Source organism: Tiliqua scincoides, chromosome 12 (assembly GCF_035046505.1).
Source record: "Tiliqua scincoides isolate rTilSci1 chromosome 12, rTilSci1.hap2, whole genome shotgun sequence".
Lineage (NCBI taxonomy): Eukaryota > Metazoa > Chordata > Lepidosauria > Squamata > Scincidae > Tiliqua > Tiliqua scincoides.
The window spans coordinates 17,173,851-17,318,029 of record NC_089832.1 but is presented as its reverse complement, the minus strand read 5'-3'; the positions used below and the strand labels follow the sequence as shown (position 1 = coordinate 17,318,029).

The following is a 144,179-nucleotide window of genomic DNA, read 5'->3' as shown; positions in this document are numbered from 1 at the left end:
TGCCCCAAAGAGATTGCGCTAAACAACACACGGTGTTCCACATGGTGCAGTGCCTGTTTGTCGTACTGTGTGTGTATTTTCCTTTGAGCTGAATGTTGGGTTGAGGTGACTTCCACATTGCAATTTTCTGGAGATGGAAAAGTAGATACGGGAGCTTGTTCAGAATGAGGGTGGTGAGAGATGTGGGCTGTGGGCAGTGAAAGGAATTTTGATGGAAGATAAACGGTGGAAGGGGAACTTCAAAGTGCGGTCTTAAGTTGGCGATAATGGAATGCTGAATCTCTCTATCTCTTGCGGTTCAGGAACTGCTCCGGTGACCTCTTCACATATTACTTTTCTATGATGCACACCTGAGCTTTTATTCTAAGGCACACAGAAACATGTGATGTTGGAATACCACAAATGGGCTTACAAACATTTTATCATGAAACTGCTCTAGTCAGGGAGCAGAAATCAGTCATGGCTCGTTTTCTCTGTGTCTTGCCTGGTTTGAAAGCCAGCTTAAGAGCCAGGAAGGTGTAGTGCAGTGGTTCCCAGACGCCTTCAGAACCCAGAAGTGAATGACAAATACACAAAATGTGTGTTGCAGTGAGGTCACCACCATTCACTTCCTCGTTCTGAGGCCTAATGTGAACCTCAAAACCAGGGGTGTCCAAAGTTTTTGGCAGGAGGGCCACATCATCTCTGACACTGTGTCGGGGGCTGGGGGGAAAAAAAGAATTAATTTACATTTCAAATTTGAATAAGTTTACATAAATGAATATATTAAAGATGGAACATATGAATGAATGAAGGTCTTGCAATAGCTCAAGGCCTTTAAAAGTCCTTGCGCAAAGCAAGGCCAGCCTTTCCTTTGCTGCCACTGCTGCATCACAGATATGAAAAAGCAAGCAGTGGAGGGAGCTCCATGTGAGAGTTCGAACAGTTGACTGTCACGCTGAGAGCAGTTGCATCAGACCAGCTTGGGCTCCAGCAAATCTTTGGAGGGCCAGAGGCTCATTGGAGACTGGGGGCTCCCTGAGGGCCAGATTGGGAATCCTCGAGGGCCACAAGTGGCCCCAGGGCCAGGGGTTTGGGCACCCTTGCTCTAAACAGTGGTAAGAGAGTCAGGGCAGGTGGGAGGGCTTTTCCACTTCACGGTTTTACTGTGCTGAGCCCTCTGCTACTGTCTGGAGCAGGGGTGCTCACACTTTTTTGGCTGGAGAGCTACTTTGAAACCCAGCAAGGCCCGGAGATCTACCAGAGTTTTTTTTACAATGTTCACGCCATCATAACATATAACATTTATGTGTACAATGTATGTTGGTGTACCTTGCATAACCGCATGAGCCAATATTGCACAACACAACATAATTAACTATAAACATTTTTGTAATTACTTGAGTTTACTTTGATGACTTGCACTGAAGTGAATCAGCCAAGGATGCATAGTCCGGACAGTAGCTGCTGACAGCCAGCCTCAAGCACACTTCCAAATGTTCATCAGTCATGGTGGAACTTAATGATCTTCATGTAGGAAAAGGCTGACTCACATAAATACGTGGAGCCCTTCCTGCCTCAGGTACTCTTATATCCCTGAGGGCCCTATTGCCTTCAAGTGGCTGCAGCTGTGCAGCACACTCTGCTGGATGCCCAGGCCTTACCCTTAAAGGGGCCACTGCTGACACCACATCTACCTCCTCACCAGATCTTCCTCGATTCCAATACAAGTGGGGGGGGGGAGCAGATCTCTATACAGACTAGTGCAAAAACAGGGGAAAGGTGTGGGGGAGGGAAGATCTCTATATAGACATCACAGCAAGACCAGTGCAAAACCCCTTGCACACAGAACCAACAGATGGAAGTTGGGGGGGGGCAGATCTCCATACATACCAGTGCAAAAACAGGGGAAAGGTGTGGGGGAGGGAAGATCTCTATATAGACATCACAGCAAGACCAGTGCAAAACCCCTTGCACACAGAACCAACAGATGGAAATGGGGGGGGCAGATCTCCATACATACCAGTGCAAAAACAGGGGAAAGGTAAGTCAGCCCCAGTAGAGTCAACAGGGCTCACTCCCAGGGATGCGTGGACGGGAGAGAAGCCTGCCAGCAGCTCCTCTCCAGGTCTACTCACGAGTCAGCCCCAGTTGAGTCAACGGGGCTCACTCCCAGGGATGCGTGGACAGGAGAGAAGCCTGCGATCGATTCATTTTGCCTCACAATTGACCAGTCGATCGCGATCGACATATTGAGCACCCCTGGTCTGGAGGCTTGTCTCACGATCTCACTGCGGGGTTGTAGAGACACAGATTGGGAACCACTGGTATAGTGGTTTGGGAGTTGGAAGATCCAGGTTCAAATCCCCTCTCAGCCTCAAAACTTCCTGGGTGGCCTTGGGGGCAGTCGCTAAGCTTCATCTCCCTCACAGGGTTGTTGTGAGAAGGAGGAAAAAAACCATGTATTGCACCCAGAGCTTCTTGGAGAAAGAGCAACATAAAAATGTAAAAATTAAATTGATACTAGTTCTGCTTGTACTAGGCATGAAGGCATTATGATGCAGCCATGCACCTAGCCAGAGGAATATGCAGTCTTTTGTGCCTGTTTGGAGCTTGCACATCAGTTCCTGCCCTTGACCTGGAAGTCAAATGCCTTGAGCACCTGCATGGCGCTGTCCCCTACGATCTCCGTAGGGCTGCTGAATAGATTGATGAGCCCCAGTGCAGTGGGGCTGTGATTCGTGTGCCTCATTAAACAGACCATACTGGGCACTACTCTTGTTTGAGCTGAACTCTTAACAGCCAGAGTGCAGAGAGAGTGGAGTCATTTTTAGGATGCATAATTAAAAATAATGATGATAGTTGAGCGTGTTGTTCTGTAGTGCTATGCCTGTGTTTTGAAAATTGTTTGCTATTTGCGATGAGCTAAAAATGGAACAAGCCATTTGTCACAAGCCCTCACCTAATGTCACCATGCCCTCACAAATAAAGGTGCTGTGATCTAGTGGTTCGAGTATCAAATTTAAAAGCTTCAAATTCCCCCTTGACCATCACGCTTGCTGGGTGATCTTGGGCTAGTTGACATCTCTCAGCTTGGCCCTATCTCACAGAGTGGTGGTTCAGGAAAAAGGGGAGGACTGTGTCACTGAGTTCCTTGGAGGAAAAGTAGAAAATTAATGGTTTTAATTGCCACTTCCCCCACTCCAACCTAGAGTTTTAAGACCATTCTCTAATTCTAATTTTTCTCTGCACAGACCTCTGTGATATTCTCTATGGTCTTCCCCTCTTGTCATGTTGCTTCTGGGAAACTCCTTCGGGTTTTGAGGCTCTGTTTCTAGGGCAACTGTCTGTAGTAAAAAAAATTGTCGCTTTTTGCCAGTTCTGCCAGACAACATGGTACTACAGATAGAAGCCATGAAAACAGAGCCACAGAACCCGGAGAGTTTTTCAGAGATTTTCAACCCCTGTGCTCTAAATTCCTGTGGCACACCTGCAGACCTTTCATGGCACACCAACCTGTTACAGAACACCAGTTAAAACATGTAAGAACTTATCCAGCTGGATCAGGCCGTTCTAATTCATATCTCCCCAAGTTAGAATCCTCAAGTTCCTCGCAGCATTCTTTTTTTCAGAACTCCATTTCTCCTTCCCCAACGACTGTAAACATTAAATGATAGTTTTGAAAGACTGCATGAAAGGCGAAGGGTCTTGGCCAAGGAAGTTGGATGAGAGTCTCACAGGGACAAATTCCCAGCTCTTCCCAAGATCTGTTTGTTGTGTTTTTCTTCACCTCGGTCAGGAAACCCTTTTAGTCTGCTGAAAGCAAGTGGCAAGCAGGACACGATTGATGCTTCGCTCAAAACAATCTCTTGGTACTTAAAACATACAAAAAGCCCTTTCCCCCTGAAAGACCAGAAACCATGGCAGATTGTGCTGACACCCCAGCCGCGGTGCAATGCTGACCTCTTGCCTGGGAGCTTGTTAGAGTAATTGTATGCCCTGGAATTCATTCACAGGCAGCTTACAAGTTCCCTTGCCTCATTCTTTTTCCTTCATTGTTTCTCTCAGCGCTCTGCGCAAACCGAATAAGGCGTGAATGAAGTCTTAAAGGACAGGAAAAAGAAGTGGTTGTGCTTCTGTTCTACGTTGTCCTCCTTGACTACGAATTCCTGCAGGAGCTGATGGTGTGTGCCTGCCTTTTTTTTTTTAAATGTCCATCTTAAAGAGACATGGCTGCATTAGCTTCTTTCTCCCTGTTCTGAGTCCTTGCTCTATCCTTGAGTTGTAGGATGTGTGGACAGTTTGACACAGCAATTTTCAACCTTATTCATCTCATGGCACACTGACAAGGTGCTAAAATCGTCAAGGCACACCATCAGTATTTTGACAATTGGTAAGGCACACCCATTGACAGTAGGGGCTTGCATCCCCCAGTGGCCCTACTAACAAATGTCCGTCCCCCAAACTCTCGCAGCACACCTGCAAACCATCCGCGGCACACCAGTGTGCCACGACACAGTCATTGAAAATGGCTGACAAATAATTACAATACTGTCAGTTAAAATAAAAGTTTATGGCTGAGCGTAACCTTAAACATAGTGGTTCTCCCCATAACCACAGTTGGAAGAGACCCACCAGGTCATCTACTTCTCCCTGTAGCAGGAAATCTTCCTACAGCATCTCCAGCAGTTACTACTCCCACCTGTGTGAGAGATTGGAGGAAATGATGTTGCCTGCATATTGAGCTGGAAAGACTACACCTCTCAGTTCCTCATTTCACTTGAGGGTAGATTGAAGCACCCAAGCTCTGGGAGATATGCAGTTTCCACCAAACCAAAGAGTGTTAAAGTGAAATCGTGTGCTGTGGACATTCCAAAGACTTACCCAACACCTCTTGGAGCACCATTAATTCAAAGCTCTCAGGAAGTTTGACTAAATAAAATTAATGAGTCTGGGCTAAACAGAAATGAATCATGAATGTAAAATAAATGAAATAATAATGTCAGGTTATCTACTTTGTTTCTTCTGCACTTAAATCATCATTTTTTATCTTTTTTTCAAAGTCAATGTTATTAATAAGCACTTCGGAGGCTACAAATGCTGATCAATAGCTACAGGGTTTCAGAAGGAAGCGTCCCTGCGTTTTTGAATGGCATAAGGGCATGAGGGTGTATGTTCAATTCATTGAGCATAACCACAGTGCTCTAGGCAGGGTGCTTGACTTCACTGATCTAGTCGAGCATTGCAAATTATTTGTTCCAAACATTTAATATATGTACAGCTGCACCCCTAATCAAAGCAGAAAGCTCTGCATTCTTGTGTGCATTTGCAGATTATTAAAGAGAAAAAAAAGCAGCAATTGACTTTGGGAATATTGTCTATGCTGATTATTTGGGGAATAGTGTCTGCAGCAGAAAAAAAAAAACCCAGACACTGGAAAGATTTGCAAATGATTAAACACAGTAGACCAGATTCTGGATCTTTTTGACACCAGAGTAAGAGCTGCTTTACAGATATGCAGAATGAAGTGATACAGTTCTGGGCTCTCTCACTACAGAAAGCCAGTGGCCATATTTTTAAAATGCCTCCTCCCCAAATGTAAAAAGAGATCCTTGAATGTAGTAATCTAGTGCACTAAGGAATAAGTGTTAGCATAGCACTTGTTCTTGATATGCTGGTGTGCTTTTATGTTTGGGAGCATTCAAAAATATGACTCCACAACTGCAGGCAGAAGTGGTAAAGTCCAAAATTCACTCATCTTGTTCAGAGCCGGCGTGTCCATGAGGCCAAATGAGACAGTTGCCTTAGGAAGCAGATTAGTGGTGAGCATCTCTGACACTAGTCCACTGTATTCCTTCTCTTTGCATTTCCTCTTCTCCATTGCTTTCTTCCTTTTCAAATCTGAGGTGGGAGGGTGGCGACAGACTGAGGAGCTCCAGTTACTTTTCCTCTTAAGGGAAGTGCCAAGTTTTGCAATCTCTAAGTATATTCCTGACGCCTTTTTTTGGTCAGGTACAAGATGAATGTGTAGTCCGTAAAGCACTTGAAATATATATACTTTTAAGGTAACCTGGTGCATGAGGATTGGGGAAAGAAGTCACCCAGTGTTCAGCTTGCATTTGTGTATATGTATGTAAGTAAAGTTGCTCTTCAGTGGTGAGTGAAGAACGTCTTGTGCTCACTCTTCTGGATGTGACGTTGGTCATCGCCCTCATTAGTCCCTGAGAAGATTCTTACTGAAGCTACGGAGAACCTCAGCTAGTCTCGCCCCCAACCATTTTCTTCCTTTGATTTGCTGGCATCAGAACTGTTAGTGTTTGCAACCACAGTTTGCAAAACTTTGCAGAGTGGTGGAGTATCTGTCAGTTCCAATTAGTGTTTCTTGTACAGTTGTTGAACTTCTCCTTCTTTTAATTGCTTGTCTCGTCTTTCTCCAAGTCACAGCACGGTTCCCCCTTCTCTTCCTCTAACCCCGCACTGATAACACTAGTTACCTAGGAGATCCAGGTGAGGACGCAGCATTAACGATTAATGCTGTATGTTTAATGCATATGAAATGTAAGGCCTCTGTATGATCTGAGTTGCACAGCGGTTTGGGGGTCTGCATTCTCCGTGTTAAAGAACAAAAGAAAAGCCCTGCTGGATCAGGCAAAAGGGGGGGCCCATCTAGTCCAGCTTCCTGGATCTTTTGGTGACCCACCAGCTTCCTCTGGGAAGACTACAAAGCAGGAGAGAAAGGCAGACTTAACTTTTCTCCCCCCCCCCATTGCTACCCTGTAATGATATTCAGAAGCAAACTGTTGTTGAACTACTGGCAATAGCTAATAGTCAAAGATAGACTGTGGATTTGTCCAACCCAGTGGCATACAAAGAGGGTGGCCGTGGGCAGCGACCCCAGGTGCCAGGCTGCAGTTTCTTTTTGTCCGACCAAAATCTTTTCCTGCTCATCCGTTTCATTGAATGACCTCTGATTCTCGTACTGTGAGAAAGGCAGAAAGACTTCTCTGCTATAGAGCATGGAGGAGGCACTGATGACTTCCTGCCCCTGTTTCTTCTCCCGTGGAGTCTGGAAGCCTCCAGAGGCTTGGGGCTTGGAGAGCAAACCCCGCAATGCCAGGAATTGGTCTTGGGTGGTTTCTGGGAGAGATCAGGACAAAGGAGCCAAGATTGCTTTCCCAGAGAAGGGGCTTGTTATGGGTTGGCTCTGTGCTACTGGAAGAGAGTTTTTAAAAGGAAGGAGCACAGACAACAGTAAGCAGATGAATGCCAAACAACAAACACTGAGGGGTCTTTGACTCCGCTTTTTGTACAGGTATCCCCCCATATCCACAGGGGATACATTCCAGGCCCCCCCCCAGTGCAGGTACAGAAACCATAGATATGGAGCAATCCTATCTCCAAGCCCCCCAAACCCATTATCTTCATTTTTATTTTTCAGAAGGCGTTTGACACGGTCCCTCACCAAAGGCTGTTTAAAAAACTGCATAGTCAGGGAATTAGAGGGCAGGTCCTCTCATGGATTGAGAACTGGTTGAAGACCAGAAAACAGAGAGTGGGTGTCAGTGGGCAATTTTCAGAGTGGAGAGAGGTGAAAAGCGGTGTGCCCTAAGAATCTGTCCTGGGACCGGTGCTTTTCAACCTCTTCATAAATGACCTGGAGACAGGGGTGAACAATGAGGTGGCTAAGTTTGCAGATAACACCAAATTTTTCCGAGTGGTGAAGACCAGAAGTGATTGTGAGGAGCTCCAGAAGGATCTCTCCAGACTGGCAGAATGGGCAGCAAAATGGCAGATGCGCTTCAATGTCAGTAAGTGTAAAGTCTTACACATTGGGGCAAAAAATCAAAACTTTAGATATAGGCTGATGGGTTCTGAGCTGTCTGTGAAAGATCAGGAGAGAGATCTTGGGGTGGTGGTGGACAGGACAGTGAAAGTGTCGACCCAATGTGCGGCAGCAGTGAAGAAGACCAGTTCTATGCTGGGTATCATTCGAAAAGGTATTAAGAACAAAACGGCGAATATTATAATGCCGTTGTACAAATCGATGGTAAGGCCACACCTGGAGTATTGCATCCAGTTCTGGTTGCTGCATCTCAAAAAAGACATAGTGGCAATGGAAAAGGTGCAAAAGAGAGCAAATAAGATGATTACGGGGCTGGGGCACCTTCCTTATGAGGAAAGGCTACGGCGTTTGGGCCTCTTCAGCCTAGAAAAGAGGCGCCTGAGGGGGGACATGATTGAGACATACAAAATTATGCAGGGGATGGACAGAGTGGATAAAGAGATGCTCTTTACACTCTCACATAACACCAGAACCAGGGGACATCCACTAAAATTGAGTGTTGGGAGAGTTAGGAAGGAGAAAAGAAAATATTTCTTTACCCAGCGTGTGATTAGTCTGTGGAACTCCTTGCCACAGGAAGTGGTGATGGCATCTGGCCTGGACGCCTTTAAAAGGGGATTGGACAAGTTTCTGGAGGAAAAATCCATTATGGGTTACAAGCCATAATGTGTATGCGCAACCTTCTGATTTTAGAAATGGGCGATGTCAGATGCAAGGTAGGGCACCAGGATGCAGGTCTCTTGTTATTAGGTGTCCTCCCTGGGGCATTTGGTGGGCCACTGTGTGATACAGGAAGCTGGACTAGATGGGCCTATGGCCTGATCCAGCGGGGCTGTTCTTATGTTCTTATTCTTACTGGTAGCACCAAGAATGAATGTCTTGTGCTGTAAGCGTGAAGCTTTTAGATGACAAGCAGGCAGGCAAGCAGGAATCTTCTTGCTTCCTGATAATGTTCTGTCTGTGTCCCCCTAGCGTGCAGGTTGCCTACCTCCTTTGGATCCTTGTAAGCTTCATAAAAGCTTCTGGTACAGAGGAGTGTGACAAGGATAATCAGAGGGCTCGAGGACAAGTGGTCCTCCGGCTGGGGTTTGCGCACCCCTGCTCTATGGGGATTTCCAGCTGCAGGCGGGGGTTGGACTAGATGTCGTTTTAGGCCCCTTCCAATTCTATGATTCATGCTTATAGCATCCTGTAAAAACAAAAAAACACTGGTAAGAATTCAGATGGAATTAATGGGCATGGGGGGAGAACATGGCTAAGTGAAACCACGGATACCAGATCTGCAGAAATGGGGGGATACTTGTAACCAAAATTCCCATAGGGATGCATAGGGGCTTTCGTGGGGTGAGTTCATCAAGGTCCATTCTTTTGTTGCTTTGTTGCTTGATGTGCTTGTCCTTAATGCTCGGTCCTTGGTTCAAAACATGCACCAGCGTTCAGACATGCAGCATGTTCAGTGCACTGTCAAAAGTATGAGTATCTTGTTGTCCAGTTAGCAGGAGCAACTGTAGAGAGAGCTACACCTGTGGCGGTGGAACGTCAGTGGGTTTGGGGCTTTAGCTGCTGCCTCATCTAAGCATTCTTAGAGTGCCCTTACAAGGAAAATAACTGCTGACCCTCACTCAGTATGCATGCTTTGTTGGGTAAGGATTAGGAATATTCATGAAGTAAAAAAACAAAGCTAGGAGCAGTGAAGTTTGCATCATATATTTTTTCCCCATAGGACTGTGTGTGTGTGTGTGAGAGAGAGAGAGAGAGAGAGAGAGGTAGATAATTATTGCAGTCTAAGTGCTGCTGGCACCCGCATTACCCACAACGCGATATGCATCCATTCCACGGTGCGAAGGGGCCAGGACCCCCAAATTTAGAACAATCATGATTTACTGTCTTGCTTGGGGAAAGTGCATTTGTTGCCTTGGAAACAAATAGCTGCTGTGAACAACTAAGTAAAATTTATGGAATCATCATCAATAAATCTTGATTATAAATGTGGAAAACACATACACAATTCGCTGTTGACCTGCAATATGCAGATGTGATGAATGAGCATTATGTAACTGTCTCAGATACATTTTTGGACACTGGCGATCATGTTCTTTCATTGTGGGGATGTGGTTTGGGGTTGTGTTTTTTTTAATTTGGTGGTTATTGAAGAAAAGTCTCCTTTTTCTTATGTTTTGACATTGAATTGTAATTTCCAGTTTTCTGTGTGTGAACTTAATTGGCACATGGGCTGATTACACTGTGAGGCTTTGTGTCCTGAAAACTCTTAACTCAGGATAAATATAAATCCTAGAATGACAGCAATGAAATCCGTACAGATTTTTCCAGTTCCCTCAAACCTTCTGAATCTAAAATCTGATTATGTTTATATATGAAGAAATAATTTTGTTCTTAAAGGACATGACAGGCGTTTGACTGTTGGATATTCCCAGTATTTGTGCGGGGATCACAGGCAGTAGTCCAGTATCTACCACACTATTGATCTAGTGCAGTGGTTCTCAAACCTTTTAGAACCAGGACCCACTTTTTAGAATAACAATCTGTTGGGGCCAACTGGAAGTGATATCATTAACCTGGAAGTGATGTCATGGCTGGAAGTGACATCATCAAGCAGGGAAAAAAATTGTTACTCCCCATACAACAAAATAACATCAGATTAATTAAGTAAAATAAAAAGTTTACAATAAGTGCAAGTTAAAAAAATTATTTAAAATAAAGAAGGACCCTCCTATCCCTCCCTAGCAGTTGCTGATCTGTTTTTTAAAAAAAAATTTCCCAATCATCCCAAAGGTTTCAATCTGATCCACACTTACCTGGGAGTAAGCCCCATTGACTATCATCGTTAAAAGCATATACATAGTAGCCTATTAAAAGTACAGATCTGTGACATTTCCCCAAATGCAGTTACATACCATGAAAGCATCATGTCTAATGTATTAAAAATAAAATATGCACTGAAATGAATGGGGACCCACCTGAAATTGGGTGAGTCCCGACCCATGATTTGAGAAACACTGATCTAGTGAAAAGAACTGGTATATGGAGGAAAGCGTAGACCTACTAGTGTAGATTGGCACTTGGTCACTTAAACTGAGCGTGTAACTCTGCGCTCACTTGAATTAGGTTTAGTTAATTAATAATTGAGTTAATTAGTTGATTGGTTTAATTAGGAAAGTTGAGGAATCTTGTCAACATCTTGGATGTTTCTGATATCTAGGTATTTTGTTTGGTCAGGGGCGTCACTCACTAGGGCATCACTAGGTTCTGTGTCACTTGGTGCGATAGCAAATTGCATCACCTCCAGTGCTGGACTTCCTCCCATACCTGACCATACAGAAGTCAGTAACCAACACAAAAACGAGTGGTCAACTTGATGACACTCTCACAACTGAATATGAGTTCTAGTAAATGGAATTCTATTCTGATGCATGGAAATGAGAGAAAACTCAGAAAATGAGTTCTGATGCATGGAAATGAGAGCAGACTCATACGAACACCTTGTCGGTTCCCCGCAATGTCAAAACAACATCTCAATTTTGTAAAAATCAGTCTCATTGATCAGTTTTGAGTCAAGAAAATCCACATTTTATTCCATAAGGCAGTTTTGTTTTCCTTTTTTGGTTATTTGGCTATAACTTTTGATAGAATACAGATGACAGTGCTGTTTGTGTTATTCCGTTTGGCATTACATTACCCATAGGGGTGATATATAACATGATGATATTATTCAAAATACCAAGATTTTCAACATTTTGGCCAGTAATGGTGTCACCCCCCCCCCCCGAGTGCTCCCAGAACCCAGAAGTGGCAATGATGATGTCAAATGATGATGTCATGTGGTGACGTCACTGCCACTTACTTCCGGATTCGGAGGGCATCACAAGCTTCAAAACAGCAGTAAGAGGGTCAGGGCAGGCAGGAGAGCTTTTCTGAGCATGTGGTTTTTGCACGCCAGGTAAGTTTGGGAATCACTGCCTTAATGGAGAGCCTGTAGGCATGGACGCATCATGCCTCCCTGGTAGGGAATGGCCGTGTGACATTTTAGCTGCAGTCTCTTCTCTGTTTGTCTCACCTGTCTATTCATGGGGGCTTATCGTTAGCCAGAGCTCTCTCTGGATTCTCAGCAACAGGTGAGGGTGGCTGGCATTCGGCAGTGTGGCTCAGTGAGCGGGGCAGCATCTTCCTCCTTTCGTGGACCATAAATATTGCTGCTGTCCTTCATTGGCATTGTGGTGGTGTGGCTTCCCGGCAACGCTGAGTGCCCTAGCTGTCTTGCTGATGGCGGCTGGGAGGTGAGGGTGTTCAACAGTGGCCCCAGTTACTCCACACATTTAAATATTAGGACCTTTTAATCCTGAGCCATGAGTAGAAGAGCCCTCCAAAATGCAAAAGCGTCTGTCGGGTAATCATTCCAGGTTTTGCACCGGCATCAACAATTACGAGAAGGTTAGCAAAAATCATGCTTCGATGATGGAATAAGCACAATCAAGCACTTGTCATGAGATAATTACAGTGCATTTTAATTTATTTTTACTAAGCATATTTGCAATCCCATTTAGGATCAAGATGCAAATCTCACTTGAATCAAGATGCCGTCCTCAGTAAACCTGAAAGACTGCCCTCCCCCCTTCTGCTTCCACTCTGTGTACGTCGAATGGTTTCTAAACTGCACTGTGATGTTTACCGGTCTCTGCAGTTCTGTTCATTAGCATGCAGTGGTCGGTGTGAGGAAGGTTGAATTCCTCCAGGAGCTAAATTTAGTGACTTGCCAACTTCTTTCTGATATTATTTAAAAATCATTTCATTGTATCATGACACTTGGTTTCAGATTTGCATGGGGAAACGAGCCTCTCACGAACTCAGATGAAAAAGATGTTTTCCTGCTGTCTACCGCGAAATAAGGCATTTAAAGAGAAAATCTCTTCGGGTGAATTGAGTTAACTTCTTTTAAAAGCATTGTTGACGGGACCGTTTCAAGTATTAAGAGCACCATCTCTCTTTCTCTGTACTGTGTTTATAAGATAAATAATTGTATTATGTATTATGATTTAGCTTACGTCTCGCCTGCTTTAAATGGGAACAAAATCTGCATATAGGAGACACCAGAATTTTAATGATGGAAGAGAGCATGCTTTATTTTTCAGCTGCTTTTGTTTAGCTGGCGGTGACATTCAGCTGTTGTTCAAATGGAGCATTTGAGAGGCATGCATTTTTATAAATGTGCTTAATAAATCCAAGGCTGGAGATATGCTTCATGGCCACCTGCTAGCCACACCTTTGTCTGCTCCTCTCTCCCCCGGTGACATTTAGTAATTACCACGTGTGCTGTGCTGATATTGCACCTCATGTTAACCCACATTTCAGTAGCTTGGAAGAAAGGAAAACCTACAGCACAATGAGTTTGTGTCATGTGGTTTGTACTGTGACCTTGGTGTGGCTCTAATGCATAGCTCAGCTATTTTCAACCAGTGTGCCATGGCACATTGGTGGACTGCGAATGGTCTGCAGAGAGCCATAGGAGTATTAGAGGAGGGTCATTTATTAGTAGGGCCATTGGGAGTTGTGAGCCCCCCACCAGCAGCCAAATGGTGTGCCTTGACAATTTTAGCACCTTGTCAGTATGCCGTGAGATGAGAGAGGCTGAAAATGGGTGCCCTAGAAAGAGATTCACAGAGAACAGAAGGGGTTTTCAACTATTGTCTACCACTGTGCTCTAAACATCTGTGGCACACCTTTCATGGCTGGACCTTTCATGGCTCACCAATGTGCTGTGGCACATCAGCTGAAAATCACTGCTTCAGATATTGACAGTGGAATTCAAGATCCACTGTCATAAAGGCCCCATAGGATTGGGTCGTTACTCCTTTTTCTTAAAGGGACACTGACTTCTCATTTCTGAAATTAATAAAGAGAATAATTAGATGAAGAGCCGTATAATCTTTGGTAGCATCAAAGCACTCACTCTGTCTCTCAAATTCCAGAGCCTCCATTTATTTGCTGTAAGAATGGTTCCCTCTCTCTTAAATTTAGAAACAGATTTCCAAAGCTGCTAACAGGCATCAGTAGAAAGAATGAAATTGCATTTAAGATACAGAAGCAAATGACATTAATTCACAGAGCAGCAGGGAGGAATGGTGTCTGTATCAGCTCTAAAATTAATTGCAGCATCAGATAAAGCAACACGAGCAGGCTTTGCCAAAGTTCCCCTCCCATTAAAAGCAAGCTCACTGGCTGGTGACGCGATCTGGAGAGCAGAAATCTAGCCACCCTGCCCTCTCTTTCCTGAGTCACAAAAGGTAGTGATGGTCGGGCCATCGTCCTTGGGTTGTGAGTGTGGGTATCTCAGGTTGTCACTTTGGAAATAAAACCACAAAACTCTGTTGGAGGTTTGGGCTTCAGAGTGTCAACAGTAGTGATGACAGATGTGTGTAATGAAACGGAATCAAATGAAATGTTAACAAACCCAGCCCAGGGTAAAGCACGTGTGAAGAGGAAACAATGTGTGATTTGGGTGTGATGTTGCCAGGCAAAACTGTTCCTGGCGTGCAAGGGGCGCAAAAGGTCATTCACTGGTGCCGCAGCCCTTTTGGAACAGCAGAATCAAGTTCAAACTCTGGGTGTTTTTTAAGCCTTCAGTCTCTCTGGGGATGCCTTTCATAACATCTCTGCGCAGGATAACACTGCAGTAAATGAAATACACTGCACTGGATTAAAGGGTTATTTCCCTTGTGTGTCAGGCTGACACAGAATGCTTGAACCTCCAGTTGTTTTCGAGTTGTCTCTATCTGCCAATGGCTCCCTCCCTCCCTGACGCAGCTCTTTTCGACCTTTGCGGGGGAGCTGGTGATTGTTATGAATGTGGGGACAATTTTGTGCCGCACAAAATCAAAATAGTTGACCTAAAATGGAAAGAATTGGACAGGTCCCTCATGGGGATGAATGTTGCTGGATGTGGCAAAGCTGGGCTTTTGCAGACCTGTTCTGCTACTGGCTGTATAAGCAAAGATCTCTGCATCTGTCTGCTTGCCTTGCTGAGATTCTGCAGATTCCCACTTTCTCGCTCACCTGTTCTGAGCAAAGAATGTCCTGCAGGTGACTAGGCGGGGAGACTTTGCAAGCTGAAAAAAGAGCCATTTCTTCCACCCGGAATCTCTTGATTTCCCACACATTTAATTAATGATGGAAGGTGTTTGTATCTGGCTTTTTTGCAAATGGGGATGCTCCAAGCAGAGTACGAGACGTGTCATAAAATGTTTAAAAGGCTGCCAGTCAATAAGAAAGAGCTGCAAGCCCTTAAAACAAAACAAAACCACAGACAAGCAGTGATAACACAGAACAGCAGCAGCCAACTTTTCAAGAGAATTTGCACCAAGAAGAAGAAGAAGAAGAATAGGTATTTATATACCGCCTTTCTTGGTCTTTATTCAAGACTTTATTCAAGGCAGTTTACATAGGCAGGCTTATTTAAATCCCTTATTAAATAGGGATTTTTACAATTGAAAGAAGGTTCTTTCTTTCAAGAACCACTACATTCAGGTGTTTCATTCCGATCTGGCTTCACATTCTGGCCTCCATCCTCCCACGCTCAGAGCAGATGGAATAGCTCGGCTCAGCTTGTCAGCTGCTTCAAGGTCGCATGGTGCCGGTGGCCTCGAACTGGCGACCTTGTGGATGTTATCTTCAGGCAGACGGAGGCTCTACCCTCTTAGACCAGACCTCCTGCCCAGAATGAGCCCCTAAAAGGCTTCAGAGTTTAGGTTCAGACTGGGGAGGGTGTTGCATGGGAATAGCGAGCCATGGGCATCACCTCTCTCTGCTTCCCACCCTCTGTCTTGGCCTATCTCTATATTCATGTTTGGTTCCAGTGCCCAGAGTTGGCTTGAACTGCCCAGCCTCACTTCCTGACCACTGTACATGGAGTGACCTGGTCTCTGTGTTGGGGCACAGGACGGAATACTTGTATGTACATAGAAACGTCATTTTTTACTTGTATCTAATGGGTACAAGAGACAAGATTCTGGTTGGACATCAGGAAGAAATTCTTGACAGCAAAGGCAGTTCAGCAATGGAACAGACTGCCAAGGGAGGTGGTGGGTTCTCCCTCACTGCAGATCTTCAAGCAGAGGCTGGGAGAGGCACCACCTGGAGGTGCTTTAGGAGGACTTCCTGCTCCAGGCAGGGGGTAGAACTAGATGACCTTGTGGGTCCCTTCCATGATTCTATGGCTTTGCCCTAATACCTGGTGGCTGGAGGTGGAGCCAGTTGGTTACCTCTGGCTTGCACTACACGCATTTGATATATATGACAAGCAAATATACGTAAGGGACTTACGAGGGTTGTGCAGTGCCTTAATTTGAGCGTTTTCCCAGGGACTTGTACTGCCTGTCCTGGCTCCGGGGCTGGTGCAGCACTTCATCTGAATGCTCTCTTGGTTCCAAAACTCCTGAGCTGGACAGCTCACGTCCTCTTCTGGAAGCCTGGCGTGGATTGCTGAAGTGCTGGACAGCTCCGTGGCCTTGCAGTCAGCACCAGGTGGGAACCAGATCCCTGGATCTCTGGAGGCAGGAACCGAACAGTCAGCAAGATTTGGCTTTGGGCAGTCAACCAGTCAAAAAATGAGCAAGTGTTGTTAAAGCTTAGGACCAAAAAAAAATAAGTACTGTAATAATCACAGGCTTGATCCTTACGCTAATTGCAGAAAGAAACAAGTTTTTGTGCAAAAAATAAACTTAAAAAAAAAAAGCAATGTGTTGAATTATAATGATGTTTAACTCTGCTAGGTGAAGTTTCTAGGATGGTGTATGATTCATTGAGCATTTATTTTTTGGGCGTCTATCCAGGAATGCCTCTGTCTGCCTCCATTTGCAAGATCTTGGAAGAAAAGAGAAGGGAAGTAAAGTAACAATTGTGCTTAACAGGCAAGTTAGTTTTCAAAGGCGGCTGGGCCAAGCAGTGGCTGGCCAGTTCTGCAGGTGTTGTCAGCAACAGTGTCTGTTAATCAAGTCATTTTTATGGTTGTGGCCACTGCAAGGTGTAGGGGGCCATCCCCACTCTTGTCCTTGCTGGCAAATGACACTGCAATGAAATGGGGAAAGGTCAGTTCCACACACAGTGGTCTTCTTGGCTTCATGGAACATCTACAGGGACATCCACTAAAACTGAGTTGGAAGAGTTAGAACAGAGAAAAGAAAATATTCCTTCACCCAGTGTATCTGTGGAACTCCTTGCCACAAGATATGGTGATGGTACCTAGCCTGAATGCCTTTAAAAGGGAATTGGAGAGATTTCTGAAAGAGATATGCAATCTCCTGGTGTTAGCATGCCTCCTGCCTCAGCAGGCCAGATGCAAGGAAATGGCAACCGGATGCAGGTCTAAGGAAAGATCATGAAGACTAGATCCTATCCCAACATTTTGCCCTAACTCTGTAGAGCTTTCTCAAGGGGAAAAAAATAAAACTAAAACATAGTTAGCTGACACCTAAAACTACTGAAACTCACTTGGAGCAGAATATCAGCAAATATTCCTGCCTAAAGCTCAAGGAACTATCCTTGCTATCCTTGCTTTGAAGCAGTCATGGAAGCCAACCATTTGTGAAGCGATTCCATTTGTGGGTGAAAGAGGTAAACGACACCCACTGTCATTACCAACAGCCCTCCCCCCCAGATTTATCTCCAAAATTACCCCATGACAAATCTCTCCTCTGTAAAACAACAATTTGGGACAACTGGTGTTATCATAATTAGGCAGCAATCCTAACCATACTTTCCTGAGAGTAAGCCCCATTGAACAAAATAGGACTTACTTCTGAGTAGACCTGGCTAGGATCGTGCCCTTAGTCTGGCAGGTTGCATTGTATGCCATTTTAACTCCTCCTGTCAGATGTGCCCTCTTTTTAAAGCTGCATTGCTTACCTGCAGCTGGTATGTTTCAGAAACGAAAAAAAACTTATAGTTGTGTTCTGTATGTCCAATGACAGGAGGGGTTTTAAAACATCTCTTTAGCTAGTGTCAAACCCGTGACAGGTTCACAGACCTGAATTTCTGTTTCTATGGCAGTGCAGACACCAGAGCAACATTGGTAGCTGAACATTCTTACCATGGCCATGATTCATTTTCACCCCCACCCCCAATCCGTGGCTGCTTTTACAAGGAAAAATTATGATGAGCGATCCAATTGCAGAAGTTCCCATAATAAATTGTTTGGCCCTCAATCCCCATCATTTACAAGGATAAGAATAGGCCCTCGGTTTGGCTGTACTTGTCGTAAGAGGCGACTAAACAGCCACCGGGTAGATGGAACTCGTCAGCCTGGGAAGGCAGCTCATCTGAGAGAAGGAAAACTCTGATCCCAAACCTCCACTGCCTTGTGGCTACATCCAGTTATGGAAAAGGCGTCAGGAGTCAACCTCGAGGCAAAATCCAGAGCCAGAGTCCCTGAGGCAGTTCATGGCTGAACACAGTCACATTCTGGCAACTCCTGCGATGCCACTGGAACCAACCGTATTGGCTTCTGCCTTTCCATTGGACCATTTCAGCGACGTGGAGAGGGGGGATTTGCTGCATGGGTAACAGCCTATCCTCCATACCTACTTTACCCAGGCTTTGCGCACTAGAGAGGACACTCTGTTCCAGAACCACCATTCAGAGCGTGACACCATAGTCTTCTGAGACTGAAGGATGCCAACATCTTCAGTACTGACCTAAATGTGTCTTCTTTTGCGCAACCCTCATTTACTTTAGTGCATGTGCTAATTCCTAATGTCCATTATTCAAATCTCACCTTTGCCAGAAATTCACAATTTAGTCTTCAGCATGGTGCTGTTGTCTCTCTCAAATTATCTCTAATTTTAGATAATTATATAGGCCTACCTTATAGGGTCATTTTAGGGAATAACTCACATGAGGAACTTTGAAGGTGTTAAATATGCTATGCAAAGGATAATAATGATCAGAATAACCAATCCACTGTCTTTCCACTGCCTAATGGCCTCATGAATAGAATGACCATGCAAATCAAAACCAAATACAAACTGTATATGGAGTTAATTCTCTCTGAGCTGGTTGTCTGCATTCAAGGTGTGTTCACATTTTGAGTAAACCTGCTTAGTTTTACTAAGGCAGGAGGTCTAGTCTAGAGGGTAGAGCCTCCATTTGCCTGAAGATAACATCCACAAGGTCGCCAGTTCGAGGCCACCGGCACTGTGTGACCTTGAAACAGCTGACAAGCTGAGCCGAGTTATTCCATCTGCTCTGAGCATGGGAGGATGGAGGCCAGAATGTGAAACCAGATCAGAAAGAAATATCTGAATGTTGTGGTTCTTGAAAGATAGAACCTTCTTTCAATTGTAAAAATCCCTACGGGGATTTAAATAGCCTGTCTATGTAAACCACCTTGAATAAAGTCTTTAATAAAGACCAAGAAAAGTGGTATATAAATACCTGTAATATTATTATTATTATTATTATTATTATTATTATTATTATTATTATTATTATTATTATTAGTTTTATATATCATAATCACAGAAATTAAAATCCAGTTATCATACAAAGTTGTGGTCCAATGGAGAAGGAAAGTGACCCAAAAGTGACAAGATGACAGTGACACAGTGACAAGATGCTCAAGGTGAGAAACCAAACCTGATCCAAATCACAAAGGACCAGCCAAGCACTTTGGCTCCCCAGATCAATCCAACTGGTCCTACAGGCTGCAGTACACCATCTGGCCACTAACAGGTCACAGCGCTGCAGTGCAGCAAAGACCAGCCGGTTGCGCCCTAAGCCTGAGAGCTGGTCCGGTGGCACAGAGAATCTGGTGTCTAGGCTCTAGTTTGGATACCCTGGTGCCTACAGCATGATGATGATGGCTGGCAAACTTCCCCTGATGTCGCAGTGCCCAGGAATCTTCTTAGAGCCAGGTGGAATGCCTGTGCCTTTTCCCCGTTATGAAGTCCAAAGGTGTCTGGTTACACTCGGAAGCGCCTGACCTGTCTAGCAGCACACTGCGGCAGTTGTTGACAAGGAAGACTGGGCGTGCGCGCACACTAGTAGGGTCTGCCTAACTAGATACCATCCAGCATTTTCTTTACCTTGAGCTATGCGTAAAACAAATCAGTCTTAATTAATTGCTTGGGTTTTCTTCCCCCCCCCCCAACTCTGTTGCAGCAAGAACGGGGAATTTATGCTGTTGCTAATAATAGCCCTTCTGTTTAAAGGCAGCCAGCAATATGCCACTGTGTTCCTGCACGGCACCTTATCTGCTGGCAGGAAGGCATCTTGGGCACTCTTCCCAGCTCTGCCATTTACTTTTCTGAGTGATCCTGGGCGAGTCAACCAGGCTGCTCGCACTTTTGCCTTGGCTTCTGCTAGTGCCAAGCGGGGAGCTTGGAGCTTCCAGCACCGGAGATGAATTTCTAGAGTCCTGTGTGAGAGCGATGGAGACACGTTGCAGAGACGAGGCTGCCCTTGCTGCTGTTGGCTATTATTTATGAGTCTCCGTTTTTGCATAATTCAACAGGGGATATCACCAGATCCAGCACACAGGATCTGATTATTTATGTGTGCAGTGCCCTGCAGCGAGAGACAAAGAGAACAACCAGCTAGCAAGGGGAAACAGAGGTGAGCTAGGTAGGAAATTGGGATGGGTTTGAATGTTACCATTTGGCCTCCTTTGCATTTTTTTTTTTTAAATCAAGTTACAAAACAAGGTGCATAATGATGAAAGTGAGTAAGAGCGAAGAGAACCCAGACCAGAGAACCGAACCACGTCTGATGTTCTTATCTAATAGTATGATAAGTAGCTACAAGTCAATTTCAACAATTGCCAGTTTTACAAGAACATGTAATTTTGATCCAACTTTGAGGGAAGTTCGTTTTGACATCTCAGCCACCTTTCAAATCCTTCATAGTAGCTCTGCTTCTATGGGAGATGCATATATATATTTTTCCCCTGTGGTTTTAAAAGCTATTTCAGTTAACAACTCAGTTAAAATCAGTATAATAAGACCTATATCATTCCCGTTCGTCTAGTCTTTGGATATTTAAGCACCATCGCAATGGGGCCTAAATGAAGAACGTATGCAGTGATCTCTGCTATTAATTTCACAACTTGAAAAATATTGAGTACAGCGGGCCCTTGGTGTCTGTGGGGGATCCATTCTAGGACACACATACCACAAACAACCAATTTCCATGGATAATTAAATAAATGGAAAGCCCTTAAAGGACCTCCTGGATGCGACTGGAAGCATCTTCCAGTTGCATCCAGAGACCCTTCAGCATGGGTTAGCACCCACATTGAGTCAAATCCATAGGTGCTGAACCTATACTTAAGGAGGGCCTGTTGTATTACAGTTTTGCACCTGAGTGGAAGTACTGCCTTTTCACTCTTCTCTGCCAGGCTAATAATGTATGACTGTATGTTATTTGAGAGAGATCTTTCAATATATTTGGGGGTGTATGTATGCCCCAAGTTTACTCTTGGTTGTGTCCAAACCCTGACTTCCACTTGAGCTATCTGGTGATGATGGAAAGCAGGGCATGATTTTGCCAGTTCCCCCTTCAAATTCTCCTTAACTGCATATTATCTTTCCTAAATGTTCCCTCCGCAGACCCCTAGGGCCGATTTTGAAGTGGTACAGGGGGACTTCTTTGGAGAGAGAAGGGAGCAATTAGCATAAAATTGCTCCCTTCATTCATGTGCTATCTCATGTGCTATCATAAATTAGCAGAAGCATAAATCAGGGTTTGGATCAAGCCCTAAGGGCATGAAAATAAAGGCATTACAAGTTGAGCCTTCCTAATCCAAAATGCTTCAAAATCTGAAACTTGAATCCAAAATCTGAGCATTGACATGATGCCACAAGTGGAAAGTTCCATACCTGACCTCTTTGTGTTGGATCTCAGTCAAAACACAAGGAGATGACAGTATATTCAGCATCCCCTAAGACAAAAAAGACCCTACCAGCCCTCTTCAACGGATGTATCTTTTCAACCCCTAGCCGGATTTCTCATTATGTATATGCAAATATTCCAAAATCCAGAAATAAAATCTGAAGCAGTTCTACTCCCAAGCATTTTGGGAAAAGGATACTCATCCTGTGTCAACAACTTAAAACAACTTCCTTGGGTTGGACCCTTGAATCCAGAGCAAGAGGAAGCGCCAACTCCTGTGAATTCCCTCTCCTCCATCCCACCCCTGCTTCACTGTGAAGTTCAGAGATGTCTGTTTTATACCCTTCCTTCAAGATTCGTGAAGAGACACCTTCACTGAGGCTTTGTGTGAAAATATATTTAAATTGATGAAGTAGAACAATCCTTCACTTTAAAAGCCAGACAGTCAGTCAATTAAACAGTCTTTAACTAACTGATGTGCCAACATTATATCAATATGCCACATTTTCCTTGAGGGAATTATCTCCCTCTGTTGTCCTTGTGACCCAGAAGCTGGGTTTGGGTAAATGACCAGGTGCGGCCCGTCCGTGAGGCCACCTGAGCAGTTACCTGGGCAGCAGATTGGTGGGAGAGGCTCCTATCTCTGTCTGCCTACTTGTCTTCACTGCTTCTCCTCCTCTGTCCACTCCCTGGATTGGAAGAGGGAGACGCTGAGGAAGAGGGAGGGGAGGAGAGTGCTGAGCTTAAAGCCCGTTTTTGCCCAGCCCACAGGTGTACGCATTTGGTCCCTGTTGTGTATAGGCAACATTGGACAGAAATGGCTTAAGAGCATTGGCGAGTGGGAGGAACAAAGGGTGGTGCATCACTGGGTGAGGGGGCAGGATTTGGCATGCTGTCTCAGGCATCAAGGGGTCTTGAGATGGCCCTATAGACGATCCTCCCTTTCTCAAAGCCTGTTTCTGCTGAACATCTCTGCAGACTTACACTGCTCCTCAAAAAGCTCCAAATTAGTTACACTTACAGGTAGGAGAAAATGGCGAGAAAAATAAAAGCACATAATGTCACTTTCTGCCCTTCTCATTTTTGTAAAAACAAACAAAAAGAAACCAGAAATCTGCAAACACACACACACACACACACACACACACGGTTTATTATTTAATGGGGAGGGGATGAGTAATGACTGTGGCTGCATCTGCTGACACTATACCACCTATATCACCTACTTCAAACACTTTTAAAGCAATTATCATTTATAATTATAATGTAAAATTTGAATAAAAATACATAATCCCGCTTTTCGCACACCAGAGTCCGTGAAAAAGTAAAACCATTTTCTCCCACCTCTACTTACGCTTGTCTCCCAGGTAGTATCCTTGCCAAGAAGCAGTTTGTAACAGAGTGAAACAAATTAGTTTCCCAGACCCCCTAATTCCATATGCTTTCCATATATTCTGTGCTCAGATATTTGCTGAACGTTTGATGTACATATTTGACATTATGTTTGATACTCGATATTGATGGTTGACACTTAGCAATATGTGATAGTTAACTTATACTAGTATTTAATATTTGACTGTATTCAATGGCAGCATGCACTGACAGAATTTGATAGACAACACTCGTGAGCTTGTCGATTTTGACAGCTGGTAGCTTATTCCATATTTGATGTCTGCTAAGATCAAAACAGTCTAGAGATGCCAAGAAGCGCCAGGCATTCACATTTCAAATGTGGAGATAAAAAAAAAAAAAACGTACATTCAGATTGCATATTGGAATTTCAAATTCAAATTCCACCTTGCAATTCTGTCTAACTCTGAATTCATGGAAAATATTTGTTTCATCTCCTGTTGGGGCTGGAGGGCTCTCACGCATCTGAGGCGTCTCCTCAGATACAGTGACAAATGTTTGCAGGAACCCACTGAGAGAGAAAGGGGCAAACCCAGTGTCATTCCTGAAATATAGATGGCTTTTTAATAGGGCCACAGTGCTGACTGTCTGCATTTAGCAGAGCTTCCTGATCCGATTGAGAAGCATATTGGAGGTTGAGAAAGTCAAACAGGAAGTTCAACCTCTTAGCCCATTTCTCCGTGTTTTTGCTACTGAAGCTCATCTTGTGTGGTGAACTCCAAAATCACACCAGAGAGTACCATTTCTCTTCCAAAAGGTAACATATCCAGAGCCAGGATGGTGTCATGGTTTGGGAGTTGAACTTAGACTTGGAAGATCCAGGCTCAAATCCCCACTCAACCACAAAGCTTCCGGGGTGACCTGGGCCAGTCACTTTCTCTCTCTCCCAGCCTCACCTACCTCACAGGATTGTTGTGAGATCAAAAGAAGGGAGGAACTCCGTGTGACCTCCTTGGAGGAAGGGCAGCATAAAAATGTGAAAAATAAATAAAAATATAAAAAAGTAAATTACTTCTGTGTGTGTGTGTGTGTGTGTGTGTGTGTGTGTGTGTGTGTGTGTGTGTGTGTGTGAATCCCACCCTGCTGTATTCATGATAGCTACAATGCAATTGACAGGTGCATTATTTGTATGTGGGAATAAAAACAGTAGGAAGCATTTATGTAGGTGTTGCTAATTAAATTTAACTTGATATGTATGCATCTAAACTAATGCACTTCCCTGGGTTTTTTTGTTGTTGTTTTTTTTGCAGTTGCCTTCAGTCTTTTACGTCAGCTACTGAAAACCTTTCTGCTCTTCTCTTTGCTTATCCAAAAACAAAAACTGACCCTGGGAAAGTGATGCAAACGAGGACAGGGGCCTACCAAACCATACGGGGAAAAAGAGCAAAATGGTGTTAAAATAATTTTAAAAGGTAAGGAATTGGCTGGCTGGCTTGCATGCTCTTTGAATGGCATTGCAGGACATTAAAGCTCAGGGAGAGCTGTAGATATAGAAGGGCGTTGCTGGGAAGGGCTGGACATGGTATGTAGACTCGTACTGGCACCTTTCCTGCTCCCTGGTCACCTGTTTCTTGTCGATAACTGACCCTACTTACATGCTGCCTGGGTGGTATGGCTGCTGCCACCTCCATGGTTGTTCAGCTCGCATGTAAAAGTTCCTCCTGTGTGGTTAGGATAGAGTATGTGATTCTTTCTTGCGCCTGCAACATCCACCTAGACCAGTGGCTCCCAAACTGTGTGCCGTGGCAAACTCACAGGGGTGCCACAGAATTTCCCCAGCAGCCTCTTTTTCCCGTGACACCATCTTGGATCTCACGCTATCCAAGTTGGCGGTATCAGAAGAGGCACAATCCAAGATGGCAGCATGGGAGGAAGAGGCTGCAGCAACAGGACACTGGGAAAGAAAAGCACCATGACAGCACGAAGTTTGGGAATCACCGACCTAGCAAAATAAGGATATTGCTGTCAGAGGGTATGGCCTGGTTGTGACACTGCAGCTAAAGGTAGCTCATCCATTTTGTCACCTAAAGTTGACTGTGAAACTCACTTAGGCCCAATATTGTTGAGGCCTTGCACTGCTGAAACAACTGATTGGGCAGACCAGGGCGCTTTATGGCAGTGTGAAAACTGGGCCGCTGTTGTACACTTCGGGGCAGTGGCTCCAGCGGGTTCCAGTCAGCGGTGGAGGCATGTTGGGGGAGGGGAGGGGCAGTTTTGGGAAGGGAGGCTGTGGATCTCGCAGCAGCAACTTGCTCAGAAGTTAATTCTGTATGTTTGAGTCTTGAATTCTGCTGAGTGCCATTTGGTGAGGTTTGCTCAGGCAGAGTTGGGAGTTGGCTGTTTTTGACTCAAGAGGGAGGCCAGGATGGAACTGGAGTGAGAGGCGCCATCCTCTTCAGAGACACGATTAGGGAATTGGTTGTCGTCTGGTGTGCCATCTGCGATATGTATTTCAATACCGAAATATTATTTTTGCATCTTTTTATGGCGTTGTGTTCTAGCTGATTGACTGAGCTTATTGTGATTCTTGGGGTGGGGAATCATCAACTTTGTCTTATTTTTTTGTAAGCTGTATTTTTCCATTGCATAGCCTGTTTGCTGTGCGCAGTTTATAGGCACCGCACATATCCGTGGACCCCTTATCCACGGTTCAAAACTTTCCCTTCACCACACCAGCAGGAAGAGCTCACAGGAAGCGGGTACAAGGGCTAAAAACCATGTGACACTAAGCCCTAAGTCATGTGTGAGATGGGGGGTGGAATTTCTGAATGCAACAGAATTACCTGATCCTAGAGGAGTTGGTGGCTGCGGCTCTGCATGTGTCACTGCTCTGGGCTTGCCATCTTCCATGCAGCGGGCACCTTCAGAAAAGTGATTCATGCAGAGACACAGAGTGTGAACTCTCTGCAGCTCTTGGGAAGCATCCTGAGAGATTTTAATTCTTTTTAATTCTTTCCCAACCTCTTTCTCATCCTTTTGCTCTCATAACTTACCCCCCCCCCAAAAAAAATATCAAGAATACTTGAGAAAAATGCTTTGACCAGTGGTTCCCAAACCTGCCTGTGTCAAGATGCCCCCACAGCCTCTTCTTTCCAACTGGACTGGGCACCACCATCTTGGAGCTCATGAAATTTTGCAAGATCCAAGGTGGCAATACCCAAATCCTGTGAGCTTTGGTGAGCTCCAGTATGGTGGAAATCATGAAATCCAATCCAATTCCAAAACCTTTATTGGCATGAACAATGAATTTAAAAAAAACACAATAAAATACAGTACGGCAATAATAAACAATACAATGACTGTGCTGCCAAGGAAAAGGTCACAAGGAAAAGGTAAGGATAAAGGGGAAAAGGCAAAAGTACAATCATGGTAAAGAATTTAACTTGGAGGCTGCAGATAAAAATTCTGCTGCAGCCCTCGTGGTATCAGCAACCAAGTCACTCAGGGGTACCTAAGGGGTTAGAAAGTAAAGAGTGAAGGTAAATTTCTCGAAGAGAGTGGAGAGCCCGGCAACTAAGTAAAATATGAACCATTGTGTCTGGCTCCAAAGAGCGGACATAGTCTATGGTCAAGGGGGATATTAGAGAATCTGCCTGAATGAACGGCTGAAGGAAAGATGTTAAATCTCGCCTACATAAACGCCCTCCTCTTAGCAGGATTAATCAACATGGTGAAATAATTGAAATGGCAGCCAGATGAAGGAGAAAGGCCAAAAAACCGAGGAGAACAGGTGGGGTTAAGGTTGGAGGAAAATTGAGTAAATTCAAATTCCCATAATTTAGTCTTAATAATAGAGTGGGCTCTTTGAAGGCTGGTGTCCGCAAAATATTCGGAGGACAAACCTAATGATAGGAGTTTCGAGTCAATAACATGAAACAACCTAGAAAGATAGGAATCCTTTAAGAGATCACTTAAAAGCCAGAACTTGAATGTAAGGGACCACGCTACAGTAGAAGGGAGATGACTTTCCACCATTGCTCTTGAATTAGGGATTTTTCTCCCTTCTACTATAGCGTGGTCCCTTACATTCAAGTTAAATGAGGTGAAGATGAGGAAATGGCAGGTTTCCTGTGAAATGACCAGGTGTGTCGAAAACGGAAAAGAATCCCTAGGTATTTAAAAGTTGGTACCTGTTGGAAAGAGAGAGTACCTATCTTCCAGGGAAACAGTGTCCAAGACTTGGCGAAAACCAAAATTTTGGTCTTCTCGGAGTTGATTATTAAGTTGTTTGATAAACAATAATCCAGAAAAGCAAGCAATGCATGACGTAGGCCAAGTCTGGTAACAGACGAAAGGACTGCGTCATCTGCATAAAGGAGGATTGGAAGGGAAAATCTCATGAAATCTTGCAGGATCCAATTTGTAGGGGCCTGGGGAGGATGCATACGGGTGCTGTGGATAAGAGGCCCAAGGACAAGGTAGCAGGGCAACCAGGGACATCCCGCAGTGAGTGTGCCACAACACCCTAAGGCATTGCAACACACACTTTGGGAACCACTGGCTTTGACAATTGGGATGCCAGCTCTCCACCTACCCACTCTTCTTCTTCCAATCCCCACCTTTCGATGGATGCTCCAGTATGGAATGAAAGTGGATTCGCTTTGTTGTTTCTCTTCACTGGTGATGCCACTAATGTACCGTAGCTACGAGACTCTGATGGTGTTGATAGATGGAGGTGATCCAGAAACCTTGAGCTGGACCTGACATACAGTAGGTTTGTTACTGTCCTGGTCAATCCCTGCCTCCACATGCTCTCATGCTTCTCTACTTGGGTGAATCATTACGCAGGCCTACAAAACTGGGGAAGCTCATGAGGAAGCTGCTTGAACCATTCACTAAAGAGGCTATTCCGTGTCTCCAAAACCAGACGTGAGAGGGCAAAACAGGTGCCATTTTTGGAATCAGCACCCCAAATATACCCAGGAATTAGTGTAAGGAAGCAAAATGTGTGTTGGCCTGTGTTATCAGTTGGCCTCTTCTCCCTGGTGTTCAGTGTGATGCCAACTAGACAAGACACAGACTCTTCCTCTATGGTCTATGTGAAAAATAGTGAAAAATGAGGCTGGGGCACTAAAGTACATGTGCAAGACACTCTTCTTGTTCAAGCCAAACAGCAACCACATCAACAGCTGAACAGTTAAGGCAAGGCAAATAGAATTCATGGTGTTGTGGATTCAGCCATCTTGAATTCTGTGGACGGACCTCTTGCAATGATTGTCCTCCCCAGTGGTGAAGTTTATTGTCATTATTATTACATTAATAATGCATCCTCTCCATTTCTTACGGAAGACTTCCAAGATTCCAAGATTGCGAGGGGCTTTGGTGGTTATAGTGTCAGTTTCCCTGTGCCAATCAATCTGTTACGGATGGGACCTTTAAAGCACTGAAATATTATTTCTTTCTAGATCACCTTTTTTAAAAAGTCTTGCAAAGCTAGGTGGGTCCTGATAGAGTGTCTTTTTAAATAGTGGGCCCTGGTGCTTAAAGGTTTCAGAAGCACTGAGCTAATACATTAAGCTTGGCTCTTCGTTCATAGAGTGTAATGTGACTCTTGGCTCTTTTGCTCCTACGCAGAGGATCCAGCCATCTTCACATGGGTTCCAGTGCATGGTTTTTTGTCTGAGCCTGGGCAGCAGGTGTTTCCTTAGGGAACTATTTTTGATAGGTGGGGTATAAAGCTGAAATGCACAATGATGGGGGATGGTGAGGAACCTGTGGACATAATTCCCCCAAAAAGCCTGCTTTGGTGAAAACAGAACCTTGGCTTTTGCAGATGCATGTCCCAAACATGGTGTGCCAACTGCTCGGCAAGGTGGAAATCTCTGCAGAAGTACTGGGGAAGATTTTGCATGTCCCTGGCGCTTCTGTATTAAAAAAGCTTTCCCCTTTCTTGATACAGAAGCACAGAGATCCATGAATCGGTGGTGTAGCTAGAGGGGGTGGAGCACTCAGGCTGGCAGAGAGCCTTGGCGAGTCGGGCAAGCGGCCCTCCCTTCGGAGCCATTCCCGGCAGGGGAGCAAAATGGAGCCGTACGTGCATGCTTCTCTTCGCAGGGCTGGGACACTATTTCAACCGCCGCCGACGCAATTTAGAGTTCTGCCATGTTGTAATTGAATGCATTACTCTCGCATTGCCTGCTAGTTATGAGAAGCAACGGTACACATCTATTTGTCTCTGTCCTGGTTTATCTATTTGTGTGTCTGTATAAAAAGAAAACGCGTTTATTTATTAATTTAAAAGATTTATGTACCGCTTTCCCCAAAGCTCAAGGAGCAAACTTGGCAGAATGGGAAGAGGAAAGCATGCTTAAGAACATAAGAACAGCCCCACTGGATCAGGCCATAGGCCCATCTAGTCCAGCTTCCTGTATCTCACAACGGCCCACCAAATGCCCCAAGGAGCACACCAGATAACAAGAGACCTGCAAGGCTTCCTGGGAATTGTAGTTAAGAACATAAGAACAGCCCCACTGGATCAGACCATAGGCCCATCTAGTCCAGCTTCCTGTATCTCACAGCGGCCCACCAAATGCCCCAGGGAGCACACTAGAGAACAAGAGACCTGCAAGGCCTCCTGGGAATTGTAGTTAAGAACATAAGAACAGCCCCACTGGATCAGACCATAGGCCCATCTAGTCCAGCTTCCTGTATCTCACAGCGGCCCACCAAATGCCCCAGGGAGCACACCAGATAACAAGAGACCTCATCCTGGTGCCCTCCCTTGCATCTGACATAGCCCATTTCTAAAATCAGGAGGTTGCACATACACATCATGGCTTGTAACCCGTAATGGATTTTTCCTCCAGGAACTTGTCCAATCCCCTTTTAAAGGCGTCCAGGCCAGATTCCATCACCACATCCTGTGGCAAGGAGTTCCACAGACCAGCCTTGCTGCTTGCCGCTTCTCACCTTCATCTTGTCCTCTCCGAAGGATGCCGCAAAGCAGAGAAGCAGCCATTGAGCTAAGGTTGCACACAACTTGAGTGTAACGTGCAGTTTATCCTTGAGGTTTTCTTACCAACCTGGTAAGCTTTCTTACCAACTTTGCCAAAGGCATTGACTTGCAACCTGTGTGTTGATCGCACAGCTGCCTTTCCCTTTGTGTGTACAGATTGCTGCAGAGCTGCAATAGGTTGCACCTTGCCAGCTTGTAGGCACAGAGTGACAAATCCACACGCGTGATTATCCTGCATAATGACAATGTGTGCGTGGGCTAAACGCAAATGCGTAAATGGACTGTGCCTTCTAGGAAGGTGTTTTGCTCACCTGTGAATTAACGCTCACAATGGCAGTAAATGCTTATATTAAAGCTTTGCCTTCAAATATTGACATCCGCTGGGGATTTCTTGTGCAAAAATGGCACCACTGTTTGCAACATGACAATGTGTGTTGGTAGAATGTGCTTTGGACCCTTCGAGCATCGACACCCAGGAGAGGTCTGCACACAACACTGTTTGCCCCCAACAGCTCTCATTGTGCATTTATTTTTTCCCCCTATATGAGATGAAGAGAGAACTTATCCCTCTTTTAACATCTTTATTATTATTTTTGTGTGCTGGTTTTGGCAAGGGGCATGCTCACGGAAAGCGATTTTTCTATCTCCCAAATTTCTGCAAATCACGCCTCTATTTTTGGGGAGGAGGGGGGAGGGATATGAGGGCTTGCAATTTACAAGGCAGCGTGCAAATGCCAAGTTATTAGGCAGAGCTGCTGCTGATTTAGAAGGCAGTTAATGCTTTCAGTGTGCCAAGTGTGGGTAGAGTGTTTTTTTGCAGATGGAATAGCTGGAAATATTGGAGGGACTCCAAAGGTTTAATCAAATTCAACCAGTTTTCCCAACTGCAGAATACTCTGGGGGGCGGGAGGGATGAGAGTTGAAATAGTGGACTGTTCCACTGCTTTTAGAACGGAGGGGGAAGGTTTCCATGGATGGGAAAAAAAGTGATTTGCTTTGCACAAATCACCAACTTGGATTTACAGATGCATTTCTTGAAGAGTAAGACCCAACTGCACGGAAGGCAAGACGAGTCTGCTGCTTAAGCAACTGGGATGATAGAAATGTCACCATTTTTGTTTGTTTGCTTTTTTCAAATCTTATTTTAAAGGACTAATAATGGAAGGGAAGAAGGGGGCAGTTCTCCAAAAACCGGCAGCAGAAGGATATAGAAGAGGCTTTGATTTCATCCTGGATTGATTTCATTAAAATCCATAATGACCAGGAATGGGGAGAGAAACTCACAGCCTGCTAATTGGCTTTCAAATGTCATCCACACAGCATACAGCCCCCCAACTAGGAATCGCCACACTGCCGTACATCAGTTGCATCAAAAGGATTTTAAAACATTGTAATAATGGTGAATTAGAGAGATCACTTGGTTGCAATTTGCAGTACCCCCTCCCCTGGTAACATGGTCTCATAAAATTGGAGTGTCGGTGTATATAAAAGATGCCCACATGCAGGCATTTATAGTGTGAAGTGTATGAAGCCATATAGGATACCGTTCAGCCAAAATATTAAAGAAACATTGTCCTTGCTGTTTAACCTTGAAATGCAATTTTGAGGTGGTTCATGGGTCTTGAAAGCGCGGTTAATCTAATAAACAGCATTAAATGGATATATTAAAACAGACAAAAAAACATGTACATCCAGCTTGTGGGAATGTTGGAGTCTGGCTGAATAACACAGTCTGCTTTCTTTAATAGAATGGCACACCTAGAGTCCAGCTGTGATGTCATTCATTGCATGGACAGGAAACCAGAATGGTTCTATGTCCTGCTAGCAGTTTAAGTTCCATGCCTGTGTCTCCACATGTGGAAAACAAGGCTTATCCCCGTGTATGCGAACACCCAACTTTTTTGTATATAGGCGCCCCCTGGTATCCGTGGGGGATACATTCCCTGTAGTCTCACTAGGGAGCGCAGCAGCTTCAGACCACACCAGGTGATGAAGTCAGGGGGGAATAACGGCACTACTGGCCAAAATTGTGAAATCTTGGAATTTTTTGAATAATACCATTATATTATGTATCATTTGATATGTCATTTAATGCAGAATGCAGTGAAATAAACTGTGTTGGATTATCTGTATTGTCTCAAATGTTATGGCCGATTAACCAGAAAATGAAAACATTTTCATGCCTTATGTAACAAAAAGTGGATTTTCTGATTTCAAAGCTGACCAATGGGACTGAGTGTTCCAAGAGCCAATGAGGTGTTATTAGGACACAACAGGGAACCAATCAGGAGTTAGTATGAGTCAGCTCTCATTTCCATGTCTCAGAGCTCATACTTATTCAGTTGTGTATCATCAAGTTGACCACATTTTGTTTTGTTTTTTGGGGTTACTGATTTGTTGGGTGACCTGTACTGATATATATTTACATAAAGTTACACCAGGTGACGCATACCCTAGTCATGTCTTTGTACATTCCCCCCCTCCCGTGGATACTAGAAACCGAGGCTAAAACAGAACCCTATCTCCATCCCCCCCACACACCCCAATACCTATTACATTTGTTTGTCTTCCTTATCTTACTGTAATGAAGATAAACAAAGGTAATTAGCATGGGAGGGCCAGGGGAGCCACAGATAAGTGAATATGTGGATACTGGGGGCTGCCAGTATTCCTTTGCAAAATGGTATCACAAGTAATCACTCAAAGAGAAATGTGAGAGGTACAGTTTGATCTGTTACCCTGCACATGCCCAATCTCGTCTGATCTCGGAAGCTAAGCAAGGTCAGGCCTGGTTGGTACTTGGATGGGAGACCGCCTGGGAATACCGGGTGCTGTAGGCTTATACCACAGTCTTTCAAGACTGAAGGTTGCAAACCATCTCCCTATACTGAACACTATCTCCTGATCTTGTCTGCTCTCGGAAGCTAAGCAGGGTCAGGCCTGGTTAGTACTTGGATGGGAGACCGCCTGGGAATACCGGGTGCTGTAGGCTTATACCATCGTCTTTTGAGACTGAAGGTTGCCAACCAGCCTGCAAGTCACGGTTGCAGATGGAGGGGTGCCTTGCTCAGGGCTGGCCCAAGACTTCCTGAAACCTGAGGTATCATGCCAAATATGACAAGTCTGCCAGCTGCCACTTCTGCAGCTGTTCCTCCTCCCACTCCCTGAATTTGAAAAGAGCCAGAAGAATGTAATGGAAGAGTCTGGATGGAGAAGAGAAGAGTCTTGTGGGGGGCGAAAGTGTCTAATGTTTTAACGCCCATACTCTTCATCCATTCTGTTCTGGTCTTCCTTCTCAGATCAAGAGCAATGGAGGTGGGCAGCAGGTGTACGCCCCCACACCTAAGGTGACAGGCTTAATCATCCTCATGGATAGGATCGGCCCTGGCTTTAAAGTGGGCAAAATAGGAAAGTGACAAAAAGGAAATTTTGAGACATACAAAATTATGCAGGGGATGGACAGAGTGGATAGGGAGATGCTCTTTACACTCTCACATAACACCTGAACCAGGGGACATCCGCTAAAACTGAGTGTTGGGAGGGTTACGACAGACAAAAGAAAATATTTCTTTACTCAGCATGCGGTTGGTCTGCGGAACTCCTTGCCACAGGATGTGGTGATGGCGTCTGGCCTGGACGCCTTTAAAAGGGGATTGGACAAGTTTCTGGAGGAAAAATCCATTATGGGTTACAAGCCATGATGTGTATGTGCAACCTCCTGATTTTAGAAATGGGCTATGTCAGATGCAAGGGAGGGCACCAGGATGAGGTCTCTTGTTATCAGGTGTGCTCCCTGGGGCATTTGGTGGGCCGCTGTGAGATACAGGAAGCTGAACTAGATGGGCCTATGGCCTGATCCAGTGGGGCTGTTCTTATGTCTGTTTTCTTATGCCTTGGTATCGCCTGGTATATGATATGTTGTTTAGCTGCCAGACAAGACACCTTTATGATAAGACTTTGTTTGGAGTCAGTGAAGGCAATTTTAGAATTTGGCCAGAGAGAGAGAGAGAGAGAGAGAGAGAGAGAGAGAGAGATTTTTGTAGAGTTCATTGGCAAGCAGCAGGCTTCAGGGGGGTGAGGGCTACAAACATACTGTTGTTGCTTTAGGGGACTGATCCTCCTTGATGAATGTGAGCCTGCTTCTCTGGCTGCTTGCTTCCACCTTGTAAATAAGATATTATGGTGATTGATGGTGCTTGTATGTTTCCTTGTGTGGGAAAATAGCAGCTTTGGTCCTAGAGTGATTTTTATTGGGGAAATGGTACAAGGGAAACAAACAAAAAAAAGTCCTCCCCCAGCTCTGTGGTCCCAAATCAAATCAAACTCTCCTGGATTTTAGGCAGTTTGGCTCAAAGCTGAGTCATCTGTTGTTGCCTGCTATTGAGGCATCAGACAGAGTGAGATGGTCATTTTATCACCCCCTGAAAGGTGTAGGACAGGGGTGTTCATACTGCAGACTGAATACACATTCATACAGCAGGCCAAATAGCATTTGTGATGCCTGCTACGAAGTGATTAAGCAGGAAGTGATGTCATTAGGCAGGTCATGGCCAAAAAGAAGCACTTTTTTCTTGCTTAGGAAATCATTAACAGAAAGACAGAAGAGAAAATATGCAAACCTTGGCCATATTTTCAAGTTATGGGAGAGCCCAAATATCATTCAGTGCTCTTTCAGCACTGACTAACAGATGATGGTAGTGCTGGGAGAGTCTGAGGACTAGATAAAGAGCTTCTGCAGGCAGCATCTAACTTGCAGGCATTCTGTTTGACAGGTGGTATAGGAGATCTGGATTGAATGAGAGGGTGGTGAGCTGTGTTCTCAATTGGCTTGGGCTTGTTAAAGTGGCAGTGATCATTTGTGGGGGAGGAGGAGGCTATCCACCCTATAGCACCTTATCAACACCTGGTGCAAATCTCAGATTGGCTTCATTGCAATAGCAGAACTGGGATGGCACAGCTGAGGACCAAAACCCAAACAAAACAAGCCACAAATTTCTGTGCAACTTTGAAATGTTGTAATGCTTCCTTTTCAGTGTGGAATGACTAGGCAGGTCTACAAGATGGTAGCCAGCAGAATCTGTGTGAAGGTAGCTGGTGGGATGCAGAGTAGCACTGGGGCAACTTTTGCCCATAACCTAACACAGCAATTTCTAATGTTTTCCTTCTTATGGCACACTATGGTACTCTCTATGGTCTTCACCTCTTGTGATGCCACTTTCAGGAGACTCTTCCCGGTGCTGTGAATCTGTTTCTAGGGCAACAGTCTGTAGTCACAAATGGTCTGTCCCTCTTCCCAAAAGAGTTTTTTAGCAATTTTCACTGCCATGCTCCAAACACCTACAGACCACTCACAGCACACCAATGTGCTGTGGCACACCAGTTGAAAACCACTGCCCTGACATGTCTGGCCATTGACTGTTGCTGGGAGGAGGCAATTCGAGACACATGATGATAAAACAACTTGAATTGAATTCATGGATTGTGCCTTAGTGCCACTGTTAACAGTAATTGTCTCTTTTACTCCTTCTGCTTTCCTTCATGACATTCTGGCTGGTCCAGTTTGAACCACTGTTGCCCAGTAGAGAGAGAAGCACCATGGCTTACTCACAGAGCATCTGTCCCACTTATGGAAGGCTTCAGATTCAATCCAGTTAGATGCCCCAGGCATCTCCAAGTCAAGATACTTTAAATAACAGTGCTAGAAAAACACGTACCTGTCCCTTCCTTGGTCTATTTGCTCACTTGCCTGTTCTGGTTCATCTATGATATCTTTTACCTTTTTTTTGCAGAAGCTACACATTTCTCCAACCTGCTGAAAAGCGATTTGGGTGTTGGGGGGGGAGGGGTTGTGTGTGGGGGGGAGGGGGAAGTGAGAGAGAACAAAGCAGTTTCTTGGATCTGTCATCTGAGTGACTGTTGATAGCACAATTAAAATAGTTTCAGGAGAATGATCTGTCCGGGTCTGTATTGGGGACCCAAACGTGGGATGCTCAGCACTTTCCCAGATGGCAGGATTTTTCATGGTTCTGCACTCTCTGTGCCTGCCAATTTTGGGCTACCAGCAGGCTTCAAGTGCAAGCTGACAGTTCTAGATTCACAGTGGATATATCTTGGAAAATGATTGTCCTATGCTGGAGTAAACAGCATGTGACTTTTTAAGCTCTATCCGCCAGTCTAATTTCACCCAAACACACCTTTTTGTCCTCAAGTGTGTACCTCTTAGCATTTCCTGTGAGCTATGAGATTTGATGTGGTGGGTATCAACTGAGAATGATTGGCCTGCAGATTGTATTAGGTGTCCATTGATGGCTGTGGAGATTGTAAGCTTCAAAACAGGCAGTTGTGGGGGACAGGGAGGTGTGTCCAGAATTGGCTTCTTAAATCTTGTTCTCCTCCTCGAAATATTTCTAACAATCATTATACCAACTGCTCAAGCTACTCTGGAAACATGCCTCATTTCAGAGTTTGTCTATTTCACATCAGAGTGCATTACATTCATGTAGAAATCCTGTGGTTCCTCTCTAGGTCTGGCGCCTTTAAAATGTGGGGTTCAAGTGTGGAAATGTATGGTGGAGCCAGGAGGTGGGGTGGCCGTTTATGATTGAGACATACAAAATTATGCAGGGGATGGACAGAGTGGATAGGGAGATGCTCTTTACACTCTCACATAACACCAGAACCAGGGGACATCCACTAAAACTGAGTGTTGGGAGAGTTAGAACAGACAAGAGAAAATATTTCTTTACTGAGCATGTGGTTGGTCTGTGGAACTCCTTGCCACAGGATGTGGTGATGGCATCTGGCCTGGACGCCTTTAAAAGGGGATTGGACAAGTTTCTGGAGGAAAAATCCATTACTGGGTACAAGCCATGATGTGTATGTGCCACCTCCTGATTTTAGAAATGGGCTATGTCAGAAGGCCAGATGCAAGGGAGGGCACCAGGATGCAGGTCTCTTGTTATCTGATGTGCTCCTTGGGGCATTTGGTGGGCCGCTGTGAGATACAGGAAGCTGGACTGGATGGGCCTATGGCCTGATCCAGTGGGGCTGTTCTTATGTTCTTAAACTACAATTCCCAGGAAGCCTTGCAGGTCTCTTGTTGTCTGGTGTGCTCCCTGGGGCATTTGGTGGGCCGCTGTGAGATACAGGAAGCTGGACTAGATGGGCCTATGGCCTGATCCAGTGTGGCTGTTCTTATGTTCTTAACTACAATTCCCAGGAGGCCTTGCAGGTCTCTTGCTATCTGGTGTGCTCCCTGGGGCATTTGGTGGGCCGCTGTGAGATACAGGAAGCTGGACTAGATGGGCCTATGGCCTGATCCAGTGGGGCTGTTCTTATGTTCTTATAGGAGGCGACCGCATGAACCGGCCCCCTTGAAAAGCAATGATTTTGTTGCCTCGTTATGGTATTATTCGGGCCCAGATCAAATGTGCCAAAACCCACGTGGAATGGCTATTTCTCACGGGATAAGTACACGTCTGGGTGCAAAGCCCACGTGGGTTTCCTTATCTGTGAGAATCCCTGAGTGCCTCTTTTCCCACTTTTTCACCTCTTAATCTGTAAGTGCGGAGAGTCTTCTACATGGTTCCTTGAGCATATGGTTGCAAATCTCATGTGTTTTTCTATTGAGCTTGTGACGGCACCTGGCCTAGATGCTTTTCAAAGAGCATTGATGGATTTGATGGATTTATAGTCCATCACAGGTTGCAGATCGTGAGGATTGCATGCAACCTTTGAGTTTTAGAGGTAGCCCATTTCTGAATGCCGGGTGCAAGGGAGAGGTAACAGGATGCAGGCGTCTTGTGGTCTTGCCTGCTCATGGAGTCATCTGGCGGGCCACTGTGAGATGCAGGAAGCTGGACTAATGGGGGCCTTGGTTTTGAGGAATGGGCCAAGGGGGTTTGTTTGGGAAGGAGGCCTGAGGGTCATCTCAGGCCTCCAACGAAATGGTACAAAAAAATAGAAAAAACCTCAGGCACTCCAGTCACTAGAGCAATCTCTGTTTGCACATGTGCTCTTTAGCTATTACCTTTCCTGGAGGGGAGACAGTGCAAACTGGCTATATGTCTCTAATGTTTTACTCACAGCTGTTTTATCTGTGATATTTCATGGTGATACTTTGTTAAATGTATTTTAGTTTCAGTTGGAATTCGTTGTGGCAGATAGTGTTGATGACACGGAAATAATAACTACAGCGTTGGATGTTTGCCCATTCATCCGTGCTAGTTGTCAGTTGACGTTGCTGTTGTTGCATGATGAGCCTGCATGTGATTTTTCTCTGTAAACCGCTTTGTGAACTTTTAGTTGAAAAGCAGTTTATAAATACTGTTAATGATAATAATAGATAATAATAATGTGTGTACCATCATCTTTCTTAGAGGGAAGGCAGGACGTAAGGAAGCAGGAGATGTGATCTGGAGGTTGAGCCTTGTCTCAAGAAAGCTAAGCAGGATCAGCTTGGGACTCACCATGGATGGGTGACCGGAAGCTGCCGGTTAAAGAGTGTGGAGGTGTCTGCTGGTACATCTTGAGAAGCAGCCTGGGACATGATTTGCAGCTGCCTGTGGAAGTTTGGGAAGCATAAAAGCTGTGCAGCCAGGATGATGATGGCATTATGAAAGGAAACACCTGTAGTAATGAAGCGTCCTTTGAGTTTCTCTTATAGAATAATACTTGTAAAAACCCAATTTGAAAAAAAAAAATGTGGTTTATGATAAGCCTGAGTCTATGAGTCTTTGAGAAAGGTATACTGTAATAAATGCATAAGTGCATAAGGAGAGCCCTGCTGGATCAGACCAAGCACTCATCTAGTCCATCTTCTGGTATCTTGCAGTGACCCACCAGATGCCTCAGGGAGCACACAGGACAACAAGAGACCTGCATTCTATTGCCACTCCCTTGCATCTGCCATTAAGCTATAGCTTACTTCTTCTTTACTTGTCTTGGCTTGTAACCTATGATGGGCTTTTCTTCCATTAATTTCTCCAATCCCCCTTTAAAGGTATCCAGGCCAAGTGGCGTCACCACATCATGTGGCAAGGAGTTCCACAGATGGATTGTGCCCTGGGTCAAGAAATATTTCCTTTTGCCTGTTCTAACTCTCCCACCACTCAGTTTTAGTGGCTGTCCCCTAGTTTTGGTGTTTTGTGAGAAATAAAGGTGTGGTAATCAAATAGATACATGCCTTTATAGGTCTGAAACCCCTGCTTTTGAACCCCTTCCTTTTACTTGCATGACATACCAGTAACAGCATATCTTCAGCTTCCCAGAGGTCTTTGGAGGAGGGGGGCTTATCTCCTCAAAATGGACATTTGCCTGGCTTCTTCTCTCCCCCCTCCACCGTCCTGTCCCATCAGGGCTGTTTAAAAATTTGCTTCCCTTTGCTTTAAGACATTTTAATTAGAATACAGTAGTTGGGGAAAATGATTTCCCAAAGTGATGGCATGTGTTCATTCATGCACCCCAGGGAGCCGTGCAATTATGCATACATAATTCTTCTCTTTGAATATTTTCTCTTTCACTGCATAATTTCTTCCTGCTCGTCTTTACAGTGTCCTTCTGAGATAAACATAGAAATCTCTCTTCCAGAGTGCTTTCCCCCCCACCTTATGGAGCCTTCTGCTATATCTGAAACCAGCAGCTTTCCTTTGGAGCTAAAAGGACGAGAAATCTTCCGCAAGGGAGGGCATTGAGTCATCTGTGGTGGCCGCCATTTTTTTTTTAAGGTAACCCTTAGTAAGAGCAGTCTTGCAAAGGTGGGAAGCATTCAGGCAGCTGTAAAGGACTGGAATCAGTGTGCCAGTGCTCTCTGCACAGATTGCTTGCCAGAGGAGGGAGTTGCTGGCTTGCTCGCTCTTGCATTTTAGTACCACCACTGCAGACAGCCTGGTTGTGCACCTCCCAGCTCACCAGGGATCAGGTGACACCCAGGGCCAATTGGGGCCACTTAGTCCTATACATCCTCTGTCTGTCACAAGTGGCTGCCCAGGCTGGGCAGCCTGTCTCCTCTCTAGTTGCCTGCCTGCCTGTTTCTCCGCTCAACAACCTGCCTGGCTCATTCTGCACCACCGGCTGTAACAGTATAATTCAAACGTTCACATTCATATCGATCTCTCTTTGTTTTAGACTAGCACTTTTCAGTGTGCTCACGTCACAGTGACTTCTATGGTTTCTCTATGTTCTCCTCCTCTTGTGATGTCACTTCTGACTTCCAGGAGACTCTTCCGCTCCTGCAGAATTGTCTGTCCCTCGTTACTATAGGCAGTTGCCGTAGCAACAGAGCCGTAGGACCTGGAAGAATTTTGCAGCAATTTTCAACTGCAGTGCTGCAAACTCCCGTGATACGCCAGAGGACCTTTTGCGGCACACCAATGTGCTACAGCGCACCGGTTGAAAACTGCAATTGCACAAACCGGAATTGAGCTCCGATAGCAGATCAGAGCTCAGTGCAGCCACATGGAAGTTACAGAGGGGGCTGCAAACCTCCAGGACCCTCTAGCAGGCTGTTAGATACCCCCAGGTACATTACAGTATCCCTGGGTTCCCACAGCACCCTCTCCCCAAATTCAAGTCAAAACTTACCCTGCAGAGAACTTCCAGTTTAGCCTTACATAAAAATTCAGCTGCAGGAACTTGATCAGATGGATCAAAATGGCTCGTAGCACCTCATACACCAGCAGGGCGAGGATGCTTCCCCACTTGGAGCCCTGAAGCAGCCCTGACATCTTCCAAGATGGCAACGTCCAGGAGAACCGGAAAGGAGTGGCCACTGTGAAAGAAGGGTGTCGTGACCACGCTAAGTTTGGGAACCACTGAGCTAAGGTGTGGCTGCTTCTGTGTGGCCCAAGGGAACAGGTGCTGTTCTGCTTCCGTGTGAGAAAACTCATTGTGTGGTGTTCACAATGTGGTGTGTAAAAAGGAGTTTATACAGCAGAAGGATTAGGAGTGGACCTCAACAGGTGGGAAATCCTGGCCTCTGAGCGGCCCGCTTGGAGGCAGGCTGTGCAGCATGGCCTCTCCCAGTTTGAAGAGACACTTGGCCAACAGTCTGAGGCTAAGAGGCAAAGAAGGAAGGCCCATAGCCAGGGAGACAGAGCAGGGACAGACTGCACTTGCTCCCAGTGTGGAAGGGATTGTCACTCCTGAATCGGCCTTTTCAGCCACACTAGACGCTGTGCCAGAACCACCTTTCAGAGCGCGATACCATATTTCGAGACTGAAGGTTTCCCACAGCAGAAGGTCAAGAAAAGAAAAAAAAAGTGTTAGCATTCTTGAAATAAATGTTTTTAAAGGGAGAGCTGATATAAAAGCAAGTTGAGAAGAGCGAAGCCTCAGATTCTTCTCTGGAATTGGGAGGCTGCAGAATTGTAGGGAAAACTGTCCTCAAAAAGGAAAACAAATAAGCGAAACCTTCTGCAGGACTGAAAGCTCAGACCACCCCACCTCCCCAGGCTGTGGACGCTGCAGCTCTGCAGCTTCATCCATATGACAAATACACCGTTGGATTTTCCTCGAGGCGGAGATGATCAAAGCCCTCGCCCAGCAGCAGGCCGCAGCTTTGTCTTCGCGCCGCCTGGAACAACCGCGTGTGGAACTCCAGAACAGTCAGATGACAACGAAGCCCTGTTCAAATGAATAGAAACCAGGGTTGCTTTCTGTTCCTTCAGCATCAATAAGAATTTTTACAGGTGGGGGGGGGGGAATTAACTCACTTTAAAAGAGCCAGGGCAATTCCTGATTGTGCTTGACTCTTAATTGCTACCTTTGCTTCTGACGCTTAACTGCCAGGTGTGTTTGCTCTGGAAAACTCCTACAGTGAGCCCTTGGTATTTGTGGGGGATCCATTCCAGGACTCCCAACAGAGATTAAATTCCATAGCTGAAATCTGCAGGTGGGGGGACGGGACTAGTTCAGCACCACAATTACTTTCATGGGGGTCACGCCCAGCCCTCCAGAGGTTGTGTCCAGCCTCCCAGCCCCCTCTGAAGGTCTCCGAGACGCAACCGGAAGTCACTTCTGGTTTGTGCCAGCAACTTCCAGCTGCATCTGGGAGGCCTTCTGGGCCCTCCAGCCACAGGCTCAGCATCCGCAGATAGTCCAATCAGAGCCTCAAATAAGGAGAGCCCACTGCATTTGTGTGTAACAAATGCACAGGAGGGCAGGAGGTCTGGTCTAGAGGGTTGAGCCTCCATTTGCCTGAAGATAACATCCACAAGGTCGCCAGTTCGAGGCCACCGGCACCGTGCGACCTTGGAGCAGCTGACAAGCTGAGCCGAGCTATTCCATCTGCTCTGAGCGTGGGAGGATGGAGGCCAGGATGGAGGCCAGATCAGAAAGAAACATCTGAATGTTGTGGTTCTTGTAAGATAGAACCTTCTTTCAATTGTAAAAATCCCTACGGGGATTTAAATAGCCTGCCTATGTAAACCGCCTTGAATAAAGTCTTTAATAAAGACCAAGAAAGGTGGTATATAAATACCTGTATTATTATTATTATTGTTGGCAACCTTCAGTCTCGAGAGACTATGGTATTGCGCTCTGAATGGTGGTTCTGGCACAGCGTCTAGTGTGGCTGAAAAGGCCGATTCGGGAGTGACAATCCCTTCCACACCGGGAGCAAGTGCAGTCTGTCCCTGGTCTGTCTCCCTGGCTATGGGCCTTCCTTCTTTGCCTCTTAGCCTCAGACTGTTGGCCAAATATTATTATTATTATTATTATTATTATTATTATTATTATTATTATTATTATTATTAACAGATACCAAACACATAAAGAATATAAAGTGCCCTTCTCAGTGTGTTTAAACCATAAAAGCTCATGTTGAAGAGCGAGGTCCTTAGCCGCTTCCCTTGTGGTATTTCCATAGCATAGATGGGGCAGGGGTGTGTAGTCATGGCCAACCCACCCATGAGGCTGACTGAGCTGGTTGCCTCAGGCGTTAGATTGGGGGGTCCACGTCTGTCAGCCCACGAATCTCCATTGCTGCTTCTCTTCTAATTCCCTGTACTTGATACAGAAGAGGGGAACAGGGTGTGGAGGAGAAGAAACGCTCTAGCCCACCAGTCTCCTCTCCTATTCCACTCCATCCTCCCAGCACATCACCTGGTAAGAATGGCATCATTTGGCATCTGCCACAGGCAGCAGGAGGTCTTAAGCCAGGCCTCTTTGTGGTGGCGCTGCATTTTCCAAGAGAGGTCAGCATGTGCTGTCGCTTGAACACGTACTCACCCAGGAGAATAAGGTTGGCTTGTCGTACTAAGCATTTCTACTCAGATTGGAAACTGTGTCTTGAGATTTCCCACAACCAAACACCCCTTGAGCTGGAGATGACTGAACTGATTACGATTGAAGAGCCAGCATCCCTAACACCCAGGGGGTTCCTCTTCCCCACAGCATGTCGCCACTGCAGGCAGCACCCCGAGACAATGCAGAGATGGTCAAGTGCTCGCATCCGGGCAGAGGCATGCCCCCTAAGCGTCTCCATTCCCCAGCAAGGGAGGAGGCCGGGAGAATTAATCTGGGGACTGGCTCGGTTGGCACCAGGCTCTTGTCACAACAAGGTGTCTTCCTCCAGGGTTCTGTCCAGGGTGCTGAAGTGTTTACGACCGTCCTCTGTTGGCAGGAATCAAGGCAGCACAGAGACTAATGTATCAGTAAATGGCATTAACGTGTGTGTGTAATTAAATCATGCCTTGTTAGTATTATCACAAGTTGATTGTAGTTTTAATACTTGCCCTCCATAGTGCTGTATTCCTTTTTTTTTCTTTTAATCAGACTTTTTTTCTTTCAGTCAGACGGACCGGCTGTCAGTGTAGAAATTTAAATATCTTGGCTAGTTTAAAACTAAACAGGTTAAAAATGTAATTTACTTTTCACTACTGATGCTAATAGATTACTTTTCCCGCTTCAGTGGGTTTGGAAAATGAGTACTGGGCTGGTTCTCTCTTGCTTGTTGATGCTTGTCAGATTCTATGCAGAAGCACTTTGTCCCCAAATCAGTCTGTAATTTTGGCTCTAAGAGCAAAAGTATTGAGAAGTACTTTTGGAGGGGTGGTGACCAAGATGGATTTTGGCAGCGGTCATTTTTTGTTTTGTAAAAAAGCCCTTTGTGGTTCAGTTCACAGCTGCAACCTAGAAAGCCTGCTGGTGGACTGTGGGTGCCACTTGGCCAAGAGAAAGATCTTGATGGGGCTTGCTGTAGTCATAAGAACATAAGAACAGCCCCGCTGCATCAAGCCATAGGCTCATCTAGTCCAGCTTCCTGTATCTCACAGCGGCCCACCAAATGCCCCAGGGAGCACACCAGATAACAAGACCTGCAAGGCTTCCTGGGAATTGTATGTAGTTAAGAACATAAGAACAGCCCCGCTGGATGAGGCCATAAGCTCATCTAGTCCAGCTTTCTGTATCTCACAGCGGCCCACCAAATCCCCCAGGGAACACACCAGATAACAAGAAACCTGCAAGGCTTCCTGGGAATTGTAGTTAAGAACCTAAGAACAGCCCAGCTGCATCAAGCCATAGGCCCATCTAGTCCAGCTTCCTGTATCTCACAGCGGCCCACCAAATCCCCCAGGGAACACACCAGATAACAAGAGACCTACATCCTGGTGCCCTCCCTTGCATCTGACATAGCCCATTTTTAAAATCAGGAGGTTGCACATGCACATCATGGCTTGTAACCCGTAATGGATTTTTCCTCCAGAAACTTGTCCAATCCCCTCTTAAAGGCATCCGGGCCAGATGCTGTCACCACATCCACGGACCAACCACACGCTGAGTAAAGAAATTTTTTCTTTTGTCTGTCCTAACTCTCCTAGTCATGTCCATCAGGCCAGAATGAAGCAGTCCTGTGTAGCACTGGGCTCAACACTGCACCCTCCAGGCATGTTTCAACATTCTGGGGCTTTCCAAGACCACTTGCATGTGCCGGTGAGGCTCCCCAAGTCTCCTTTTAGGTGCATAAAGGGTTCTGGAGACTGAAAAGTTTTAAAACCGCTGATCCAGGTCATCATCATCACAAGAGCTGCCTGAGAGACAGCATGTCGCTCATGCTGCTTTAAGGCTATAGTCCCATGTAGATTTACTGGGAATATGTCCTGTTGAACACAGCGGGAGAGCCTTATGATGAAAAATGCAGAGACTAGCACTCAAAAAGGCCTTTGATATCTATCTGAGAACTGTCTTAAGTCCATTTTTATACATTTGTTTTAATTAACATTTAATTAATTGAACCATTTGAGTGTCCGTCCCCCCCAAGAGTTTGAATTGCAATGGCTAGATCTTTAACAATAAGTTTCAAAGTAGAGATAAGTGGCAGGAGAAGCAAACACTCTAATGGAGAACTTAAAGTTTATTTTTCTGTTGCTGCTGTATTGTTTAGTGGGGCGTGACTAGGGGTGTTGCTACACTGTGTTCCTGCACTTCCAAATTTGCCACTGCTCCTGGAGCACCTCGAAGAACATCTGGCCAGGGCTGCATGTGGGTTGGAGAGGAGGTGTTTGGGAACCCAATGCCCTGTCTAGTTTGGATTTCTGTGCACCTGTGGCTCCAGGCTGGATCAGGGTGGGGTGCAGGGTATGGAACAGAAAGCAAGATCTAGAGATTTTCCCATTCTTTTACCCTGCACATGCCTGATCTTGGAAGCTAAGCAGGGTCAGGCCTGGTTGGTACTTGGATGGGAGACCGCCTGGGAATATCAGGTGCTGTAGGCTTCTACCATAGTCTTTCGAGACTGAAGGTTGCCAACCATTTTTGTATATGAGAAAAACAGTTTGTGTGGGTGTGCATGTACAGTTGTGTCAGTTCTTTATAGTAAAATGCAACATACGTGGCACTGCAGTTGTTCTCAGCCCTTATGTACAGAAAAATCAGAGCTAATGCTATTTTTGGGATAAAAATTCTGCTTCCTTAACGCCAGCGAGTCAATAAGTCCAGGGTGACTCTAAAAGGCACAACAATTTCTTTTTTCCTCTGTGTGCCATTGTGCTGAATACAACAATGGCAGGTTAGTTTCTGGAGTCCCAGATTAAATTAACTATTTTTTCTGATCGACACATTCAATTACCCCCTCCCATTTAGTTCCCCCTTGAGGTGTCATTTCAGGGCTTTTGGTATTATTAAATATTGACTTATTTATATGTTACAACCAATATATTTAAATGACTCAGGGCCATCAAACTGTACACATAGCTAGTCTATGTAAAAACATGTTCCCATCAGCAGAACTCCTATTCAAACACCCACATGCGCTTGGATGTGTTTGTTATACCATCTGTTGCGCCTTGTCATAAGCTGGATCTTCGTAACAGCTGTAGCATCTTATTCTCTCTCTCTCTCTCTCTTTCTCTGTGTGTGTGTGTGTGTTTGTGTGTGTGTGTGTTGTGTGTGAGAGAGAGCACATATATTATACTCTACAGTCCGGCAACCTCCACGTGCTGCCCTGATTTGCAATGACAAAAGGGCTGACCCCATACAATGTGAATTCTACTTGGAATCCGTTCTGTGCCAACTTACCTTGCGTGAGTCAGTGGACAGTGCAGGTGGGCCCCTTCCATATGATTTGTGTCACACCCCAACCTCTGTAGCCCCCCAGCCCCCCTAAGCACTTCCTTGGGGCTGGATTATTTATTTTGTTATATACCTTCTTTCTTGTAGACTTGAGGCAGGCTCACAATAACCCCCCCCCCTTTTCCCAAATGGGGTTTTTACAAGTGTTATTCTACGATAAATTATTAACTACGTTAACTACGATAATTATAACGATAATTATCGTTAACTACGATAAATTATGCATAGGAAGGATAAAGTGGATAGAGAGATGCTCTTTACACTCTCATATAACACCAGAACCAGGGGACAGCCGCTGAAATTGAGTGTTGGGAGGGTTAGGACAGACAAAAGAAAATATTTCTTTACTCAGCGCATGGTTGGTCTGTGGAACTCCTTGCCACAGGATGTGGTGATGGCGTCTGGCCTGGATGCCTTTAAAAGGGAATTGGACAAGTTTCTGGAGGAAAAATCCATTACGGGTTACAAGCCACGATGTGTATGTACAACCTCCTGATTTTAGAAATGGGCTATGTCAGATGCAGGGGAGGGCACCAGGATGAGGTCTCTTGTTATCTGGTGTGCTCCCTGGGGCATTTGGTGGGCCGCTGTGAGATACAGGAAGCTGGACTAGATGGGTCTATGGGAGGGGTGTCCAAAGTTTTTGGCAGTAGGGCCACATTGTCTCTCTGAAGACATGTGAAGAATGTGTGGGGGGAAAAAAGAATTAATTTACATTTCAAATTTGAATAAATTTACATAAGTTTACATAAATGAATATATTAAAGATGAACTTATATGAATGATTGAAGGTCTTGCAATAGCTCAAGGTCTATAAAAGGCCTTGCATAAAGCAAGGCTGGCCTTTCCTTTATTTATTTATTTTATTTTATTATTATTTATTTATTCACATTTTTATACCGCCCTTCCTCCAAAGAGCTCAGAGCGGTTTACACAGCTGCTCCTCCCCTCCTTCTTGTCCTCACAACAACCCTGTGAGGTAGGTGAGGCTGAGAGAAAGTGACTGGCCCAAGGTCACCCAGGAAGCTTTGTGGCTAAGGGGGGATTTGAACCTGGATCATCCAGGTCTAAGTCCACCTCCCAAACCACTACACCACCCTGGCTTTGCTGCTGCTACTGCAACACAGATGTGAAACAGCAAGCAGTGGAGGGAGCCCTCATCCCACAGCTAACCGAGAGGTCATACAGTTGCCCTCACACTAAGAGCAGTTGCATCGGGCCAGTGTGGGCTCCAACAAATCACCGGAGGGCCAGAGGCTCATTGGAGACTGGGAGCTCCCTGAAGGCCACATTGGGGCCGCAAGTGGCCCCAGGGCTGGGGTTTGGGCACCCCTGGTCTATGGCCTGATCCATGTTCTTATGTTCTTATGATAGAAACTCCTAGAACCTTCCATTTCTCTGGATGTTTCCCTTCATGGTTCAATTGCCACACAGCTCTTGCGCTTCCCAAGCTTCTACAGGCAGCTGCTGGTATACATTTCTTAGCAGTCCACATTCCTTTCTCTCTGGCCAGTGGCTTCTGTTCACCCATCCAAGACTTGAGCTGATCCTGCTTAGCATTTTCAGGCAAAGCGACAGCTTCACGTTCAGACTACACCTTCTGCCCACTTGCTTGCATGTGTCACGGGGATGCCCCCAAAAGCAGGTGGCCCATGGCTCATCCTCCCGCTTCCTGAACCCAGAAGTACTTACCATGTAATGATGCTTCATTTGGCATAAGGAGTTTGCCTGCCCACATGAGCGCATTGGAGTGAAAAGTCACAGTAGGATGTTGACTGGCAGAAGCCTACATCATGTTCATCCTTAAGATGCCTCGGCACCAGTTGGCACATGCTGGCTGCTGAACAGAGACATGATTTGCTGAGGGGGAAAAAGAGGCTAGCCTAACATGAACCTGTGCTGGGCTCATTTTGTATTGTGTCTTACTGAATATGTATATTGCTATATAAACCATTTTGCGAACTTTTTTCTTGAAAAAGACAGTTGGCCCTCAGCATCTGTGGGGCTGCATTCCTTGAATCCCGTGGATAACTGAATCCATGGGTTTGGGCCACGTTCTGAGGCCCAGAGAGGCCACATGCAGCCTCTCCTGGCCTTGGAAAACCTCCTGAATGCACTGGGAGGTCAGGTGGAGCCCTCCATCACAGGTTCTGAACCCGCTGTGAGTCAGATCTGTGGGTTCTGAACCTGCGAATTAAAAGGGTCCACCTGTAGCATATAGATGTTCTTATAGACGCTGGTGATGATGTATATGGCAGGTACCTCTCAGGCATCAAACAGCATAAAGAGCTCAGCTCTAAATGCTTCTGGCTTTCATCCTGTAATTCCAGCCACCAGCCAAAAAGGTGTAGTCCTAACCAGGTGGCACCCATCTCCCTGGGCATAAAAAGAAACAAAGGCTGTAAGCTCTTTTTCCAGTAGTAGAAACTGGGTGTGCTTTCTGAACAAAATAATAACCATCTTTTCTTTGTGTGTGTGTTTTCCAGTTGACTATCCAGTGTAAAGGAGATAATGCAGAAGTTTATTTTCAGCGCAGACAATAAACACAAAGCCCTTGGTGCTTACAGTGATTCCTGTGAAATTTAACATGGATTGACAATTCCTCCTACTGTTCATTTTTTTCCCTCCCCCTGCGAACATTTTTGAGTGCCACAGAATATTTGCAGCAGTGCAGAAACAAATGTGCTTCTCATATGTGTTTCTCCCAGAGAGAAAACATGAGGATTCAGTGTGGAATTTTCTAGGCAAGAAAAAAAATATTTACGATTGTGAATGCATAATGAGGAATCTGGACACCACGATAACTAGGACATGCCTGCGGCTGTTGAACTGCAGTTCCTCTTTATCACAATACTCTTTGATTACAATCCTTGTAGTAACTAGTAGCAACACTACAGTTAATCTGGAGTTGGCATTTCTGCCTTGCTGGCCTGCTACTCCGCTCAAGCTGTCAGTCTTGATGCAATTCAAAACATCAATACCAAAATACTTTCAGTCCGTTGGGCCACTTTATTTTAAAAGGGTGCACTTTTTTTGTACCCTTTCTCGAATGTTCTTCTTAAATAGGCAACGTCTAATCCTTAACATCGCTACCTCCTTTTAAGTTTTTTTTTTTATTTTTTGGCAGTTCAATAAAAATGGAAGCATTTTTTAAGTAGCCTGTGTTAGTGCTTTTGTCATTCTTAAACCACAAACCCCCCCCCCCCAATGTGGTTTGTTTGGTTTTGTTTGAAGAAAAAAAAAAAGTTGACTAATGTGGATTATGAAGATGGTGGCAGGTGCGATACCAAAATATCAAGTCAGGTGTTCACAAGATAAGGGAGAAAGGAGCCTGATTCCAGGAGGAGAAGGACTTTAGCTGAGTGGTAGAACATGTTTCACATTTTCTGTTCTGGTGCCAGGTTGTTGGAAGCCCTATAATGTGGACAGAGTCCTACATTGGTGGCCAGCAGAGAGTGGCGCCTCCCATCTTCCTCACTGGCACATGTGGGCAGGAGGTGTGGTCTGCAGGAAGAGCTGCCTGAAGAGTACTGGAAGCTAAGCAGGTGTAGCCTGGGCTGTGTCTGGAGGAGAGGCCAGAGAAGGCGCTGGATAAGCTGATGTGACTCTTGGTGGCACAGAGGAGTCGCTGTTGAGCGGTGGAATGTTAAGAATATTGGTGACAAGAAAGACAACTGGGAAATCCCCCGCCTGGCCTGGCATGATTTGTGTAGCTTGCCTGCGGAAAGCTTGGAGAGTTCCTGCAGCTAAGAGGAAGTTGGCTAAACCATTAAAAGATCACAGCAGAAGATGGAAGGGTTCTATATATGTAGAACAACATTCATATATATAGACAGACAGACAAACGTTGTAGGAAGCCTGCTTATGTAAAGCGCCTTGAGTATTCCAAGGGGTAGAAAAGGTGGTTATAAATACAGTAATAATAATCTCTGGCTGCTGACCAGATTCAGGGGATTGGCCCAGCCGGGTGGACCCAACTCAGGCTGACTTCAGACACCGCTCCTGCAGAAGTGTCCAGACCCAATCAATCCCTGCCTTCTCCAACCAGGACTGGGACCTTGTGTGAAGCCCCAGAGAGCGGCAGCTGGTCAGCGCTGGCAATACTGAGAACTCTGACCCAAGGGTCTGACTCTGTCCGTCTATGGCAGCATGAAATGAGCTGAGGAAGGGCCTCACAAATTGCGCAATCAGATGCTGCACATGGAGTGTGAGAGAAAATGGAGCTGCCACTTTTGGCAGCAGCTGCGCGCATCAGAACATCAGATTCCAGACTGTATTTCTGTGAACATGGAGTCCTGAATGGCTCCTGCCATTCTTGATGCAAAGTATTAAGATGTTGACTGCCTGCTTCTTTCTACATGCAAACAGTACTGCATTCCTCTGTGTTGATTTCATTGCACAGGCAGTCAGTCTTCTCTGTTTCTCTTTCAGTTGCTGTTTGCTTTTAAATGCATCTGTCACCCTGTTCCCTCTCATCTTTGATTTTTAGATGTTTGTGTCTTCTCTCTGTGGCTTCTGCTGGCTGGCTGGTGTTCTGTGTGTGTGTTTTCTTGTGTTGCTTCTTATTTATAGAATCCACACCTACTGACAGTCTCTTCCCTGTTAAAAACTGTCCCAGCTCATCAGCTTCATCTAGCCTAAGGTGACATTATGGTCTTAAATGCTGGCTTTTTTCCTCCTCCAGTTTTTAATTATCTTGTGCTTTCTTTTCATTGCCTTCATTGGACTGTAAGCCTGTTGGGGCCTCCTATGTTTTCTGTGCAACTCCCATTCTTTTTTCTTTTTTTTCTTTTTTTTAAGGCACTTGACAGATAAACATGATTGTGTTTTGGTCCTTCTCAAGCAGTTGGGTATAGTTTGACTGGTGTTACTATGGTTTTGCCCCCAATCTGCAGTGTCACTTGCGCATTGTGGGCCTGTGTGTTTCTCTGTCTCTGCAGCTACATGGGGTAGAATGAAACCCACACAATGTATTCTGCTGGATGTCGATTTGCTTGACAATAGAGCCACCACTTGTAGCATAAACATTTTATTTCTTCTTCTAAACATGATGGAGGTAATTTAGCAGCTGAGTGGTCCTTGTCCCAAGGCCTTCAGATGTCTCTTTGAAATATCCTCCTCTTTGCAAATTCGCTTCATTTAGAATTGTGATGTTTTGCTGCCAAAGAAGTTGAGATTGCAGTTGAGCTCCATTTGATTGGAACAATCAAGATGTTGAACATTCAGGACTGAAGACCCTTTGCAAGCAAGCGCTATAGCCAGCCCACCTGTGAGGTCAACTTGGGGCAGTTGCCTCAGGCATCAGATCGGCATCAGATACCTGCTTTTTCCTACATGGCTCTGCTTGCACCTCATTCTCTCCCCCCCCCCCGACTCTAAAACGAAGAGGGGAACAGAGTGGTAAAAGAAGAGGTGTGGAGAAGGAAGGGCAGTTGACCAAAGCGCCCTCTTCTTAAGGAAGCAGCGGGAGGATTCGTGGAGGTGGCTGCCTATACACCGCTGGCTAAGGGAGGCGTGGCATTTGGTGTGCTGTTTCAGGCGCCAAGAGATTTGGATCAGCCTTGGCAAGCGCCTCAAAGGCCACTGCCAGTGTGCAGTGTGCTTACCTGACTTGGATCGGTTTTGGGACCATTGTTTTGGCATCAGCCACAGAGGTGTAGCTAAGGGAGGCAGGAGGTACATTGCCCTGCGTACCACATGCCTTTAGGGGGTACCAACCCACACCCCTGATGGTGGATCCCAAGGTGGAGCTGGCCTGCATGCCATGTCTCCCTGCCCGTGGCGGGGGGGGGGTTAGGAGAAGGTACTCAGTGAGGACACACAGAACCTTCTCCTGCACCCCCCTTGCAGGCAGTTACAAGCCACTCCGAGTGGCTGACCACTTTTTTTGCTTTTTTCTCTGGTGAAAAAAAGAGAACAAAGCTGCTCAGAGTGGCTCACAACAGCTCTGAGTGTGCTGTAAACCTGGAACTGGTGGTGGACTCATCCTGTCACCACAGTTACATCCGGGTCAGGCAGTTCCGGGGGTGATGCCAGACGACATGGCCAGATACCAGGGAGCCAGATGTCCTAGTTTTGCCACTGAGTACCCGATACCTGTTTTCATTTTTAAATGTATGATGCACCATTGGCAAATATTAGCGCCCTGAGGACATAAAGCAGCTGGAGGTGAAGGAATCAAGATGTGCCTTTTGACCAGGTGTTCATCAGGTGCATGTCAAGTTGTACCTGGGCTGTCAATTTCTTGTCTCTAGAAGTCTTAGAATCTGCAGGCTGAAGGAGCCACGTTGTGGCTGCTGAGAGGGATATTTTTTCCAGTTCTTTTCTCCTTTTAATTGTTTTGGTCTTCAATTTTATACCACAGTTCACCTTTGTCAAAAGACAGACTGGAGGTATTTAGTAAATGCCAACCATTAAAACAATTATACCTACCCAGTAAAACGACCAGCCGGAAACAGAGCAAAAGCATTCCGAACAGGACCGGCAAAACGAACAAACAAAACAGAAAATGCAGTATGCACTCTGGAAAAACCAGCTTCTAGCTTGGAGCCTAAAGGCACATAAAACCTGGGGCCAGGCAGACCTCTCTGGAAAAGGCATTCCACAGAGCTGGCAAAACTGCGGAAAAGGCCCTGTTTCCAGTGGATTCCCACTGAACCTTGTTTAGAAGAGGTAGCCCCATAGCCGGACCTCTGATGTATGGCATAGTGCAGCAGTTGCCAAACTCTTTTGACTGGCAGCTCCCCTTGACCTACTGGGCCATCTGTCAAGGCTCCCCATTAGGGCTACAATCCTATACATTGTATAGGGAGATGGGTTTTTTTTTGTTTTGTGAGGATTCTGCAGCTGGTTTCTATGGCTCTCCAGGGAGCCACGCTCACAGTTTGGGAACCACTGGTGTAGCGGTTTGGGAGTTGGACTGACAGATCCAGGTTCAAACCCCTGCTCAGCCAAGAAGCTTCCTGGGTGACCTTGGGCCAGTCACTGCTTCTCAGCCTCACCTACCTCACAGCGTTGTTGTGAGGTCCAAAGGAGGGGAGAAACCATGTACTCCACACTGAGCTCCTGGGAAAAGGCGGAACAAAAATGTGAAAAATAAAAGTGTGATGCTCTTTTGATTATGATACTTCACTGTTGAGACAGCTAAGACCAGCTTTGGCACCCCTGAACCACTTGGCTATAATCCAGTTAGAACATAAGAACATAAGAACATAAGAACAGCCCCACTGGATCAGGCCATAGGCCCATCTAGTCCAGCTTCCTGTATCTCACAGCGGCCCACCAAATGCCCCAGGGAGCACACCAGATAACAAGAGACCTCATCCTGGTGCTCTCCCCTACATCTGGCATTCTGACTTAACCCATTCCTAAAATCAGGAGGTTGCGCATACACATCATGGCTTGTACCCCATAATGGATTTTTCCTCCAGAAACTCGTCCAATCCCCTTTTAAAGGCGTCTAGGCTAGACGCCAGCACCACATCCTGTGGCAAGGAGTTCCACAGACCGACCACGCGCTGAGTAAAGAAATATTTTCTTTTGTCTGTCCTAACCCGCCCAACACTCAATTTTAGTGGATGTCCCCTGGTTCTGGTATTATGTGAGAGTGTAAAGAGCATCTCCCTATCCACTCTGTCCATCCCCTGCATAATTTTGTATGTCTCAATCATGTCCCCCCTCAAGCGTCTCTTTTCTAGGCTGAAGAGGCCCAAACGCCGTAGCCTTTCCTCATAAGGAAGGTGCCCCAGCCCCGTAATCATCTTAGTCGCTCTCTTTTGCACCTTTTCCATTTCCACTATGTCTTTTTTGAGATGCGGCGACCAGAACTGGACACAATACTCCAGGTGTGGCCTTACCATTGATTTGTACAACGGCATTATAATACTAACCGTTTTGTTCTCAATACCCTTCCTAATGATCCCAAGCATAGAATTGGCCTTCTTCACTGACGCCGCACATTGGGTCGACACTTTCATCGACCTGTCCACCACCACCCCAAGATCTCTCTCCTGATCTGTCACAGACAGCTCAGAACCCATCAGCCTATATCTAAAGTTTTGATTTTTTGCCCCAATGTGCATGACTTTACACTTACTGACATTGAAGCGCATCTGCCATTTTGCTGCCCATTCTGCCAGTCTGGAGAGATCCTTCTGGAGCTCCTCACAATCACTTCTGGTCTTTACCACTCGGAAAAGTTTGGTGTCGTCTGCAAACTTAGCCACTTCACTGCTCAACCCTGTCTCCAGGTCATTTATGAAGAGGTTGAAAAGCACCGGTCCCAGGACAGATCCTTGGGGCACACCGCTTTTCACCTCTCTCCATTGTGAAAATTGCCCATTGACACCCACTCTCTGCTTCCTGGCCTCCAGCCAGTTCTCAATCCACGAGAGGACCTGTCCTCTAATTCCCTGACTGTGGAGTTTTTTCAGTAGCCTTTGGTGAGGGACCGTGTCAAACGCCTTCTGAAAGTCCAGATATATAATGTCCACGGGTTCTCCCGCATCCACATGCCTGTTGACCTTTTCAAAGAATTCTATAAGGTTCGTGAGGCAAGACTTACCCTTACAGAAGCCATGCTGACTCTCCCTCAGCAAGGCCTGTTTGTCTATGTGTTTTGAGATCCTATCTTTGATGAGGCATTCCACCATCTTACCCGGTATGGATGTTAGGCTGACCGGCCTATAGTTTCCCGGGTCCCCCCTCTTTCCCTTTTTAAAAATAGGCGTGACATTTGCTATCCTCCAATCTTCTGGCACTGTGGCCGTTTTGAGGGACAAGTTGCATACCTTAGTCAAGAGATCTGCAACTTCATTCTTCAATTCCTTAATAACCCTTGGGTGTATGCCATCAGGGCCCGGTGACTTATTGATCTTTAATTTATCAATGAGGTCTGAAACATCTTCTCTTTTAACCTCTATCTGACTTAACTCCTCGGTCAGGAGGGGCCGTTCGGGCAGCGGTATCTGCCCGAGGTCTTCTGCCGTGAAGACAGATGCAAAGAACTCATTTAATTTCTCTGCCATCTCTAAGTCTCCTTTTATCTCCCCTTTCCCTCCCTCACCATCCAGAGGGCCAACCGCTTCTCTGGCGGGTTTCCTGCTTCTAACATATTTGAAGAAGCTTTTATTATTCCCCTTAATGTTGCTGGCCATGCGTTCCTCATAGTCTCGCTTGGCCTCCCCTATCACCTTCTTACATTTCTTTTGCCACAGTTTATGTTCCTTTTTATTCTCTTCATCAGGGCAAGACTTCCATTTACGGAAGGAAGCTTCCTTGCCCTTCACAGCCTCTCTAACTTGGCTGGTTAGCCATGCGGGCACTCTCCTGGATTTAGTGGAACCCTTCTTTCTTTGCGGTATACACCTCTGCTGGGCCTCTATTACTGTTGTTTTAAGCAGCCTCCATGCATTCTGGAGAGACTGGACTCTTTTTACCCTCCCTTTCAACCTCCTTCTAACCAGCCTCCTCATTTGAGGGAAGTCCGCCCGTCGGAAGTCAAGGGTTTTTGTTAGAGATTTGCCTGGTATTCTTCCCCCAACGTGCACGTCAAAACGGATCGCAGCATGATCACTGTTCCCCAATGGCTCAGTAACGTTTACATCTCTAACCAGGTCCTGCGTACCGCACAAAATTAAATCCAGAGTCACCTGTCCTCTGGTGGGCTCCGTGACTAGCTGATCTAAGCCACAGTCATTCAGCACGTCAAGAAATCCGGTTTCCTTATCGTGACCAGAACACAAATTGACCCAGTCAATATGAGGATAATTGAAGTCCCCCATGATTACAACCCTATCCTTCCTTGTCACCTCCCTGATCTGTTTCCTCATTTCAAGGTCCCCATCAGATTTCTGGTCTGGAGGACGATAGCACGCCCCCAGTATTACATCGCTGCACAAGCCTGGTAATTTAACCCACAGAGATTCTACGGTGGAGTCGGACCCACCTTCAATCTCTACTTTGCTGGATTCTATCCCTTCCTTAACATAAAGGGCCACCCCACCTCCAACACGCCCCTGCCTGTCCCTCCTGTAGAGTTTATAGCCCGGGATTGCGGTATCCCACTGATTCTCCGCATTCCACCAGGTTTCCGTTATGCCCACTATGTCAATATTTTCCCTTGTCACCAGACATTCCAGTTCTCCCACCTTTGCTCGTAGACTTCGGGCATTCGCATAAAAGCATTTATACACGGAATGCCCCAGGATGGGCTGCTTATTCGCTCCTTTGTCCCCGCATCCTCTCATTGTGCCAAACCGTCTATCACATCCCATCTCCCTAACTTTCCCAATTTCTTCTCCTACCCTGCCTTTGTCTTGTTGTTCTCTAACCTTTTCTCTCCTAATTAATTAGTTGATCAAACAGTTGATTGTATTTATATATGAGTAAGAACAAAAGTTCTAAAGTGGAAAGCAAGCTTCCTTTTTTCAAGATGATATGAACGCACATCATAGGATTTAAGGCAGCATTTGCCATCTGCGGTTTTTGGAAATTTTTAAGGTTGCCAACCATTAAATAATAATATATAAGCATAAAATATATATATTTTAAAAATCTTCTGCTTGATTAGTCTTTTAGCTCCTCTTTAGTCTGTCAACAGATTGAATAGTTTAATCTGATTGATTCATCGATTAAATAGTGCAGCCCGCTTGTAAGCAGTTGTGTAATTGCGATAATGCAAGAGACAATGGCACAAGAGCGCCTATTAAATCCATTAGGAGTTCTTTTTAAGATACATCAAGGACTTTGTAAGACAGGACAATAAAGAATTAGTGATTGATTAACTATGAACAGCTGGGATTGAACCAGCATCTAAATGGAAAACACAGTTTTTGTCTTGTAAAGATTGTTTAAGGAAAGGATGCAATACATTACTAATGATAAAATTTGCCATTTAATGTGCTGTAGAGAAGGGAAGGAAACTAGCGCTCATTTTAGAATCATAGAATCATAGGGTTGGAAGTGACCCACAAGGTCATTTAGTCCAACCTCTACCCATAGTAGGAAATCTTCCTAGAGCATCTCCGGCAGGTGCTGGTTCAGCCTCTGCTTGAAGATCCCCAGTGAGGAAGAATCTACCACTGCCCTCAGTTCCACCGCTAAACCACCCTGATGTGCTCCACTAAAGATATGCTTAGTTAGGGCTGCAGTCCTAAACATTAACTAGGACAGAAGCATGTCTAAACATATTGGGACTTACAGAGCAAACACACATTGGATTATGCTTATATGTTATTATTTGTGTACATGTCAAATGTTTAAATATTGTTTTTTAAAAAACCAGTTTAAATAGGCCTATAACTCTGCTAATTGGGCAAAAAGGCCCCCTTTCATGGTATGGGTTTGCTACCCTTAGCACAGACAGAGCCACTGTTTATGAAAACAGTGGCTTTCTCCCTGCGAAATATAACAAAACCATCCCATTAAAAGGTATTCCAGCAGAGTATCCCTCCCAGTGGCTTTTGCTGGTGTCTCCCTTTAGATCAGGAGTGCCCAAACCCCGGCCCTGGGGCCACATGCAGCCCTCGAGGCCTCTCAATGTGGCCCTCGGGAAGCCCCCAGTCTCCAATGAGCCTCTGGCCCTCCAGAGATTTGTTGGAGCCCACACTGGCCTGACACAACTGCTTGCAGCGTGAGGACTACTGTTTGACCTCTCACATGAGCTGTGGGATGAGGGCTTCCGCCACTTCTTGCTGTTTCACGTCTGTGATGCAGTAGCAGCAGCAAAGGAAAGGCCAGCCTTGCTTCGTGCAAGGCCTTTTATAGGCCTTGAGCTATTGCAAGACCTTCATTCATTCATATAAGTTCGCCGTTAATATATTCATTTATGAAAACTTATGTAAATTTATTCAAATTTGAAATGTAAATGAATCCTTTTTTATTCCCGGCCCCCGACACAGTGTCAGAGAGCTGATGTGGCCCTCCTGCCAAAAACTTTGGACACCCCTGCTTTAGATTATGAGTAGGCTAACATAGGATTGTGGGGTTAGTCCAATCACATTTCAACAGAAAATGATCAGGATAGGTTCAGAGAATCCACCTTCAGATAGCAGAGAAGGTGAATGAAGCGGAATAACAGCCCAATCCTATCTTTTCCCCCCTGTCAAGTGTCTCCTAGGATACATAGCAATGATTTTTAGCCATCCTGGTTAAAAATGGCTTCCAGATGTCCATTTGTAATTGTTGCTTATAAGCCATTCGTTTGCATATTGATATCATAAAGAACAGACAAAAGAAAATATTTCTTTATCCAGTGTGTACAGTATTTAGTCTGTGGAGCACCTTGCCACAGAATGTGGTGATGGATTCTGGCCTAGATGCCTTTAAAGAGTGATGGGGCAGATTTCTAGAAGAAAAATCAATCACAGGTTGCGAGCTATGATGGGTTTGAGAGTCTTCCTTTTGTGGTCTTGTGTGCTCCCCAAGGCATCTGATGAGCTACTGTGAGATAACAGAAAGCTGGACTAGATGGGCTCTGGGCTTGATCCAGCAGGGATTATGTTCTTAAGGTCCTCAGTACATTGAGTTTATTGCAGGTGTTCATTCAGTTTTTGGTGAATCAAGAATTTCAGCCCTGTAAACTGGTAGTGGCTGAGTGACTGCAGAGTTTCAGTGTCAATTCCTGGACAATCTAAGAAAAAAGATTCTTAGCGTTCTTAGTTTCTGGTAGTGGGATTGATGGCAGCCCTGGGGTTTTCCAAGAGTGCTTGTGTTTTGGCTAGCGATGGATGGTGATTTGAGTTTGTGGTATTACCTCTGACTGCACTCTTGCATTGAGGCTGCGCTTTCCTGCCTGTTTGTTCTGTGGCAAACAAAAGACAAATGTCAGGACGTCGAGGCTGAAAGTAACATGGGAGGCTTAGAGTGAATTTTGTGGAATTATTTTTCCATTTTTATGACAAAGCGCCAAAGAACCAGGCTATATGTCGCTGAAAAATGGTTTCACCAGCAGAAGGGCATTTCCAGCTCTACAACTGAGCATTTAGGTAAATATTTCCTTAACCCTTCATGGTGCTCTTTCTGTTGCATTTCCAAAAAGGGCTGCACTGCAGCTTCAACCCATTGGCTGCCCTCTTCCCAGCAGAAGTCACAGAGAGCAAGTCCTTCCCTTCTTCCCTGTAACAGCCCTCCAGGTACATGAAGATGGCGATCACAACTCCCCTTAGTCTTCTCCAGGCTAAAAATCTCTTAACGAATCCTTGTACAACTGGATTTCCAGACTCCTTGCCAGCTATACTACAGGATCCCCTCTGAACTCCTTCCAGCTTCTCAGTTTCCTGGGTCTGACTATTGCAGAGTAAAGTGGAACTATTACGTTTCAGGATCTGGACTGCGTGGCTCTGTTGAGGCAGCCCAACACTGCATTAGCTTCTGCATCTGGGTGTGTGTCCCTGACTCTGAGTTAAATGCAGATTAAGTCAGTCCCGGAAATGCAACATGAGGACTGCACAAGCCCCCCCCACCCCCCATGGACAAGCTGCTCTCTCCACATATGCAGACCCACCTATCACAAGGACAGACATTTTGGGCCCTCCTCAGCATCTGCAGATTTGGGTATCTTCTTTCCTGTCCAATCTGGGAAGTGTTCTGAGGAGGCCTGGAGGCTGGGCACAACCTCTGGAGGGCTGGCCACGGTCCCCATGGCGCCATGAGCGTGCTCCCACAGATTCCATTATCTGTGAAATTCAGTATCTGCAGGGGGTCCTGGAACAATCCCCAGTGGATTGCTTGGGACCCACTGTATTAACAGAATCCGTGTGACTTGATTTTCATCGTAAGCTGCAGCACATATAAATGACTGAATTGTGAATCCCCTTTTACCTTGATGTAGATGGCAGAGAGGAAGAGAATAAATTTGCGAGAAATCCCCTCCCCTGCCCAAAAGCTTTTCTTGCGGAGGCGAATCGGTGGCTTCAACTATTTGTGTGGCACCTTATGATGCCAGAGTGATTGTAATAACCCGGCTCTCTCCCCCCCCTCCAGAGCCTACCTCACAGGCCTTTTAATTGAGGATAGGGAAATAAGAGTGTAAGCCTAAAAGGCGGTTTGAAAAGATCAAGGTCCTCTATGGATTTGGCTAAATCCCTTGAAGTACCTTGATTCTGGGTGAGTGGCTGGGTGCATTCAGCTACTGAAAGAGCTTGCAAAAAGAGAGAAAGAAAGAAGCAGGAGAATTGGAAAGAGGGGAGGAAGCCCACCTCACCTGGGGAGAAGCCTTAATTAAAAATGTCGCGTTGTCAGCGTTGCTTCCATCCCTGCCCCTACACCGGCTCTTTGCTGGCGGGTAATTCCTTCCGCGAAGGCTGTATTAAAGGCAGCCGCTTCCCATCTTTCAGCCCAGCTGCAGAAGGAACGCCAGATATGAAAGTACATTTTCTTGAAGCTCCTTGGCTTTAATTAGTATGGGGTGTTTAACAATTGGTATGGCATTAGACCTGGCTGGAAAGCTAAGCTAGGCCTGATCTCGTTAAGGCAGGGGATCTCAAACTGTGAGTCGTGACCCCCTCCCTCTGGGGGGGTACAAGAATCTTGGAAGGGGATTGTGAAGCTCTGATTGTGACTCAGTCCTTGGAGTCTCCAGATGAGGCTGGAGAAACCCCCCCCCCAAAAAACTATATAGGTAATACTGAGCTAGAGGGACCAGTTCTCTTACTCCAGAGGTTCTCGAAGTAGGGATTGCAACTAGCTGTAGTATAGGATAGTAGCATGTATAAATCTAGGATTTTGTGATATCCAAGATGGCAGTGCCCAAAGCTCACAAGATTTTGTGAGGACCAAGATGGCGGCGGCCAAATCTTGTGTGATGTGGGTGCTGCCATCCTGGATCGCACAAAATATTATGAGATCCAAGATGGCAGCACCTGGAGTAACAGGTAGAACGGGCCACTGGGGCTACAGTTCCCCTGTGAGTATGCTGTGATGCCCTGAGATGTCACAGCACACACTTTGGGAACCCCGGTATAGGGGGACACTTACTTATGTACCTTTTTCAGGAGTTGCAGCAACATAAAGTTGGAGACTCCCTTCACTAGAGGGTGTAAATAAGGGTTCTTCCAGCATAGTGGTGATTGGGGAATTTAGCAGCAACCAGGCACGAAGGGCTGGAACGCCCACCACAGACTGTAGTGCTGGAACAGGAAGTGAGTCCGAGAAGGGGTATTTTGCAGTGTCCTCGTGGAGGGTGGTGTTTTGGCCGGGCATCTGCTGCTGCTCTGCACTTCCTGATTGCTCTTAGGCCATTTGGCGTAGCAGCAGTGATCACAAGTCCTGGCTCCATGCCTGTGTGCATTGTGGGTTGCAGTGTGTCAGGTTTAGTGTACCTGTGACTCAGTGCAGTGCCAAGAACTGGGGGAGATGACATCAGGAAGCCCCCTCCCACATTCTTGAGAATGGATGTAATTTTTGCAAGCCCACTGTTGCAATTAAACATAATTGGAAATACTGCTGCTGACTGGGGTTGTGGGGATGAATACTAACAGGGATTATACACCTCTCTTAATTTTTAAAAACATATTAACCTCCTGCTTGCAGAATAAATCCTTGATAGTTTGGTGTTTGTCATTGTTCATTGCGCGCACGTGTGTGTGTGTGTGTGTGTGTGTGTGTGTGTGTGTGTGTGTGTGTGTGTTTCTGGAAGCCCCACAGTCTCCCATTTGGGAGTGGAGCTTTGCACAAGGGCTGTGTGGCCTTCCATTAAATGGAAAAGCAGAGCGGGGTGGGGGGGCGAGCTTCCCTCTCTTGGCATTTAGCAGGGTGTTATGGACTGCACAGTTTTAACTGGGGAGGGAATGATTCTTAAGAGGATCTTGTCAAATACCATTTAGGACTCAAAGGATAAAAAAACAGCACTTGGAGCATAGAAGCAAATCAATAACTACAGTAGATGGTGCCTGGGGGCTGGGGATAAGAATAGGCCCTCAGTTTGGCTGTACTTGTCGTAAGAGGCGACTAAACAGCCACCGGGTAGATGGGACTCGTTAGCCTGAGAAGGCAGCTCATCTGAGAGAAGGAAAACTCTGATCCCAAACCTCCACTGCCTTGTGGCTACATCCAGTTGTGGAAAAGGCTTCAGGAGTCAACCTCGAGGCAAAATCCGGAGCCGGAGTCCCTGAGGCAGTTCATGGCTGAACACAGTCACGTTCTGGCAACTCCTGCGACGCCGCTGGAACCAACCGTATTGGCCTCTGCCTTTCCACTGGACCATTTCAGCGACGTGGAGAGGGGGGATTTGCTGCATGGGTAACAGCCTATCCTCCATACCTACTTTACCCAGGCTTTGCACACTGGAGAGGACACTGTTCCAGAACCACCATAGTCTTCCGAGACTGAAGGATGCCAACAACCTAACCAACGGTGCCATATTTGAGTTTTTCTGAACTGAGCCTAGACCAGAAGAAGTGCCTGGTGATCTTCAAGGGCAGCCCCACACAGAGCGTTTTGGAGAAGTCTAACCCAGTAGTGGAAAGAGCACGAATGGTCAGACTACACTTTCCATGTTCAGATGTGGTGCTGCTTTTTCTTGCTGCCCTCATGGCATTGGGTCAAGAGGAGAGCTGGAGGGCCAGAGCACTCAGGTGCATTTGCCCAGCATCCTTCTCTCCCTTGTAGATACACACACACACAATTGGAAGTGTTTATATTTGTATATTTATATATAGCTTTGTAACTTTGTATCTATGATCATATCAATAAACATGCTTCTCTTGTGGGCGGCTGCAGCCAGCGCTAGCCAAATCATGGCTGCAGCCAGTGCCATCTTAGGGCAGCCTCTTGGATATCCTCTGCAGCCTGGCACCCAGGGCTGGGGGACCCTTTGGCCACCCTCTTTGTACACCACTGGAAAGAGGAGTCATGGAGACAGCAATCAATTTGCTGCTGCATATTGGGGGGTGTTGGCTGCATTTTAAGTGCTGATGGATACTCTGTCACCTGAGTTTGCTCTTAGAGCGAATACTAGCACCTGAAGGTTTTTCCTTACTTTCTCTAAAGGCTAAAGAGTATTTGTTTTTGTTTTTTTTAATATGTATATAAATAATTGAAAGCTGGAAATTCCAGGAAGGAGCCCGAACTATCCCACAGGCTCCTCTGTGATCCTAGTTCTGATTAGCGCTATACCATTGAACATCGAGAGTTGTAAATAATTGAGGCTTTTGCTTTTGTTTTATTATCATTATTCCGCAAGGTGCAACCAGCATTACATGGATTTTATTGTTTAGGGTGTGCATTTCATTTATTTTTTGCTGAGAAATTGGTTCTGGGGTCGCCGTAAGTGAATCAAACGGTGATGAATTAACTAATGTCAGATATGCTGCATTGATCAATTTGTTATCTTTGCTCCACTATTGCCTGTTACAGTTTTCTCTTTTGTTTTCCTCCTTCTACCCTTACACACTGAAGTATTTACTAGTGCCTTGGGCAGAACCAGAATTGTTCTAATGAAACAATTAGGGCTGAGCAGCTCAATATGCAAAAGCGCATACCTCTAGCACAGTATGATTAATACCTTCATTTATGGGTGTTCTCTCTAACCCCCCCCCCCCCAACTTCTTGGTGCTTTCCTAGGTAGAGCGAGAGAGAGCTGCAAAATTCATTGTTGTCTTGATTTAGAAAGGAGAAAGTAAACCCCAAATAGCTGTTTTTTAAAAACACATGTGCAAACACCTTAATGCACATGGACATGGGGGGGGGGAAGAGTATGGTTTCAGGGCCAAGGCTGTGTTGGGTGAACTACCAGGATATGTGAAGCTTTTTGCAACCTACTGGTGGTCTAATTACAAGGGGACTCTGAGGCTGCTTGCTATATTGTTTGGTGCCCTTCCCACTTGCCGCCAACACAATAACGAGAAAGCCATGTTCGCCAGTGATGCTTTGCTCCTAGTGTGCTTTCCAGCTCAATGTTGCCGGCACTCTAGGACAGCCATTTTCAACCACTGTGCCATGGCACACTGGTGTGCCGCAAATGGTCCCCAGGCATGCCGCGGGAATTTGGGAGAGGGTCATTTATCAATAGGACCATTAGGGGATGTGAGCCCCCATTGACAGCACAGTGTGCCTTGTCAATGGTCAAAAAGCTAATAGTTTGCCTTGACCCTTTTAGTGCCTTGCCAGTGTGCCACGAGATGAAAAAGGTTGAAAATCACTGCTCTAGGAGCTAACAAAGTTGAGCGCATTTGGTGTTTCAAACCAGGTGAGGACTCTACCCACAGCGCGCAAAGCCGTTTGTGGTTTTTCAGAGTTGGTTGGGGATGGAGGTGGGGAAGCTTTGTGACTGGCAGAAGCCAGCCAAGACATAGGCGCAGACCTTCTTTCAGGGAACGTGCTTCAGGAAGGAAAATGGGCACGGTTGTTTGATGGCCGGGGTGAAAGGAGAATGTGATTGAGATGTCACGTGTGGTGTGTGGGGGAGACCTGAAAAGGAGATCGGACAGAGTCACGCAGGACACTCTGTCCATAGCTACTAGCCACGATGGGCATATGTTAACTCTGGGCCCAGCTGTCTGAATACCAGCTGCAAGGGAACAATGATGGGAGAAGGGTCATAAGAAGAGCCCAGCTGGATCCGGCCCAGGGCCCATCGAACCCGGTTTCCTGAATCTCACAACGGCCCACCAGATACCGCAGGGAGCACACGAGACACCTGCATCCTGTTGCCACTCCCTTGCATCTGGCATTCAGAGACAGCCTACTTCTAGAACCAGGCGTCTGTGTATACCCTTCATGGCTTGTAACCTGTGATGGACTTTTCCTCCGTCAATCTGTCAGTCCCCTTTTAAAGGCATCTTGGCGTTCAGGTGCCATCGCTACATCCTGTGGCAAGGAGTTCCACAGATCAATGACATGCTGGGTCTCTGTTTACATCTGCATCTGGCACTCTGTTTACCCTCACACCCCCCAGCAAAGACACCAGACTGCACTGGGGTTTAACTTGTGCCACTTAATTAAACACAGTGACCAATTTTTAACACATGAAACCTACTGAACACACCTTCCCTCCCTCGCCAGTCTGGGGTAGGTAAAAAAAAAAACAACTGCCATCTATTTCCCTTGGATATTTGTGGAAAGGAATAATGTCGATGAAGGTGAACCAAGTACTCAGACACTGTTTTTAAGCCAGGAACAAACCAGAGCCTTTGGCATCTTGCAACTGAATTTCATGGGTGGATAATTCAATCCTCAGAAAAAATGCTTGAGCCGCAGTGTGACATCTCCTGTCAGTGATTACCCAAGATTTAACCAAACATGGCCTCCCTGGGAGCCAGGGAAGATGTCCAGATTTGTTTACATTTTTGCCTTTGGCCGCCTTAAAGACTTTTGCATTTCGCAGCGTTCCCAAGACGCAGGTCTAGAAAGCGGGCTGATGCAGCTACCGTCCGCCAGCCTGGCAAAGAACATTGTTACACACAGCTCCACATTGAAAGTATGACGGAACTCGCTCTATTTTAAAGAGGCAATTAAATGATATCCATTTATGTCTAATGATGACACCTTCCGCTAATTGGGTGAATTGCTAATGTGTAAATTTGTGCACACGGTCGGGTGGGAATTAAGAAGGGGGGGAGAAATCCACCCTCAAAGGCACATTTGGCAGGTGGGTTGTGCATGATGGAAAATTATGGAAAGAAGGTAGTGGCTTTGATCCAACAGAGCGCAAGCAAGGAGCAGTCAGCACTACACATGCACTGCCCGTTTTATAAAGCTGAAACTTCCGCAGTTGGCTGTTAGATAGGGAAGGGGCATGCTAAAGCTCATCCTTGAACAGCGGATATGTGAGATTTCAGTAGCCCTGGTTGTTGGATTGGACAAGGGAACTGTGCCCCTGCTTATGCATGCGGTTCTCAGTCCAGCAAAAGAAATGTGCATGGAAGCCACTTGTGTCAAGGTTATTTTATAAAATTAGATGCTGTTTTCCCATGATACTGTTGGGAGAGGTCATCCAGTTTTGGAGTGAGGTGCTGATGGTTGGTTGGCAACCTTCAATCTCGAAAGACGATGGTATAAGCCTACAGCGCTCAGTATTCCCAGGCGGTCTCCCACCCAAGTACTAACCAGGCCTGACCCTGCTTAGCTTCCGAGATCAGACGAGATCGGGCATGTGCAGGGTAACAGGTGCTGATGACATCCAGCTCTTTCTCTCCTTCCAAGGTGGCCTTAGAGTGCAGCCTGGAAGTGGTTGAAACCTGGATGGGGGCTAACAAGCTGAGATTAAATCCGGAAAAGACGGAGGTTCTCCTGGTTCAGAAATCCATTATGCAAGTACTAGAGTGTCATCCAGCTCTGAATGGGGTTGCATACCTTCTGAAGGAGCAGGTCCACAGCTTTTGGGGGTTCAACCTGGATTCACAGCTGCGCCTGGATTCCCAGGTAGCTGCGGTGGCCAGGGGAGCCTTTGCCCAGCTTCGACTGGTGCGCCAGCTGCACCTGTGCTTGGATCGTGTGAACCTAGCCTCGGTGATCCATGCCACAGTGACATCAAGATTAGACTATTATAATGAGCTCTACATGGGGCTGCCCTTGAAGATGTTTCAGAAACTGCAATTAGTGCAGAATGTGTCAGTCTTTGTGCTTGCTGGAGGTCAGCGGTTCGACTGCTGCTCCAGTGGCTGCCCATTCGTTTCTGGGCCCAATTCAAGGTGCTGGTTTTGATCTTTAAACCCTATACAGCTTGGGGCCAGGATATCTGAGAGACCGTACAGTTCATCCATACAATTCATCCTGTCCTCTTCGGTCATCAGAGAGGGCCCTTTGGTGGGTGCCGCCACTAATGGAGGTGAGAGGGGTGGTGGCAAGGAGTAGGGCCTTCCCCATAATGGCACCAGTTCTATGGAATTCCCTCCCCCTTAGTTTATGAACTGCTCTTTCCTTAAAAGCTTTCCAGAGGGGCCTAAAGACACTTCTTTTTACATTTGCCTTCTGAGTTTAGGACTTTTAATATGGAGGTTTATACTGTTTCGTGGGCTGCCTTTTTATCGTTTTACTGTTTGGTGCTGGTTTTTTATCCTACTCTGGGCTTTTAATGAGTTTTTTTAGGTTGTTTACTCTTTTTACAACATTTTAACATTTGTGTGTGTTTGACAATTTTCTGGAAGCTGCTTTGAGTACCCGGCAGGGAGAGCCTGGCATAGTGCCTGCTTTGAGTGTTTGGCATGGTCTTTGACTCTTGTGCTGTCACTTCCGGCTTCTAGGAGATTTTCCAGGTTCTGCAGCTCTGTCTTTAGGGTGGTTGTCTGTCCATCTTTCTCTGCTGGAGAAGAGTTTTCCAGCAATTTTTAACCACTGTGCTTCAAACTCAAACAGCACATCTGCGGACCTTTTGTGGCACTCCAATGTGCTTCGGTGACCCCTGGGGGCTGGGGATAAGAATAGGCCCTCAGTTTGGCTGTACTTGTCGTAAGAGGCGACTAAACAGCCACTGGGTAGATGGGACTCGTCAGCCTGGGAAGGCAGCTCATCTAAGAGAAGGAAAACTCTGATCCCAAACCTCCACTGCCTTGTGGCTACATCCAGTTATGGAAAAGGCTTCAAGAGTCAACCTCGAGGCAAAATCCAGAGCCGGAGTCCCTGAGGCAGTTCGTGGCTGAACACAGTCCCGTTCTGGCAACTCCTGCGACGCTGCTGGAACCAACCGTATTGGCCTCTGCCTTTCCATTGGACCATTTCAGCAACGTGGAGAGGGGGGATTTGCTGCATGGGTAACAGTCTATCCTCCATACCTGCTTTACTCAGGCTTCACACACTGGAGAGGGCACTCTGTTCCAGAACCACCATTCAGAGCGTGACACCACAGTCTTCCGAGACTGAAGGATGCCAACTACTAATGTGCTTCGGCACCCTGGTTGAAAATCACTGCATAGACCCTTGGCCTTACCATGTTTCTTAGGGGCAAACAAACTTCTGACAGGTGACTGGGAAAAGGCACAACTGACATCTGGAAACCCTCACTGGGCTATCAGGAAACCCTGGAGGAGAAAACAGAAATGAGGGCAAAACGGAGAACAAAAAATGCTGAGATGAAATCTGGGATTACAGTAAATAACAAAAGGGGTCTGGTGTACCTCAGTAACCTTAATGGGATGGTGGTGTTTTCAAAAGAGCATTACAAAAACAAAAATTAGTGCTGCAGGTTTGTAGCACTAGAACATTGACTCCTTTGTCGAGATAAACTAACTCGAAGCAGAATTAAACCCCTAGGGAAAGTCTACTCCTGGGGTGCAGCGGACTCCTGCAGTGCTTGATAATGGGATGTTTTTTGTACACAGAAAAAAATACAAAACCAGGGGAAAAAAGTCTCCCGTGTAGCTTTTGAAGTAGAACCACAAAAAAATGGAATTTCTGCAGGTAAAATGCTAAAGTGTGTACAATATTTTGAGAAATTGCAGGGGATGGAATTGACCCCAACGAGCTTACACCTCTGGGAGTTTCACTTCCCACTCATTCCAGTAGAGGCAAATCAAACCCCTGATAGCTCAATTAAGTTAACTTGGTTTGATTTGGTTTTTTAATGGAAAAGGGTGCAGTAGAGTTGAAACACCCCAGGACAACCTAACTGTTGAGTGCAAGGAGTATGGAGTGATTCAGGTTTGCTTTTAAAACATGTTTTCCTTTTTCCGTTTTAACCCTGAGTGGCATGGCTGAGCCCCTCTGGCAGCTGGGGCTGTGACACTAGACGTCCCGTCCCCCCAGAAGTGCCTGACTCAGAAGTGACTGCAGTGATGTGATGTTCCATCAAAAATGTAGTGCATCTAACCCATGAATGGCCAGTCTTTAGCATCTGTGGCAAGAGCATTCGACTGCTGTGGCAAAGAATCCAGTCCATGGCTGTGCTCTTGTCCACCTATCCAAAATGGTGCTGTTCTGCTAAAATCACTGGTTGGATGGGGGTTGCCTGTGAACTGTAGTATGAAGTGGTGCGGCTACTAGTCATTGGCTCTATGGAACCTCCACTTTTAAGACAGTATGCCACTGAGCGTGCTGCTTGCTCATATTGCCACTGAACGTACAGCTGGGGAGCAACAGCAGAGAGGGCTCATGCCTTCCTGCCCAGCTTGTAGGCTTCCCAGAGTGGGAAAACATGATATTGTTTTCCAGTTTTCCAACTGGCTTGAAGGGATCTAGAAGAGCTTCCATTCTGAAGTGGCATTATCTGTGTCTTTGGGCTTCCTTTGTGGAACAATTGTAACCGGGGGCGGGGGGGGTGGGGAGAAAGCAGAATGTCCCCTGATCTTACCAGGGTAAAAATACACTTCCAGAATTTGCTTATGTTACAGTGAAATTGATTCAGTGATTTGGAGGTTTCCCCAAAACATCCACAGGCTCAAGTTCAAATCCCCACTGCTGTCACAACTTGTTGGATGAAACAACAGTTGCTGGGACAGATGGGATGTGATAGAATAAGAAGACAGATATAGGCTGGGCAGACCCACAGGAGATTTGTCAGGGCAGCCCAGTATATGGACTTGTTAATAAGCTTAAAGTGTGTTTGGCCTAGACTAGGGCAAGAGGATGGTATAATCCGCACCACATTCTGTGCTCTGGTCCTATTCAGGGTCCATATTTTCAAGTAAGAAATACTGTACCATAACAGCAAAAATTCTTGAGAAAAAAGTTTACTTTAAAAGTCATTCAGCTAAACTGACCTTTTGCTTAAATGGTTTTTGAAAGGACTGATGAGTGGACAATAGGTCAATCAATTGACCTACTGCTGTGAGGGCTAAATGGAACCTCTGGGTGCAGAGAAAAGAGGCTTCAGAGTGCAAGCGGCTGAAGATGGGGTGGCCTTGGCGGCCCATCCGTGAGGCCAACTGAAGCAGTGGCAGGAGGCTGGTGTGGAGTGCCAGGCCTACTTGCTTCTACTGCTTCTCTGCCCTGGATGGGAAAAGAGGGGGGCAGAGAGGAAGAGGGAATGTGGATGGGAGGAGGACGCTGAGCTGGTTTAATTGCCCTGAGGGAGGTGCAGAGGCTGGCACAGCGTTGGGTAAGGGGGCAGCACTTGGCATGCCGCCTCGGGCACCAGGAGTCAGCCTTAGAGGGCCCTTACCTCCAAGCTGTGCTAGTGGACTTCCCAGAGACATCTGTCTCACTGCTGTTGAAAAAAGAATGCTGAGGTGGACACGTCATGCTCTGAACTAGCGCATCAGTTTGTGCAAGTACAGAAGGTTTCCCTTGATCCTTGAGCAGCCAAATATTTCTAAGCAGCTGATAAAAAGCTCTGTAAAATAAGACACCACATAAAATTTATCCCTGGGTATTGGAACACATTCCATGTGTTGTTGGCATCCTTCAGTCTCGGAAGACTATGGTGTCACGCTCTGAATGGTGGTTCTGGAACAGAGTATCCTCTCCAGTGCGCGAAGCCTGGGTAAAGTAGGTATGGAGGATAGGCTGTTACCCATGCAGCAAATCCCCCCTCTCCACGTCGCTGAAATGGTCCAATGGAAAGGCAGAGGCCAATACGGTTGGTTCCAGTGGCATCGCAGGAGTTGCCAGAACGTGACTGTGTTCAACCATGAACTGCCTCAGGGACTCCGGCTCCGGATTTTGCCTCGAGGTTGACTCCTGAAGCCTTTTCCATAACTGGATGTAGCCACAAGGCAGTGGAGGTTTGGGATCAAAGTCTTTCTTCTCTCAGATGAGCTGCCTTCCCAGGCTGACGAGTCCCATCTACCCAGTACATACCATACATAATACATTCCATAATATTTTACTAATTGAAGGCAGCTGTGTCAATCTTCTCATAATACTTGCATTTGAACAGTGGTTTCTCTCCCCCCCCCCCCGCATTGTAACTTTGTACATACAGTATTCGACCTGCTTGCGAAGTGTTCCCAGTCAATGCCTTTGTGTGCCTGCAGTTTTCCCCTCTTAAAAAGGTTTTGCTGAGCCCTGCAGTCCATTGTGAAATGTGCATATTGTACTTCGGAGGGTTTTATATCTCTGCTCTTCCCTTTGATCAAAAAAGCTACACTTACTTATTTGTGCAAGAAAAAAAATAGTATTTTGTTGAAGCAATACTCATCTTCATGCACTGGGTTGAGAGTCTGGTGCTCTCGGCCGTGGTCCATGCCAGCTTTCCTGCCACTGGACTCGCTGCTAGTCTGCAAATTAACACCACTGGTATCGGTGTCCACACCTTTCATCAGTGCGTCTCTTCTCTGTGTGCAGCGGCTTCATGATCTCATCTTTAGGTTTCTCTTTGCCTTAATTCCATAGTTGCTCACACTGTAAAGACAAGGGGATTATCCTTTTAGCATTAGCAGGCAGGATTAAGACCTTCCTAAGTGGCTTGAGATGTGAGTGTGACCCTTGTCTCTATTCCCCTTTTAACCCATCTGCCTGGTAGAGTTGATAATGGCCACTTGCTCCTGAAGCTTTGAGATCCCCTACAAGAAACGGGAGGGGAGGGTACTAGGAATGTAAAAAGCATAGAACCCCTGATAAAGGGGGAAGAGGAAAAGACTCCTTGCTCCCACGGCTTGACTCAAGCTAATCTCCTCTCAGTCTCCCATTTCCTTCTCTGTGTCCGAAACAGCCTCTACCTTTCTGCTCATCAGTTGGGCCCCCTGCTTATCCTCCTTTTAAAGGCTTATCCAGAGGATCAGGCAAAGCAGTCCTGACCACATTTATCCTTGTATAGTTCTGCAAGTCCTGATGCAAAAGCAGATATCCAACTTGCATGTAGTAGAGGGAGGGACTACTCTCTCTCTCTCTCTCTCTCTCTCTCTCTCTCTCTCTCTCTCTCTCTCTCTCTCATTTTTTTTTATTTCTGAAAATCATTCAAGGCAGGGATGCACTCCTGCACTGGAGGGTGGAGATTCTGCCTCTAAGAAAATGAAAGCACAAGGTTTATGGAGAGGGGATTGAGGGACTTGCCAATGTTATCCACTTCTTTTAATTTTAGATCAGCAATTTCAACCACTGTGCCACAGCACACTGGTATGCTGTGTATGGTCTGCAGGTGTGCCAGGGTGGTTTAGGGGAGGGTGATATATTAGCAGGCCCGTTGAGGGATGCGAGCCCCCGGCGGGCAGTGCAGTGTGCCTTGTCAGTTGTCCAAAGGTGTGCCTTGACGACCTTAGCATCTTCTCAGTGTGCCAGGAGAAGGAAATGGCTAAAAACTGCAGTTTCAGATGGTTGCTTTAACGGTGTCCCTGGGGAGGGCTGTTCCGCTGCTTGTTGCTTTAGTCGGCTCAGGCCGTTCTCTTTCAGAGGTTCTTTGGAACTGACAGTTAGGGGGCAATTGCTTGGTTGCCTTTTAGTCAGCTAATTTGATATTAGGTATGCTCCTCACTCCCACAAGCGGTGAGACGTTCGGGAGTGGGGGTGGGGTGGAAGTACTGCTCTCTGCAAAATCCTTGGGGGGAGGAATCATTGGTGATTTATGAGGCCTTTGTAATATTTGGTTTATTTGCAAATGCGCAAGATGAGCATCAAGTGGGACAAACTGCAAGAGGACCCATACAAGCCAGCAAGAAGTTGTGCCAAATTGCCGGAGAGCGGCACTGCACTTCACAGAATCATAGAATACTGGAGTTGGAAAGGACCTGAGAGGTCATCTACTCCAACCCTCTGCTTCAGCTTCTCTCCTCACCTTCTCCCAGCTTCCCCATTCAGTTGGTGTCTCAGTCTTCACCTGAAACCTGCCTGCCTTTTTGAGGGGGGGAGGGGGGGCAAGATGCTGCTTTTGTTCCTTAAGGTAGCCACTAGTTGGCGACTGGCCTGGACACCTTTAAAAGGGGAGTGGACAAGTTTCTGGAGGAAAAATCCATTAGGGGGTACAAGCCATGATGTGTATGCGCAACCTCCTGATTTTAGAAATGGGTTATGTCAGAAGGCCAGATGCAAGGGAGGGCACCAGGATGAGGTCTCTTGTTATCTGGTGTGCTCCCTGGGGCATTTGGTGGGCCGCTGTGAGATACAGGAAGCTGGACTAGATGGGCCTATGGCCTGATGCAGTGGGGCTGTTCTTATGTTCTTAACTACAATTCCCAGGAAGCCTTGCAGGTCTCTTGTTATCTGGTGTGCTCCCTGGGGCATTTGGTGGGCCGCTGTGAGATACAGGAAGCTGGACTAGATGGGCCTATGGCCTGATCCAGTGGGGCTGTTCTTATGTTCTTAACTACAATTCCCAGGAAGCCTTGCAGGTCTCTTGTTATCTGGTGTGCTCCCTGGGGCATTTGGTGGGCCGCTGTGAGATACAGGAAGCTGGACTAGATGGGCCTATGGCCTCATCCAGTGGGGCTGTTCTTATGTTCTTAACTACAATTCCCAGGAAGCCTTGCAGGTCTCTTGCTATCTGGTGTGCTCCTTGGGGCATTTGGTGGGCCGCTGTGAGATCCAGGAAGCTGGACTAGATGGGCCTATGGCCTGATCCAGTGGGGCTGTTCTTATGTTCTTAACTACAATTCCCAGGAAGCCTTGCAGGTCTCTTGCTATCTGGTGTGCTCCTTGGGGCATTTGGTGGGCCGCTGTGAGATCCAGGAAGCTGGACTAGATGGGCCTATGGCCTGATCCAGTGGGGCTGTTCTTATGTTCTTATGTCTCTCCTCCTGAATACTCCAGAGCCATTAACACCCCCCCCCCATTCATGATACTTCAAGCAAGTTCTCAGACACAAAGGAACATCAAGTGATTTCCTAAACTACTAGCCTAATGAATCAGTGACCAGCCAGCACTCCTAGCTGCCATCTCAAAACACTATTTGATTATTGTTTGAACAATATTTTTTTAAAAATGGACTTATAAGCTGGCTTGAAAACACTTTGGGTTAAAAGGCAGCTTCAAAATATTTTAATGCATGAACAAACAGCACCTCCTTTGTTAACAAAACGAAACATAAAAACGCAAAGTGTTTTTAAACACAAAGTATGGTGTCTGAAGCAGGCCAGCATCTGTTTTCAGTCTCTACTGCCCTTTCTAGTCCTGTCTTCCTAAGGTAGGGCGTAAGCACATTACATGGAGCTTGATTTATACTACTCTGTGTCCTGTACAGCTCCTGCCTACCCAGCTCATTTCTCAGGGCTGTACACATTTTTAGTAGTTGCGATAACAGTGCGTGCTTTTGACTTCATCAGAAAATACACTAGACCTCAAGATAGGCTGTTTGCTGCCACAGACCTCTCCTCTGAACCGAGGTTAATCAATGTGGGGTTTTCTTTCATTCGCGTGGCTGTCAGCTGATTTCTGGGACTCTAATGTCTTTAATTACGTTTTTTGCAAATGCGCAGGCTGGCCAACTGCAGCAGAGCATGGAGTGAACAACTAGAGGTTAAATTGATGGATGACCAACAAGATAAGGATTGTGCCTCAGAAGACCAAGAAACCGTCCTGATTAATGGGGTGAAAGAGGATGGTAAGAAAATCTAATTATAGCCAGGGATTCACCTACAACACCTACTGCAAGGCAGTTTGCTCCAGTACCGCATCTTCCCCTTTACTGATGCCATTTCCCAAAAAAAAAAAAAGGGGGGGGGAGGTTTGTGGTCATAAAAATACATGATCTGATCCTAACCCTTATAACGAAGCTGTAGGTTATGCAATTATTACCATCTCCAAATGGCAGGTTTGAGGGAGGAGGAGGGGCTGAGGCTGGGCGAGATTCTCTGCTTTTTGTGTTCCAGCAGAGACAAGGGGTCAGGCACTTCCTGGTCCATAATACAACCTTTTAGCCATTTTGCTGCACCAGATCACTAAACAGCATAGAGATCCGTGTTTGCAGCTGGCAAGGTTTAAACGCACAGCAGTCGAGGACTGATGGACAGCTTATGAAAAGGGCTTATGAAAAATGCATGATCCTTTGCTCTGGATACCTTGTCCAAACATACTCAAAAAGATTCCCAGTCAGAGTGTTTAGGCCAGTGGCTGGAAATAAAAGTGGGTATCAAGTAATGCTAAGTCAAAGAAGGGTGGGCTGGGGTGCGGTGGGGGGGGGTAAGGTGTTTGCTCCTTACCTTGTTCCTTGTTTGTTATGGTGTGTGAGGTGTCTGAAAACCGCTCACATATTTTGTGTCTTGGGAGGAGAAGCTTGCAGAAAGCATCTGGACACTGAGTCCTGCACATTCCCAGTAGTTCCCCCCCCCCCCCACACACACACACAGCACACAAACCAACTTGGTGAGTGGTGATGCCATGGCTCACCCCAGCCTCTTTCTTAACTCAGGGTGTGACTTGCTGGTGGGGTCCCAACTTCTCCATTGGAGACCATAAATCTGATTGTCCATCATGGTGGTAATCCTCAATGTGAATGTTTTCATAAGCTGTGTTTTTATAAATATCAGGGGAAGGACAGTGACCTGTCTCTGCTGAAGCTCTGCTTTGCAATCAGAAGTCCTCGACATTACCAGGGACGGCAGGGAAAAATTCCTGCCTGAAATCCTGGAGAGTGGCTGCCAGCCTTGTTGGTCATACTGACCTAAATCAGAGGTTGGCAACATTTTTTAGGAAAAGAGGCCAAGGGTTTGGCAATTATGTCATCATGTCATTGCTGAACTTCTGGGTTGCTGTCTCCAGCAACGGCAACATTGCCGTGTTGTCTGTGTTGGGGACCTCCCCAAGTCGGGTTGGCAACCTGTGGGCTGGATCCGGCTTGCCACCCAAAGTAATTCGACCTGCAGATAGCTCAGCTTAGGTGGTGAAGCCTCCCGTGCGTCAGACTGTGGCACAGGGACTCTGCGAGGCCAGGCAAGCAGTTCTGCCCTCTCCATATGGCAAATAGCAAATTGAGCAAGAGGCTTTGCCTCCATGCTGACCGTTGTGCGTGCTGGATGACTTTGGTTGAGGGGCTGGACACCTAGGTGGACCTGAGGTCTGACTCAAAATAAGATGTCTTTCTTTGATGCTATGAAGTGCAAATTCCGCAATAGTATATATTATAGTATATTTTTCTGTGAAACTATCTGTGCTACTCTATAGAGCAGGGGTGTCAAACGTAAGGCCCGGGGGCCAGATGCAGCCCGCGGAAGCTTTTTATCTGGCCCTCAGGCTCTCAGCTGCTGAGCAGTGCTGAAGTGTTACTGCTAAAAGGGCAGCCCCACAAAAATTGAGTTCTCCCATATCTTGCAATATGATAAAGATTTGCATGTTTTCTTTTCTGTCATTTGTAGTTAATGAATTCCTAAGTGAGAAAAAGTGCTTATTTTTGGTTATGAATTGCTTAATGACATCACTTCCTGCCTAACGACATCACTTCTGGCCCTCAGCAGGCATCTTGAATGCCATTCAGCCCTCGGTATGAAACGAGTTTGACACCCCTGCTATAGAGAAACAAAAATTGAGATGTAAAGTCAGATGCATATCCAGTATCAAAGTCTAGTCAGTAAAAATGAATTTTAAGTGTGTGATTTTATATAATATTTAAAAAAACAAAACACTTTGGGATCCTTCATCAATGACATTTTGCTGCAGCGTGAGGCCAGCAAACATTATAGGGGGAAGTTGATTAATATTGTTGTTGATTAATTAATGTATTAGCTAATAATGTTAATGAGTCTGTCTAAATTGAAATTAAATGTTAAACTAGTTATGGGATTATTTTTAATAAAACGTCTCCGGCACGGCAACCTGTTTGAGGTCAGTTTGACACGGGGATATTAATTTAGAACGTATTTTAAAAACTAAATAGCAAACAGGGATTAGCTGTGCTGTTGTTCAAGCTCATGTGCCCAGAATCTGCTAGAGTCTGGATCTGTTTTAATATCTCATCCAGTAAATTAAATGAATTAACAACATAGGATAGTGAGAGGGCGGCCGCTGCTCTGCTGCTAGGACTCCGGATTGGTGGGCATCGTCTGCCATCCACTTGTCCACAGGAGGACAAGATTTTGATGTGCAATGCTCAGGTTCTTTCTCTCTCTCTCCCCCTCTCCCTTTTCTCTCTCAGTTCTCCCAGAATCACATGACCTGGATGGCAGTGAGAAGCTCCACCATGCCGCAGACGCTGCAGCTCTGTTCCCGACCCTGACGGTCGCAGCAGCTCAGAAGGAGAGCCCCGTGTGCCACCGCGCCCAGCCAGCCCTGACTTCCAAGAAGCCCTGCTGGCTGAGCCCTCCTTCCCCCTTGAGACTGGCCGATGTCCCCGACCACATTTCCGATGACTCCTCCTCCGTCCACGCCATTTCCCTCACCTCGTGCGTCACAAAGGGAATGAGCACCTGGTCTCTGCCGGGCGACTGCGAGAAAGCTCCCTTCACAGTTATGGAGTCCGGAAGCATGTCGGCGCTCACTGGGGACTGCTTGATGCAGCCGAGTCGGACCTGCCTGGGCTGCTTCATTGAATCGAAGGACGGCATTGATGCAGAGCCGGGAATAAGCCTGAAAGTGGGTGACATAAATAGGGATTATGACACCTGTTCGGTCTCTGATATAGGGATTCATTGCATGAGCACAGGAGAAACCATGAGATATGGGGATCAACTGCTTTCAGACCAGCTTTTAAGCTTCCCTCTGCATAAATCGAGGGCAGCAGACAAAAGAGATGCCGAGAAATCTGACAGTGATTCAGAGGACCCCACTCAGAAAAATTACTATGAGGGATTACTATTAGACAAGTGCAATGGGGAGGAACCTTTGCTAACAAATCCCAACCAGGAGTGGGGCTATTTTGAATCTTTCATTAGTGAAAGCAAAATAGAGCTGCTTGACCTTTGCTCCAAAAACGAGCTTTCTGTAAACCTGTTTTCTGAGGAAGACGTGGATAATTACATGTTCGATGACGACGATTCCACCTTGGGAAGTGACGTCTGCTCTTTGAAGATCCGGTACGAGTCCTTCCAGGACAACATGAGGGAGAAGACGGGGGCCCTGCAGGAGGACGCCCAGTTCAACTTCTTCCCCAGCGTATTCAGCGGGTGCCCGAAAAGGGAAAGCAGAACGGCCCTGAAGAGGGGGCCAAGAGGGTCTGCTGACCCTTCCCAGTTCAAATCCGAGGAGAGCATCATTTGGGGGGAAACAGAAGCAGATGGGGAGGGGGGAGATGAGGAAGAGGATGAGGAGGGTGAGAAAGTTGCCTTAAACAAATCTTGCACCAGTACAGAAGTGGTACAGTACATTGGTCCCAAAAGAAACCACTTCTTGGAACTTGTGAACTCCACGGAGGACTCTGGGGAGTTCAGTGATGACAGCACCTGCACGGAATCTTCCTTTGACGTGCTCCAAGATCTTAAAGACTGCAACAAGTATCTGCCCAGGGACCACTCCAGTTCCTTCATTCAACAGAACTACGGCCTGCGAGCGAAGCGGAAAGTGAGGTACAGTGATGACTACCTGTACGACGTGGACTCCATTGAGAGCGAGAAGATCGTGGATAAGAAGGAGTGGATCCCGGATGGACCCAAGGAGGAAGACGACGACGAGTGGTGCCCGAAGAAGAGGCGAAAAGTATCCCGCAAGGAGCCCCCGGTCATCATCAAGTATATCATCATCAACAGGTTTAAAGGGGAGAAACACATGCTGGTCAAGCTGGGCAAAGTGGATGCCGGCGAGACAACAGTGACCCTCAGCGAGGAACTGTTGAGCAAGTACGCCAGGCTGGCCCCCTTGAAGGCCTTCTGGCAGGAGAGGTGGCAGAGCAGGCTGAACCTCCTCAAGTCGGACCTGTACAACAAGCAGAGCTTCTTCCTCAATGGCACCAACATCTTCTTGCCTCACCCGCGAAAGCGGAAGTGCAAACTGGCCAACAGGCACCGGATTCAGAGAATCAAGGCCATCGAGCAGCCTGTGAGCAAGCAGGGCTCTTCCTCCTCTGAGCTGAAGCTCTGCCACCGGATCGAGGACGATGGCGCGGGTCTGAAGGAGGTGCAGGCCTTGGCTGTGGCCGCCCCTGGCTGTGCTAACGGCTTGCATCTGGGCGACATCGCGAGCCTCGCCTCGTCGAAGTGCAAGCCGCAGGACAGGGACTTCAAGGGCCCCGAAAGGAAGGTTCTCCGCAGGATCAAATTCAAAAGCGAAGCCAGGCTGAAATGCAAGCGGATCAAGGCAGCTGCCAATCTGGCAGAGGGCTCTCCGGCCTCAGAGAATCAGGAGCCTGCAACGGGTTTGAAGGATGAAAGTGTTCCTTCTGCTGCAGACGGCTCTCGCCTCTCCGAGTGCCGGGAGGATAAGGTTGCTAAAAATTCTTCTTTCCTACCCACCACCTGCTCTCCAGACAAGCCTCCTCCATCTGCTAGTATTGCTGCCAATGTGCCCCTTATCCCTGGAGGGTATCTGCAGACATTGCTAGATGCTTCTGATTTGCCAGGTAACGCTGGCATTGCCTACTTCAGCTCACAGCCCCCAGAGCAGCACCAGAACCCACTCCCCGGCATCGTCCAAGCGGAGAAATCATTCCGTGCTCTGCAGCCTGCCCAGAGCTGTGTTCTTTCCCCCCCTTCGGAGTCGGAGCTGCAGCAGTCGCCAAGCCACTTGGAGATTGAGCCGAGCAACTTTGGCGGCGTGTGGCCGGCTGGCAAAGCAGCCGGCGGCAATGGGCAGGAATTTGCAGGGGACATGCAGGAGGGCACTGCGCTGTCGACGGCGGAGTTTGGCAACTGCATGGCTGGAGATGGCCTCCCGGCCACAGGGTACAGTCAAGTAAATCTGAGTAGCAACAAATTACTATACCAAAAAAAGTACATGCAGGATGGTCAGCAACCGCAGTCCGATGACTCTTATCAGCCGTGTCATTTTAATAACGGAGAGGGGCAGTTTCATTTCCAACGAGGCACCCTAAGTACAGATGATGGGAGGCTCGTTAGTTTTGATTCAGTGGGTTCTTTGTCGGTCAGTTCTAGCAATTACAGTTCCCTAAGTTTAAAGTCTTGTGAAAAGGACACGGAAGATGAGATTGCCGACGATTTCTTGGCCCACTGCAGTCCCAAGCTGGTCATTCAGCAAAGCATAGATGAAATAACCCCTTTGAAGGAGTCCACGGACCTTTTGGATATCTCTAACTTCACACCTGACAAGTTCCGCCAGTCCTCACTTTCCGAAATGTCTCCTCCAGATACCCCTAACCTTTCCCCGCAGATAACTGGGTCAGAAACCAAAACGCTGGGTAATATGAAATGTTTCCTTGATAGCTCTCAAACTGTGCTAAGTAATCCGGAGAAGGTCAAGTGGAACTGTGGGGTCCTCCAGACCCAAGATCAGGCAGATAATGGATTCACTTTAAATAATCATCAGTTTCAGTTCCATATGTTCAACGATGAGGATTCTGTCAGCCTCCTCGAAAAAAGCCCGTGCTTGTCAACATTTAATGAGCCATCTGGCCAAATTAGCACCAATAGCAAAGTGTCAAAATCAAAGAGGAAAAGTTCATCTAGTAAAAATGTGGGTACGAACCAAAGCCCTCCCCAGAAAAACACGAGGAAAAAATCTCCAAAAGCCAACAAAGGGGCCGAGAAGCCACCGGGCAAAAATTCTAGGCAGCCTCCCAAATCGACGCGGAAAGGGAAAAATGCAGCTGGCGAAAAGCCTCCAGGCATTGGGGGCAGAGTCGCCGCACCCTTGAACAGTGCAGCCTTGACGACAAAAGCTCTGGTGGAATCCATTCAGCACTGCGGCTCCTCCTCTGTAAGGATAGGGAAGCATAATGGGCTGCCTGGGGAATGGACTCTGGGCAAGGAGACTCTGGGCTGGTCTGAAACTAGCTTAGGAAACACCAACAGCCTTCTTGATGACGATCAAAGGGAATTTGAGGAGCCGTCCAACATTTTGTCAAACATTGCGTCTGGAATGGCCGACGTCCAGAGGTTTATGATGGCCTCCATCGAACCCTTGTGGGGGCCCGTCGGCCACAACAACAACGTCTCGGATATATTCCGGTCGCCCGAATCAAACAGCCTGAAACTGAAAACTCTTAAGATTCTGGCCGGGACCCCGCAAGAATCCAAGAAAAAGGCGAACGGCAATTCTTCGGGAACCGGGAAGAGTCACAAATCGGGTAACAAGGGCTTGAGCAAAAGTGGTGGCCGGGTGGCCTCCTGTGACCCAGGGCGCCCTAACTGTTCCGCTGGGTATGCCACAGACATTCACTCTCCCTTTTTTGATAAAAGCTATAGTAACCTGAGCACTTTAGCCAAAAACGAGCCCACCCATAAAAAGCTGTACCGGCATAAATCAACTTCTAAATCACTGAGGGATGAGAACTGTAAAGTAAAGCGGACGGACCGCGATCAGGCCCATAAGGACCCGGCGGTGACAGCGTCATTTGAAAAACTGAGGTAATACTGCACCAAACTGGCTGGAATGCACCCTTAACTTTCCTACTACCTGCTAAGCCCACTCTTCCTCATTTTTTCCTTCCTGTGAAACCAAGAGTTGCATGAAAGAGACATTCCCCCTTTTACAGGCCTCTTTTGCGTTGTCGTCGTCCTTGTTTTGTTTCCAAAGTGCATGAAAAAAATACTTATTTCTTGCAAGCTACCTAAAAAGAATGACCAATTTTTTTTTTTTTCTGGCTTGGCTTGGGGTTAAATACAAACTAACAAGGCTACTCTTTTTGGTTTCCTTGCTGTTTTGCTTCTTTCTTTTTTTTTAAATTCTTTTATTTATTTTTAAAGGGTTAATTATGTGCTCTTTTTTAAAATGGTTTCAAAAAAGGAAAAAAAAGACTTTTTTTGAACATTTTGTAAGAAATTAAACACAAAAGAGAGGTTATACATCCACACACACACACACACACACACACACACACACAAAGCCAAGATATCCAAATGAAAAGGGTCTTAGTTTTGCAAAATGACAGCTCAGCCCTAGCTGAGCACAATGAGGCAGTTTTACATGCTCTCTTGCCCCCTCTGCTGTTTATATCCTAACCTGCACCACAAAAGCTTCATCTTCCTCTATCCAAGTTAGAGCTTACCTGACTCCACAAAAGCTAACTGAGATGGCATAAAATGTTTGGTTTTTCTGCAGGGAAACAGACAACCTTCTTCTTAAAGCAGAAACAGCGTTTTTGGTTTTACCCGTATTTGAAGAAGCGACACCTTTTTCTAGAAAGACGTTTGACGCTTGCTTAGGGTTTTTTGCCTTTCTTTTCTTTTGGTGGTCTTATTTTTCTTCCTCGCTTAAAAAGAAAAAAAAAAGATAACAATGCCTTGTAATATGTTGAAGTGTTAAGTGCTGAAATCAAAAGTTTGAAATTGTGAGACTTTTATTCTTTGAAAGCAAATCTAACATGGTATTCCCTGTGTTTCAAAGGTCATACTGTTGTACAGTCGCTTATGCACTACTAGCCCCCCCCCCAACAACCACAAAAAATTGTGCCAAACTCTCTGAACAAGTGTTGTCCTGTACATATTTTAACATCTCTATCAACAATGGGTTGTGAGTGTTATTTTTTTCTGGAGCTATTTTTTGCCCTTTGATTTACTATAAGCATTCCAATAATACAATTTGCCACCCCTTTCGAAAGCAACCACTATGGAAAATGATGTTGATCCCTTACAACAACGTACCAAAAGTTTTATGGACATTTGTGCCAAATTGACTTACCTCATTTCATGGATTTTGCCCTGTGGTTTATAGCTCAAGAACAGGTGGGTTGGTGGGAATGACTTTATAATGGAAACTGGGAGACTGTAGCGCCCTCTGGAAAGTATTGATGAGATATTAAACTTCAGTCTAGGAGAGAGTTGATTTGCTAGAGTATTTCAGATACTAGGCAAAAATAACTCAAGGTAAGTTGGCCGGAAACTCAAGTGTCTGAACTGAGTGAATAAAAATCAGCTGTCTATCGCCTGTTTCCTTTGAAGCAAAACCTGTAGCTGAAGCTAATTTCAAGAACAAAATTGTATTGTTGATACTTTGTATCTCAGTTTTCTATATTTTATAATACAACCTGGGATGAATTCTAAAAATAGTTAGAAAATTGGAAACAAATGCATTTCATACTCGGTATTGATATTTCATTTTGAACCGTTTCTTAAAACCATTTTTATGCATATGGTGGCAGAAAGAGCTCTTAGATCCAAACACTGGGTGTTTTCTAAATGTTCTAACCTTTGAAATGGCAATATTGTTTGAAGGTTTGTAAAAAACAAAACTCACAAAAAAACATTTCTAGCGCAATCGTGAATTTGTATGTTGTCTCCATACACGCTGCAAAAGAACATGGAACTCTTGATCTTACCAAATTGGGGCCGGATCCAGACAGTGTGTGCTTCCCCCCCCAAGACAGTAATCAGTGTTGGCTGCTTTGTTAAATGTTACGTTCAAGTTTCAAACCTTAGCCCCCACCCCAAGCCTTTCTCCAAGGAAACTCACATTTTATTTTCTTGTTTATGTGAGAGCCTTTGCATTTTGCTGCTGATTTGCAATGAGATGTGGAAATGGTTTGATAGCTGGGAGATTTCTTGGAAGCCAAGGAGCCAGGATTAAGACACACTGCAATAGTAGTCAGATAAACCGAGAAAGAGGCCTTTGTGATTCAGCAGAGGAACTGTTTCCTCATCATAGTACAGCTCTGAAATACCAGAGATTTCAACTAGTAACTGTAAGTTCCATTTCATTGCTTTCAGTGGAACATAATCAGGGCTGACTTTCTCTGGATTGTGCCCTTTGGGTTCACAGACGTCCCCTGGTTTCTGCAGGGGATACATTCCTTCCCCCCACCCCCCCACGCAGATACCAAAAACTGAATAAGGGGGGACCCTAACTCTACAGTTTCACGTGCCCCATCACCTTCATTGCATTTGCGCAGAGTGAGAACGTGTCTTGCTTGAACAAATGCTATAAGCAGAGAGCTTATAGAAAACGAGCAGGCAGGCAGCCAGCAGCCTAGAAGGAAGACAAAATTCCTGCTTCCTGTTCACTCTTGGTCTCCCTTCTAGGCTGCAGGCTGCTTGCTTTCTGCTGATAGCATTTGTTCAAGCAAGACACGTTCTCACTCTGCGCAAATGCAATGAAGCTAAACAAAGGTAATGGCACAGACAACCAGAGATAACCAGATCCATGCATACTGGGGGATGCCTAAGTATACATGCATATTTTACCATACTAATTTTCAGGCAGTTTATGTTCAACTAGTAGCAGAGGTGAAGGTGGATGTTTACAAATGTCAGGTGGTATGAGTGGAGTCAAAGAGTTCCTCACAGGAACTATGTAGAGGAGTTAGTGGTTCGGCTTGGCCGTGTTGGTCTCTCATCTTTTTGAACCTTACCCAGGTGTTGAGGTGGCTGTGGCCTTTGTTCAGACCCTCTTCCTCTACACTGGAGAATACATGCTGACACTTAATCTGAAGGCTGCTTTGCAGTGGCTCTGAAAGCAATATAGCTTTTTGGCATCCTGAAGGAGGATGCAACAGCTTGGCTTTGAAGTTCTGAGGTTGTGTGGTGTTACAGTCTGGTTTTGGTCCCATTCTGAAGTCTCACAGGAATTGCACCCTGAGAGCCTGGTACTGGTGGATGCTTGAAGGGACCTGTTTAGGCCGGGCCTGTGGCTTCACTCTGGGATCTACAGTGAAGGATGGGCAGGTAGAACTGCAAGCAGGCAGTTCTGTACACAGCTTGGCTGAAGCTAGGCTCTTAAGACCCATGTCCTCCTGGCAACTGTACATAGCTTGAGCCACGGAAATCTTCCTTCTGATGACGTGAGGGCGGCAGGATTGCGTAGCCATCTGCGTGGACAGAGCCACACTGTCTCAGACCATTCTGAACATGGAACTCACCAGCCCTTTCGGAACAAGCTCCTGTGTAGCTCCCCAGCCATTTCAGTTAGGCCAGGGGCTTGCTGCCGAAGTGAGCGGAATGAAGATATGAGGATGTCCTGCCTCATGGCCAGCCTTAGTCCTCCTCCAAGGATGCCATGATAGGGTCTTGCTGGCCCAAATATGGAGTGATCCATTTCCTTTTCTGGTTCTAAGACCATTTTATGTTTGCGGCCTTTCCCCCTTTCAGTTTGCTCTTTCCAGGTGCTTCTCCTCCTCTTCTCTCCCCAGCTTAGCCCCAGTTATGTTCTGGGAATACACAGAGCACCAAACTCGGAGCAAACAGTTGATCATCAGCCTTCTCACCCATTACCTGCATGACTGATAGGCACTACTGCCACCCTGGCAAGCATCCTTCTTTTCTCAGTGGCAAATCTATCACAAAGTGGGCTTCTCTGAGCGAGGCAGCCGATCATTTGAATGCTCCAACATGTCCTAGGCACATGGTGAGGTGGAAACTTGCCCCATACTTGAAAACATTGACTGAGCCAGATCATATTGAGCCCTCATCTCTCATGATTTGCCTCTGATGCGTTGCAGCACTCAAATGACCAACGTAGCATCTCCACGTGGTAGCACATACAATGTGCTTGAACAGCCTTGAATGCAACCCATGCGCCAGCTGTATTAGTTGTGTTCACATTACAACCTTCAGTGTCCTGCAGAGGCAGGTGGGTGCTTATGAGCAAAGGAGTTTGCTCTGTGTTCCTGTTTCTTCTGTGGGGCACAATCCTAACCCGGTCTACTCAGAAGTAAGCCCTATTTTGTTCAGTGCGACTTACTCTCAGGAAAGTGTCGCAAGGGTTGCAGCCTTAGGCTATGTTGCTAACCGGCTGCTGTTTTGGGTGCATTCGGAGTTTGCTGAGAAATAAATGCCCCATCCCAAGAGCCACTGGGTCAATCAGATGTGGTTTTCATGTGCTGCTTCAGGCTTGGCATCGGGAGAAAGGGAGGGGTGCGAGGCTCCCCCCACTGATAGTTAAGGGGTTCCTTGTTTGCTGCTCCTGTGGAGCCAGAGGAGCCCTTGTTGTTAAAAGTGGTAGCTTCCTGCTGGTTGATCCTGGCCGGCACTGATTTGACTGCACCTTTCCTAAGTCTGCTTCACAGTCAATTCATGCGGCATAATGAAGTTCACGCATAATGAGGTACGTCCTACTGAAACATGCAGCAATAGTTAACTGTGTTTCTTAAAAGTGCAATAGGACAGGCATGCGGGACTCCAGAAAACACTGACTGACTTGCCCAGCATCTGGAAAAGCCAGCATTTAACAGTGTTTCCCCAACCCCAGTTCCAGCTCCATGTAGATGCTGCTGTTTCGGGATACTTGGCTTCTCGCACCTCTGCCTGCTGCTTCCTTGTTCTCAGCTTTTTAGGGCTTCTTACAACTGACCTTCTTAAAACTGGAAATGGATCCAAAAATCAAACCCTGATTCTGCCCCAGCCCCACCGATGCTGCTTGGCTTCCAAAAGCAACCAGCCCACACATCTTGGAATCTTTTCCTCCCATGCTCTGCTGTGGTGCACCTCCCTTTCTGCTACCTCAATATAACATATTCACAAGCACCTTTGTCTTGCTTCTGCATTTGCCAAAAACCACTTTCCTCACTTCTTCATCTCTTGGCTTGTTTGAAGCTTTCTTTCTCCTTGTTTTGCTTTTGTGGCACCAAAGTTAGGGGTGTTCTGTCGCACTGCAGCCAGACCCCCTAGGCTTCACTACAGCTGATGGAATTCTGTCATCATAAATGCCCCTGCACCCCCCCATACGCTTTTTAATTTTGTCATGGCTCCAGTGTGAAGGCCTTTTGTTGCCAATGCTGTGACAATGCACTGGCGCCCGTCTGTACTCCTGCTTTCTCTCAGTCTTCTGCTTTTTTAAGGTTAAGCTGCCCCCATTCATTTGGGCGACTGGCTTCTTGGCAGCACCAACTTCCCCCTTCTGTTGCAGCTATCCCCACAGTGCCTGGGTTTTCCCCTGCATCTTGTTCGACTCTTGCTCTTAAAACGCCCATGATGTTTTAGATGAAGGATGATCAGTGAATTGCTTAGTGTTGTTACTTATGAAATAATATTGGTGAAGTTATATAAGGATTATGATGCTGACAGCCTCTTGAGAATACTGTGTAAACCATGGCAATTTTGAAAAGGGTCTCGGTTTCTTCAACAGAGATAGAAAAATGGAACATAAGTGAGAGCCTGGTTCAGGGTCTGGAGGAAACTTTATCTGTTTGCTGGAAGCCCAAATGGATGCTGTTTTCTGAGATTCAAACCCAGTCTAAAGTTGGCCAAAAACAAAGACAGTTTGGACTGAATCCTATGCCTTGCAGAGAGATTCACCTCTGAATTGGGGATAATTATGGGATTAAGGCTGGAGGCAGACAATAATGTCCAAAAGAACAATGTGGTTTAGGAAAACCACACTTCCCATGGTATACAGACCTTTCTTTTGGCCTAGTATTGACTGTGGCCTAATAGACTGTGCAGGTTTTTGAAATGACACAAAAACCAGCAAAACCTGTTTATCAAAGGCAGCCTAAGGGTGTGTTTGCAACATGAACACTGACTTCAACCCTCTTCAGAAACTACTGTTTCCAGGGGGGAAAATAAATGGATGGTGCATCTCAGTCACATAAGTTCTTGTGTGTGCACAAATTGTACATTTTCCCTTCCAAATACTTGCAAGGGCAGCCTCAATCCTTTTACAGTAGCCTTAGCATTTTGAAGGGGAAAGCTGTGAAGTATACACATGTATGCCCTTTGTAACAGATATTGTGCGGTATTGTGTGTATTCTGGTATAAGAACTGGGGTACAAACTTGGACTGTCCTCACTCAGTCCAAGAGGTCCAAGAGCAAGCTGGTGATTGCTTCCCATTGTATAACAGAGTGATAAGAGGCTTGACTGTAGATTGCAGCTTGATGCATTAACATTATAAAGTGAAGAATGTAGTTACAGTTATAAAGAATTTGAACATCTACTCCAGAGTTGCAGAAAACCCTTAAACAGGTTGCCTGATACTCAACAGATGGTTTAATAGGGTTGGAGAAAGGCTCCCTCTACACAGGCAGTGGTAGTAGAATGGTCTGCACCACTTCAGATGGGGAGGGGAGATGAAATATTTGAATTTTTCCTACATAATGTAAGCTTTCCCCAAGAAGAAACTACCTCATCAGAGATGAAAGGTTTTGCACAGCCTTTTGCTGCTGCTCTAGTTTTTTTCTTCCCCCCATGGGGGGTGTATTGCAAGGAGCACTCCAGGAAGTGGTACACCTTGCCTGCCACCTGAAGTGATATGTGCAGACTCGGCCAAAAAGAATCATTGGCAAGAGTTGATGGCAATTTGAGAGAAGTGGCTCTTCCAAGGCTGGAACATGCATGAGACTGCCACTTTGGGCAGCAGACTGATGGGGTCAGCCCATCTCCATCTGCCCACTCCTCCTCCCCCCCCCCACCTTCGCTGTATTGAATAGGGAAGAAGAAGACTGAGCAAAAGCGGAAGTGTGGAGGACAGAAGAATATTGGGCTAGACACTCACCTTTCTTCCACACTTTTGCTACATCCTACCCATCCTTTTTTAATCCAGGGAGAAGGAAAAGAGAGACTGGCACATCACCAGGTGAGGAAGGGGACAACATTTGCCTTGGGCACCAGGAAATCTTGAGCTGGCCCTGGACTCTTCCCACAATATATGCACATTCCTTTTGACCCTACTCACTTTTAGCCAGAGAAGCCAGGCAAAATTGGTAGAGCACAGGGGAAGTGAAATGAATGCTTGCACTAAGAGCCACAATCCTTCTCACAAACTGCCTTCATCTCTTTTTAAAAAAACCAATTATGTCTCCAGCCTAGGTTCTGTCTTATTTAATTCCCCCACCCAGCTGTTGTTGCTCCAGTGGTGCTAAACTGCATCTATTTGGGCTTCTCCCAAACCAGTGCTCCTGTGGTCAGTGTGTACCTGTGGAAGAAATCAGGTTCTCAGCCCTTAAGCTGTGACTGATTCTATCATGCAAAGCTTTGTATTGTCAGCTGTCAGACATGATGCAACTCCCCTAAGGAGTTCCCTCAAGGAAGTGATGTGGCTTTGGACCCCACAGCACCTGTCTGACAACAAGCCCCTCTCTGTTAATGATAAGCTAGTATTTTTAAGATGCAAAAAAGGGTGAGGGAAGTTCCAGTGAAGTAGGGTACTTCTAAGTGACACAAGGCTTCTGTTTCTCAGGTACCAAAAAAAAAACAAACGCTAATGACAATGGAGCAACAGTCAGACAACAGGAGGGGGGGGGCGGACAGAGAACTGGATCCTTAAGTAAATATGAGAGAACTAGGTGACTGGACAGCTGTATTGAGCTTTTACCATTTGGCGTAGAAAACCGAAGCAAGGAATAGCCTTTTTAGTTGCGACAGCCCTCCTAGAACTAGAAACATGGACACTTTTGAAAGCACAAGGGGGTGAATATAAAAACTGTGAGATAGGTACTAAGAGTCCCAGTTAAACTCCTATTTGTCTTTTCCTCCCAGTAGGAAGCAGGGTAAGACACTTTGTTTCGCTGCCTGCAGCCCCTGCTGTGGGCACTTAACAGCTGCCTACAGCGCCTTGAATGTACTGCTCCTTAAGTTAGACTTCCCTAGAATCAGAGGCACCTGTTCATTACGTTGCTACTGTTTTATGGTGCTACAGGAAACTTCTATTCCCCGTGAGCGTTAAAGAAATCCTATATGGCCCTTGAAATGAATGTAACATATCCATTTCTGTTTCACGGTGTACACTGCAATCTTAACATGTTTGGGGATAATTTGCCTTTTCTTTTCTTTTAGAACAAGCTTTATAAATATTCTGTAGAGTCAATTGAAGTATAATTCTTAAGGATCACTCTAAGACGCCTACAAAATCTTGTATATTTTTAAGTGTGCCAATTTGTAAAATATTTTGTAAGTGTATATTTTTCTTAGAAAAGTGCTGTGAAGTGTTTGTATGTGTGAGGTTTCTCCCTTTTTGGCACCCCGCCCGGTGCTAATGAAAGGATGTATACTTAAAAGGTTTCTGGTTTTAAAAACCAAAATACAAAGACAAAAAATTTAAACTTTTGTTGGAAATTTTGTAATAAAAAGAAATGTTGTGAAAGAGTGTAGTGATAATTGTGTAAAGGAAACTGGAAAAATTTGTGAGCGCTTTGCTGTTTTATAGACCCTCTTGTAAATTATTCTTGTAATATTTTTGGTTTTGTTGTTCTTGTTGCAAAGGTTTTAAATATTTGTGACTGACTCTGTACGGTGAAAACGTCATATTGTTAACTTGCTGAGTTTTGTTATATTGTTTATGGAATAAATAAAAATAAAAATCTCATTTTAAGATGATGTATGCAAAGAAATTAAAACTCCCATTTATTATCAGACTTAGTGGTGATCATGATCCCAGCACACGCCCGGTTTGTTTTGTTTTATTTGTGTGTTCCCTACCCTGATGGGGGAAGCTGAAGGCAGTTTACAAAATTAAAACAGCAACTTAATAATACAATTATCAAATTAAAAAGAACACACACGTAAATAGTGAACAGCACAGTAGAAACAGACCCAAAAAAATCAACAGATTACACGAGAAAGAAATACAATCCAAACAGAGACTAGGTGGAATTTTAAAGGTCTTAACCTCTGTTGCCTTCAGAAAGCCAACACAGAAGGCACAGTTCTAACTACCACTGGGAGTGAGTTGCACATACTGGGTGCCACAACACAGAAGATCCTGTCCCAAGTTATGGTCCAATAGAGACAACAACCACAACAAACCTCTCTCATTGACCTCATGGGACAGGCAGATTCATATAGACAGGGACCATCTATCAGTTCTTTTCTAGCAGTTTATTTAGGCTCATGTTTTAAACACTCCACACCCAAAATGAAAATCTTTTAGCGACTGGGGGTGGGGGGAATAGGGCAAACACCAAACATGCTAACAAAATGTTTCCCCCTTTTTTTGTTGTCTTCAGTCCCCATCAGATGACCCTGCCCTGCTTTTAGAGTTGATGCCTCTCTGCCAGTAATTACCCTACTGTATTTTTAATTTGGCTATTTGCTGCCCAATAATTAAATCTGAGATTTTTTTTTCCTTCTCTAATCAGCTTCCAAGAGTAGCTCATTTAAATGACTGGATCAATATTTCAGGAGGAAAATCCTTCTTCCTCACTAATGCCTTGTCTGGGTTGGAGAGCTCTTGAATGATAGATTACAAATGAAGAAAACAAACAGCAACTTTGGACTGAGCATGGGAAGCAATTTGTTTATAATCTCTTCTGATGTTGTAATGTTTTGTGCTTGCAGATACTTTTTAAAGGGATCACATCAACTTCCCCTGTGTGGAAAGGTTGTTTGGGGATTAGTCATCAGCAATGACTCCACCACTCAACAAAGTATTTGGAATCCTGTTTACACATCCCTCCAGGAAGTGTTGCAACCCCAGTGAACCATTTCCATGTGGAGATGCATGTAACCTAAAAAGATTCTGTGAGCACAAAACAATTACATGGAACTTGATGTCATGATACAACACGCCTTAGCCTGCAGTCCTTCGGCCAACCCACCTGTAATAAAGAAATCAGGTTTTTAAAGAACATAAAAGCCTTTGATGGGAAAACTGATACAGCCAAAGTAGAATTCTCAGTGTGATTTACGCAAAATAACTAGAAACTTCTCGGACAAAAAGCCCTACCAAAATGAATGAGGGCTGTTTCAGAGAACTAAAGTGCTGCTTGTAGCTATTTAAACCCAGTTCTCTACACACATTCATGAGTTTAACAGACTTTGCAAACAAAAAATTCCTTTGGGCAGCAGTGCATGGGGCATCCATGGCCATTGTGCATACTGCTCTCTTGGATTGAGTTGATGCTCTCCAAATCAATGTGCATTGCCAAATGGTTGGCAACCTTCAGTCTCGAAATACTATGGTATAAGCCTAAAGCACCCGGTATTCCCAGGCGGTCTCCCATCCAGGTACTAACCAGGCCTGACCCTGCTTAGCTTCCGAGATCAGACTAGATCGGGCATGTGCAGGGTGACAGTTGCTGCCAGGAGTCCAAAATACTGTTCCCCGCAGCAAATTGTTCACTTAGAGTAGGGGTCAGCAACTTTTTCAGGCAAAGGGGCCAGATGTTCAGCAATGATGTCACCACACCGTTGCCAAACTCCTGGAAGCAGTTGTACAGAGCTTGGCTTGGGAGACAAAGCCTTCTGCCCAATTCACTGCGCACCACGCGGGGAATGGCAGAGCTGCCCACCTGGGCTCACACTGCGACACAGGGACTTTGTGAGCCTGGGCAGGTGGTTCTACCATACCCTGACTTGCGCATGGCAAACTGGGCAGAAGTCTTGGCCTCCCAAGCTGAACTCCATGCGGGTCAGATGACTTTGGGTGGCAGGCCGGATCTGGTCCACAGGTCATAGGTTGTCAACCCCTGACTTGGAGGGAACTGCTGGCCCCCAACACACACAGTGCAAGTTGCCATTGCTGAAGCTGCCTGTCCCTTTACTCCACCATACGCAAAAACTAGACAATCCATTACCATTTTCTGTGACAAGTGGAATGTTGTTGTGTGACTCTCATAGACACCTGCTATCAAACCACCCTCCTCATGGCGCACCCCTCCTTAAACTGGAACTCTAGATTCCTCTCCACTTCCTGGTCCTGAATTAGCATCTTGTCCTCACTGTCAAAACTCTTCACGGATTCCCCCCACATCGTTCCACCCTCACCTCCTGACCCACCCCTGCGGGTGACCTTTGCCCGTCCAGCTTCATCACCCTCCACTGGGTGGTATTGGAAAGAAGCCTAATGAGTGTGCATGATAAGGAACTGCATATTCTCCCTGGTCCCTTCCTCTGTTATCCCTCCCACATCTCTTGCAGATTGCAAGTCTTTGGAGCAGGACATGTCTCTTCAGGCCACGTAAAGCGCCGTGCACATGGATGGTCTTTATCATTGGTTCCCAAACTTACTGCTGCTGTGATGTGATGCCCTTGGAACCTGGGAGTGAGTAGCAAGGACACAAAATGCTGATGTCACTGACGATGTCACCACCACTCACTTCCGGGTGCCTAATGTGAGCCCCAAAACAGTGGCAAGAGGGTCGGGGCAGGCGGGAGGGCTTTTCCTGGCAGGCAGTTTTCGCACACTGCAGTTCTGTCTCCTGTCGCCATTTGGAGGCTCATTTCAGAGTCTCTCTGCCAGGTGGCGGGGATCCCACAACATGCCTCGTGACACTGCTGGGCGTTGCGATGCACACTTTGGGAATCACTGGTCTTAATAATGCTCCTACAGGTGTGCTGGGTGATGTAAAAATCTGGCGGCTTCTGCTTGTGGCGACCACGAGTGTTGACTGACACGCCATGAGGAAGGAGCTGCTGTGACCTTGGCAGCCAGGCAGGATTGGCCTTCTGTCTCTATGGTGAGCTGTGTCTCACCAAGCGACAGAATGTAGGCCTCCTTCTCCCCGAGGCTGTCAACCTGTGCCTTGGGCTGTATCACTGACTGCAGATGAGGACTCACCTGAGCGAAGGCTTCTCCATTAAAAAAAGAAGAGATGTCAGAAAGAAAGGATCTCATGCCGCCACCTTGCTGATGTGCCACTTTTCGGTGTACAAGGAATCATTTTCCTGGAGGAATGTTCGGTCCCGTGCGCTGGCACCTTCAGCCTGATGTGGTAAAACAGAAAGAGTTTGACACTTCCATGAGAACTGTGCCAAAGGAGATGGGACTCCGGACCACATTTATACTCTCAGCAGCCAAGTTTAAATTTCATTTAGATAAAGAGATTTAATTTCCAGTGTCTCCCATTTGGTTTTCAGCTTTCTTACCCATGTCAAGTGGCTGAGCAACAAATGATTCCGGGCTGAATCTCAGTTCAAGCGGCAACAAACCTTCTCCCCAGAACAGCCAAGCACCACGGCATTCCAGGAAGGATTAAGTTCAACATCTCTCCCCTGCACCATTTTCCATTATGAGATTACCTCTGCTTAAAGGCTACTCAGCTGTACCTTGACTCAAAGCCACCTTAATACCTGTTCTAATCATCCTCGCCTCTGTGACATGAGAAATGGTTTTCTTTCCATGCTCTGCCTACCAAAGAGAATTCAGTTATTTAAATGCTTCGCAAATGGGATGTGTAAAATCTCCTTGCCTTGCTCCCTAACCAGGGAAGAAATATTCTTGTCTGCCACACAAAGAAAAAAAAAAAGGGGGTGGGAGAATGAGTGAAGATGTACGGCCATCCTGGAGAACAAGAATGTATTATCTGAATCTGATCAAAGGTGAATGTGGGTTCTGATGACAGATTTGGACGGTGACAGCATGGAAAGCATCTCAGCTGGGAAGGAGGGGTTGAGCTGAAGCCTGCGCTTCCGATAATAACATCAGATCCCTGCCATTGATTTATAGCCTGCTTTCCTCAATTCCCCCCATTCATTTACCTATATGTAAACCCCCTCCGGCAGTCCCTTGATTTGATCACAACAGCACCTGCAAAGCTCTCCTGCAGCTAATGAGCCTGTCAATATCCTGCTAGGGCAGGTTTGCAGAGCAGCTGTTGAACTCCATGTCATGGGGGATCAGAACATACGAGAGCTGTGCTTGGGGAAAAGAAGAGATCCTGTCCTTTTCTTGTAAATGCAGCTTGGTTAAGGTGTGTTAACTATGCTGAGCTGATTGGAGACAATTTGGAAATGCGGGGGAAAAAATGTTTGTGTTGGGAATATTGCCCTGCCCCTCAAGCAGGTCTCATGGAGAGGGGGCAGAATTTACATGCAGGTAGCTAAATATGAATACTGCTGCTTAGCTGTGTGATGTGGTGTTGTAGATATTCACATTTTAAAACAAGGGTGTGGTGCTTTTTGGTTATCCTGGCGCCTTTGCACTCATTGATCTGGAAAGACCAAGTGAACCGTTTAAAGGGGAATTTTTTTTTCAGAGGCAGAATTCTGCCTGCAGGCTTGTCCCTAAATCCCTACAAAGGAGCAGAGACTTTTTTCTGCTCCCAAAGCTTGGAATACTCAGGGAGAATCCTGAAAAAAATACCTCTGGGGGGCAACGCCTCCCCCTGAGCCAACAAACCTGTCCTCAAGTTGAGCTTTTAAATTAGAATATTTTGTTCCCACCTTAACTGTAGATACAATTATGTAAACCATAATTTCATGGGGGGGAAAGTCAACTATGGTTTTAAAAAAAACGCACTCTTGTTATTCAAACTGAGTTAATGTTTGGTCAACCAAAACTAGCTTAGCATATAAGGTAGATATACTGGGAAGAAGTGGCTTCCCAGTGAGCTGCATGACTGAGCAAAGCCTGGAACCTGGGTTTCCGACATTCAAGCCTAATGCCCAGGCGTCACGCTGTCTTCTCTGCACACATCACCAGAGGTTTTTTGTGCTTCTCATTCCCTGGCTGGTGCACTATTCAGTGCAGCCTTTCTATGTTCCCTTGGACAGAGAATTTGGGGCCCTGCCAGGGTGAGACTTAAAAAGCAGTCAGGCTTTTAGTTTCACAGGAGTACCACTTGTCAATCTGGTGAGGGGGGGGGAAGAGGTCACTAGTAAGGCAGGCACGGGTCACAACTGAGTGCTGGGACAAGGCTGGTACTAAACCCAGTTGGTGCTCTCAAAGCACCTAGCTTGGTCTGCCAAGTTTATGGTTGACAAAGTGCTGATGGTGAAGAGGTTGTATGCAGTCAGCCTATCCATGAGGCCAAATGAGGTCAGTGGAGGGCACTAACCTCACCTCCCCTGCTCCAGTTCCCACTCCCTGAATTGGAAAAGGGAGAGAGGGGAAGAAAAAAGAGGAAGCGTAGAGAAGAGGGGTGGGCTAGAGTGCCCTTCATTCCTCTTCCACTTTAGCCCCTCTTCCTTGTCCAATCCAGGGACTGAGAAGAACCAAGACTGATGCATCACCAGGGCTGACATGATCTTCCACACTGCCTTAGGCACTGGGTGGTCTTGGGATGGCCCTGGTCACATGCTGACATCTGGTTCCTAGGACCCCTGCTTTGAGACCCCTCTGGCTTTTTCTAACCAACTAGAATGCTAGAGATTCATGACAACTTTTGTAATCATTTGCTTATTTACAAACGTGTGCAGACCAGGTTTGGGAGGGGTACCAAAGAAAAAGCAGGCAGGCAGTGCCAGATTCACAGTCCTCCAAAAAGCCTCTTAGCAACTCTGAAGCCAAAGCTCAAAAAAGGCCGCCTTCGACTCCCCGGGCGCACACAATCTTTAGGCACTCAAGTGAGCTAACTGGTTCCAGTCGTCTGCTGTGCGACTCTAGCACATTCCAGAGTGGTTCAGGCAAAGAACTGCCTCATGATCCATTAATGTCTGCTGGAGGCTTGCGGAAAAGGACAGCAAAGGTCAGAACCATTATGTACAAGGTGTGCACTTTTTCTTCGAAATAAAAGACCCAGTGGCAAGAGGAGTGTGTTTAATGGCACAGAGAGAGGAAAAACAGATTGCAAGGAAGTGGTTTATGTTTTTGTTGCTCTCCAATGGCTAAACTTTGTCAATTGCCACATTAAAGGAGACACAATCTTGAGTGCATGCCTGGCTTTAATGAACAGGAACTACCGTTCTGCCTCTATAGGGCCAAATGACACTTGAAGTAGAAGATCTATAACTGTCTGTCCTGCTGTCAAAAACAGGCACAGGAGCAGCAGTGGTTGTCTGCACTGAGCAGAGGGTTGGACTCTATGACCCCCAAAGTCCCTTCCAACTACAACACACAATGGTTCTACAAAAGACCTCATCTCCTAAATGACCTATAGCTGTGCTGGGGGGAAAGACATAATTCAGGTACATGCTTTTTTTCCCCCCAGTGGAGCTAAGCATGTTGGTGCGATGACATTTTGATCCCAATTTATTTGGGGAAAAAGTTTTAATACCCCTGCCTTGACCAAATCCCCCCACCCCTCATCAGCTTTTAAGCTTTGGAAAAAAAAGTTGTCAGGAGATTGAGCCCGATATCAGATTTACTTTGTGGGGGGAATTCACCATAACTGCTCTTTAGCCTTTTGGAATCTGCCCCCCTCCTCCAAAAGTATACTCTCCAACACTTCAGCTGTGAAAACAGAGACACATGTTTGTAAGATCTATGTTCACTCCAAGAATCAATCCCAACCTCTCTTCTCTACCTCCTGTACATTGCATTCATTAACTCTGCAACACTGTAATATCCCCCCCCCCCGACACATACTTTAGCGTAAGTGCAACTCAAACAGCATTTACTGTCTGGACAGCCAGTTATGGCAGAGTGATGTCCATGTGCATTAAAAGCATGATATGCGCCTTTCCCATTTGGACATTCAGTGTCTAAGACTTGGGAGAGGAGCTGGACCCTGAAGAATTCTAGTGCATGGTATCTCCATTAATGCCATTCTTTAAAGAACAGTCTCGTTCCAAATGATCCTGCTCTGAATTAAGATTCATATCAGAGGCCCTTTGGGGGCGGTTCCCACTGGATGAGGTTAGGTGGGTGGCAATGAGGCATTTTCAGACTGTGAACTGCTGCTGCTGAGCTTATCATTCAAAGCGCACATGTATTTATTTACATTACTAGTATCCCATCTTTCCCACTGGAGCTCTCAAGGCTTTCCATTTTGGGGGGGTCTTCAACGGCCCTTTTACGATTTTTGCTAAACAAGAAAAGGCATCCACAGCAACTTCACCAAGGGCAAAATAGAAGTAGTGTTCTGATCAGGAGGCAGGAATCAGAAACTCAGGGCTGTCCCTTGTAAACAACCTACAGTTGGAGCAGTGCATATTAAAGAATAAAAGACTAGCTGATTGCATTAAGGAGTGTTGCAAAAGCTCTCCTTGTTTGCAAGCATGTTCCTGGCCTTTGGAAGCCCAAAGAGGTGCCAGCAATGTATGGAAGCAGACCAGAACATGCGACTCCTCTTCCCCTCTCTGCAAAACTAGCACTGGTTCTTTCACTCAGGGTGATGAGCAAAGGCTCTAATCGCGGAAAGCACACTGGGCTTGAAAAAGACATCATATAAACTACACGCCATTGTTAATAAGTAACTCAGGACCTTGCGAGTATCAGTGCCTGCCTCCTTCTCCACATGGCAATATTTTAATGAAACTAACATGCCGTGTCACTGCCCTGAAGGAGCACTGTAGTGCGAGCTGTCTGGGGAAGCAGAGCCTTCTCTCTCTGTTATTTCACTCACTGTTTTAGTATAATGTATGACTTGCTGGGGGGAGAACTCAAGTGAGCAGATCCGCAATATGCTGAGATGTAGGCTGGGAGACTAGCTGCAAAGAGCCAGAAAGGCTCTAGCTGGGACGCGATAGGCTTTGATGAGGAAAGCAGACCATTGAGCTAGGAGGGCGACAGCACCTAACGGGTGAGAGCTCATGCTGGTGGGAGTGATGAGTCTTTGGGAGTCGCAGCTTGACCCAGCATATCATCACCCAACTTGACACTATGTACAATCCAACCTCAGATCCAATCTCAAATCCTGCACCTTTGATCTTGCGTCATCAATATTAGCTATCGATCCAAAGTGCTGGTTATGACCTTTAAAGCCCTAAAGAGAGGGGAGGGAGATTCAGGAGGAAAGCATATTGCTAGGTGCTCATGCCTCATGTCTCTGTGGCAAGTAGTTCCAGGGACTCTGCATTACCTGGGTTCAGGCTTCCTTTGGAGAAAAGGTTAGTGGAAGCATGCAGTGTCTTTGTAATATTTGCTTTGTTTACAATTACACAATTTAAACACTAGACCAGTAGTGTAGCTACAGGGGGGAACGTCAGACCCGTAGCCAGGATTCCAGAGGTGGGGGAGGTGACTATTTTTTTCAAGGGGGGCAATGATGTCAGGTATCTATAATGGTGGGCAAAATGAAAGGATAAGTCTGGAGAAACATCAAATGCCCGTAACTCCCCCAAATTTCATGAAGAGAAAATAATTTGGTGTTATTTTTTGGAAGATGCATTCATTATCTGTAAAGCCATGTAACAATAATTTGCATAGAATAAATGCATCTCCTCATGCAACATAAAATGTATTGTCTACATAGAAATATCATGCAGCATACCCTTTCATTTACACACCAGTGCAATACACAGGCCTGCAACCCTGCAAAAGTAAAACATATCACTTGGATGCAGGTAATATTTACTTGTATTGCAAGTGCCTATTTAACATCTATATAGCACCTCTCTAACACCTATCTAGTGCCTATACAACACCTATCTAGCGCCTAACACCTATATTATGCCTATCTAACACCTATATAATGCCTATCTAGCACCTATATAACGCCTATCTAGTGCCTATATAGCACCTATATAACACCTAATACCTATAGCGCGCCTATCTAGCACCTAATACCTACATAATGCCCATCTAGTGCCTACACAACACCTATATAGCGCCTATCTAACACCTATAGAATGCCTATCTGGCACCTATACAGCACCTATCTAGTGCCTATTTAACACCTATAGAGCACCTATCTAGCACCTATCCAACACCTATATAACACCTATATAATGCCTATCTAGTGCCTATGCAATCCCTATCTAGCTCCTCACACCTATATAATGCCTATTATATATAGCCTATTTAACACCTATAGAGTGCCTATCTAGCACCTATCTAACCTATTTAATGCCTGTCTAGTGCCTATTCACCTATCTCGTGTCTAACACCTATATAACACCTATATAGCGCCTATCAAACACCTGTATAGCACCTAACACCTATATAATGCCTATCTAGTGCCTATGCAACACCTATCTAGCACCTATATAGCGCCTATCTAACACCTATATGCCTATCTAGCACCTATCTAGTGCCTATTTGACACCTATAGAGCGCCTGTCTAGCACCTGTCTAGCACCTATATAATGCCTAGTGCCTATGCAACACCTATCTAACACCTATATAGCACCTATCTAAACCTACAGAGCACCTATCTAGCACCTATATTAGGCCTATCTAGTACCTATGCAATCCCTATCCAGTTCCTAACACCTATATAAGGCCTATCTAGCACCTATATAATGCCTATCTAATACCTATTTAATGCCTACCTAGGGCCTATGCAACACCTATGTAATGCCTATATAGCACCTATATAAGACCTATCTAGTGCCTATGCAACACCTATATAGCGCCTATCTAACACCTATCTAACGCCTATCTAGCACCTATATAGCACCTATCTAGTGCCTATTTAACACCTATTCGACACCTATAGAGCGCCTATCTAACACCTATTTAGCACCTATCTAGCGCCTATCTAACACCTATCTAGCGCCTATTTGACACCTATAGAGTGCCTATCTAGCACCTATATAATACCTATCTAGTGCCTATGCAACACCTATCTAACACCTATATAGCACCTATCTAAACCTACAGAGCGCCTATCTAGCACCTATAACACCTATATTAGGCCTATCTAGTACCTATGCAATCCCTATCCAGCTCCTAACACCTATATAAGGCCTATCTAGCACCTATATAGCGCTTATCTAATGCCTATCTAGGGCCTATGCAACACCTATCTCGCGTCTAACACCTATGTAACGCCTATATAGCACCTAACACCTATATAATGCCTATGCAACACCTATATAGTGCCTATCTAGCACCTATATAGCACCTATCTAGTGCCTATTTAACACCTATTTGACACCTTTAGAGCACCTATCTAGCACCTATCTAACACCTATTTAGCACCTATCTAACACCTATTTAGCACCTATCTAACACCTATATAACGCCTATCTAGCGCCTATTTGACACCTAGAGTGCCTATCTAGCACCTATACAATGCCTAGTGCCTATGCAACACCTATCTAGCGCCTATCTAACACCTATATAGCACCTATCAAAACCTACAGAGCGCCTATCTAGCACCTATAACACCTATATTAGGCCTATCTAGTACCTATGCAATCCCTATCCAGCTCCTAACACCTATATAAGGCTTATCTAGCACCTATATAGCACTTATCTAATACCTATTTAATGCCTATCTAGGGCCTATGCAACACCTATCTCGCGTCTAACACCTATGTAATGCCTATATAGCGCCTAACACCTATATAGCACCTAACACCTATATAATGCCTATCTAGTGCCTAAGCAACACCTATATAGCGCCTATCTAACACCTATATAATGCCTATCTAGCACCTATCTAGTGCCTATTTAACACCTATTTGACACCTATACAGCACCTATCTAGCACCTATATAATGCCTTTTTGCTTGTTGGCAACCTTCAGTCTCAAAAGACTCTGGTATTGCGCTCTGAATGGTGGTTCTGGCACAGCGTCTAGTGTAGCTGAAGAGGCCGATTCGGGAGTGACAATCCCTTCCACACTGGGAGCAAGTGCAGTCTGTCCCTGGTCATGGGCCTTACTTCTTTGCCTCTTTGCCTCAGTCTGTTGGCCAAGTGTCTCTTCAAACTGGGAAAGGCCGTTCTGAACAGCCTGCCTCCTAGTGGGCTGCTCAGAGGCCAGGGTTTCCCACTTGTTGAGGTCCACTCCTAAGGCCTTCAGATCCCTCTTGCCAATATCCTTGTAGTGCAGCTGTGGTCTACCCATAGGGCGCTTTCCCTGCACAAGTTCTCAGGAGATCCTTTGGGATTCAACCATCGCCCATTCTCACAACATGACCAAGCCAACACAGGCGTCTCTGTTTTAGCAGTGTATACACGCTGGGTATTCCAGCTCGTTCCAGGACTGTGTTGTTTGGCACCTATATAATGCCTGTCTAGTGCCTATGCAACACCAATCTAGCACCTATATAGCGCCCAACACATATATAGCCTATCTAGCGCCTATCTAGTGCCTATTTAACACCTATATAATGCCTATCTAGTGCCTATGCAACAACTATCTAGCACCTATATAGTGCCTAACACCTATATAATGCCTATATAGCACCTATCTAGTGCCTATTGAACACCTATACAGGGCCAATCTAGCACCTCTCTAGCACCTATATGCCTATCTAGTGCCTATTGAACACCTATATAGCACCTATATAGCGCCTATCTACCTATATAATGCCTATCTAGCACCTATCTAACATCTAACACCTTAGTGTCTATTTAACACCTATAGAGCGCCTGTCTAGCACCTACATAATGCCTATTTAACACCTATATAACACCTGTCCAGCACCTATCTAACACCTATCTAGTGTCTAGCACCTATCTAGCACCTTTATAGCGCCTCTATAGCGCCTATCTAGCAGGCATCTAACACCTACATAGCGTCTATTTAACACCTATATAGCACCTGCTATATAGATCTGGACTCCTGATTGAGCTTAAAGCCTCTGTGGCCGTTTGCTAGGTGGGTAGACCTGGGCTCCCATTCCAGCCAATCTCCTTGACATCCACCCAGTGGGTGTTCCCCGACACCTGATTTTGCTCTCCATCCTGGCGGGCGCCCTTCCCTGCTGGCAGAACAGTTGGGGGGGGTATGCACCCATGGCCTCCCCTGGATCCGCCCCTGCTTAGAACCTTTCCCACACTTAAGTTTTCGGTTCTCTTTAGCTCAAATGCTTTCCATGTTTCCCCCCACCAGAAAAGGGGTCTCCCCCGCCCCCCAGCAGCAGCCATTAATTTAAAAGTATATCTGAAAGGCAAGAATCTGCCCCCATTATTTCTCTAAAGAGAAACATTTCTCCCTGCCCCCCCACAGCAGTACCATTATAGTAATTAGCATGTGCCACAGTAGAAGAAATAGCCCCCTCCCTTCCCCCAGCCAGTACAAGGAGAAATCTCTCCCAACCTTCTTGTAGCTGCTCTTGACCAGCCCCACTCTCCATGTGTTCTGGATGGGGGCAGGGTGACCAGAGATCATAACTTCCAAGGTATCCTATCCCCCTTCCCTAGACTTGATCCGCCTGCACAGATCAACTTGGATTTGGAATTTCATTCTTGGAAGAATTTCATTCTTCCTAGATCACTGTCAAGTTCTCTTGCTGGTTTCATTTGCCCGTCTCTAACTTATCACTAGATCCCATGCTCCAAATCATTATTAACCCATTGCTGCCCAGCCCACAGGTATACACATTTGGTCCTGTTGCATACATGCAACACTGCACAGAAATGGCTTATGTCATATGCTGGTGGGCCATTCTTTTCTTTTCAAGCCTTTTGTTCTCCCACCTTCATTTCTGAACCATTAATGGCTCACCAAACCTTTCAGCTTAGGCAAGGAAGGGAAAATCAGCACTGCACAAATAGAGCTGGTGATTTCCTCCCATACATTTTGATGCAAGCCTTGCTCCTGTCATTCTAAATGGGGGTGGAGGGAGAATTATCTGATGCTCTAAAGGGCAGATTCAATAGAACAGCTAACCTGATGGCCACACACAGTGAGCAGCCTTTGCCTCTTAAAATTCATGCAATTATTAGGCCAATAATATGGTCATAAGCTAGTATACATATGCATGCTGCCCTCTACAGGAAGGATCTGAAATCAATCATCCAGTTTATACAACTATGAATATAAAGGAATAAAAAAGAGTACTGTCGCTATTATTGTCATAGTTGTGCTTTCTGTCTTAGATGCTTACACAATCTAAGGGTAGGAGCAGATCTTGCATCTCTGCCATCACTAACTGGGTAAGAATATTTTCTTTTTACTGCTGAATCTTTCAGCAAGTTGTGCATGGACTGTGATGTTCTGCACCTCCCCCACCCCAATCTAAGTAGAGGGAGGGATCACTGGAAATTGACCCACAAAAATGACTATATTCATGCGCATTAGTTCGCTGTGCCCCCCACCCAGGCACAGGATGCTCTCCAGCTGCAGCAAATACAGTGCCACTGCAGAGTAAACCAATCCATAGGTTTGGGGCAGTGGTTCCCAAACTTAACAGGGTCATGATGCCCCTGCAGCAGAGCCTCTGGAAGGAATTTTATCAGGGGGTACAAAGTTTATTTTGGGCCCTTTTGCAGAGAGATGAAACAGAGCGGGGAAGGGTGGTGGCGGGCGAGCCGAATGGGAGGGAGGGGCGAAGCAAGGTGAGGGGAGGGTAGACGCAGCTGGAAAAGTTTTTGGAGCCCAGGTCTACCCACCCATGTGGCATCAATGGTGTTCCCAGCATCCCCGGACATGGTAGTGTCCCCAGCATCCCATATGGGCAACAAGTTTGATAGGAAAATGTCAGATCCCAGGAAATTTCTGGGCCCCCTCCATTGGCTCCTGGGCCCCCCTTTTGACCCTGGACCCAGGTGCAAATTACCCCCTTTACCCCCCTCTCCGAGGCTCTGCCCTGCAGCCTCTTCTTCCTGGCTCAGCCGGCTGTTGCCACCTTGGATCTTGTGAAATCTCATAAGATCCAAGATGGTGGACAACTGTTTTTATTCACAACATTTGTGTGTATCTACTTAGCTTGTCCGCACACCTTTGTGTGCTCTGCTGCGCCTGTCTCAGGGGCTTTGCCACAACTGAAAAAAATATATATCCCCAGTCAAAGAATGACCTTGGAGGTCCTCAAGTCCAACCACCTGCCCAGAGCAGCCTAATCACAGGGCAGGGAGCCTCTGCATAGATAGCCATGCAGTCCTAGCCATGCAGGAGGAGATGTCTCCTCCTGCAACCTCAAGCCCTTAGTGCTACTCTGACCTTCTGCTTCAATTTCAGCCAAAGTGGGGCTTGATTTACAGAGAACCGTGACCAATCGCAAGCGCAAACTGTGGCTCTGCCATGCTCCTGCATGCTGAGAGAAAGCAGCTCACTCCTGTGTGTTTTGCTGCTTGGTGCTGCTTCATTGGGCTGATTATTTTTATGATCCCAGAAAGAATGACATGGTGAGAAAAAGAAACCATTAGCTCCTGTTGAAACGGCTACAATGACAGCCAAGGCAGGCCCTGCTCTCAGCACTCTGCCTGGTACTAGGGTACTTATCCAGACAGCTATTCACATTTCAGTGATAATCTCTCCCTCTGCAGATGAGATTATTTTTAAGCAAATATCTCCAAATGTGATGGTTCTTGGTGCCCAGGAGAAGTTCTGAGCCACTGGTTCAAATAGAGACCTTTCTAGATAACATTCAGTTCAGAAGCCTGATCACCAGAGGGGTTAAGCCTGCCTGAAGTATTTAACTGTTTAAGGTAAACCACTTTATGCCTATGGCCTCAAAGGGTTGTGAATCTAGCTTTTAATGGCAGCATGTTCCCTCATGAGTCATCCCTAAAGCAGGGTTTTGGATTCACAATTCCAAAATTCAGTTTAGGTTTTATGTAAAAAAACAAACAAGCCAACCAACACAGTTGGAGCAAAGGGAATAGACAGACAACCCTGGATCCAGGCTGCAGGGGTGTGTTCACTGAAGCCATCATTATATTATGCTTCAGTGGTGGCCATAGTTTAAATCATTGGTGTGGTCCTAACCTCAGAGTCAGGATCCTGCTTTCGTGAAATGTCTCCTAGCTTTGGATGCACTCATTCTTGCTTCACACATGAAGAGAGAAAGGATCCTGTTTCCAGTTCTGATTCAGTACAAGCCAAGATCCGACATAACATCCAGACAAGCAAACACCTATATATTTGACTCATTCTGATCAAAGCCTGCAAACACCTATATATTTGCAGGCTTTGATTGTGGCACTCTAGGTAAGAGCATAAAACACTCTGTGTAAAAATTTAGAAGATAACAAAAAAGTCACATTCCCCACTCACCTAACTTCCAGAAAATTGTCAGGAAAGGAGCTGGAGAAGGCCAGAGAGTAGAATCAAGCAGCTAGCACCCGTTCTCTCTGTTATTTACTGGATCAGCTGTTTAATGGGAGGGGTGGAACTGGTAGTTTTATCTACTGCTACCATTCCAAACTGAGGGAGCTGTCTGGGGAAAACCACCCCTCCCTGGAGAGCACTGAACCCCAGGAGTTCTAACTTAAAATCAAATTGCAATAGCACCTGCATGCAATCAGATGTGACAATCCACTGAATTGCCAATTAACACAGACTAGGCCAATTAACATAGACCGTTTATTGTTTTTAAATGTCTTTTATTTATATGTGTACATTATATGTTTTAAATATAATTTTAATTGTGAGCCGCCTTGAGTGTCCTTCACTGGATAAAAAGGTGGGATAAATAAATACGGGCCCAATCCTATTCAATTTTCCAGCACCGGTGCAGCCACAATGCAACCCCAAGGTAAGGGAACACGTGTACCCATACCTTACGGAGGCCTCTGTGACTTCTGCCCCACCACAAGATGCAGTACATGCCCCATTAGCACAGTTGCACCAGCACTGGGAAATTGGATGGGATTGGGCACTAAATAGGCAGGCAAGGAATCGGTTTATTAAAAGTTTAAAAAGAAAGGGGAAAAGGAGGCAGAAAAGTACAAAAAGCAGGCAGATGGGAAATGCTTGAACCAGGTTGGATGGACCCAAAGAAATAATTTGATGGAATTGGATGTGATAACTAGTAACATTGAGCAGAGGGAGCCAGGACACTACTCAAGAGCAAGGCCTGCAGAACCCCACTTCTAAATCAGTGAAGTTCACAAGATGGCTTGGAGTGAAAAGAACAAGCAAAACAAAACTAACGCCCTAAATTTGATTACCTATGAATATAGTCCCTATTGCTAGCTACTTGAATTGCCTCAAGAATACTATAGAATACTATATTTATTGGAGAGTAAGGGGCTGTAACAAGCAGCTGGTTCTGACAGCAGACCGGGCAAAATGAGCACAAGCATCCGTGTTCTTGAACTTGACAAACACAAGAGTTGAAGATGTCTCACAGTAACCTGGTTGGATGAGTGGAACCCACCTGGTCACTCCTTCCCAGCCCTTATTGGGATTTAGAGCTCAGTGCACAACACCATGGAGTCTGTGCTCCCTTTAGTCTACAGCAGGGGTCTCTAAACTTTTTGGCCGAAGGGCCGCATCAAATATCTGGTTCAATGTCGAGGGCCAGTAAAAAAAAATTAAATAATAAATTTTAAATTGCCACATTTATATATATATGTGCCAAATTTATATATATTTGCCACATAAACTGTGGCAAAAGAAATGTAAGAAGGTGATAGGGGAGGCCAAGCGAGACTATGAGGAATGCATGGCCAGCAACATTAAGGGGAATAATAAAAGCTTCTTCAAATATGTTAGAAGCAGGAAACCTGCCAGAGAAGCGGTTGGCCCTCTGGATGGTGAGGGAGGGAAAGGGGAGATAAAAGGAGACTTACAGATGGCAGAGAGATTGAATGAGTTCTTTGCATCTGTCTTCACGGCAAAAGACCTCGGGCAGATACCGCTGCCCGAACGGCCCCTCCTGACAAAGGAATTAAGTCAGATAGAGGTTAAAAGAGATGTTTCAGACCTCACTGATAAATTATAGATCAATAAGTCACCGGGCCCTGATGGCATCCACCCAAGAGTTATTAAGGAATTGAAGAATGAAGTTGCTGATCTCTTGACTAAAATATGCAACTTGTCCCTCAAAACGGCCACGGTGCCAGAGGACTGGAGGATAGCAAATGTCACGCCTATCTTTAAAAAGGGAAAGTGGGGGGACCCGGGAAACTATAGGCTGGTCAGCCTAACATCTATACCGGGTAAGATGGTGGAATGCCTCATTAAAGATAGAATCTCAAAACACATAGACGGACAGGCCTTGCTGAGGGAGAATCAGCACGGCTTCTGTAAGGGTAAGTTTTGCCTCACAAACCTTTTAGAATTCTTTGAAAAGGTCAACAGGCATATGGATGAGGGAGAACCCGCAGATATTATATATCTGGACTTTCAGAAGGCGTTCAACACGGTCCCTCACCAAAGGCTACTGAAAAAAACTCCACAGTCAGGGAATTAGAGGGCAGGTCCTCTCATGGACTGAGAACTGGTTGAAGACCAGGAAACAGAGAGTGGATGTCAATGGGCAATTTTCACAATGCAGAGAAGTGAAAAGCGGTGTGCCCCAAGGATCTGTCCTGGGACTGGTGCTTTTCAACCTCTTCATAAATGACCTGGAGACAGGGTTGAGCAGTGAGGTGGCAAAGTTTGCGGACGACACCAAACTTTTCCAAGTGGTGAAGACCAGAAGTGATTGTGAGGAGCTCCAGAAGGATCTCTCCAGACTGGCAGAATGGGCAGCAAAATGGCAGATGCGCTTCAATGCCAGTAAGTGTAAGGTCATGCACATTGGGGCAAAAAATCAAAACTTCACATATAGGCTGATGGGTTCTGAGCTGTCTGTGACAGATCAGGAGAGAGATCTTGGGGTGGTGGTGGAGAGGTCAATGAAAGTATCGACTCAATGTGTGGCAGCAGTAAAGAAGGACAATTCTATGCTTGGGATCATTAGAAAAGGTACTGAGAACAAAACAGCTAATATTATAATGCCATTGTACAAATCGATAGTAAGGTCACACCTGGAGTATTGTATCCAGTTCTGGTTGCCGCATCTCAAAAAAGACATAGTGGAAATGGAAAAGGTGCAAAAGAGAGCGACTAAGATGATTACTGGGCTGGGGCACCTTCCTTATGAGGAAAGGCGTCTGAGGGGGGACATGATTGAAACATACAAAATTATGCAGGGGATAGACAGAGTGGATAGAGAGATGCCTTTACACTCTCACATAACACCAGAACCAGGGGACATCCACTAAAATTGAGTGTTGGGAGAGTTAGAACAGACAAAAGAAAATATTTCTTTACTCAGTGTGTGGTTGGTCTGTGGAACTCCCTGCCACAGGATGTGGTGACGGCGTCTGGCCTGGATGCCTTTAAAAGGGAATTGGACTGGAGGAAAAATCCATTACGGGTTACAAGCCATGATGTGCATGTGCAACCTCCTGATTTTAGAAATGGGCTATGTCAGAATGCCAGATGCAAGGAAGACCAGGATGAGGTCTCTTGTTATCTGGTGTGCTCCCTGGGGCATTTGGTGGGCCGCTGTGAGATACAGGAAACTGGACTACATGGGCCTATGGCCTGATCCAGTGGGGCTCTTCTTATGTTCTTATATAAATACATTAGAGATAGAATTTAGATGAATGAATAAATGAATGGACTCAAATGCACAGGATTTCTCCAGGCACCAACACTGCCCAAGAAATAAAGCACACACTTAAACAGACACCCCCCCCCATTTCCCCATCCCACAAGCACAACTTTGGTTGTGTTTGGTCAACTGTGGCACAGGCTCTCAAGGGATCAGAGGCTGACTGCGGGCCAGATAGAGGCTCACTGTGGCCCACATCTGGCCCCCAGGTCGGGTTTGGAGACCCCTGGTCTAAAGCAGTCACACTGAACAGTCTGAGTGAAAGAGCAGTGGCCTATAGCACTGGGTCTATACTGAGGGGGCTCAACCACCAAAGGATCACAATGTTTATCTTTTCTTTTTTGACCAGCTCAGTGCTGCCCACACTTACTTCAGTGGTTTTCCAGGGTCTCAAGAGGGGAGTCTTCCCCAGACCTAACTGAAGAGTTCAGGGATCAAACCTAGTTCTTCAGAGCATTGGGACCCCCTTCCAAGTGGTTCACATCCCACATTTTGAGAACCCAGGACTTGAGAAATTACTGTAAATTAACAGAAGCATCTAGTTAGCTCCTGCAGGAAGTGAGGTACTGAACGAAATGGGACTCTTGGTCCAATGTAGCAGGGCTGCTCTTAAGATTTTAATCAGGACTTGTTAAGTCAATTTGTTTAGGATTAAAGGGCAAGAGCTGCGCTAGGATTTTGATCTAGTTATGGACAAAAGAAAACCCTCTTCTCCATCTGTTAATGAATATTGAATATGCAGTTTTGTAAGAACTCTTAGGAATTGAAAAGCAGATTTATAAGGCAGCTTGGAAAGCAAATGCATTCCATCTTTAAGCACAGTGTTCCAACCATCTCAGCACACACCTTGTACAGTGAAAACACCCTGCGTTTTACAATGTACAGTTTTTCCTAAAGATGTACATGCTATGCTCTCAAGAAAAGAAATTACACTTGTCATTCCCTGGGGGGTGAGGGACTCTTGAAGACAAGGCTTTTATGTATTTTGGAAGGTTTCCAACACTTCTCAGGAAAAAGTGGAAGCCAAAGTAGCTGTTTAAAACTGATCTCAACTGAACATGCAAATATCCTGAGAATGTTTTTCACCATAGGACACAGAGCTTGCCTGGCTCCTCATAACAAACTCCAGAAGGCACTTCTTCACAAAATGCAAAATCAATTCATATAATTCATGTGTTTTGCAATCTGCAACCCCTATTATTTATTTATATACCGCACTTCCTCTGAAGAGCTCATGTAGAAGACTTACTGGTGGGGAATGAGGAATGTCTGTCCATAAGATGTCTCTCACTTCAACGCAGCATCCTCAAGCCTTGCCAACTGAGGACAGCCCCACCTCCTGCTTACGTAAGTAGCTACCTCTCTCTGGGCTACCTCAGAATGCCAGATGCAAGGGAGGGTACCAGGCTGCAGATCTCTTGTTGCTTTGTGTGCTCCCTAAGACATTTGGTGGGCCAGTGAGGTACAGGAAGCTAGAGGGGCCTTTGACCTGATCCAGTGGGGGTTTTCTTAGGTTAATTAGTCTATGCAACTCCTTGCCACATGAAAAGAATAGCAACAGATCTCTTGTTGCCTTGTGCACTCCCTAAGGCATCTGGTTTGCAGACGACACCAAACTTTTCCGAGTGGTGAAGACCAGAAGTGATTGTGAGGAGCTCCAGAAAGATCTCTCCAGACTGGCAGAATGGGCAGCAAAATGGCAGATGCGCTTCAATGTCAGTAAGTGTAAAGTCATGCACATTGGGGCAAAAAATCAAAACTTTAGATATAGGCTGATGGGTTCTGAGCTGTCTGTGACAGATCAGGAGAGAGATCTTGGGGTGGTGGTGGACAGGTTGATTAAAGTGTCGACCGAATGTGCGGCAGCAGTGAAGAAGGCCAATTCTATGCTTGGGATCATTAGGAAGGGTATTGAGAACAAAACAGCTAATATTATAACGCCGTTGTACAAATCGATGGTAAGGCCACACCTGGAGTATTGTGTCCAGTTCTGGTCGCCACATCTCAAAAAAGACATAGTGGAAATGGAAAAGGTGCAAAAGATAGCGACTAAGATGATTACGGGGCTGGGGCACTTTGCTTATGAGGAAAGGCTATGGCGTTTGGGCCTCTTCAGCCTAGAAAAGAGACACCTGAGGGGGGACATGATTGAGACATACAAAATTATGCAGGGGATGGACAGAGTGGATAGGGAGATGCTCTTTACACTCTCACATAACACCAGAACCAGGGGACATCCACTAAAATTGAGTGTTGGGCGGGTTAGGACAGACAAAAGAAAATATTTCTTTACTCAGCATGTGGTCGGTCTGTGGAACTCCTTGCCACAGGATGTGGTGCTGGCGTCCAGCCTAGATGCCTTTAAAAGGGGATTGGACAAGTTTCTGGAGGAAAAATCCATTACGGGGTACAAGCCATGATGTGTGTGCGCAACCTCCTGATTTTAGAAATCGGCTATGTCAGAATGCCAGATGCAAGGGAGGGCACCAGGATGAGGTCTCGTTATCTGGTGTGCTCCCTGGGGCATTTGGTGGGCCGCTGTGAGATACAGGAAGCTGGACTAGATGGGCCTATGGCCTGATGCAGTGGGGCTGTTCTTATGGTGGGCCAGTGAGATACAGGAAGCTAGAGGGGCCTTTGGCCTTTTCTTAGGCTAATTAATCTATGGAACTCCTCACCACATCAAAGGGAGTGGCAACAGGTCTCTTGTTGCATTGGGCACTCCCTGAGGCATCTGGTGGGCCACTGAGGTACAGGAAGCTAGAGGGGCCTTTGGCCTGATCCAGCGGGGTTTTTCTTAGGCTAATTAATCTATGGAACTCCTTGCCACATGAAAGGGAGTGGCAACAGGTCTCTTGTTGCATTTGTGCACTCCCTGAGGCGTCTGGTGGGTCTCTGTGAGCTACAGGAGGCTGGACTACGTGGGTCTGAGCCAGGGGAGCTCTTCTGATGCTAATCAGCCTGTGGAACTCCCTGACACAGTATGTGGTGAGGGTTCCCCTCAGGGGCCTCCACTGTGCTGCCTGCTTCCTCTGCAGGGGCCAGAAAGCGTCCCCCAGCCACGGGTCTCCTCAGAGGCAGGCCCACTGAGTCCAGTGGGGGGGCTCCCCCTCCTCCATTTGGCTCCTATTCAAAATGGACGCCCAACTGGCCAAAAAAAGAGAAGACATCCGCTCTGCCCCTCCGGTCCCCCCAACTCTATGGTCACAGCTACCTCAGAGAAGCGGCGTCGACTCCTTTTCTGCTTAGCTCATCGCCCCTCCCCCTCCCCAAGGCCGGCGAGCTGCGAGCTGCGCATGCGCCAAAGGAGGCCCGGAGCCGGCGCTTCCACTTCCCCTGTGACGTCAGCGCGCAGCCGTGGCCGCCAATCGCCTCCTGCCGCCGCGGCCGCGCCCGCCCTCCCGCCAGCCAATCGGCAGAGCCGCCGCCTTCCCCCTCTGCCCCCTCCCGCTCTCCCCCCACTTCCGGTCCCGAGTTCCTTAGTAACAATGGAGCCTAAGATGGCCGCCTGAGGGGGGGGCCGCGCGCGGGGGTTGTCGGGCGGCGCTGGGGCGGGAGGAGGGCCGCGGGGCTGGCTGGCTGGCTGACGGGCCGCCGAGGAGCGCGAGGTGAGTGCCGGGTGGGGCGGCGGCGGGGCCGAGGGGGGAGAGTGTGCCCTCCTCGGTGCTCTTCTCTGACTGGGGCGGGCGGGTGAGCGAGGCCCTGCCCCGGCTTGGGGGTGAGAGGAGGCCTGGGCCTGGCAGAGAGGAGGCCGGACTCGCCCTGGGGGGGAGGCCCTGCTTGGGGGGTGAGAGGAGGCCCTGTCTGAACTTGCGCCGGGGGGGGGGCAGAGAGGAGGCCCGGCACTGGCGGGGAGGAGGCCCTGCTTGGGGGGTGAGAGGAGGCCCTACCTGGCCCTGGGGAGGGAGGAGGCCTCGCCATCTCGCTGCTTCCCCAGCCCCCATTCGTGCCTAGGCCAGTGTGATCTCTCCACCCACTGTAGCTGACCACCACCCCCCGTCCCTGGGCCACCTTGTCTTAAGGAGGGGGGTGAGCATAGGCACCTCAAGAACCTAAGAAGGGCCCTTGCCAGGTCAGTACCCATTTGGAATGGGAGTGGAAGGAATGTGAGCCCCCCCCCATTGGACCCAGTGGGGCTCCCTTCTGAGTAGATCCATGACTAGGGTGACACATGGCATCGCTGGAATTCTTGGCCCCTGTAAAGGAAGCAGACAGGACAGTGGGGGCCCCCAAGGGGAACCATCACCACATCCAGTGGCAAGGTGTTCCACAGGCTAATTAACATCAGCCTGTTAGCCCAAAAGGGGCTCATTCAGTCCAGCTTCCTGTTTCTCACAGTGGCCCCTTTCGATGCCTCAGTGAGCACACAAGAGACCTGTTGCCACTCCCTTTCATGTGGCAAGGACTTCCATAGACTAATCAACATAAAAAAGCCCCGCTGGATCAGGGCAAAGGCCCATCTAGTCCAGCTTCTTGGATCGCCACCAGATGCTGCAGGGAGCAGTAGAGAGGACAAGAGACCTGCATCCTGGTGCCCTCTCTTGCACCTGGCACCCAGAGATAGCCTACTTCTAAAACCAGGAAGTTGTACATACCTATCTTGGCTTGTACTTCTGATGATCATTTCCTCCATAAAATTGCCCAATCCCCTTTTAAAGGCATCCAGGCCAGGTGCCATCCTTTAGCAAGGAGTTCCACAGATTAAGATAAGAACCTCTGGAGAGTCCTACTGGATCAGCCTCAGAGCCCATCTAGTCCAGCTTCCTATGTCTCACAGTGGCCCCACCAGATGCCCCACTGAGCACACAAGACCATCACGCTGCCACTCCCCTACATCTGGAGTTCTATTTACCCTCACAACCCCCAGTGAAGACCCCAGATTGCTTTTTGGGTTAACCCCAGGTAACCACTTTTTAGAACATGAAACCTATTGAATACACTGTTCTTTCCCTTGCCAGTCTGGGGTAGGCAAAAAAACTGCCATCTGTGGCCCGTTTGGATGATGGGATAATATTGGGATGCTCGTAAAATTTATTCAGGTATTCTCGCCCTCCCCCTTTCCCCCTCCTTTCAAGAGATAGTGATGGCAATGGTTGCAGATACATGTCTATTGCAGCAATTTTCAACCTTTTTTCTCATCTCATGGCTTACTGATAAGGCAGTGAAAGTTTTGTTTTCACAATTGACAAGGCACACCACATGTGGGGGGGGGCTCTCATCCCTCAATGATCCTACTAACAAATAGTCCTCCCCCAAACTTGGCTCCCCCGCACACCTATGGGCCACTCACAGCACACTGATGTGCTGCAGCACAGTGGTTGAAAAGCACTGGTATATTGTTTTCAGGAAAAATATTTATGTTGTTAAATATATTTTTTTCCTGGCATGGGCATCAGTCTTCTTTTGAGCAGGCCTGTCCAAAGGAGCTGGGCAGCATCCTGGTCCCCCACCCCACTCATTCTTGATGGTGTCCCCTTGCTTTAAAAAAAACAAACAAAAAAAACTTTAATAGCCTGATTCAACTACATATGTTTTACTTAGAGTTGCTGACACTCCAGGGTTGGCCTGGGGTCTCCAGGAATTGTCATCAGTCTCTAGGAGACTACTGGGACTTTAACACGGCTCTTCTGGGTTAATGAGGCCATGCCATGTTGCGCGCGCGGGGCGGGGGGGGAGCTATCCAGGAACAACTTCAGTTAGATTTGGAAACCATAGACTTACTAGGAAGTAAAATCCCATGGGATCAATAGGAAACTCCTGAACTGCCAAGAAGGAAAAAGTGTTTCTAAGACAGTGGCTTGAGTTTCATATTTGCTCACAGTTTCGGGCAAAGTATCACAGAGTACAGTTAGGCTAGTTAGTAGTTATGCACCTGATTTGTCATGGCCAGTTGAATGGCACAGAAAGTCCCACCCAGAATTAGTGCTCCTTTGAGTGCAAGACAATTGAGTCTGATCACATTTTTCTTTTAAGAAAAGCCTTCACTTCTAATTTTTTTCCCTTCTAGACTGGAGTAATGCTCAAGTTTGGTGTGTCAGGGAGAAGCAGGAAGGGCAAAGGGTGATAATTTTGAACTTCCTTTCTGGTCATCTCTTTTAACTATAATTGGAGGGTGTGATTGTTCCCTGTGATGTATTTGAAGAAAACGTATGAATTTATAATCTTTACATTTAACATCTAAACAGAACAGAACTTCCCTGTGTTAAACTTTAGCTCTCATCACACATCTGTCATTATGTCTGAATACAGGAATTAGACTTGCATTTAAAATTGTTTGGTGAACAAAATAAAATTTCTGCCAGGGCCAGTGATAGTAGGACAGTTATAATTATAACAGATATTAAAAGGTATCTGGTAATATCTTAAATACCTAGCAATGAAAGCTCCAAATAGTACTGCTAAATTGGTTATGGTGGTGATACTGTACTGAGGGCCCAATCCTATCCAATTTTCCAGTGCTGGTACTGATGTGTTAGTGGGGTGTGCGTTGCATCCTGTGGTACAGGAGCAGTCACTGGGGGCTTCTCAACCTATGGGAACATGTATTCCCATACTACAGGGCTGCATTGGAGCTACACCAGAGCTAGAAAGTTGGATAGGGTTGGGCCCTGAAACTGTTGCTTTGCTGTGCCTACCATCCTTTTAAATTCACTTTTGCCCAAACTACAGTGTATACATTTCGTCCCTGTTGTGTATATGCAATGTTGGGCAGAAATGGCTTTAAAAAATCCACTTCTCTTTGGAAGTGCCTTTTCTGACATCTGAGTTACTGACAGAATACATTCGGGTTACAAATAATGAAGTAGTAAAGAAGGTAGAATTGAAATTGCCCACGTGTATTTTGTCCTGGAAATCCAGCTTGGGCATGTGTATTTTGATGGCAAGACAGGGTAAAATTCAAGTACTAAATCCCTTCATAAGCTCAGCCTTTGTTAGAAGGCTAACTAGTTTATAAAGTGGTGTTATTTTATAACAGTGTCTTAACACAACCAAAAAAGGCAGGCCTTGGATCTTGCCCTAATGACTTAGTTTAAGGGGGTAGGCAGGATGGACGATCAGGCAAGGGGTAGATAAGAGCAAGTATGCATATGGACTTGTTTCAGTTGAGGATGCACATTGATGGCTTAAACAAAACTTAACAGGAGATGCGCAGTTTGTGACAAGGCTGGCATCACATAGATCATATGAGAGGAAATTCTAAGCATGAGCAGCAGGAAGACAGCAGGCAGAATTGTTGGGGAGGACAAAAGTTCAGGTACCTGAAGGTGGTAGAGCTGGAGGAACAATGTATCACCTGGATAGGGATAAAAGTATTTTTATCATGTGTCTGAAGCTGTCTTGGCTACAAAGGCTTACTCATGCTTAATGTTTAGATAATAAGGCCAAGAAACATTTGTGTGCTTGCAGCTAATCTAATAACCTGTATTTGCAGTTTCTTCCCTGTATTTGCAGTTACTTCCCTGCTTAATAACTGTTAAGTTCTATTTCTCTCCAGAGGTGTTGGTGCTATTGGAGGTGTCATGTCTCACTTCCTGTCAGGCTTAGAAAAATCTAACATCAAGAATGCTAGCATTTAAATTGGCTTACACAGACTTCAGAGCAATTGTAACAACTCCACGGGACACATTTTGTGTAATGAGGATGCCTGGTTTGGAGGAGAGCTGATCTCTTACTTGTATATTGCAAGTTTCAGAAGATCAGATTTAAAAGTATGCACATACAAGTTGTTTTTCACATCAAGTTCAGTCTTAAAATTTAAGACTTTCTTAATTGAAATAGTGTATTGCATTAACCCATTTTTGCCCTGCCCACAGGTCCCTATTGCATATATGCAATGTTGGGCAGAAATGGCTTTATTGCAATATATTGCAATTAAGATGGCAATCAAATGTCTTTTAAAATTTAAGCAAGACCTTGGTGGTGCATGGGAGAGCCAGAAGCTGGAGGACTACAGAAATGGATTGTTCACTCTCCAGCAACACAAATTGGAACACTTGATCAGCTGAGGTGTGATGCTTTTATGTCATTCATACGGTATGAATGTATGTTGCATAAAAAGTCCAATAATTGTGACTTAAGAGGTAGCTGTACATGTGTAGGTTAGGACTTTCCCATTACTATGGAAGAAGAAACTTCAAATATCCAACTGAACATGTGTGACTGTAGAACATGGCTACATTTTAACTGTACTCTGATTGGAGTAGTCATTCCTTGCTACTCACCTAGGATGACTGATCTGGTTAAGGCAAGTATGCGACTCTCAACTCCTCCTGCAGCTGCTATACTTACTGTCTCTTTTGTCTCTTAGCTGTTGCTAAGCAGAAATACAGTTGACTACGATGGTGTGTGTGTTTGTGTGTGTGCGCGCACACACTCACTTTTTAATGTTTTTGTCTTTCCAGACTCCAAAGGGTCTCTTTAAAGTCTGGAGTAAGGGAGAGCACCACATGTTCTTCCTTAGTTAAGATCAGGAGCAGGGAAGAGGTTCACATGCTCCTTCTTCTTTATTCTCTTGCATCATCTTTTTAACAAACTCACACACTTATTTTCCTTAAGTATGGTGTAGCATTGATCAGGGTTTGCAAATTGCCTTCAAATCCTCATTTACCACTGGCTAGTTCAAGGGGAATGGAATTGCACAGGCTTTGGAGACATGGAGCAGTGATAATTCTCAAGGAATTTTGCTTCCATTCAGTACTTTCAATGATGTTCTGACCTTGTAGTTGGATGGCATAAAATGGAAGCTGGCACTTCTTGTTCTCATTACTTCAACCAAACTTTCCAGGAATTCTCAGTCCAGTTGCTCAGTTTTTCCACTTTCTTAAAAGAAAGCACTTTGCTTGTTAAATAGCTTTCAAAATTCAGTTTAATCAACGAGGTACTTGGTATACAGAAATTTTGATAGAATTTACTGTGAGATATGTGATTAATGATAACCATTTTCTAGAAATGAGAACTGCAAGGTGCTGAAGCTTTTTTGTGAAATGCCATTTTTGAGTAGTATTTTCAAATTGACTTTTCCAGAACCTTTTTTATATTTTGAGGGGAAAGCATGCAAGGAGAATATGAAATGTCTGGTGTTGAAATGAGTTGTTAGACTGTAAGGGTTTGGGGTCCATTGCAGAGCTTCTAGTAGTGTAAACATCATGAAGAGAAGAATGAATCATGAACTTATAACACTTCCCAAACGTTAGCTTTCTGTACTTCATCTAAAACAGGGGTGTTCAAACCCTGGCCCTGGGGCCACTTGTGGCCCTCAAGGCCTCTCAGTGCAACCCTCAGGGAGCCCCCAGTCTCCAATGAGCCTCTGGCCCTCCGGAGATTTGTTGGAGCCCATAATGGCCCAACGCAACCGCTGTCAGCTTGAGGGCAACTGTTTGACCTCTCGCTTGAGCTGTGGGATGAGGGCTCCCTCCACTGCTTACTGTTTCACGTCTGTGATGCAGTAGCGGCAGCAAAGGAAAGACCAGCTTTGCTTTGTGCAAGGCCTTTTATAGGCCTTGAGCTATTGCAAGATCTTCATTCATTCATATAGGTTCATCTTTAATATATTCATTTATGAAAACATACGTAAATTTATTCAAATTTTAAATGTAAATTAATTCCTTTTTTTTGCCCGGCCCCCAACACAGTGTCAGAGAGATGATGTGACCCTCCTGCCAAAAACTTTGGACACCCTGATCTAAAACTATCAACTTCAACCTCCTAACTGTGTGTTTGGATGCAGGGAAACTATCTCTGCCATGATGAAATTACCGGGAACATTCATTGACGCCATTGGTTTTAAGAGTCAACTGATTCAGTCCTCTATCTTGAAGATAGTCTTGAAGAGCCTATGTTCTATGCACCTTCAGCTTGACTTGGTTGAATTATAATTTGACATACTGACTTGGTCTCAATTTTGTAATGTTTTTGTTGGGTTCTGTGCACTATGCTGTGTCTCCTTTGGTAAATATTTGGCCAGAACCATGAAGACTGATTTGATAGCTGTTTGGCATAAATGTTTATGCTCTGTTCTAAAGGTTGTTTAAAATTAACCAGATATGATGGGGAACACGTTTAATTCATATTCTTTTTCCCCAGAGAAATGATTGGAAAGGAGGGTAATTTAGCGCTTCTAGAAAGGGTTTCTTGAGTTCTGCTCTTGGTGATATATGGATTAAAATGCCCCCCATTATTGGTAGCAAAAATCTTGTGTAGGAACAGTTGCAGATCAGAGCTATCTTGCTGTGTGGTACGTAATAATCCAGTTTGTCCTGTAGGCACATCTAGTAAACCACTTTAACCTATTCCCTACTCTGGGATGTTACGGAGATGCAATGAGCAATTCAGGAAGTCTCTTGTGCTTTTGATAGGAAATGTCATGTAAATAATGTGAGTAGAGTTTTAATCATGGACAGCAAACGATATCACTAGGGTACTGTAGTACAAATTTGTGGAGAAGTTTGTTTCCATGGTTGTATCCTATATCTTCTTGGAAAGCAGTAGTAGGTAACCATTGTTCACTGTTGAGTTCTCTTTTAGCCTATTCTAGTTTCTTCAGCTGCTCTTGGGTGTTCCACTTTTCTGTATCTGAGTGCATGTCAGTGTCACCTGCTGAGATGTGACAGTCCTGCGATGTCAGTTTGAAGGTGCTCTTGAAACGTTTTGAGCTGTGGCAGGTCTCAAAAGTAATGTGTCAAGCTTGGAGCACAGTCTAGCAGAAGTTGAGCAAATTATGTCCCACTGTATAATGGGGGGAACTTAACTCTTTTCCCAACAGATCTGAATGGAAATTAAATTGTTGCTTAATTCTGGCTGGATCATTACACGAGGAGTTTCAACTGTGTGTTAACATTTAGTTCTAATTTTAAAACTTTGTATTTGTCATCTACCCAATATAGGCCATAATATGGAGCTGCAGTAGCCTTGCATTGCATACAAGCCTACAGTTATCTTTGTCTCCTGGGAACACTTTCACTGAAGCGAGTGACCAGATTGTTCTTGTCAGCTAATGATTCTGTTCCATTAATGTGTTCAGTGTTTCAAGCAGCTCTGCGTTCTCAACCCTTGTAGACAAGCAAACTCTGCTCCCCTGAGAGCTTCAAGGGGAAAGAAGAAAAGAAGCTAAGAGGTGTGATTGACAAGTAGAATAATTATTCAAATTTCTGGTTGGTCTGTGGTCCTAAGCAGACTTGAGGTTTTGACATGTGTTCCATGGCATGACCACTGAAATGTGCTTTCCTTCTTGATTTGGAAGATGTGGCACACCCTCTGCTTATTTTCAGAGTTGCATATTAGACTTGCTCACAAGTGACAATGATTTAGTGCAAGACACTTCTCAGTCCTACTTCACTATCATATTTCACTGTGGCATAGAGCCAAGAAATTCATTGATGAGACACAGGCTTTTAAAGAACCACTCATCTTATTGTGTGCTTAAAAACTGCCTCCAAGGAACCTGGGTAGACACTGATTTATTCTTTGACCACATATTCCTCACAAATTACTACTTTAGGTATATGTCGGCCAGTTGGCATTTTTGTTGAGCTATTAAGTTTTTTTGTTTGGCACGATAGTCTTGGACATTTTGAGTTGCAGGTGACAGGAAGTGCATTCTGTGCCACCAGCTATAAAGGAAAAGGGTATCAGGAAACATTGCTTCCACCTGGAAGAAAGGAGGCTAAACCGACAACTATTAGACACAGTTCAGGCAGCTGTGTGACTCTGCGAAGAGCGACTTACGGGATCCACAGATATGGGGGCCCCCTGTATGCCTTCAGTAACACTTTGTTTAAAAAAAAAAAATCCCATCCCTTGTGGACTATATGATCTCTCCCCATGAGATAAGACTTATTGGTCCTCAGAGCCTATTTGAGGTCAGCTTTCCTGAAATCCAGAGTGCGTGTCTGACTACTACACTTCCCCTCATTATCGAGAATTCCAAGGTGTGTGGTCACTTGCATCAAAAGTCCCCTCCATTTTCACTTCCTTGACCAATTCCTCCCTCTCAATAAGGGTTAATCCAGGATGGCAGACCCTGCTGTTCCTCACTGTACTTTCTGAATGATGAAGTTGCCTTCAAGGCAAGTCAAGAACTTATTAGACTTTCTAAAGATGTCAGGAAAGCTGAAGTTCCCCATGACCACTGTGGCTTGCCTCTCAGAAAGCTTGGCAATCTGTTTTAGGAAAGTCCGTGATTTCTGCCTGACCTGGTAGTCTGCCTAACCACTCTCGCAGTGGCACCGCTCTTATTTTTTTCTCCTTTTATTCTTACTCCCTTTGTGGCTTCCATGTCCAAGCTCCTGGATTTGTGTGCAGGTGTATATATTCCTTACATATAATTCAACTTCCCCTCCCTTTTTGCTGGTTCTGTGGCTTGCTGGAAGGCCAAGGAATCCCGGAGGAAAACATGCCACTCTATACAATGTATAGGGTTGTAGCCCTAATGGGGAGCCACAGCCAATAGCCTAATAGGTTAAGGGAGCCACCAGTCAAAAAAGTTTGAGAACCACTGCAGTAGTGCATCCCAGAGCCACAGTTTGGGAGCTACTTTTCTAATGGACTGAATTTGGGAATTTTACTTGCCTTTTTGTCAGTTACTTAAGGACTTGGCTTATGTGGTGGTGTTTGCCAATGAATGGTAATTCTGATTTTTTTTTTTTTAAATCTCTGGAGTGGAAAACTGCTATATGTAGAAGGTGGTGGTACTGTAATAACCTCAGATTTAAAGTAGCTCTGGTCAAATGGGTTTGCTGATAAAATTGATGGATGGTACATTCGTTGAATACATGTGTTTTTAATAATTGGCTAGGTAGTCATAGGATACGATTTCAGAACCTTGACTGCAGATAGCTCGGATGAAAAATTTAAATGACAGGTGTCAAGGGTTTTTTGCCAACACCAGCAGTTCTGTTCACATCCTGTGCTAACAGAACTCAGCAGTGATGCAGTTCTGTTTTGCTTGGAGTGCTTGTCTCCTTTTTGCTGAACCAGCTGCTTTGTATAGTTTTTGGACCTTTATCAGCAGAATGGTACCAGCTGCACCTCAAGGAAATGCTCAGAGACTTGGCTGGGAGAACATGAGTGGAGTCCATGAGGAATCTACAGCTAGCTGTGGCAAGCGTATACTCTTCCTACATATAAAAGTCCTTCAGACACTTTTTTAATCTGAGTCACCAGCCTTGTTTTGTATATCAAAATGAACCCTTTGTTAGGAATACCAATTGATGAAACTTGCTGACCAAAATGGTAAAGAATATTCAAGTTTCCCCAGTAATCCCCTCTGGCTTCTGTGCTCGTGAATGGCAGTGCTCTGTAGAATATCAGGTGATCCCTGGTTGGTAAACTTGCTGTCTGTTAATATAGGCCGCTGCTGGACAGTGCAAAGTCTGACGCATGGTCACTCATAAGTGCACCAGAGGATTAGAGATGGGGCAGTGTGTATTTCAGGTGACTAAATTAAACTGAATTCTGCACCCAGGTGACCTGAATTCCACAACAAGGAAAATTCGGTTTTGTACCTTGAATATAGTATTGTGCCAGTATAGCAAGCGATTGAGAGGCAAAGGTACTGCCTGGAGGAAATGACATAATAGCAGTGACTCCTGACTGCGCAGGAAAAGGAGGAGGGAGTGGAAGCTTGGCTCTTTACGTGGCTGGTAAAGCAACCACACACCCGCCTGCATTACACTATGGTGGGTGCTGGCTGCTGTCAGGTGTGGCACGAGCCACCAGTGGCTGCCACAGTGGTCATGGTTAGATGCTACCTGGGGCGAAGTGTGGGATGTCACCGCAGGGTTAATAATGAAGCAGCCCACATAGGATTGAGCTGCAAGAGATTAAGAGGGAGGAAAGAATTCAGAGAGACTGAGACTCGGAGAGCTACAGAGGCATTTGAAAAGGAGAGGGGTGTGTGTGAGAGAGAGCACACATGCACAAGTGTGTAAGCATAGGGTATGAATATGTGTGAGATTTAGCTTGTGCTCTGGAGTGATTAGCTTTTCCTTCACTTTGTGTTTTATGCTGTGGATTCATCTAAATCAGGGGTACCCAAACCCCGGCCCTGGGGCCACTTGTGGCCCTCGAGGCCTCTCAATGCGGCCCTCAGGGAGCCCCCAGTCTCCAGTGAGCTTCTGGCCCTCTGTAGGTTTGTTGGAGCCCATGCTGGCCTGATGCAACTGCTCTCAGTATGAGGGTGACTGTTTGACCTCTCGCGTGAGCTGTGGGATGAGGGCTCCCTCCACTGCTTGTTGTTTCACGTCTGTGATGTAGTAGCGGCAGCAAAGGAAAGGCTGGCCTTGCTTTGTGCAAGGCCTTTTATAGGCCTTGAGTTATTGCAAGACCTTCATTCATTCATTCATATAAGTTCATCTTTAATATATTCATTTATGTAAACTTATGTAAATTTATTCAAATTTTAAATGTAAATTATTATTTTTTTGGCCTGGTCCCCGACACAGTGTCAGAGAGACGATGTGACCCTCCTTCCAAAAACTTTGGACACCCCTGATCTAAATATTGCTGTGGCTCATAACCTGGAGTGTTATGCTTTGCTAAATTGTGAGCTGTGGTCCCCTGACCCTTGGGGAAAACATTCAGCTATGACTTTGAATTTCTAAATTGTCACCAAACATTGCAACACAATTTCAACCCTTTCTCTGCAAGCATAAGGGCTGAGAACTGATTGTTTTTTCAAAAAGCCGGAAAGCCTTGAGCATCTGACTCTGTTCAGCTAATAACCTGATCTCTGTGTCCTGCGCCCCTGCAAAATTACAGCGCGTACACAACCTTGATTAAAGCATTCATTCTTGTATTATATGGGCTGGAGTTAACTATGGCTGCTCAACAAATATGGCTGTTCTCTTTTTTAGATATTATACGTACTCTTATCAACATGGAAAGCTCAGATTCAAGCAGTAAAGGAAGTGTCGATCAATCTGAAGCACAGCGGCGGAGTCAGCTGGACCGACTGGATCGGGAGGAAGCTTTCTATCACTTTGTAAATAATCTGAGTGAAGAGGAGTACAGGCTAATGAGGGACAACAACTTACTAGGCACCCCAGGTATGTTTATTCTGTGCATTTATAAGGCCAGTCAGGTCCATCAAGAGTGTGTGGAAATGTGACCGCTGAGTTGGCTGATGAGATCAGAATTTTACTTTTTAAAAAAGCCTTAAGTAGATGCTTGGAAACTGAAGTTCATTGCTAAATCTTACTTCTGGCACTGTTGAACTTGACATTTATTTAAGCTCAGGATTGCTGCCTAAACATGCCTGAAACTGAACATTAAAAATAAACATACTTGTCAGTGTATACTTTGCATTGTTACTGGGGAGAAATACATTCCCACAGACTTCACACCCGTTGTGTGCCTGCACTACTGACTCTTTAATAGATGCAAGTGGGGGGAACCTGGAAAAAAGCCTCCCCTTTTCACTAGAAAATTGATAGGATAACATGGGGTGGCATCTTGAAACAGACTTCTCCAGATACAAAAGAATGTGTTGGTGAATTCTGCCTGTGAAAGAAGACATTTCTTAGTCTTCTCAGAAGACTTTGTAGCAAACGAAAAACAAAGCCTCAGACACTCTGTTAAATGGTCACCTTTCTCTGTTCTCCCCCCATGCTTTGTTGCTACTTTTCTTCTTGTCTTGCATGACTGCTGGTCAGACAACCTCATGCGATTTCATGGTTGTCCAGGTAATTTGGCGTCATGGGGTTATTTTAGGAATTGTCCCTTGCCCAGAACTTTTAATGAAAATGTACTCTAGTATCACAGAATACTCTTTCAAGTTGTGGTACCCTTAGAGGGCAGTGTCTTGATGAATTCGTCACTGCTGACATTGGAGTTGTGCAACAGGGTTGTTTTGGTATGTCGATGCTGTGTCTGGAACACTTTTTGCAAACTCTTGTTTCCTCAGGTGAAATTACCGAGGAAGAGTTGCTGAGAAGGCTGCAGCAAATTAAAGAAGGGCCACCACAACAGACCACTGAAGACAGTAGAGGTATGTGGGCTTCTTTGAAAGCTCCAGCAGTGAAGGCCACATTTGGATACTGAAGAGGTCAAAATGCTGTAGCCAGGGATGTGCGAGGTCAAACCAGAGGCAGACCTGTTTTTCTGGGAGCTGGTTTTGTTCTGCCTTAATGACATCATCAGTTGTATAGAACGTGATTTCTATTTCTGTCCCTGTTCATTTCCTTATAAATGACACTTCTGCCCTGCCACTGGTCTGTCTCCTACCAGAACATAGGCAGCTTGTTCCCTTTCCTCCCTTCCACCCAGATGTGGCAGAGCTTGAGGTGCACCTGCCCAGGTGCTACACCCCCACAGTGAGTGCTCCTCCTCCAGGGAGAACCTGGAAGTAACATCACTGCCCTGGGCATCCAGGCATGATTATGGCTCTTCTCCCACCCCACTTGCTTTTTAGCTAACCAGACTACAATCCTGCATATGTGAATGAGGAAGCAAGTGCCATCAAAAGCAGGCCCAGTCTAAAGATTATGTTGGACAGGCAGGAAGAAACTGTGTGGCACTGCCCCGCCTTGTCTTACTTAACTTGGGTTGGTTCACCTGCTTGTGTGTTGCCAGCTCTCCACGAATCCATAACCTGACTTGATGCTGCAGAGTTGCGGCGACATTTTCACCTATTTGACAAGGTGCTTCATACATGCGGTGCTTCCCAGATATGTTTCTCTTGTTCCACCTGGTGCCATGTTGAAATTTGGCCTTGCTGGAGCTTTTTGCTCGGTAAGCATGAACAAGATCAGACACAAGTTTCTCTGCTAAGAGATCCATGTACATCTACCGCATTGGCTGTGATTAAAAGCATGGCTGACCAAGTGTCAGTGAAACAGATCCAACCTGCGATCACCTTTTGCCTGTTGGCAAGATCACTCCATCTTCTGCAGACTTAAGTGCTGATGCAACTGTAGCCAAGAGCTTGCTGTTGTCAGTTGCAAAATTCACTACTTGCATCTAAAGTAAGTTGTTTAAAATGCTTGTAAAATACTTTAGTACTTCAGTACAGGTCTTGCTGTACGACGCTGATGTTTTCACAGCTCTCTGCTAAGGTTGATATTGCTGAAAAGGGCCGATGTGTGGACTGCACTAACTTGTTAAGCTTTTTGACAACAGCTACACTTTTCCTGATTATCTTGGTGGAACACAGTGTGTTGACGTGGTCATTAGATGGCACGTGCAACACTACTACAGCCAAGAAATTTGTTTTGCTTTTTTAAATAACTGAGGAGTGTGCCTGGAGCCTTCAGCCCAGATTGCTCAAGTTTCCTAATTCTGGCAGTTGCTCTTGTCCGACAGGTGCGGAGGCCACAGAAGATGTATCTAATGGCGATTCCATAATAGATTGGCTGAATTCGGTTCGACAGACTGGGAATACGACACGAAGCGGGCAGCGAGGAAACCAGTCTTGGAGGGCAGTGAGCCGGACTAACCCGAACAGCGGGGACTTCAGGTTCAGTTTAGAAATAAACGTCAACCGTAACAACGGGAACCCAAACCCGGAAACAGAGGGCGAGCCATCTGTAGAACCAGCCAGTGGGGAAGATATGGAACAGAACCAAAGCTCAGATGCTGAGACTCCCAGGTCTGACTCCCCTTCTGTTGTAAGTCAGCCTGAATCTGAAGTGAGTCCTCCTGAAGAGATCCCTGAAGTTCCCCCGCAAAGAGGCCGGAGAAGATCCAGAAGCAGGAGCCCAGAGCAGCGGAGGACACGAGCGAGGACCGACAGAAGTAGATCTCCTCTCAATCCCGTGGACGAGTCCCCTCGCCGGGCGCACCAGAGCACGTCATCTCAGGCACCTGATGTCCCCCCTGTGAGTGAAGCTGAAGGAAGTTCTAGGACAAGGCAGCATGTGGTGATCAGGCAGCATGCAGCAACCTCTGAGGTGCCCAGTGAAAACACAGTGCTATTCTCGACCCCTGAAGCAAGACCTGCTCCACCAGCAGCAGGCTCTCCGGAAACAAATGGCAGCGCAGAGCCTACGGCTCCTGGGCAGAGGCCTCCAACCATTGTCCTTGATCTACAAGTGAGACGAGTCCGTCCTGGAGAATATAGGCAGAGGGACAGTATAGCCAACCGAACTCGATCCCGGTCCCAGACCCCAAACAATACTGTCACTTACGAGAGTGAGCGTGGAGGGTTTAGGCGCACCTTTTCACGCTCCGAGAGGGCAGGTGTGAGAACTTATGTCAGCACCATTAGGATTCCTATCCGTAGAATCTTGAACACAGGCTTGAGCGAGACGACGTCCGTGGCCATCCAGACCATGCTCAGGCAAATTATGACAGGCTTTGGGGAGCTGAGTTATTTCATGTATAGTGATAGTGATGCTGAGCCTGGTGGCCCAGCACCCAATCCAAATGTAGAAATGGCTGAGCCCCAAGTCGGAGGTGGCAGTGGGAGCACCTCGAGTAATGAAGGTCCTGAGCCCGTACCCGTGGAAGCAGTTGAAGGCAGCAATGAAGGGGGCTCCACTGCTGGTGCCAGGCGGGAAGGACGCAATGCCAGGGGGTCGGTGACTTTTGAAGAAAGTGGTTCTCTGCCGTTCCTCAGCTTGGCACAGTTTTTTCTCCTTAATGAAGAAGACGACGACCAGCCACGAGGCCTCACCAAAGAGCAAATTGACAACCTGGCCATGAGGAATTTTGGTGAGAGCGACGCTTTGAAGACCTGTAGTGTTTGCATCACCGAGTACACGGAAGGAAACAAGCTGAGGAAACTGCCTTGTTCCCATGAGTACCACGTGCACTGCATCGACCGTTGGCTCTCGGAAAACTCGACCTGCCCGATTTGCCGCCGAGCTGTTTTGGCCTCCAGTAACCGAGAGAGCGTGGTCTAAGCAAGATGGGGGGGGGGGGGGAGCTTCCAGTTGAGTGCACGGTGAGCTTGCAATGGGCAGAGAAGTCACTTCCTGTGGCCACTTTTTGTGTGGTGGTTATGAACCTATAACCAAGATGGCGTGATCTTCCCTCATGAAATTGAAATTATAACACACACATAGTAGAGCCTCCTTGATCAGGGTCCCGAAAACAATATTACGTTTGTCAATTAAACTGAATTTGCCCAAAAACACATGCCTGATATGCGTTCTTGGTTTTCCAGCACAAGCAAAGTTCACGTCTTTTCTCCCTGCCCTGATGTGTAGTGAATGCAGAAGTGTCAACACTCTTCCCTGTGAAGACCGCAACTGGAATCTTTTAGCTGAAGTCAGCCCATGCTTCATTGTGGATTTAAAAAAAAACACAAAAACTCAGTTACCTTGACAGAACAGCGAAATTGCACCCCGAAGATTAATTTTAGCTCCTTTCTTGTATAGGGTATTGAATATGGAAATGTAAATAACACTAACATTAGCCCTTCCCCACCTCCCACTGTACAGCGGTCTTAAAAACCCAACACTATGGTGCGCCATAGAGTGAGCTGATAGTTTAATGGGGATATTTATCTTGCTGTGGAAATATATTAATTAATTGCTTATGCTTGTTTAAATAAACACTTTTGTTTTAAAAAAAACTGTAAAGCTTTTTGTACAGACCGGTAACTCTTCTTCCATTGCACTGTTGTACTAATGCATTTGGAATTAAAACTGCCATGGTTAGAAATTAGAACGCGTTGGGTATGACTTGCCACAATTAAAGCCAACGAGGTGGCGAAGAGCCTCTCTGCCTGTTATGTGAATGGACAGCTAATGAGTGACGGCAAAGCCAAGGCACTTCATAAAGCATGGGCAGAATTGGAGTGTCACCTGAAAGATACCAGTGTGGAGAACTTCTTTTCCTCCCCAGTATGAATCTGGACAGAAGTTCCACGTAGAGTTGTGTTAAACGCTGCTCTAGCTTCACAGTGTAGGAACAAACCTCTCATTTTCCAAGTAGTAAATTGAGAGACTCTAATTGGGAGCCTTTGCCGCAGGCTGATCTTCCCCTCCCCACCAGTCACTTTGGTTTGGTTATAACCAGCATTCAGAGTGTAGCTTCATATGTGCATTGGACAACTGGAGCTTTGGGCATTCCTCTATTAGTAATAGTCTTTGGTATGTTCTTCATCTGGGTTTGTGGGATGTTTTTCAGGTAGTATCCGTTCTGCAGTTTTAACTCCTCGATGGGTAGGTGGAGAGAAGCTTGTGAGCCTATTGTAAGCAATTCAACCTGGGATTTGTCCTGTGCATTTGTCTGTACATGAAACCTTTAGGAAATTTATTCTACAGTAGAGACCCACTTCCTTCCTGTGTATGTACTAAGTTCTGCTGAGCTAATTAGAACTAAACCACTTGTCCTAGATCAGAAGTGCTGTATGGTCTTCTCAACTTAACAAGGATGAAAATGTTTAATGGGTTTCATAGATATGAAAGCACAGGTCAACTTTTGCCTCTTAATTTATAATGGGTCACCTTATCTTAACCTGGTAAGGTCAAGACTTTTGTAACTCTCCTTTTTGCTGCTTCAAGTGCTGTTGGATTATAAATAAATACATGAGGAAATTTGTACATGAGGCTTCCCATCTGACATGGTCTAGGCACAAATGTCAGTTCCCAAGTAAAAGTGCAGATAAAAGGTATTTTCTACATTTGTTGGCATATGCACTCGTTTTTTCAAACATTAAAACTGATTATTGGAGGCAAACTTGTCTGGATTTTCATTCTGGAATGCAGTAAAAGCCACTTGAAAATGGCCACACAGTTAGGAATTGAGCAGTTGCTGCGTATTTGGGGACAGACATGATAGTCACCTGCCCTTCCATTGCTCTTGGGGTGGGCAGTGGGCTAAAAGTGCTCATTCCACAGCTGCAGTGTTCTTTCAGCGTGAAGGTCAGTGCCTTCTGGAGCCAAGTCTTGGGCAGAGATTCCACTTCTGAGACGGAAGCAGTTTCTTATGGAGAAAGGTAGGGGTGGTTTGCATAAGGTAGTTTCTTTTAGCCCACAAATGGTGAATATATGTATTGACAGCTGAACTCTTATTGTCATTAAGGAAGGAGTGGAGGCTTGTAACTTCTGGACTTTATTCCAAACCTGTATCTTAAAAACCTGCTTTTTAAGATTCGTAGCAATTATTCAGTGGCCAAGATTGAACTTTTTAGCATTGCACTTCAGGTGAAAATACTGTCCAGTCAGTGCCCCAGGGTGTTTGGAAAGTTAAATGCATCTCTGTGTGTACATCTCTGTTCCAAAGCTCTCAAGATGTTTTTAAAAACAGGTGGGTAGGGGGTGGTGAGTGAATATTGTTCTTGCTGCAATATTTAGTGAGAAACTTTGCAGTGCCTAGAGGTTTTCTTTCCTTAAAGGAGAACGATTGTTTATTTGAGAGAAAGGAAAGTTGCCCAGTACCTTGTGCAAGTTGGAGTGGGTGCAAATCTATGCAGGAGCAGTGATGATGGTGCTGTCGGATTCCTGTTTTGTTTGTATGTTGAAGTGCAGAGTTGCCTAGAAAGTCAACAAAATCATGTTTAATCACCACGTACTTTTGAAATGAATTAAAAGGGGGTTAAAGGAGAGAGTCGGATTTCTTCAAAGTATTTGGGGTTATTTAAGGCTATTATAATAGAAGCACACCAGAGATGTACACCAGAGATTGGGAAAGATAATGAACTCGCCGTGGAGGGTGCCAATGTAGGATGAACAGAGGCAAGTAAGAGAAGGTATGAAGCTTTCTCTATAGCACTGTTTCTCAGACTGGGCTGGGCCCCACTAGGTGGGTTGCAAGCCAGTTTCAATAAAACTCATTTCAGAATTTTATATTTAGTATATTAGGCTTGATGCCAACATGGCATGTGGCTGCATTTGGGAGATCTGTACTTTGAAGAGGCTACAGTTTTTAATGCATTTAACAATGATAATGGGGCTTACTCCTGGGTAAGCGTGGATAGGATTGTTAAGAATTTTTCCTGCTTGATAATGTTACTTCCAGCCATGTCACTTCCAGGTTAATGACATCACTTCCAGTGGGTCCCGACAAATTATCATTCTAAAAGGTGGGTCCTGGGCTAAAAAGTTTGACAACCACTGCTTCCTAGACTGGAAAAAGTAAAAGACAGTGTTCTAAATGCTTCCCCCCCCAACCTGGTGAGGTGCCATCCTCTGCTCCTACCACTCTCTGGGTTGGAAAAGGGGAATATGAAGGACAAGCGTGCTGGAATAGAGCAGGGGTGGACAAACTTTCAACTTTAAGGATCCTGGACCTTTAACAATTGTGTAGGAGAGAATTTCTGCAGGTGCAGCTTGTCATCTGTGATATGAGAAGCTATACCTGCTGAAATTCCCACTTCTATACAATTGTTAAAGATCCAGGATATTAAAGTTGCAAGTTTGTCCACCCCTGGTTTAGAGTGTTGAGAGACTACATCCTAAGCAGCCCCAGGCTTCTCTAGCAGTGGGTGATTCTGTTCCATAAGGATCGTGCAGACTTATCACTAGCATATCTTTTGTTTAGTGATTGCCGCTATAGGTTGCCCATTAAAAAAAAATAATACTGTGCTGAGCTCTCCAGAATTGGTTGAATGGTTCAGATGCTAAAAAATTTTTTTTTAAGAAAAGTTGAAAACCGGCAGCATCTGTCCAGAAAGAAAAGGACTGCAGTGGACAGAACAAATAGTGAATACAGTGGTGATCTAACCCTTGCCTGTCATGCAACACGCTTGTTGACCAGCAGAGGGGTGTCTTGTGTAGCAGGTGACAAGCAATCTGCTGGACCCACAGTGTGCTTGTGTTTTCACGTGTGTGCAACTGTGGCGATCCATCCATGGGGGGGACCCATATGTTCTGTCCTAGACTATTTGGAACCACCCCATGGAGGTCCTTGGATACATACACAGGAGTTAATATTAAGTCAAGGCAAACTTGCATAATGCACATTTGCTGAAGATGCCTGGCCGTGTCATGTTGCCAATTCCTATCCTTTGGGAACAAGCACAAAGTTGGCAGCATCCTGGGCTCTGCTTTGAATTAGGACAAGCCGTGGGTGCTTGGATTCTTGCACGTGATGTGCTTGGCAGTGTGCAGCAAATACTTGGCCTGCTGTGAGGTCCTTGGTCAAATGCTGCGGAGGAGTCAGGCTCTGCTTGGTCTGCTGGACTGCTCCCTAAGTGCTTTGAAATGGGACTGTCTCTAGTTTTAGGCTTGGTGGGGGATGAGTGCTGAATCCAAGCAGGACACTTTATGTAACAATGTTCAGGCTGCTGGGGAGGGGGGTCTGGAAAAACAGCACGTGACTGCAGAGCGATTATCTAACAACACTCTCACACCCTTGATAATGCCTCTTGAGGCTCAAGCATGGAAAGGGGGTTAGACCAACTTTACTTGAGCCTGGCTAACCACAGACCGAATTAGCAGGGGAGGGAAAAATGGAGGCAATCTTGAAATGTTTGTGCAAACTTATATGGATCTGTAGGGGGTCTACTGATCTTGAGTGATTCACTGAAGCCAGTCAGAAGCAGTGTTAGTCTTGTGCAGCAGAAAGAGGCAGAATGCATTGGGGTAAATCCTGAAGTAGTCATAAAGATTGTCCCACTTCATGATACAGGTAGGAGGCACCTCTTTTGAATGCCCCTCCCTTAATTCCTGCTACCTCCTAATTTTGCTGCCAGTTTCTGTTTGCGGGGGATGCTTTAACACACGGGGCATTTTTGAAAAAGGGCGTCATGCTGTACATTGAAACCTTATTCAGGCCAAGCTGCATTGCCAAGCCCAACCCCTTGGCTAAAGCTGTGTGCGACAATAAGGGCTTGACTTGTACAGAAAACTTGGGGCCTTGTAGCAGAGAAACAGAGGAGTGTGCCAACCTATGCAACATGCTCTCTGAAGAACACATTGCACAGTTCTTTAATTCCTGCAAACATTTCTTAGGTGCAGGGCTGAATCAGCAACAGGGTCTCACCTGAGAGGGAGGGATAAATGCCGTCATAAGTGGGAGTATGGAGTCAACTCACGCTGCCTTGATCTCCGGCGTTCACAGAACTGATGCCAGGAAAAGACATCCAAAGGGCTTTCTTGCAATTTGTCACTGCACAAACGTGCAACACTGTGTGGGACTTACAAGATGATAAAGTAGAGGTGGGGTGGTAGGAAGGAATGTTACAGTTTGTTCTGGATTTTTTTAAAGCATTTAGAGCAAAGTGCTGAGCATTCATTAGGCTTTTGGGGATTTCCCCCATCCCTATTCCCCATTCCAGCATTGAAGAAGACTCGCCAAGCTCAATGACTGGCAGTGCTGACAGTTTTCAAGGATGCCACTGGAGTCTATGCCAGACTCCATTAGAACTCTTTTCCCCTTGCATGGCTTCTGCCTTATGGTTTTATTCTGCCCCACTTGTAGGAGGCAGCACAGTGTTTTCTGCTCTTCATGCATCAATGGGGAGGGGTGGCTGAGCTTGAATCACCAAGAACTGGGTTCAAATCTCTTATCTTGCAATGAAACCTTGATTTGTGAATTTGGAATAGTCACTCTGATTCAGTCCAGCCTGCCTGGGCTGGTTGTGAGTGTAAAATGAGGGTTCCTCCCAGATGTTTCACATGGGGGTCTTTGAAGGAGAGAGGGCTACAGATGTGATTGCCACTACCAGTTGTCAGATAAGTTGGGAAATGGCAATTGGCCCAGATCACTCGTGATCTTTACGGGGTACAAGCCATGATGTGTATGCACAACCTCCTGATTTTAGAAATGGGCTATGTCTGAAGGCCAGATGCAAGGGAGGGCACCAGGATGAGGTCTCTTGTTATCTGGTGTGCTCCTTGGGGCATTTGGTGGGCCGCTGTGAGATACAGGAAGCTGGACTAGATGGGCCTATGGCCTGAGCCAGTGGGGCTGTTCTTATGTTCTTAACTACAATTCCCAGGAAGCCTTGCAGGTCTGTTGTTATCTGGTGTGCTCCCTGGGGCATTTGGTGGGCCGCTGTGAGATACAGGAAGCTGGACTAGATGGGCCTATGGCCTGAGCCAGTGGGGCTGTTCTTATGTTCTTAACTACAATTCCCAGGAAGCCTTGCAGGTCTGTTGTTATCTGGTGTGCTCCCTGGGGCATTTGGTGGGCCACTGTGAGATACAGGAAGCTGGACTAGATGGGCCTGTGGCCTGATCCAGTGGGGCTGTTCTTATGTTCTTATGAGTACTTTGAGTCCAGAGTTCCCGGGCCTATCTGCTACCCCACCTATGGTCTCGCAATATCTGCCAGGCGAAGCATGTGAGCTACATTGTGGGGATGTGCATATACCGGGTCATTCCAAAGGCATATCCGCTTTTCCTTTTTCAGACACTTTCCCAATAGCAGAGCTATTGCCTCTGTAGTAAGGAGCAGACAAGCGATCGGGTCGCAGGAGGTGGATGTGAGCATTTCTCTGCCTGCTGTACATATGGCTAGGAGACTAAACATGTTCTACAGGCATGTGCATCTCTGCCCCTGCACATGGTAGTCATCCGGTCTTTCTCCTCGCCCCCTTCATTTCTGGAACGAACAGTGGTTAGTGTGGCTGCACCAGTGCTCTTACTTGGTTAGTTTCAAGTGACAGTTTACAGCTAGGGCTAGGAGTAGTTCTGCAAAGTATGGTGTGGACTAGCCTTGGTTCATTGTAGCATTGCAGGCATTAAGTGCATAGAGACCAGGGAGGGCTGCTGGCTGCATGCACAACAAAGAGGGAGGTTTGTACACTGGCAGGGTACTTTCCCTCTCCAAATTCCAGATGGGCGGTTGTGCTGGGTTATGTTTACCCCTGGCCTTGGCATGGCTTCCTGAAAATGATCTGATGTGCTGTTCAGTCTGCCAGATAAGAGGAGATGTGTGGCTAATGCATCTCTATGCATCTTCCATTCACTGCATGTGAAGTAGCTGCTATATGACCAGTGATAGATGAGGTCTAGAATCAGAGCTGCTCCAAAGGAATATGGGGGGGGGAGTGTTTGACTGGAAGGCCCAAAGAGTTCTAGATTGAAGAATTTGCCTTGCAAATCTTGAAGCTGTTTGTGCTTCTCCACAATCTCGCAATGCTCTGGGAGGCCAAAGGGAATTGACAGTGTGCCAAAAACTTCAAACATCAGGATTTTCTCTGTGTGGTGCAGGCTGGAGCTATGCATTAGGACCCGGCAGCCGCTTGAGAAAGCTGGACCTGTGAGCCAGGGTGACAAACTCTGCTGTGAAGAGCTTTTCCTTGGCTCCTGTGGCCTGAAGCAAGATACTGATCGACGATAGAAGCAAAGATATCTATCCAAGATTGTTAGGCAGATGAGCTGGGACAAGATTGCAAGGCCTCAGTTTGGCTCGCGTTCAGATATGGCATGTCAGAACACTTCCCAAAACCCTGGAATGGCTTAATGAGTAATAAGTGCACGAGTTGTGCGGAGTTGCTTCTTCTAATAGCAGAAGGAGGGGAAGTTTATATAACTGCTGTGTTCTGAAGAAGGGCACAGGATCCTCTGCAGGGCCCATGAGAGAAGGGTATAGAGGGAGCATCATATCGGGGCCCCGGAGCCAATGGAGGGCAGGGCTGGAAGCTTCCTGGGTTCTCAGGGAACGTTTGCATGTATTGTGTTAAAAGTAGCAGCAGTCACGTTTTGTGTAAGCCTGCATAGTTTTATATAGCGCAGTTCATATAAATCATGATCTAATGATCGTATGACATAACGATGCAATGGAGAACGGAAAGGGCCCCAAAGAAACTTTGTACCCCCTGATAAAGTTCCTCTCGGAGGCCCTGATCCTCAGGGGTCTTGCAGCCCAATGCCTGGCTGGAAGCAGGGTCCCTCTGCGCTGCAAGGCATCTCCTCGTCCACCCTTTCCAAAAAGTGCAGGAAATTGATTCCACCCTTTTGGCTGCCAGCGGACTCCCTCAACGAAGGCAGCCAGCAATCTCGATTGCTTTTGACCCACTTAAAACTTGCATTCTTCATGAGCTTAGCTGAAGCCCAAATCAAATTAAAAAGGTAGCTTAACCCAAATAAATCTAAAAGTGTAGCTTTATTTCTTGGAAATGTTCCCCTCCAAACATCACCTCTTTGTCGCTCTCTCTTGTGGGAGGTAGTTGACGGGCTGGCTTTTTTTGGGGGGGAGGTGCTCCTACGTGGGCTTGTAGCTGCTCTAGCTGTGAACCATCTTGGGGGGGGAATAGCAGTTTGCCTGCTTCATCATTGCAGTTCCTTTTTCATAGAACTTTCTGCTGTGAAAACCAACAATCTTGCAGAACAAATGCATAGCCTGAAAAAGGGGGGGGGGCCTTAACCTGCCTTGTGGTTCTTATATTTCAATGAACTTATCTAAAGCTCACTGAGAATGTGATGGAGTGGGAGAGAATCATGGAGTCTTCTCCGGAGCACTGCATTCAGTTCTGGGTTGCCACATCTCAAAAAAGATGTAGTGGAACTGGAAAAGGTGCAGAAGAGGATGGCCAAAATGAATAGTGGGCTGGAGTTGTCATCCTTCAGTCTCAGAAGACTATGGTGTCACGCTCTGAATGGTGGTTCTGGAACAGAGTGTCCTCTCCAGTGCACGAAGCCTGGGTAAAGTAGGTATGGAGGATAGACTGTTACCCATGCAGCAAATCCCCCTCTCCACGTCGCTGAAATGGTCCAATGGAAAGGCAGAGGCCAATACGGTTGGTTCCAGCGGCGTCGCAGGAGTTGCCAGAACGTGACTGTGTTCAGCCATGAACTGCCTCAGGGACTCCGGCTCCGGATTTTTCCTCGAGGTTGACTCCTGAAGCCTTTTCCGTAACTGGATGTAGCCACAAGGCAGTGGAGGTTTGGGATCAGAGTTTTCCTTCTCTCAGATGAGCTGCCTTCCCAGGCTGACGAGTCCCATCTACCCGGTGGCTGTTTAGTTGCCTCTTACGACAAGTACAGCCAAACTGAGGGCCTATTCTTATCCCCAGCCCCAGGGGTAAGTGGGCTGGAGCACCTCCTTTAAGAGGAAAGGCTCCAGAATGTGGGGCTCTTGGGTCTAGTGAAAGAATGTGCTGGAGGGGGGGGGGAACATGACTCACAGTCCAATCCTATACACGTCTACTCATATGTGGTTTTGATGACTGGGAATAAGAAGAAATATATTAAGTAGAGGAAAAAAAATTAAAGAAGATGAAAAGAAGGGCTGACACTTTCATCTTTTTTTCAAATAGATGGATAGAAATAAGACTCACTAGTACTACTTAGACAGCAACTGTTACCCTGCACATGCCCAATCTCATCTGATCTTGGAAGCTAAGCAGGGTCAGGCCTGGTTAGTACTTAGATGGGAGACCGCTTGGGAATACCGGGTGCTGTAGGCTTATACCATAGTCTTTCGAGACTGAAGGTTGCCAACCAGTACTACTTAACTCTTGCTGTATATTTTTCTTTGAGGCTATAGGATGTGGTTTATGAACTTTTTATCTAGTGTTTATAAGGGCGGGGAAGGGCATCTGAACGTTGAGAAAGGAGGACGGCGTGGCCAGGCCTGGAAGTGCTTTTGGTGGAGAGGCGTGTTTTGTGACAGTCGTGGTCCCAGGCTGCAGTAGTAGGAATGGGGGTTGCTGTTGGAGATGCAGTGGAGTTTAGTGGTGCCCCTGCTTTGCATGCAAAGAATTCTGGGTGCAGTCCTTGGTGCTCTCGCTGGGGCCCTTTTCAGCCCTCTCTGGAACTCCGTCAGTGGGGATATTGTATTGGCAACCTTCAGTCTCGAAAGACTCTGGTATCAAGCTCTGAAAGGTGGTTCTGGAACAGCGTCTAGTTTGACTGAAAAGGCCAATCCGGGAGTGACAGTCCCTTCCACACCGGGAGCAAGTGCAGTCTGTCCCTGGTCTGTCTCCCTGGCTATGGGCCTTCCTTCTTTGCCTCTTTGCCTCAGACTGTTGGCAAAGTGTCTCTTCAAACTGGGAAAGGATAACATAGGCGGTAACTCATCCTGAAGCAGTTCTTAACTTTCCCAAAAAAATTGGACCAGATGTGACCCAGCGAGGCCACCAGAGATCAGGATGGCTGGAGTTCAAATCTTAGCTAGGTTTGTGCCAAATAAGGGAGACCGAGTGTGCTGGCTTGGAAATAATGCCAGAAGCAAGTCCCAAACCTGTGGCGTTGAAATAAAGTGTGTCTTTAAAAAATTGACCGCTACATTATTATGCAGGGGATGGACAGAGTGGATAGAGAGATGCTCTTTACACTCTCACATAACACCAGAACCAGGGGACATCCACTAAAATGGAGTGTTGGGAGAGTTAGAACAGAAAAAAGAAAATATTTCTTTACTCAGCATGTGGTTGGTCTGTGGAACTCCTTGCCACAGGATGTGGTGATGGCGTCTGGCCTGGACACCTTTAAAAGGGGTTGGACAAGTTTCTGGAGGAAAAATCCATTACAAGTTATAAGCCAGGATGTGTATGTGCAACCTCCTGATTTTAGAGATGGGCTATGTCAGAATGCCAGATGCAAGGGAGGGCACCAGGATGAGGTCACTTGTTATCTGATGTGCTCCCTGGGTCATTTGGTGGGCCGTTGTAAGATACAGGAAGCTGGACTACATGGGCCTATGGCCTGATCCAGTGGGCTGTTCTTACGTTCTTATGTACATTGGAAGCTCTTTGTAGCAAGTGGACTGTAGAGCTTTTCTCATACTCTGCATTGTGTGTTTGATTTGTGTTGCACCAAACGTGTGATGGTGTAGCTGTATACGTTTGTGGCAGCAAAAGAGCCCAGAGTCTTGTCAGCTCTTTAGAGCAGTAATTCTCAATATTTCTACTCATGGCACACAGACCTCTGTGATCTTCTCCTCTTGTAATGTCACTTCCAGCTCCCTGGAGACTCTTCCTGGTTCTGCAGCTCTTTCTAGGGCAATTGTCCTTCCTCCTCCACTGGTGGAGGGACAGACAACTTGTTACTACAGTCAGTTGCCCTAGAAACAGAGCTGCAGAACCCGGAATAATTTTTTTAGTGACTTTCAATGCTGTGCTTTAAAATCCCACGGCACATGGGTTGAAAATTGATACTCTGAGGCAGTGATTTTCAATCAATTTGCCTCTAATGGTCTGTAGGTGTGCTACTGGAGGTTGGGGGGTGCCCAAGGGAGGGCACCAGGATGAGGTCTCTTGTTATCTGGTGTGCTCCCTGGGGGATTTGGTGGGCCACTGTGAGATACAGGAAGCTGGCCTAGATGGGCCTATGGCCTGATCCAGTGGGGCTGTTCTTATGTTATTTAGTGATAGGGCCAATGAGGGATTTTAGTCCCCCACCAGCACTGTGGCAAGTCTTTCCAGTTGTTAAAAAAAAGTGCCGTGACAATTTTAGCACCTTTATCAATGTTCCGTGAGATGGAACAGATTAAAAGTCACTAATCAAGCCAGACAAATGTTTATGGGTCTTATAATCAAGATATGAGGACACCACTGTCTCCCTGTTGCTTGTCTCCAGCATTAGATATATCAGTGGTTCTGCACATGGAAGTTCCATTCAACTATCCTGGCTGATAGGCGGAGCTGGGTGGAGCATGGAGGTGGGTGGAGCCAAGGAAAAGTGTTGTGAGAGCATCTTGGCATCACGAGTAGAACTTGCAGCCTCCACTTTGAGGCGGCACCAGTCATGGATGTTCTCTGGTGTGCTCATGGTGTTTTGTGCAGCAATCAGGCCATATGTACCCCAATGAGGGAGGGGAAAGACTGTGGTATCTTAGGAACCTTTTCATTGCTGGTCGAGCATCTGTAGCAGAGTGTGTTTCTAGTTCACTCTGGGAGCCGCAGAGTGGAGTGGTGCCTCGGGCTTTTCCCTTGCTGAAGCCATTTCCTAATAAATAGAGTTGTCGTCTCACTGCAGAACGCTCCGCCAAGCTCCTGTCTGGTTTGATGTGCTCCTTGATGGATCTCAAACCAGGGTGGGAAGAGACTAGTAGAATCCTTGTCTGAGAATCCAGAACATGGAATGTGTTAAATTCATGATTTTACCTGCTCTCAGGGAGGGGAAAAAATCCCCATTGCTTCACCAAGTATGGGATTGTAAAATACATCCAGTGTTTCCATATGGGAATGAATAGTAGAGGTGTGCTTGTTGGAGAAATCTGACATGGGTATGGCAAAGGAACTGGAGCACTTTGCCTCTGAGGACAGGCTGCGATGCTTGGACCTTTTTCATCTTTGAAATAAGCAACTGGGGTGGGGTGGGGTGGAGGAGATGCTTTCCATCTAGATAATTGCACGTAGTGTAGAGTTAGTGGGGAAAAGCTTCTCATAATGCTGGGAGTTTGGGTGGCCAGACTTGCTTAACGTAAAAGCCACCCATGATAAACTTCAGATATTTGAGAGTCACAATATTTAAGAATCATTTAAGCTCTTAAATATTTTTACTCATCTTGGTCACTGAACTTGTGCTTGAATCCAGTGGACCCTCAGTTTATATCTGGTGAGTAACTACAAAACCTGAAAATTTCTTATTAAGCCTTTATATTAATTATGATGCAAAAAAGCCAACAAATTTCTGCAAGTCACATATTATCTGTCAGAGAACCACAAGTTTTGGCCTAACAAAAAATCATCACTGACCACCTGCTTGTTCATTATTTCTTTATTTAACACTCTTTAACAAAAACAGTTCACAAATCAGCATATATTACAAAAGGAATGGAAAAAAAATAAGTGAGAACAGGTTTTTTGTCCCAAAGAGGCTCACAACCTTAAAGGCTGAAGCCACTACCAGCAGGCACTGGGGGGACACAATGACACTATGCTGGACTGAAAAGCGTGGATTGCTTAAACCCCCCCCCCCCTTTGACTCAAAGAGAACCACCTCTGTCAAAAGTGCCTCTGCCCAGCTGGCAGGAGAATAGTTTTAAGAACAGCATCCTGTGTAGATAGAAAGATGGTTGATTTCTTCAGAAAATTGAGCTGCTGTGAAAGGCAGAGAAGCAGACCAGGCCCATTCTCTTTGAGTCAGTTGGCAACCTTTGCTGTTGTCTCCTTTTTTAAAGCATCACATGAACCGCCCACTGTGCCAAATTATGAAAGCAGAAAGTCACGTGAAGGCTGTGCAACCCACCCCAGTTGTTGTTCTGTAAACAACAGCTTGTTTTTATTCTCCACTTTTTGGAAGAAAAAAAATTTTTCCTAACAAAAATGAAAACACAAATTAACATCAACATTCACATGTGAGGAGGACGATAATATGTTATGAGACACAAATAGGTCACACACTGGTGAATACAAAGTGCCCTCCACACCTCCCCAAGGGAACACATGAAACATCCAACAGGCACAGACGGAGGAGAAGAAAATAATTCTGAATAAACCAAAGCCTTCTGTCAAGTGACTAACCACCCGCTAACCTGCCTGGTTCTGTAATTATATCCTTCATGTGGTGAAGGCTGGAGACAGTTTTTTTTTCCCCCTCCAAAGCGCTGGTTTCCCAGAGGGACCACTTGTGGTGTGTACACTCATGGCACTGCTGCCTCTGGGCAAGAGACTTTGGCGTCATTTCCAGATGCCCTTTTGGCTAGACTACACACAAGCTGTGTGTCCACCATCTGAAGCAAAACTTCCAGCTGTCTTAAACACGACTGGCTCTGGTTTTCACTAATAACCTGGACCAACTGAATCTGCAATTCATAAGAACAGCCCCACTGGATCAGGCCATAGGCTCATCTAGTCCAGCTTCCTGTATCTCACAGCGGCCCACCAAATAGACAATTCAACGGCCCACCAGTAGACAATTCAATGGGTATAAATGTGAATTTGGTAGATGCTTTGGGGGGAGGAGAGAGAAGCTTGTCTTGCTATTACCTTAAGACCTGTAGGCTGATAGCACTTTGTATCAGAAAGCTATTAGTGACTTATTTCAGAAGCTGAGCAGCGTCTCTCTCTATGGCTGTTGTACGTGGCAGTTTGTCTTTGTTCCCTGCCTGGCACTACTGCAAGTCCGCATTGTTCTTAAACAGGTATCTAAGTAAGCACGTCTGCCAGCCAAGTTGTACCCAGAAGACAGAAAGCAACAGGTCCCAGTTTCTACAATAGCTGGCAAGGGATGCTGGTTGGGCCTTCTCGTGTGCCTGAGTCTGTCTGAAGGCTGGGCTTGCTGCAACTTGCTAGACCACCACCACCCCTCCAGGTATTAGTTGCAGTTGTGTTTTCCAGCATAAGACAGGATTTAGCTTATGGCAGATCTAAGCAAACTGGACAGTGCCTTCTCTAAAACAGTAGCCGCCAGACCATGGCCAGCAGGCTGAATCCAGCATAAGGAAAAAGTCGGAGCTGCAGCCTCCTAGCTTTCTAGTTGGTTGTCTCTGGAAATCAGCTTCCTAAGATCAGATTTCCTCTTCCACCTGGAAATGGAAGTGCAAAGCCTACTGGGGCAGTGGAAGCGGCTGCCCGGCGCAAATTTCTGAGACAATCAGCTGGAAAAATAGGAGGCTGCATGGTGGAGCGGAAAGCACCACATCCGGGTGACACTTTCCTTACACGGCAGGCCATGGTTTGGAGATCACAGAGGCTTCTGTTTGTGTGTTGAACTATTTATTTGTGGACATGAAAAGCAGCCGGGTCTCACAGGCTATCTGTGACACCTGAGAAAATTGCACAGCTTTAGTTAAAAGCTCCAATCTAGATCAGTGAGCATAGCATGGAGGTGCATACCCCATGTTTTGCTTGAGGACACTCCTCCTTCCCCAATGGGGCAGAGTTTCTGCTTAGAAGGCTCAACTCTGGGATTTCCAAAAAGGCCTTGCAAAAACCCCTGTTTTAGTACAGTCCCCTGCATCTACAGATGTGGTTCGCTGCGCCCACTGCCTTTGTCGTTCTTGTTTACACTCGTGCAAAGCAATTGGTCTCTTGCTTTTACAGGCAGCTATAAGCTGAATGCTTACAGACAGCCAAGAAGGCAGGAAGCCTGCAAGCTAAAGGGGACAAGTCAGAGAACATTAATAGGAAACAGGAAGGGGTTGTGGGACTGTAAGATTTCCCCCTTATCAGTGGTTTCAGATATCCATGGCGGGGGTGGGGAGAGGAATATATCCTTTGCAGATACCATGTGATGCCTCTATAAGGCATTTTCCTAGAGACTAGTTGTTGGCCCCAACAACACTGAAAAGCTCTTGGGCGGGGAGAGGGGAGGCACACATGAGCCCAGAGTCAGGGGAAGTGTGCCATGTTTACACCTCCCCAGGCCCAAACTGTGTTCCACGCACCACCGGGACATCAACCAGTTTGTTCCATGTTGTAGGAAGGAGGCACAAGTAGAACCTCTGCCAGCAGATGAACTGGGCAGGCTTGCAGTGAAAGTGATGTTAGCTGGAGGGATGGGTGATCCAGACTGATGGCTGGTGCAATATGAGAGGCAAAAGACAGATGCATTGTTAGGTTTCCAATCCTCTCTCTCTATATATAACCAAGTCCATGATTTCAGCTGGCCTGAAGCTCAATTCTCTAAAATTTCAGCATGACCAACAGAACTGAGGCCAACACTCCACTGCATGTCGTATTACACAAATGTTAGAGCAGACAGCAATAGTCCCAATTGCTTCTACAGGAGAAATATTAGCCAAAGGGTTTTTCTTTTTCTTTTTCAAAGTCAAAACAACATGGATGGCTTCAGACATTGGCTAGCAAACCTTGCCATAGAGATATCATTTGAAACCAGGCGAAAAGATCAAGAGCACAGATTGTTCGACAACTTGTTTGTTTTTTACCTACACAACATGTTACCTAAAAGAAGAAAACAAAACTGTACAACATTTCATTCCTTCAGTATAACACAGAATAGTTGCTTATAGTGATTAACAATACAGTTAACATTTTACATATACGATTGTCTTGCCGGCAGGGTATTTCAAGGCCAAGAATAGGGGAAGGTTTAGAAAAAGGAATGACAGCACACACACAAAAAATACATTATATATGCAGCCTAAACTCT

At 45.9% G+C, this 144,179-nt stretch overlaps 2 protein-coding genes, 1 long non-coding RNA gene and 3 pseudogenes across 3 annotated transcripts; 3 read left to right on the top strand and 3 right to left on the bottom strand.

Moving 5' to 3' along the window:
* Positions 1-66,649: 66,649 nt before the first annotated feature.
* On the bottom strand, positions 66,650-66,769 carry LOC136663361 (5S ribosomal RNA; annotated as a pseudogene).
* A 4,907-nt stretch (positions 66,770-71,676) lies between these two features.
* LOC136663236 (uncharacterized) lies at positions 71,677-112,619 on the bottom strand. Its single transcript, XR_010795021.1, has 5 exons — positions 112,562-112,619; positions 93,860-94,005; positions 82,586-82,686; positions 77,768-77,954; positions 71,677-71,867 (listed from the first exon to the last, which is right to left on the bottom strand). It is a non-coding gene; the product is annotated as an uncharacterized lncRNA (long non-coding RNA).
* NEXMIF (neurite extension and migration factor) lies at positions 74,922-82,710 on the top strand. Its single transcript, XM_066640221.1, has 3 exons — positions 74,922-74,997; positions 77,533-81,841; positions 82,536-82,710. The coding sequence occupies exons 1-3, from the start codon at positions 74,922-74,924 to the stop codon at positions 82,708-82,710; spliced, it is 4,560 nt and encodes a 1,519-aa protein (XP_066496318.1).
* On the bottom strand, positions 92,268-92,386 carry LOC136663496 (5S ribosomal RNA; annotated as a pseudogene).
* A 257-nt stretch (positions 112,620-112,876) lies between the features above and the next one.
* On the top strand, positions 112,877-128,417 carry RLIM (ring finger protein, LIM domain interacting). Its single transcript, XM_066639900.1, has 4 exons — positions 112,877-112,955; positions 124,200-124,391; positions 125,249-125,332; positions 126,646-128,417. Exons 2-4 carry the CDS (start codon positions 124,223-124,225, stop codon positions 128,184-128,186), a joined length of 1,794 nt encoding a protein of 597 aa, XP_066495997.1. The 5' UTR covers positions 112,877-112,955; positions 124,200-124,222; the 3' UTR covers positions 128,187-128,417.
* A 9,053-nt stretch (positions 128,418-137,470) lies between these two features.
* On the top strand, positions 137,471-137,587 carry LOC136663533 (5S ribosomal RNA; annotated as a pseudogene).
* Positions 137,588-144,179: the final 6,592 nt, after the last annotated feature.

Bases quoted from the DNA above. Each gene is read 5' to 3' on its own strand.
- NEXMIF (XM_066640221.1), top strand. From the start codon at position 74,922: ATGGATGACCAACAAGATAAGGATTGTGCCTCAGAAGACCAAGAAACC. The intron at 74,998-77,532 runs GTAAGAAAATCT...CAGTTCTCCCAG, and splicing joins TAATGGGGTGAAAGAGGATG to AATCACATGACCTGGATGGC. The intron at 81,842-82,535 runs GTAATACTGCAC...GTTTTTCTGCAG, and splicing joins GCGTCATTTGAAAAACTGAG to GGAAACAGACAACCTTCTTC.
- RLIM (XM_066639900.1), top strand. From the start codon at position 124,223: ATGGAAAGCTCAGATTCAAGCAGTAAAGGAAGTGTCGATCAATCTGAA. The intron at 124,392-125,248 runs GTATGTTTATTC...TTGTTTCCTCAG, and splicing joins CAACTTACTAGGCACCCCAG to GTGAAATTACCGAGGAAGAG. The intron at 125,333-126,645 runs GTATGTGGGCTT...CTTGTCCGACAG, and splicing joins GACCACTGAAGACAGTAGAG to GTGCGGAGGCCACAGAAGAT.